At 43.3% G+C, this 144,179-nt stretch overlaps 1 protein-coding gene across 4 annotated transcripts; it reads right to left on the reverse strand.

The window, feature by feature from the left end:
- Positions 1-15,290: 15,290 nt before the first annotated feature.
- On the reverse strand, positions 15,291-97,944 carry AGPAT3 (1-acylglycerol-3-phosphate O-acyltransferase 3). Of its 4 annotated transcripts, XM_066177075.1 has the most exons (11): positions 97,677-97,944; positions 70,048-70,121; positions 60,225-60,345; positions 29,942-30,168; positions 25,405-25,574; positions 25,054-25,215; positions 23,465-23,618; positions 22,955-23,057; positions 20,501-20,576; positions 18,983-19,181; positions 15,291-18,340 (listed from the first exon to the last, which is right to left on the reverse strand). In XM_066177075.1, exons 4-11 carry the CDS (start codon positions 30,117-30,119, stop codon positions 18,252-18,254), a joined length of 1,131 nt encoding a protein of 376 aa, XP_066033172.1. In that variant the 5' UTR covers positions 30,120-30,168; positions 60,225-60,345; positions 70,048-70,121; positions 97,677-97,944; the 3' UTR covers positions 15,291-18,251. The 4 variants fall into 4 exon arrangements, with proteins under 4 accessions (XP_066033172.1, XP_066033173.1, XP_066033174.1 ...); XM_066177076.1 differs by lacking the exon at positions 70,048-70,121; XM_066177077.1 differs by lacking the exon at positions 60,225-60,345.
- Between the last annotated feature and the right edge of the window lie 46,235 nt (positions 97,945-144,179).

Here is a 144,179-nt window from a genome sequence, read left to right on the forward strand (position 1 = left end):
GGTTTTATTTTGCATCTTTAAATGAATGGATGGAATTCTCCTTCTGGGGAAAATATGGAAGAGGGATCACTTGAAGGCTAACTAGAATTTTGCTTTCCCTTTTGCCTTTACGCCAGCTAAAATACTCTCTTGTCTCTACTAGAAATCATTGCGTGCCTTAAGTGAAAATTAATTTTGTATCCATAAAACATAATCATTGCAGACACCAGGCCACCATGGTGCTACAGTTCTCTCCAGTTTTTCAACCTCACATCCATGTCAAGATAAAATTTAATCCTTGCCTACCAAACAGTCTCTTTAGCCAAGCAAATTCTCTTCACCATTTCAGATTGCTGGGTATCAGGTGCCTAAACTTTTCTGTTGCCACATCAGCCAGGGCAGAATTATGCCTGCACTTTGAATGAGGAGTCAGTAAGAGAGGAGGAGCTGAATCTGGGGTAGTTCTTGGCCAAGCAGAGCCTGTACAAGTGCTTTAATGTATCAGCAATATCATTTCTATTCCAGCCACAGGCTTAGTGCCCAAGTAGGTCACCTCTGGGATGGATCTTTGAGGCACAGTATAAAGGAGCAGATTAATCTAGGAGGCATCTGTATGACTGGATGGAAAGACTGCATGTATAATAAACCAGGAAGAGTTTCCTGGTTTCCAAGTCTGTGCATCTCATTTTCCTGTGGTTTTCAGGTCGGTGTGGACAGAAGGGCACAGCAGCCTTTCTTTCCATCCTTACTCCACAGCCTGGCTTCTGCACTGAGCAGAGGTGTGCTGATGGAGCAGAGCCATAGGACACACCATCAACACTCTGGGCTGGGTGTTTACAGGAACAGGGCACTAGCAGGAGAAACAACCTCAGAAAAATAGACTCTTTCCCAAAACAAGGCACATAAACTCATTATATTGCCACACCCAGACTCTGCACATCACACTCACTTGGTTTAACTGCACTTCATTAACTGTTTCATTAGCAGGAGCCGGTGTCTCTTCTTCCAACTTTCACTTTGTCTGTGCACTCTGATTGTGCAGCCTTTTCACTTCTTCCTCAGTTCACAGCTTCCCTCTGCAACAGGATTTATTGCAGAGTTAGTTAGAGTAAGTTACCATACAGAATTCAAATTTTTCTCCCGTCAGAATTTTGCCCAGTTGTTCTTCTGTGATGTTTCTTCTTATTGATGACTAAGATTTATACAGCCAATATCCACTGCCACCAGGCAGTCCCATCAGTACCACCTGGCTGGCTTTCGGTTAGCCTGGCTTCATGGGCCTTTTCTGTGGCTTTTGGGAACTCTCCCTCCTAGAGGAGGAATGAAGTCTGACTTGAAAGGTGGGAGTTGTTTCAGAGGAAGAAACAGGTTTCAGAGGTGCTGTTTGTGTATATTGTGTGGTGGTTAATGTAAACCAAGGGTTCAATTTCTCATTGTCCCGTTCTGTCGTATTTTATATGCACAAACCCAGTGGCACAGGTGTCAGGCAAACAGAGGAGGTCAGTCCCACACCATTTTGTGCTCCTGAATTTCCATTTCCTTCTTTTCTCCCTTGCTCCTCTTCTGTTTCTGGTTTGTTTAAATGATGCACTCTGCAAGGCAGGACAAGCAGTTTAATTGTAAAATATTTGGTGCTTTAAGTTGATCAAAATAAAACACAGCTGTAAAACATATCACAGAGATTAATGAGCTCAGTAACTGCAAGAGAAGCAGCAGTGGTTTTCTGAGGAACTGGATCCCATGTCTCAGGTCTCCCAAAGGGCAAGAAGGTTAATTAAATCCTGGCTCTTTGTTATAACATTAAATCCTAAAATATGATGTCAGTCTTCAGGTCTCTACTGGGACAACTCCTGGTGAATTTCTTTCAAATATTTAAGCAGCAGGAAAATGAAAGGAAAGCACTTAAAGTGTATCCCTAATTGCCTTATGTTTTGATGCAATGTCCATTACGGTGGAAAATCCACATTTGAAAATGTTCCTGCTGAGTTTGAAAATTATGACAACCATCCTATTTTGGGGAGGCAGAGAGAAAAAAAGATAAACAGAAAGAATGGTGTTGATGAAAGGAAATGATCACCAGCAGGCGAGGGTTTGGTAGGAGGAAAGTAAAATTCTTATGCCAGGTTTCAGTCAGGATGAAGACAAAACCAGCAGTGTCTACAGGACAATTTGATTCCCCCTCTCCAGTGTTATCTGACTGTCTGTAAAATAACCAATAGATCCTAGGATCCCAGGATTTGCTAGCAATAACAGTAATGAATTTTTTGTATCCTCTCATTCATATAAAATCCAAGTAAAGTTTTGCCATGAAAAATCTTGTCTTTATATTCTCCACATCTGACCCCACTGTAACATTTCCACTGGATGTAGTGGGTTGAGCCTGGCCAGCAGCCACACAAATACTCACTCTCCCATCCCCAGCAGGACAGGGGGAGAAAAGAAGAAAAACAGAAGTGGGAATGCACATGGGTTGAGATAAAAACAGTTTATTAGAAGAAAAGAGAAATGAAGCAAAGGAAATCACTGACCACCTCTCACATGCAGACCAGCCATTCTCCAAGCAGAAGCCACCTTGGAGTCCAGAAATCTCCTTTTCTCTGTCCCAGGTTTTGCTGGTGACAGTGACCTTATGGGGTTGTATTGTATGTAAGGAAAAACCTTTTGGCCAGTTTGGGTCAACTGGCCCAGCAAAGTCCCCTCACAATCTCTTGCCTATCCCAACCTACGTGCTGGAGGAAAAGAGTGTCCAGTTCTGCTTGTTTTTACAATAATCTCATTTAACAGATTGGGTGGGTTTTCCTGCAATGACTTAGTGTAGGATTATGCCAGAGATATTAATGGAATAATATCCAGACTTTGATGTATTGTCACCACTACTTAAAACTGAGCCTGTAGATGGCCAGTCTTGGGTGGAGTGGTAGGACAGAGCTTATACATGTGCTTTTTTCACCAAAGTTTTAAATTCTGTCTGACCTGAAAATAATTACAGAAGAGAAGCTTCATGGGGAAGATGAATATTTGAATGTTCAACAGTAGCAAGGTTTGGAATGAAAAACTGAAGGAATTTCTAGATAAAGCCTCCCTTTTCAGGCTGAGCATCAACTTTCCCCTCTGGGAAGAGTTTAAACAAATTTTTCTAATAAGGTTAAAGGTTAAATCTTCACTTGCAGGGATTTCTTACATTTTCCTTTGATACTTTTGGTATTTAATATTTAGGGAGAAATGGATATTGAAGTCCATGGGCTTCCACTGAGATGACTATCACTCTATACAGTGTTTGGGATTAAAAGTAAAACAACATAATAACTGTAACTAAGTTTTACAGAATTAGTGAAGAAAACTTTACTCCAAAGGAAGAATTATTCAAGGAGTCAGGAGAGAAGCAAATGCATAGTTTTATGTTTTCACTTTGATTTGTGGCAGCAGTCAGAAAACTGTCACCAAAAGCACAGAAAGTTTAACTGAGGGAATTCTGTTTTTAATTAATTAATTTCGTGAAATCACAGCCGCATGCAGAAACAGGAAAAAAAAAAGATGAGATTTTTATATTTGGGAAAATAATTTTATAAGATTGTAAATTCCTTTTTTTAAAATGAGTACTTTAAAAGCCACCATGTCTTTTTGAATTAGTATGTCAGCCACAAATCATTAATGGTACGTAATAATCGGAATTTTGGTTTTTTATTTCATATCCTTGGGAATGAATCATTGACTTAAATGTGTTTAATGGCAACAAAAACCAGCGTGGGGAACCTATTTCTATAGAAGTTGTATTCAAGGGCATTTTCATTCCATCCACAGATTTCTGCAGCAGAATCTGCTGTGTTTTGTGAACTGTTAGAAAAATATGGGAATGCATAGAAGGTGACAGTAACTGTGGAAAAGCTGCTGTGTGTCCCTGCTCTGAAACCCTTAAATGACCACAGGACAAACCAGAGGGAAAAAATTGAAACATGGGACCAAAGAACTTCAAGAAGGGTCAGGAAAAGCAGCAGCCTGAAGAAGGGGAGAGGAAAAGAGAGAAATCACAGTAGTGCTGAAAATATTTAAGAAAGGAGTCTACAGGCCAGCAAGCCAGGGCAGAGCAGCTGGAGCAAGGAGGAGGAGATGCTCCCTGGCCTGGAAGGGGGAATCAGTACCTTGCTATTTGTCCAGCATAATCTTCACAATCGTTTCAACATCAGTCTGTGCCTTCTGGGACTCCAAGAATCCTCCTTTCCTGGCAGGGCCTCTCTTCTAACACCTCTTGAGACAGACTTTCCTCCTCCAAACAGTTTGCTTTGAATTGTTCTCTAAAATCCCACTCATCCAGGGAGCATGCCACAAAAAGGCAGCACGTTTGAGTTATCAGAGGCAGCTCTACCTTGCAGATATGAGAAAGGCATTTGGACTCAGATCAAGTGCTGAGTGTGTTACAAGCACACCAGCCCACCTCAGTAAAGAGGAACGAGTTCAAAGTGTGAAATTCTGAGTAGGAAAGTACAAACATCATTACCAGGATGTTAATGTAACATGTCTAATGGTGCCAGCAACTGCTCTTGCTCCCCCTGTACCACATGAACCACATAAAAGAAAGAAGAGGAAAAAGCAGACATGACAGCCCTTACTCCAACCTAATTCTGAAGACCAGAGGAATTCAACCTGCAGCTGAGCTACCACTGCCCTTGCCTCCCTTTCTTCTCCCCCAACAGGTAATTTAGATCCATTTCCCAAGCCACTCAAACATATTTAGTAACTAACTAGCAGTAGTGCAGTGATCTTGGAGCCTTTCGCAGCTCACTGAAATCCAAACAACTTTTCAACCGGTGTGGGCAGAAACAAGGTCAGGTGCCAGCAGGCAGAGAAGGCCCTCAAGCCCCAGGAGTTCTTCAGCTCTGGACTATTTTCAGAATAGACCCCAGCTGCAAAACAGAAACATTGCAGCTGCCAGCAGGGAGGCACTGGGCTAATTAGCAGGTCTTGAACAGCAAGATTCAAACAGAGAGCATCCAGCAGTCTCCCTGGATTTTCATGGATGCTACTCTGTATCACCTGCCTCTGCTCCCTGAGCACCCACCTTTTCCCTTTATCCAGCCCTGCTGAGCATGGAGCTGTAGTAGCTGTCATGAGAACATCAGCCCAAACTCTGTGAAAATGGAAATCAATTCTCCTCACTCATGAGAGAGGTTTGTGTCAGGAGTTTCATTCTCATTTATGCCAAGAGTATGAGTGGCAGAGCCCTAGGCAGAGTCCCAGGACAGTCACACCCCAACATAATTCTGAACTTCCTCTTGAGACTGGAGACCTTAGAAGAAAAGGGTTGTTTGTCTGGAAAGTTACCCTATCCTGAGAGGAGTTGGAAGCACAGAAAGATACACATTTGAACACTGGCTGTTCTTGGGAAAAGGGAGAGGTAAAGGGACACCACCATGGGATGTTTGCATGCACAACTCAAGTGCATGGTACCACCACCAGCAAGGTGATTTCATCACCAGACACAGGAAAGCTGTCATGGCCTGCCATGAGGACCTGAAGAGGGCACGATGTGTCTAATCTGTGCACAGCCAGAGAGCTCCCTGCTCCCAGCTCACAAGGTAACTCACTGTTCTTTTATCAGCTGTACTCTGCAGTCTGCACCTGAACTCTTTCAGCTGGGGACTGACAACCCTTTCCTCCAGAATATATTAATTTCTATTCATTTTTACTTACTACACAATTAGAAAATAGATGTATGGTCACTTTAAAAACCACATTACAAGGAAACATTATTAAAATACACCTTTACTAACTAATTATGCTTTTGTACGAACATATCATAGTAGTTAAGGGTTGTTGCTTCATTTATCGTCCTTGTTAGGAGTAGCTTCTGAAGAGCACTGAAGTTGGTAAGAATGAGACCATAAAAATTCTAATTCAATTTTCTAGACAATAAGGATCCAGTCTAAGGATCTTCTAAGGATGATTGTTTAATCTGTGTCCATCACACCAGCCTGAGGAAGAGCTTACACATGTCCAAGGGATAATGTAAAACTGATAGGAATTAGGAAAGAGGGAATCTTAGAGTGAGTTACACCATTATTTAAATACTCTTCTCTGCATTCATCAAGGGAAAGTTCAATTCCAAATTAGAATGTAAAATTATTAGTTGTTAAATTAAAATGCATTATTAATTAGAAATTAGATTCCCTTGCAAGCTTATCTTAGGCAGGTCCTCCCTGGGTGGCAAAATTGAAGTACTACAAGAATAATGAAGTCTGAAAAAGAGGCCTGGAAAGCCATTCATAATAAGCATGGAAGTAAATATTCTGATGAGGATCCTCCCCTTGAGAATCCTTATTTTTATTTTTGTGTCCTGTCATGACAGCAGAACCCTCTCAGAGGGTTAAATTGATGGGGTATGTGTGATTTCTTGGAGAAGGAGGAGGGCTAAACAACCAGAGACTCAGCAGTAGCATAAGTTTTGAGATCATAAAGACATCCAGGCCACACAGGCTATTTCCACCACAGGTTTCTATTCCAGGCTTTGATCCTATTAGACCCTTAGGTGCTCTTAGTCATAAAGCGACTGAGACAGCTGTAAAACAAAATATATCATTGATGAGAGAGGACAATGAAATCTCATCAATTCTTGCTCTGACCACCAGTGCCCCCCAAATAATACAGCAGCAAATATATCAAAGAGATGATGCTGCTTAGATCCAGGACCTGTATCAGCACTGCAAACAAACCTTCACTACTTTTAACACTCTGTTAGTACTTTTCAGCTGTGCCTGAAGACACAAAGGTACTGAGAGCCTTGCCCTGAGCACCAAACTGAAGCTGAGTAAAGCTAAGCTTGGACCCTTCTCAGTCAGCTGTTGAGAAATGTGGTTTTCTCTTACAAGTGGAACAAAAAATTCTGGTATTTCATTTTTGTGAAGTGCTATGTAGTTATGATGTTTTGTTTTGTATCTTGAGTGGCAGTGAGTACTGTTTTGTCACACGTTGCACACCAAATACAAGGCCCTTTACCCTTCTGATGGGTGAAATGGGAAATCTTGTCTGGGGGAGACAGAAGGGACAAACTGGGTCTACTGGTGGTTTGGGTGACACTTCTGAACCTGTGCTGAAATCTCAGAGAAGCCCATGGGAATTAAACACTGACTCCCATCAGACTGAAAAGGAAGTCATGTGCCTAATCCTATTAGTGCTGTAAAATTCCCAGACCTAACATTAGCTCCAGAGGTTACTCCACCAAGAGATCCCTGTGAGAGTAAGCAAACCTCCCATATTGCTTCCATGCAATTTGTTCTCCGTAACCACGTTATTGCTTTGGAGTTAACAGCAATAATTTATGTTCCATTATGTGCAGTACTTAATTTAGATAGGCCAGCTGCCTTCTTGCATGGCTGCCAGCAGAAGAGCGTACACTCTCAGGAAATAACAAATTTGCAGGTTTCCCTTGCCTGCCTTTCTAATCTAACTGGAGTTATGGGCCAGGGGTGCTGGGGGGATGTGGTTTCTTTGTTCCCATCTAGCAGGGAACTAACCCTGGTGTGAACAAGTTTCCCTCCCCCAAAATACAGAGTTCCAGTCTGCAGCACAGGGTTGTGTCTTGTCCACACCTCACAGCTGAGGAATATTCAAAAAGCCTCTTCATAGAAGCATTTCTTAGCAGTTTGAGGTCTCCTCCATCGTTAAATTAATCAGAAAAATATGAGATTTGCCAGGTAAACTCTTACTGTGTTCAGTTACAGAGTCTTGCTCTGAACTTACCTGCTGACATAGAGGAAGCAGTGCATCCTTCTGGCAGATTATGCCAGTATAATCCCAATAAATGCTCTGTACTGAAAACATGCAAAATTTTAAATAATAGAAAAGAATTAAAATCAAAAAAATCAGATTTTTGCCATAAAACTTTGTAAATGATGGGAATTACATGATTATGTGCTGGGTGGAACATGAGAATAAGAAAGTAGCAAAACGGGAAAGAGTTTTGCCTGCCCATTCAGCATCGACTGTATTTTCCCTATACCTCAGTTTTGTGCAATGGCTCAAACTAAAGCCTTTCACAGCTGGGAGAAAGCTAGAAGAAGAGTGCCTAGAAGAAGTCAGCCTTGTTCAGTCAAACATGACACTTGCAGCAGTTGTGTGAAGAGAGGAGTAACCTCAGAGAGAAGGATTTTCCCTCAGGGAGCCTCAGGAGATCAGCTCAGCTCTGTGGCAGAGTGGACCCTACTTTTATCACCTACAAAGCAGCTTTGCTGCACAGAGGCTAAGGGCAGCAGTCTCCTACCTTTGACAAGGAGCTCTGAGCTGATAGAAAGCAAACAAGAATTAGCATTTTCCTGAAAATACTTGTGGAATTCGTATTTCATTGCAGCAAAAGTGGGAGGGGATTTGTATGTGTTCCTAAACTGATTAGTTTCTTCTACTGATCTTCCTTATAAATGGAGCAACCACAAGCACTTAACTACTTGTAACTTTATTGCAGAAGTGAAAAAAAAAGGGATGTCACAACTAGGCCAGCACTGAATTTGGCTTTTCCAAGTGTTGCCTGACATCAGCAAGATGAAAAACAAAGGCAGTTCATTTTCACACTACAAGTCACAGCAAAGTGAAAGAACCTGTTCTGAGAGTGAGCTTGTGCCCTGCACTGTGGAGGATCAGACAGCTACAGAAGCTGAGCTGGGTAGCACCGCCAGTGGAAGCCATGAGAGAGAGAAACTCAAGGCAAGAACAAGAGTGAAGACATCATGCCTGGTCACTCTGAGCACTCTGAGGAGAGAAGATGTAACAAGGACATTGCCGGCACAGAAGAATGTAACAAGGACGTGACAACCGAAAAGACTGTTACTAAGGGAACAGGGGCAAAGGGGTCCGAGTGGAAAATTTTGTACAGAACTTAGAGAACTATGAATATGGGTGACTGGTGTGATAAACTGGCTTTGCTTGCATAGCATGGTCCATGTCTCTCAATCCCTGCACTGCACTGCTCCCTGTATCCTGTGCTGTGTCTGCACAGAGGCAGTGACCACAGATGGCACGGGGGCACCTGCTTTTGGCCCTGGGAAGCAACGTGCTTTGTCTTTCCAGAGGAGAGCAGAAACGCCTACTCCAGCCCCATCAGCTCAGATGCCACAATTCCAGCTCCAGCCCCAGCAGCCTCATAGCAGTGCTGTCCCTTTGGCACAAACCTTTATCACAGCAGAACATAATGATGTTGGCAATATAAAGGACTTCAGTATGTGCATGTATCTTATATATGTCATTTTTGTGGGTGACCTGTAACCCCTAGCAGGAGAGAAGGCTCAGTGGAAATCAGTGAGCAAGATGCACGTGGGAAATGAATAAAGGAATCATAGAATTTTAAGAGGGTGGAATGGACCTTAAGGATCATCTAGTTCTGATCATCATCCCACTAGACCAGGTTGTTCAAGGCCTTACCCAGCCTTGCTTTGAACACCGCCAGGGATGGGGTATCCACAATCTTCCTGCCCAACTTGTGCCAGGGCCTCCCCACCCTTACCGTAAAGAATTTCTTCCTGTCTAACCTAAATTTCCCCTTTCAGTTTGTATCCAGCACTCCTTGTCCTGGCAGAGTCCTTCTCCATCTTCCCTGTAGCCCCATCAGACTCTGGAAGGTGCTCAGAGATCTCCACACAACTTTCTCTTCTTCACCCTGAACAGCCACTACTTGTCCAGCCTCTCTTCAAAGGGAGGGTGCTCCAGTCCTCTTATCAATGTTGTGGCCTCCTCTGGGCTTGTTCCAACAATTCCACATCCTTCTGATGTTGGGGGCACCAGAACTGGACACAGTAATGCAGGTGGGGGTCTCATCGGAGCAGAGGTGGAGAATCTCCTCCTTGGGCCTGCTGCCCGTGTTCCTTTTGATGGAGGCCAGGACAGGGTTGGTTTCTGGGCTGTGAGTGTTCACTGCCAGTTCACGTTGAGTTTCTCATCAGCCATCACTCCAAAGTCTTTCTCTGCAGGGCTGCTCTCAGTCCCTTCCCCACCCAACCCATAGGTGTGTCTGGGATTGACCCAGTGCAGATGCAGGACCTTGTACTTGGCTGTGTTGAACTTCGTGGAGTTCTCACCAGCCCCACCTCCCAGGCCTGCCAAGGTCCCTTGCTGCGGGGTGTGACAAACCACAGCTGTGGCACTGCCAGCTGACTTCAGCTCTGCACAACAGGGACCAGGAGTGGCCTTTGGTTCAGATTAACAGCTGCTAACAGCTGAGCGGATCAACTGGTGGTCTAAATACTTCCCCGAGTTACACAAGGAGGGAGGGAATTAATCATTATCCCCTCCACCTGTGGGATGGCTAAAAGAACCTGGGCAGAGAGCACTGGACTCTGACATACCATATAGGATGTGATGAAATCCAGGAGAGCATTTCCTTAACCCCTACAACAGCTATTAACCTTGTATCCGCCTACAAAATCCTGTTACACAAAGTTTTGTTTCACAGAGGGACTCTGTCAAGCCTCTCAGAACGGATTCCAGTTTTAGAAGCATGTAGAAAGTGCATCACCCTGTTCCTCACCCCAAAAGCCTTCTGCCCAACATAGCAGCATTCAGGAGGGTGGCACATCTGAACCATGAACTTGCTCCCAGTGCAGCAGCTGATTCTATCTGGTGTTGGAACATAGCATTGCTTTTATGGAATTCCAGGATGTTTTCCCTAATATATTACTGCAGTATGGAAGAAAAAGAGTGGAATTAGTGAAAGTACAGACAGAAAATGCCACCACGACAAACAGCCTCCAATGCTGTTTGAACTTAAAGAGAGGGTGTGTAGAAGCTCCCACAGCCTAAAGGTCACTGCGATGGTGACTGCTCAGCACAGGAACAAACCACTTAACATTCCCTATGCCTTCATCCATGGTGAAAACACGTTCTTCCATTTCCACAGCTCCTTTATGCAGTGCCAGCTGTCAAACATTGCAGTGACACACTGGCCCACTGACCTTCCCTTGACCATAAACCCCACTGCTCACTGCTTCTCACAGGTGTAGTTGTGGTGTCTGACACTGGTTGGTTCCAGATCAAAATCATCGTCCTCTAAAAATGAATTATGGATCCAAGGAGAGCCAACAGAGGCACTGAGGTAAGAAAAGCTGTATTTGTGAGAACTCAAAAGTAACACAAAGTTTCTGCTTGCATACTTAGAATGGAAGCCCATCCTCTCCACAAAAAATAGGTCCTCCCACACAGTGACATATGACACCACTCATCTGACTCCTTAAAATGTCATTTTAAGGCAGCTCAGCCCAACCAAGACTATTCCAAGGGGAACAGATCAGGGAAGAGAAAATCTACAGGAGAAACCAAGAACCCAGTGCTTGCAGGGTAGCAAAAAGATGACCCAGGGATGTGATATTATGACACAAATGTCATTTGCTAAAGGATCACGTAGGCTAAAGAGCTGATGGTCCAGGGGACAGAGCACGTATAAAGGTACAGTGTATGATGTAGGAGGAGGAAGTGCTTTATCTTCTAGTGAAAAATAAAAACTTAAAAGATGTCAGATTTGACAAATTGGTTTAATCTACATCATCCCTCCATACAGCCACCCTACCCTGCTGCAGTGTCAACTTCTTAGATTATACAACTCTGGGGTTACTTTAGAGGATTCTTCAGGAAAGGAAGATGCCTTTTTCTCCGTTCTGATCTTTTGGAGGAGTCATACAAAACTTTCTATATTGCTGCTACAGGTGCCTCAGTAGTGAACCATTCATCTGCAGTTCCAAAGGACTGGCTTTGTGCAGGGAATGCCCATAGGCTTCATCTTGTTCTTGCCTCCCATCCCCACAAAATGATCCATCCAGGTTATTGCTGCAGACATGTGGCCCTTACATGAGTCAGTTTGCAGGATTGAGACCAAAAAGCATAAATGGAAATTATATTAACCAAAGCAAAAAGAAAATAGCCCTTAGTGCGTGTTTAGTTACAAAAATCAGTGGCAAGTAGGAAAAGGATGCAGATCTCCCAGTTACATTATGGGCTGCTCATTAAACACTGGAAAAAACCCAAATTCTGGGCAGTCACCCTTTTTCATTCAAGCACAATTAAACCCCCTCTATTCCATCACAGTATGTACAAAATCACATAGAATTAAATAAGCAACTGAAAGCATGAATGAGATTCTAATATACAGTACTTTCACAGAGCCAAAGCTATTTTATTTTACAAGACGAGGCTTTTGCATTCGTCTTTCTTTCCTGAAAGCCCAGTAAAAACAGCGTAAACCACTTAAGCAAAATTTAAGAGACAACTTACAACGTAAAATTTGCATAGCACTGTAAATCTGCGTTTTTGTTTGGGCACAGTTCTCCGTAAAAACTACAGTAGGTGACAGGGTCGGGTTTTCTTAACAGCTTCTTGTTTTTCACCAGATTCAGACACACTTCTTCTGAACGTCATAAAATCAAGTGTAGGAAATAACTGTAAAAATGTACAAAAAATATATACACATGCACAGTAAATGCATACCCTGTATACAGTTTTATTACTCGTTAGATTTGGCTAATAATGATCATCTGGTGACTTGCCCTCCCCTCCAGATGACAAGTTTGCAACACATCAATCAGCTCAAGGAGGGTGAGTCTCCTCAGAGAGACAGTTTGGATTAAAGCTACAGTAACTTGCTGGTGATCTGAGGAATGAGCGAGTTCAGCATTCAGATGTCACAAGGGACAGCTCGGACACAGCTGAAGCAAAGGGACACAAAGGGACACAGCTTGGCTCTCTGCACATGCACAGAGTAAAGGAGGGACACAGAACCCGCTCATGCCTTGGGGAGCGAAATTTAATTCCTGGTTAGGCTCTGCTACCTACTCTTCCTTCCTTTGCAAATTGTATTTTAATAGTCAGCAACTCAGCGTGTTTTCCTTAAGAATGCACGCTGGCCAAAATGAAAAATGTTGTGTAAGACTGAAAATTGGTAGTGGTAGCCCCCACGCTAAGGAATACTTCTAATTTAAATTTTAAAAGTACTATTATATTCTGATTGCTGCTGAAGTGTCTAATTTTAAAATACATTTTTCTCCTAAAAAGATAAAATGCTGCTTCTGCTAGCGGTTTTTAGAAATAGATTATCTGCACTCAAGTGCTCTCAACAGTGCGAGTGCACAATTAATCTTTTTTACTGGTTCAAAAACTGAGCAGTGGCTGGTAACTACAGGTATAACATTTTAAGAAACACAGGCAGCTTTCTAAAAGCCTAGAGAGGCCAAGGATTAGAGAAACACATATTTGTCTTAGATGTCAATCCCATGTCTTCCCAATTCTGAAGTGTGAAATATTTTCATTACTTTTTCTGGTGGCTAACACACATGGCACAGACCCTGTAACGCCGACTTCCAGAATGTTCTCACCCCAAACCACAGCAGGTAAATAACACACAACCAACAGCCTGTGAGCATCTTGCTGCAGAGACAGTCAGATAAACCAGCCTTAAAGACAAACAGGGCAGAATGGGTCCCCATTCCCTTAGGAGGAATTCTGACCCAAACTACGTGAACATGGCAAGGGTTATTTTGTAAGTTGTCACAGGGAGGTCTCACAGCCACATTAGTGTCAGAGCTTGCCTCTCACATAGTTGTCCCTGCTTTGCAAAGCTCCTGGTGATCACTCAGTTTTCACAGAGCAAGAATTTGGCCGGACCTGTCAGTGTTCCTGCTCCTCCCAGCGATGCACCTTGCAGAGTTCCTTCTCCCTCACAGCTCCCAGCATGGCTGTCACCTGCTTCAAATCCCAGCTTCACTCAGCACCAGCAGCCCTGAAGCCACCTGTTAGGATCAGAAGGTTCAAGCAGCTGTGACACACTGAGTGGGAGTACAAATTCAGCATTCCCATCACAGGGATGAGCTTCTTTGTGCAGGCACACAGCAGAACTTGCAGCAATCGTCTGCTGGGAATCAGAACCTTCACACCAGGGGACAGAAGCACATGGCATTCAGGAGATGCTATGAGCTATCCTGCTGCATCCCATCTTCAAAGGAGGTCAAGGAATGGATTCTTCACTTTGATCTGTGTTGGCCTCCAGCATCTGCATGAAACACTTGGGTGAGGTCTGCCCAAGCCTGGCTTCTGACTTCTTAGCAAATACTTCTCCAAGATGCCAAAATACATCAGATTGTTCATCTTCAACCTGAAACACTCTTTGTAGTGTGAAGTCAGAGTTATTAAAAGCCTCCAACCCCACATTTCTTTAAAAGCTATACGAAGCAAAACCAGGTTTTGGTGTACAGAACAATACTTTTACAGTACTTCCAGCAAGTATCTGATGGACAGTGACTCCCTTGCTTTCTCATTATTCCAACTCTTAGTAAAAACCTTGTCCCAACTCCCTTTCACCAGAGGGACCTGTTGCCAGGTAGGGAGGGTATGTGTGAACAGGCCTGGGAAAGGTCTTCTCTTCCCTGCTAAAAGTTTTGCTTTGAAGCAGCAAAGTTGCATTATCACGTAACACAGACACAACCCTGTCACTTCAGACCTAGAGCTGTCAACCAGCACCAAAATTCAGGAAGACAAAACCCCAGCCATGTGAGACAGCTGCTGTAGGACTGGCTGAACTGGAAAGCTCCAAGTTCCTGCTAAGAGGCTGTAACCAAACCATCTGCAGAAGATACAGGTGAGCAAATATACAGACATCAGTGATGGAGACAAGAGGTACCACGTAAAAGTGAGGAGACACACCCACTTTTCGTGTGAATACCAGGCAATTAGGACACAGGCAGCAGTCAGATTCATTGGTCAGCAATTAAGTGTAGAGCCCTTTGAGATAAGTTAAAGCAGAACAAAGGAACATTGCCCATGCTCTTTGCGCCAGAGAAGATTATTTTGCTCAGTGATGTAAAGTCAATTGCAAGAGCACATTCAGCCCACAATGAGCAAGCGAGAACTGTAATCCTACCGAGCCAAGGCCTCTGGATACCACATCCTTCTTCAGCATCAGCTCTTTGTGCCTTCCCAGCTCAGAGATGCCACATGGCCAGCAGTCCCCGAGCTCTCTCATTGGGTTCTCAGATGTAGGACAACGTGATGCTACTTTGGAACTGCAAATCCTACTTGAAGAGCAGCATCATTGCTGTTGGTGACAATGAGAAGTGCTGCCAAGGCCAAGGGCATACACCTATCATCTGTTCATGTTGGTCTGAGAACCATTTCTCTTCAGAGTCAATGCTGAACTCCATGGCAGTCAGCTTCTTAGTCCATACTGGATAACTCTATTTACTCCAAACAGATAAGCAATAAATGAAAATTCCAAAAGGTGGAGAGAAAAAACACTCCCATAGCTGTAAGTTTATTAAACCTAGCACAGTTGAAAAGTAAAAGACGAAAAACATGATATATTTTTGTTTATTATTGCTCTTAAAGGGCTTGGTAGTCAAATATACAAGCTATGCTCTATTAAACCAGAAGAAAATAAGATATAAAATCTATGCTCACTTTTCCAATCCAATCCACCTGCTAATCTTCATTAGTGACATTAACTTCAGCTATTTCCAGTCATCTTAATTTATACATATCCTGTGTATGTGCGCGCGCGCGTGTATAAAAACCCCTATTCGAGAGATAAAATTCAAAAGTAAGAGATTCGTGTTGGTTTTGTATGGTTTTGTGCACTGCTGTAGGCTTCAGTTTTTCAAGTGGTTACTGATATGTCTGTTTAGAAGAGCAAAATTTAAGTATCTGATGATGTATTTATTATATTTTCAAAAAGAAAGTATGACCAATAAGTTATGATAAGAAAATATGAAATGTTGATTATTCTCCCCTTGATGTACATGCACTAATCCCATGATCCTGAATAGGGAGTTACATGCACTAAGAGGAGAAAAGGATCCTGAAAAGAGAAAGGCTATTAATTCCTTTCTCCTCTAAGCAGCTCCCCTCTTCTCAGCATTAAGAAGGGATTTATTTTGTGAAATTCTTGTCATGCCCATTAATATACTGCTCAAAATGTAAGTATAAAACATAGTCAATGGTCAGCCTGCTTTGCAAGCCTCTTCTGCTAAGCCAGTACAATTTATATATACTCAATATCATCTTCAGGAAGCAAGTATACAGCATTTGTAACATCTTTCTAGGAAGCAAGAATTATACCCATTACTGAATTACTTAAGAAAAAAAAAGAAAGAAAGAAAAGAAAAAAAAAAAAGGAAGAACCCCCCACTGTTCTCAGTCCTCTGGTTAAAAACGGGGAAAAGCCAGAGTTAACTTTATCAGCATTTGGATGTCTGACTGTATTTGAAGACAAAGTACAAAAACATCCAGCAAGGAAAACAGAGTTATGGCTAAGATCTGCTCTCCTCAGTTCCCAAAGCGTATTTCAAATTCCACTAACATTTGCAACAGATTTGCAGCCCCTCTCTTAGGGAAGGTTTATTGAGGGGACAAAGATGACACACTAACATTGGGGGCCTGGGTACAAGGATTCAGTGAGGTGGAGTCCAACAGGAGACAGACAGAACTCAGGTCATCCTTCAAATGCTCTTGTTGAAAAGACCACAAATAAAAATCAAGTGCATGACAGAACAAGTGATTAATGACCCCAAGTAAAATATTTTTCTAAGTTACAAAATTGCTCTTCCAGTGTTTGAAAACAGAAAAACCTGTAGGAGAATAGGTTACATTCCAACAGTTAAGAGCAAATTCAGAAAGAAGGTAAATTATTACTCTCTTATCTTGGTTACTGGAGCAAAGATGAAAACAACAACCAGTTCTTTGATAAAATCTGCTCTTTACAAAAGTGAGATAAATATTCTAGTAGCAGCTGGGTTAAAGATACAAACCCTGAGGGTTAGCTTCTGCCCTCAGCTGTAGATCTGCAACTCATTTCACCCACTTCTGTGAGCAGCCAAATGCAGATTGTGACCTTCAGACTTAAACATACAGGTATAGTTACCATCTGTCTGCAAATATTTCACCAGCTATGCATACAGCAGCAACCTACAGAAATCTCTGAATGTGCGTTTGTAAAAAACAGAAGGAAGAAGAAGAAAGGAACAAAAGGAGACAGGTACAGACATGATTCTGAGCTCTAATTTTCAGTGAAGAAGAGCAAAATGTCAACAAGCAAAACTACTTAAAATCCCTGAAGAGACCTTATACTCTTTTAACAGCACGGCTCACCTTGCAAAAAACTTCACATGAACATCTAAAGCATGATCAAATCAAAAGAGCAGCACACCCTATCCTGACACACACAGGGTAAGGTCCTGGCCCCATCTGAATCCATGTTGAAACTTTCATTACAAGTTCAAGAGATGCCAGCATTCAAAATATGACTGCTACAGACCTCTCCTTTTCACATTTTTTTTGCAAAAGAAGACATTTTGAAAACTATTGTGCTGATTTCTAGTGCTGCCTCACAGTTTACTGTGAGAAGTTGGCTGAACTGGACTTTGGTAATGAGAGATGAAAACAGAAATAAAAGGAGAATTGAAACAATTTCCTTCTTTGCACAACTCTAAATCCCACGGTCAACCACTAATTTAAAAAAAAACCCAAACAGATTCAAAATTATGGAACCTTTGATGTGAAACAGGGCAAACAGCACTCAAGACTGAAATAATATTTTGAAATTAAACAGCCTTGAGCAGTTAGCAGGAGATAAGAATTTTATCCTACTGGATCTGTTCTATGGGATGTGCTGATGGATAATACGCTGCTTCCAAACTCCACTATCCATTCTCCTGCATTACAGAAGTCTTAAGACGTTGCCTGAAAATAAAAAGTGTCAGTGTAACATAAAAACAGGATTTCATCTGTAGCCATGACAACACAGCCAAAAAGATTCTAACCCAATGAACACCTGTCAATTCATTTAAGGAGGGTGTTTTTTCCTGGCTCATTAGTAAGAGAAGTTGGAAATCAATAAACATTACGTTGGCTTTAGCAAGAGGAAACATTCAATGGCTCCTGTTGTAAAAGTGAGTGTAGTGCTCTTGACAGAAACCAGTGTTTTCAGTCATCTGAAGATACACGTGGCCATGGCCAATGCCCTCTTTTCTCGCCCACCCCAAGTCCCCCAAAAAAGCAAGAAAAATTAGTTTCTTCTTCCACCCCACCCCAGATTTTCTCCCACAGCTTGACTACAGTAATCCTTGAACAGGCAGAAGGTTGGTGCATTCTCTTCAGCCGATGCCTCCAACTTCTTCATTCTTGGCTCAAGTTTTATTCATTAATATTAGTCATCAGTTATTAAGAAAAAGATAGTTTCTAAGTGTTTGTTGTTGTTTTTTAACTGAAGTTAATCGGATACCATAGTCTGGTTATATGTGCTGAACTGCAGCCGTCAGTTATTCCTTTTTCTTGAATTCCTGGTTGCCATAGCTGGAGCCTTTTTCTATTTCAGTTACTCCTATCAGTCTACGAACTCCAAAGGAAGCTTTAAAATATAACAGAGAAATGAGAGGCACATTAAAACCAGTCCAAACATCTAGGAAGTTACATGTAAACACACAGCAGAACCCACTTGAGTTAACCCAATCCCCAAGTCAGCAGTGACCAACAGTGCACTGTACAAGGCTGCACAGGGATCACAGGTCAAATGACACCCAAAGAGAGGGACAATCCAGATTTAAAAATATAAATACTGCTTCTCTTGATTAACATGTAGCATGAACACTGAAGTCTACCCCCTCCCTCTATTTCCCCTTCTTTTATTGCTAAAGTTTTTTTGTTGCAGGAGTGGTGGGGGGAATTTGGTGGTATTATGGTTTTGTTTGTTTTTTTAATTCACAGACAAGTTATCCAGTAAAAGTATTTTTTCCTTTAGGCACCATAACAATGGGCTACAAGACTCACCTGCTGGTACTACTACAGCTTTTGCTTAAAATATGAAGGCAAATTTGCCCAGATTAAAGCTTTTGAAACAATAAAAATGCTGTACAATAGAAAGAAAGACTGGTGAGTGAGCTTCAAATATTTTTCTCCAAGCCCCATTCTTATTAATTAATACACAGAACTTATTGGAGGTAAAGGATCCTGTTATGTGTCGCACTGGGATTAGCATCTCTGTTTTTATTACCTGCTCCTACAAGTCCCAGGAATGCAAGGATAAGGAGAGGTGATCCACTTGCAAAAACTCCAAAGCCAAATGTGAAGAGAGGAGAGAGGAGAACTGTGGCCCAAAATAGAAAGTTTAGGAGAGTCCATGGTCTCCTAGGAGGTTTAAACTTCTTGCCAGGAAATATACCTTCTTGGTTATACATCTCTTGCAAAGCATCCTGGAGGAAAGAGAAAAGAAAACAGGTTCATAAAGTTTGTACCAAGAAGCCCAAGATTAGTCAGCTCCAGGATAACATTAAGGACAGTATCTGTGGTACAAATTCATCAAGAGTGCACAGCACCCAATTCCATCACATGTCACTTATTTGGGCATTTCTGTTGACCATCCAAGTGACCTTTAAGCCTTAAGGCAATTTTGGCACCATCAAAAACTGAAACTTTATCATCCTCTCCACTATCACGTACCTTCATCTTGCCTGTTAATTGCTTAGGAATTTAGGGCAGCTTCAGGCCAGAGACCAGTTCAGACACTACCAGCCCTCTTAGCTGGGTGCTTTTCCTTTCTGTTTTTACCTCCAGAAAGGTCAGCATGATTCAGCAAAGGTGGAGGGAGAAGAGGATGAGCTACTGCTCTTTGTAAGATAAACTCTCTCCTTAACTAAATTGAAGTTCAGATATTCAAACAAATTAGGCTGAAATAAATAGGATGAAACTCAGAACAATTTGCTGCCTACCTAGAGACTGAGCATAAGCCTGGCAATGCTGCAGGACAAGTCATCAAAGCTGGGGAAAGCCCAGGATACTTAAACTTTCTGTGCTCTGCTGTCTTTCCACAAAGATAAGCAATGCAGAAAACAAGACACACTGTCCAAGTTCAATAATCCACCACTTAGGGCTGGACACCGATTACAGCTCTCTCCTACTCGCCACAGAAGTGTTAAATCTGTGGTCGAGAAAATAACCATCTAAGGTTAGAAAAAGAAATGACACAAGGAAAAAGCTCTGAGCCATCTGAAGGCATGCTGGGCATGTCTATCAGTCCCTGGCATGGGACTGTCTGTCCCATGTCACACACCACTGCAGAAGTATTACCAGGAGGCAGAAGGAAAGTGACAGTGGGAGAAAAATGAAAGCAAAGAACAATTGCAGCTGAAAGCCGGACCGGCTGTCCCTGACAGACAGTTATCACTCTTCTCGAGTGCCTAAAAACACCCACAGGGAAAATGGAGCTTTTAGAAATGCATGACAGAGATCCAAGAGCTGAAAAATGTAAAAAGACAGTGGATTGCTATTAGTCTTCCACAGCTTGGGCATATCTCTGAAGTCTATTGTGCTTCCTGGCAATTTGAAACCTCACTACCCAGCCTTCTGCTGCCAAGGGGCTGCTCTGTCCTGCTCCTTCCAGCACTTTAAGGGATGGCTGCTTAATTATACACCATATCCTCTCCATCCAGTGCAAGAGTGTGCATTATTCACTGCCTTAATACACTCCCCTGTGCAAGTCCCAAAAGACAGAAAAGAAAGCAAAGCTATTTACCTTTTCCTGGTAAAGCTTATGAAGCCAGTTTGCAGCTTCCTTTTCATCTTGAGGGATATCTTCCAGAGGAAATCTCCTAGTTTAGTAGAGAGATTAAAAAATGAAAAGAAGAAAAACAACAAAAAAAAAAAAATTAAGGGAAAATCCAAGTATTTGATTTTATCCCTCTGCCGGGGAAGATCTTCCACTCACTGAAGGGCATAAATCACAGGCAACACTGTCACTGATGGCAGAGGTCTTAAACACAGAGAACTGGGACTTAAGAATCTGAGGTTTTAGGTTGGGAATTGGGTGCTATTTAAGACAAAAGAAACCCTACAACCTCCTGTCACAGTTCCAGAGCACATCAGTAAAATAAGCATTTCCCATTGAAACACTGTTCCTCCTTCACCAGATCCACCACTGGCTGATTCCCAGTGAGCTCAGACTGAGGCACTCTGAGCTGGGAAAATCAAGCAAGTGGAAAACCCAAGGGTTTGTTATATTTTGGTAGTGAAAACACTATTTTGGAAGTAATGGGAGAGTAATGAACTAAACATTCACTTTACACCATCTCTGAGGAAAACATCTGTAGTGAGTGCACTTGTCCCTCTTTGCCTCTGCAGCCCCACAGACTGAGGCACAGAGTTCTGAGGGTGTGTGACAATTGTGCCCAGTGCCAGCCCTGACCTGACTTCACTGAGAACAGGTGCCTTGTCAGAACCTGTCTGTAGTGGTGAAGAGCCAACCATTCCCCTGCATTCTTTTATCTTCTGAGACCCTTCCAACCCAAACCCCTCAATGATTCTGTGAATATATTCTAACACATTTCTAATGACTTCTGCATCCCATAAGCCAACTGAACACCAGATCTGACAGATTTACACTACATGAGCTCTAATTAAAAAGAAACTGCTCAATTCATGTAAATAATGCTCAATCAAAGCTCAGTGAAAAGTCATTTGCTGAAAGGTTTCTGGTCAAGTTGCTGTGGTGATGCTGCCACCACTAGAGGGGACTCACAGCAATAACATTTGGTGATTTCCTGATTATTTCCTCTGGAGGCAGTCAGGATAAAGACTGGATCCACTGCAGAGCTAAGCTGCTTACCTCTGCACAGGTAACTACGTCTGCACATACCAAGAACAAGAGCTTATGAGCTTCCCTTCTCTGAGCTACGATAAGTCTGTTGGCACAATAAGGACATGTTCCATTTTCGGCAAAAAAAATCTGTAAAAATAGTGTCCTTACTCTCATGGCTTCTTCCCCAAAACGGAGAAAAAGTGTAGAAAAGCAGCTTGAGAATATTCATTCCATCCAGAAACATTTTTTTATATCAAAATTATCTATGCGCAACCATTTGTAGGGTACAATTAGTAATTTTACCTGGCAACATCATCCTCAACAGAATTTTACAAACCCAAACCTTTTCTAACAGTATTGAAAACTACATTTCTCTTCTGTCCTCCCATTACCTCTCCAAGAAATGAAATCAAATTGCACCTCCATTAGAAAAAAAGGATATTTATCTGAAGCCTGCCACAGTTCAGTGTATAACTCATAATTATACAAGTGTGCATCCATGCATGTGCACCCCAGATTCAGCTAGATATCCTACATGCACCTGCCACCAGTGTGGAACTGCCTGACCAGCTGTTTTGCTGGCTGGCAAATTGTCTGCTCACTTTCCTCATCAGGAATATGTTTGGCAAGTGTAAACAGTGAAAATGAAACCCCTTGCAAATGAGCAACGCCATTTCTCTGTGGACAGCTCCACAGTCATCTTTACAGCTGAGAGACTAAAATGCTGTAGATGTTGCAGCAACACACAGACCCAAGGCCAGAAGGGAAAGTGTAGGGGGGAAGGAGAAAGGCTCTCTTTTTTTTTTTTTTTTTTAACTTTTAAAAACCAAGCATCAACCTCGTCACCAGAACACAGCAATGTTTTCCAAAGGGTGGGTGAAGCCCCCAGAGAAGCAGAAGCAAAATGTCCAAAGAACTGTGGAAAGAATAACCAGGTCATGTCTCAGGTCCAAACATAAAACGGAAAAGAAGAAATTCAACAGGATTGGTAATTTTTATGATCACAAGAAAGCCTTTGAAGCAGAAGGCAGCAAGGAGAAAGCAAGAAAGAGAAGGGACGGCTGTGCATGCAAATGTCTATGTGCTGCATGGGGTTAGGTGTTAGCAGCTACTCTTTGAGGTAAAGGAACAGTGAGGAATGTGAGCAATGTCCCACCTTATTCATATGATGTCTGAATTTCAGCATTTTAAAAAAATTTTAATCTGCTGATCAAACCATGTGAGTGAGGGAGAGAAACTGGCATGTAAAGGAGCTTTACACTTACTATAAGGGACAGCTGAAGGACAAGGAGAAGTGGAGCATAGGAAAGGAAATCATCCTCTAAAATCTGAATGCACTTCAATGTGCCAAATTGTGCATCTTAGGGCTCAACTCTATCAGTACATGCTCACCTTACACACATATCTGCTTCATATTTCTTTCCATAAAGAATTCCTAATAAAGACGGGTTCTTGTTTCCTCTGAAATTTAGTGTTACATCATACACTGCTGAAACTGTTTAAAAAAAAAAAAAAAGAAAACAGTTACAGTAGCAGTTCTAACAAGCACCTTCTGGCATCCTTGCTTGAGACAGCAACAGAGCCTTGTGCAAGCCTGGCATTAATGATGTCAGAGCTCTTCACTATTTTGTGTTTACACATCACATTTATCTGCACCAGACCCCTGACACTCCCAGCTCTGTAAAACACCAGATGACTCGAACTAAGCAACATAAAAAGGTTTTTAATATTTTTTAAGACTGGTATCTGACAGTTCTGTGGCAATTTACAAATTACCAGCTGACAGGCTGGATCTTCATTACTGCCAGGTCACTAATTGTAATGAACAAAAGAGCAGGCTATGCTGTGCTACACAGAGTGTGCTAAAAAACACATTACAAGTGCTGCAAAGCTTGGCAGTACCTGTTCCCCTGAGACACTGGACAGCAGTGGTGAAACCTTTGGTTCTGGGCAACAGGTGGTATTTCAGTTTAGGCAACCCCTTGGATTCAGCTACTTCCATACTGATGCGATGCTTGGTCTCTGTGAAACGAGTTCCTTCACAGTACAGCAGAAACTGCAAGACAAAAGCAAAAAAAAAAAAAAAAACCCTAGGATATCTTGAGATATCAAAAGAAATCCAGCAGTACACTGAAAATTTTTCCAAAATAAGACAATTGAAGTGTGTGCACATCTATGTTTATCTCTTCACCAAGTATTAGGCGTAAGCACCAGCTCCCGACTCATTTACCATTACCTCTACATTTAACAACACTTGTACCAAATTTAAGGTGACAAAAAGACAGCCCTAATTGTGGCATTTAGAATGCACAGAAATTAGGAAATTGATTCTCTCAAGTCAATTTTAATCATGATTTCAATTACCAAGCAGGAAGTCTTGATTTAAATAATCAATGCTAACTACATTTTGCACTTATATTTTCTAGCTGTTCTCCCTAGAGACTAGTCCTTGGTTCTCAGTTGTAGAATCATTAAAATGTATAGATTTGAAGCTCAGGTTCAGTCTTGAGATTTTCTAATTGGTAGGGTTTTTTCAGTTTTTTTCTTTTCTTCCCCACACTAACCAGGAAGATATATTTAATAGAATTCATATCCATATATTCAAGCAATTAAGTAGCTTAAAATACATTCTCCAGATTCTTACTTTTTCTATCTTTGTAATGGTAGAAAATTACAATGCATTCACAATATTCTAGTTAAAGGCTTGATGTTTCACTATTCATTTTAACAACTTGTACTGGATAATACTGAAAACTCAGTTAAGATGCATAAAAAACCTCTTAATGTTTTATAAGCCAAATAATTGTACATTGCATATGCTGCTATAAAAGCAAAACTGAGAATTTATCAAAACCTTTGCATTCAAAGCTCTGAGAAGGTTAATGGATTGATTACACCACTGTGCTGCTGCAGTGAAGTCTAACAGCATTACACACAATGAAACAGAGATGTTTTAAATAATGTCAAAATAAAAAGGAAAAAATGTAACTGCAGACACAGATATAAACTTGCCATTTGTTCTCAGAGACTTTTTGGGAAACCTGTAATTTCATAGATCAACGAACACACTAACAAGAACTTTCTGTCAGAATCCATGATCTCAGCACTCCAATTCACTCACTTCTCCGAAAAAGATTTTTGTTTATGTGTCTTTTCAGCCCACCTCAGAAGTCGTTACACAGATGAAATAAGCAAATATAGGTTTTTTAATAGGTAAAAATAAGTCTGGATAAAATTGTTAAGTATCACACAAGCCTGATCTATAAATTATTCTCAAGCTTCTGAACTGTTTCCCAAATGGCTTCTCTTACCAACAGGCAAATGGCAGTTTTCTACCAGCATATCCCAAAAGACCTTCTGAAAGAGAATGGCTTTTCCCTGGCAACACTTGGAAATGAGCACACCTTCTCCTGACACACAAAGCCACAGGCACCAGTCTGTCACCGTTTCACTTCTAGCAGCCAATACCAGAGGAAGGACTGAACACTTACCCACATATATTCAGGATAATCAGACAAACGTTTCAATCCCTCAATAACTGTATCTCTATCCTCTTCCCATTTCCTTTTGCAGAAAACAATCTCAAGGAAGTACCACGTCCAGCCGATTAGGGGCACATATAGCAGCTCTCTCTTAGCAAGAACTTTGGAACTCTTGGAGAAAAAAAACAAAAGCGACAATCCGAAAATGTCATTTGCTGATTTGTGCAACGAGGTCAAACACATTAAAGCTAAGGTGATGGAGTTGTATCTGGGAACTTAAATGCAAGGGAACTGTTTATAGATGGGTTTCAAACAGACCTATCACCCTGCAGAGGAAGGGAAAGCTCAGGGCCCACATACCCCCAGCACTCCAAAGCGCTCCGTCATCGTCCAGCCGCACAGGAAGTCGATCTCAAAGTTGTGGTTCAGGATGATGATGACATGTTCCTTCCCAAAGGTTTTCACCGTGGCCTCGTCTGAGAACAGGGTGCACTCTGTGCCTGACCACCATTCCAGCAGCATTACCAACTCTAGCAAACGTGATGAAGGTGGAGAGAGGAGTTAGGGGTACCTCTTACAGAAAGCAAGTTACAGGGTTTCATGCTCAGCCCCATTCACTGCCCAGCCTCTCCTGACTCCCAACACTGTCACCTTCCCAAACCTACCCAGCAGAGATGAAACAAAAGCTTGGAATGGTACAGACCAAACCACACTACCATCCCTAAGCAGTATTTAAGGCACCAGACATACGCATTATGGATAATTTAGCAAGTTTTTAACAGCGACAAGTTTGGGCATTGCATTACAAATGCGAAATTTCACGATCACTGGAAAAAAAGCCTGAATATTTTTATGCCTGAAAACAGACAGTGGAGCTGTTGATTGCTCCACTAAATGAGCACAGTTCCTCCCAGGTGGAATACAAATTATGCATAGATGCAGCCTAATGTTTTTACTCCACATGAAACAAGCCTTATGGAGGTAAACAGACCAATAAAGGTCTTTTAAAGGGATGAAGTGACATAGATCTTCTGTGATAGATTTTAATATTAAAACACAGGGCTCTAATTGTTCTGCATTATGATCATCAACACAGAGTTAAAAACAGCAGAGAATTGAACTAATTTATCAAAACACCTGGGCAAAGACAGGAATGGCAAATTGTGTCTTTCTTTTACTGCAAAAGAATGAGCCCTTTTCCCTCCCTTTTACTCCAACTTAAAAGTATCACAGCAACTCTGATTCCACCCTGAACATTTGTTACCCTTTTTTTATTTTCCACCTCCCCTTTTTTCATCATAAAACCCCCTTCCACTTAAATTCAGCAGGCACTGACTGTAGTTGCTATGGTTAGCTTATTTCCCTCATTTCAGTACATCGAGGCAGATGGAAGGCATTGCTTGCATCATGGGACAACTATAAAAAGTATGAGAATAGTTCATCCTCCCAGTAGGAAGATTTGCTTCCCTGCAAACCGTAGTCCTTGGTATTTCCTCATTTCAATGAGATATGGATGAAATAAAAATGTGGTTGTAACGAATATGGCAATTAAACAGAGTCCAACCCTCCCCACATGATACACCTGCAGGGTTGCCCCTCTGTTCTCTCTATGGGGCTCTGCCAGGAGGTTTTTCAGCTTCCCACTGGGAGATTCTGGCTTTGCCAAACAGGGCAGCACCTTCCTGCACAAGGGTTTCAGATCAGTGGGATCAGACAAGGTCATCTATCCATGCTGCTGAACAAGAGTTTGGGATCCAGTCTTGCACCACACCAGAGAGAAGGCAAACACAGTATTTAGGTGAATAATGGGCAAAAACAGTCCTGCTCTGCTGAGGGTACAGAGCTCACCTAGCACGTTTTTTTTCACTCATGACCACTTACCCACCAGGTTATTCCCCTGTAACACTTTCAGCACTTGCTCATTTGAAGGCATGACAAAGTTATGGGTCAACTGGAAATATGGCAGAGGAAAGACAGAATTGTCTGCTTCCTTTACACCAGGTACAGGTTTCTATCATTGCTTCCCAGCTTTGCATGCTTTCTCTGGTTATCCTGGCTCAGTAAAAGGGGAAAGAGGACAGCAAGAATGTCCTCAGAGAACCTTCCAAGCAGGTGGCCAGGAGAATAGAGCAGTGGTACCAAACACATCGTGGTACTCTGAGCAGTTTTCCCTTTCCATTGCTGACTGTGTACCAAGGAGGAACATCTCTGGTACCTGCTACATTTTCTTACACAAATTATAATCACCTGGGTGTGTTTCTTCTTCAAAATCAGGGGGAAAAAAAATCTGCAGAGACCAGTGTGGATGACTTTCTGCAGAGCATTTCTTTCACCTTTCTCCCTAAAACAGGGGAGGGTTTGCCAGAGTTCATACTGAGAGAGGGAGGTTGATGAGCCAAAGGATTAACATGAGGAAACAGATTGTCCCTTACAAGTGTGCTGACAAATGATGTAATTATAACCAGGAGTGGGCTCATTTCCTTTTTTCGGTGTGTGGGTTACAGCTCCTTTGTGTGGCACTGATCCTGCCAGTGCTACAGCAAGAACATCCTTCCCAATGAAGGAATGGGAACACTTGCACTGCACAGGAGAGTTCCTGCGGGGAATAAGCAACACCTGGTTTCAACCACCCTCTGTGGCTGGGCTTCCCACACACCAAAGCAGGTGCCTTTACAGCCTCACAAGCCCCCCAAGAAACAAAGCAAACAAGGGGCACAGCACATCCCTCAGCTGAAAGTACCAGCATCTGAGAGGTTATTTTTGCAATTGGACTAATCCGAATACGCTGCACTCTCCAAGGGTGCGACTCATCCGAGAGGAGCTGACGTGGGAGAGCTGCAAGTACAGACTACCTGTCATGAATTTATGGGTTTATGTTGGGGCCAGAGCCTGAGAGACTTCCTTCCCCAAATGTCTGTCAGGAACATTGGATAGAGTCTCTCTCCCCTCTGGAAGCTGGGCTTTATGTATCTGAGAGGAGATACAGTAAGAACAGAGCCTGGTTTTCATTACAGAGCCACATACAGGATAACCCGTGTATCCCTCCCTGATATCTGTGTGATACCTGTGTATCCCTCACTGATCCTCTGCCAGCTGAGCAGAGCAGCTTCTCTTACAGACCCTGAGCCTAAAACCACAAACAACTTGGAGAAAGTGAGCAAAACGTAGCATCCAGAGCAGAACACCAGCCTACAGGTTCCTTGCCAAAAAGCTCCTCCATACTGAAATGTATTTCATTATGAATGGCAACACTGGAGCGACTGCATTTACACAGCTTACCTAAGTTGCCATATATCACAACTGAAGAGCATGTTCTGTCAGCTCTTCCATTACAGGCCATCAGCTCCCTGCAATCCCACATAACACTTACATTAATTTTCATAGTTTAATCTCCCAATGTGTTGATTTATAATGGCTGTAGACTAGGGGTTATCCTACATAGAACCCAATTATCTACTCAGCTTCTCCAAACCTCTTTGAACAATGGTGTGGGTTATTTCCAGTGTTTAGACAATATAAAACAGGAGCATTTGAAGTGTGATTTTTTCATGCCCAATGCCAACTAGGGCCTGAGCCTAAAGCCTTACAGGAGCAAGCAGCTCATATCCTCAGAAAAGCCTCACTATTAACACAGCAATAGTTTTCAGCATGAGATCAGATTCCAAATTATTAAAAGCGTAAAGAAATTCTTACAAGCAAATTAAAAATAAAAACTCCTATATGTCCCCACTCTTATCCAACCAAACTCATTTTGAAGTTTCTACTATGGTCTTCTATTACAATACCTTTTTTCCTGACAATTTGCCTGCAAGTCTATTTAATTTCCCCTCTCCTGTGCTTCTCAGTAGGCAGGACAAAAAGCACAGTAAAGGCAGGGACAAGAAGCATAAAAAGAGACTGAACCAGACACCTCAGAGAGTTTTTGTTGATGGTACTTCATATTGATGATTTACGAAATGTGGGTGCCTGTCAGTGGACTGCAGAGCTGTAATTTCAGTGTTCATTCTGGTGACTCATTTACCCAAAGTGGGAGTTGGATGCTGAGCTGAGCACTAAGGTAAGTGGCCGTGCATACTGGGAGGGGATGGAGAATGGAAACCAATTAGATGATTCACTGCTGAAGCAGGAGGTGACATTTGGGCTAAGGAGCCTTCTAAACACTCTAAACATTTTCAGAAATCCAGCCCTCTGTTAAGCTCTGTGAGAAGAAGAAGGCATCCACAGGGAGGAAGTTTTGCAAAGGTCTGAAAGAGGTGAACAACGAAACTGCACTCAGAGCAGTGCTGACCCACGGGCAGAAGAAGAAACACTGACAAACTGCTCACAAGAGGAGACCCTGGCCTCAGAGATGGGCACTGAAGAGTGTAAGGGGATTCTGAAGTTTGACACACAGTTCAGCTGCAGAGACATCTACACGAGACACTAAGACAGACCTCTGCCTCTGCAACCCACACAATAATCTCGGGCTCTTTTTTCAAAAAAAAATTGCTCATATGCTCAGTACCTGAGCCAGTATCACAATTGTCCCTTACCACAGCTGCTGATACTGGATGAAGATGGCATCGAGACAGAAGTAACAACTCCTATCAGTCCAGAAAAGGTTGGAGGCGCAGAGGAGCTTTACTTCCCACTTTTTTTTTTGAATGACGGAGTGACAACACACATCAGACCCTTGACTTCTGTATGATTTCCCAGTACCCCAGGAAAAAAAAGAAAAAGGGCTGTTCTGACCTGCTCTGAAAGAATCTACATCTAACTTATCGTTTCTCTCATCTCTGTGTGCAAACAGATACATGTGCTTTGGGTTTTTTTGGGTTTTTTTTTGGTTAACAGAAGCAAAACCAAGAAAAACCCCTCCCCAGCCCCACCTTTATCCATCCCATCCCAGCATACTCACGGCTCCAAAGGGAATAGGCAAGGCGACAGTTTACTCGGCGATAAAGCTGCTTGTTGATGGGCCAGAGGACCAGCGTGCATAGTTGAATGAAGTTAATGATCAGTCCACTGACAACAAAGACGAACCCAATGAGGAGGTGAACTATGAACTGGGTCTTCAGGAAGGCAATGAAGCCCATGATAACCACTCAGAAGCGTGTGCAAGGGCCGTCACTCAGAATAACTGTCCTGAAAGAGTGGGAAAAAAAAGCAACAGAGAAAAGGGTCAAATGGAAAGTGGATTTACAAGCTCTGAGGAAGGATGAAGCAAAAGCCCTGGAGCAGTCCAGGCTCATTCATCAAGAGAAACCCAACCCAATAAACACTGTGCTCTCCAAGCCTGCCTCATGCAGGTCTTCACACAATAAACTGGTGATGGTGCGAATCCCTGCCCAAAATAGGAAGGAATCATTATTTACAATTTACAGCACACCAGGAAGATTACTGTTTGCTGAAGAGACAAATCTCACACCTCTCTTCAAACAAATACCACATAATTGGGAGTTAATGCTGGGAGGAACACTGAGCCCTGCACTCACGGTGAACAGGGAAGCCCTGATGGGCAAACAGGGGCTGTATCTTTAGGGATGCTGTCCTGAACCGCAACACGAGCCTCACCCTGCAAAGAGCAGGGCTGGTCACACACAGCATCAGTCTGGCAAACACTAAGGCACGGAAATGGAAATCAGGTATTCCCACATTCAAAACCCATCCTGCAGCAGGTTTAATAACTTCTCACTTTGTCAAGGCACAGTTCTGTGATCAAATATACCAGTTAGTGTTGGTGAAAAATGCAAAATGATAAAAAAGCCTCAGGCTATGTAGCAGTACAAAGCTGATATGGAAAGGGCATTGGTGCAGAATCTTGATTTTACTGAATCAGCCAGAGCACTTAGCTCTGAGCATGTGCCACATTTATACCTGGTGCAGAAAGACTGGCAATGTCTGAACCAGCAGAATGCCACAGGAGCTTAGACAAGCCTGATCCACTACAAATCCTGCCAGCACAACATTAACTCAGCAAACTGTATTTACCAAGCCACCAAACTGAGTTTACTGCAAACCCCACATTATCCAGCCCATTTGACCTGTAGGATCCTGGAAGCCCTGCAAGGCCAGCCAGGCTGTCAAACCATAGCTTCGAGGTCTCACCCAAAAAATAAAAGCTTGACCCTGATTTTCTGCCACAGCTTCCACAAGTGTGCAAATGACCAGATCAAGCAGTAGATGGTAACAAATACTTGGGACAAATCAGGTGTCCCAAGGTGATGTGGACCTGCTGTCCAAAAATAAAGTCCCTGCCAGCCGTGAGGAATCAAATAATTTTCACTCACCACCTGCTTACAGTGTGCTGCTATTTATAAAACTCTACAGCATTTTAATTGTGAAAGCTTGTTTTCTATCCTCTCTTCTACCAATCAGGTACAATCTTTCAAGGCACAGAGTGTTTAGGTTTCACACAATTAACATCCATTTGCATCATTAGTAACCTACCCACTTCAGAAGCACATTAGAGAGGAGAAAAAAAAAGCCTGGTTGAACACAGCCGGTATTGTGCCTACCACAGAAAGCAAAGCAAAGCAAGAGGAATAGTATTGGAGATCACGATAAATAATCTCCTGTAAGGATGAAAGAAACATTTCTTCCACTAATAAATTGCTTTAAGAACAGCTGTTGGAAAGCAGAGACTTCTGTTTGAAAAGGACCAAGTGGAGCCCTCCTTCCTCTTCCCTCCCCAAAAGGCTGCAGTTGTCTCACACAGCCAAAGCACCACACCAGGGCTCACACATTGCTGTGTGAGGGAGGCAGCTGTGGCATCCAGTGACTCCCTAGCACTGGGCCTGTTTGTCTTTTCCACTGGCATGCTCTAATAAATACTGCCAAACATTAAACACCAAGTTCTTCACTTCCAAGACCAGAGTCATTCTCTTCATCTGGAGTATCTCAAAATCCAGCTCAAACAAACAAGAAAAGAACAATTCCTTCCACCCCTGCAAGCTCTTTCTTGAGTTCTTGCTTGTCCTCTGCAGAGCCATGTGCAAGCAGCTTTGCTGATGACACTGTCTCGTGTCAAACCATTCAAAGGCTGGACTTGAGGATCTTGGAAGCTCTTCCAACATGATTCTATCTATGACAGTCGTTAGAGCAGCACTTGCAGCCTTTTGCTGCACAGCTCGGCCCCTCTCAGACAGGGCCACAAAGCACACACAAATGGCACAAGGAGAAATAGCAATGTCAGGCATTATCTGTCCTCAAATAAAATGGTTTGGCTCCACTTCCACAGCCTCTTGGCTTCGAGCAGAGTCTGTGGCACTCTGGTATTTGTCTCTTACATTATGGACACTGTTGTTTTTCACCCCTCCTTACACTGCAGCAGGATGGTTTCTCTAGCTTTGTTAGACATGGAAAACAGGATTTATCACTCTAGCACCAGCATCCTGCCTCACATGCTGGGCACCACAGAATCATTAAGGTTGGAAAAGCCCTCCAAGACCATTGAGTCCAATCTTTGACCAACTACTACCTCGTCAACTAAACCACAGCCCTAAATCTTACATCCAGTCACTCCTTCAACACCTCCAGGAATGGTAACTCCACCATTTCCCCAGGTAGTTTCAGTGCTTAACAACACCTTCCATGAAGAAATTCCTCCTGATATCCAATCTGAGCCTTCCTGGCACAGCTTGAGATCATTTCCTCTCATCCTGTTGCTGTTGTCTGATCCTTCCAGTTTCGCTGCTGGATAAAGAACCTGCCAGTCTCCGTTTTGACAATCCCTCACTTAACTGTATTTGACTTTTAAGATGATTAGAAGTTAACCTTAATCCAGGAATTCTTTCGTTTTCTGCATCCCTGCCCATGTAGGCCAGCCAGGCAATTTAGGGACAGGGCAGCAGGCAAAAGGTGGTCAGCAGCTGTTCTGCTGTATCCCATGGTCAGGGTGGGGGGAGGATGGGGAAATCAGTATTTGCTGAAACAAGGAAAAGCACCACTTCTGCATTTGACATAAGTATTAAGATCAGCTTAGTGAAGAATCTAGGAAGTAAACATCGGCCCCAGTCTAAGATAGCAAATCTCAGCACCATTAATTTTTTTTTTTTTTTAACCTAGCCAAATCATCTGCATTTATTAAAGACCTGCTGGTAAAATCTCATTTTAGCCCTTGTTTTCCTAAAACATTGTAGCTTCCCAGCATTGACCTTTCACCACAAAATCTTCACTTCCTCCTGTACAGCCACAGAGAACTGTGGGGAATTTTAGTACTCTCCCTGCTTTCACAGAATCAGAGAGTGGTTTGGGTTGGAAGAAGCATTAAATATCACCTACTTCCAAACCCCACATCATGGGCAGGGACACTTTCCACTAGACCAGGTTGCTCAGAGCCCCATCCAGCCTGGTCTTGATCTTTTATCTGCTCTGAGGAAAAAATTCCTAAATGCTTTGCAACCTTCAGGGCTCTCTCCCTTATTTCTGTGTCTCTCAAGAAAAGGGCAAGGAGACAAATGTCTTGGTGCGGTGGGCTGACCCTGGCTGGAGGACTGGTGCCCACCAAGGCCACTCTGTCACTCCCCTCCTCACCTGGAGAGGGAAAACACAACAAAAGGCTTGTGGGTGAGGGTACGGACAGGGAGAGATCACTCACCAATTACTGCCATGGGCAGAACAGACTCCATGTGGGGAAATCAGCTCCATTTCTTACCAATCAAAGCAGAGAGTGGTAATGAGAAATAAAACCACATCTTCAAACACTTTCTCCCAACCCCTCCCTTTTTTGTTGGGCTCAACTTCCTGATTTTCTGTATTTCCTCCCACCCAGCAGTGCATGGGGACAGGGGATGGAGCTGTGGTCAGTCCATTACTCATCTCTGCTCCTTCTTCCTCGGAGAGAGAACTTCTCACACACTTCCCCTGTTCCAGAGTGAAGTCTCTCCCACAAGAGACAGTCCTCCATGAACTTCTCCAATAGGAGGTCTTCACCAGCTGGTCCAGCCTGGTTCCTTCCCATGGGGTGAAATCCTTCAGGAACAGGCTTGCTCCAGACTGGGTCCCTTGCAGGGTCACAAGTCCTGCCAGCAAACCTGCTCCAGGGTGGGCTTCCCACAGGCTCACAGCCTTCTTCAAGCTCTTGGGTGGGCTCCTCCAGGGGCTGCAGATGGATCTCCATGGCTTGCAAGGGCACAGCTGCCCTGGCAGGGTCTGCAGAGGATTCTCCGCTCCAGTGCCAGGAGCACCTCCTGCCCCTCCTTCTGCACTGACCTTGGAATCTCCTGGGCTTCTCCCACATATTCACTCTCCTCTCCCTGGCTACAATTGTTGCTGTGGAGTTCTTTCCCACCTTCCTTCTTCCATACACTATCCCAGAGGTGGTACCAGCATCTCTGATGGGCTCCGTCTTGGCCAGGGGGTCTATCCTAGACTTGAGGACAGAGTTGTGTCTTGAAGCCCCACGTCCATGTGGATTCTGTGGTTTCCAAAAGATACTAATTGCCTCTCAGCAGAAGTCAGAATATAACCATTCTCCTTTACTCAGCTTTCTACATTCATGGAACTCCTAATGATAAAACTTCCTGGAGGCTTCTACCCCTGCCAAGTGCCACTGGAATGTGCCACCAAGTTCAAAGTCATTAGAAGGGAGAATGACAGAGAAGTGTGACTGCATCGGCACCATTTCATCAAGAAATCAGGTTAAAAAAACCCCCAATGCACAACATGCACGTTACAGCATTTCGTGACACATAGCTATTTATGAACTCAAAAGTAAAAATTAAGCCACTAATCATTATAAGCCACTATAAGACAATATATTCCATTTGAACTCCAGATTTTAATTAATTTTTTGCTGTCACGCGTGTGCAATCCCTCTGAAGTTCATGATGTTTGCATGAAATATGAGCATGAATTTAGAAACCGGTCTACTGATCCTAATATTCCAACCCAGTGAGACTTCATGTGCTTGACAACAACAAAAACTGTGGCAGGAAGAAATTTACATCTCCAGACCTTTGCCTTCAGTTTTTCTGAACGTGCTTTTTCCATCCCCGCTCTGCCATCTTTATCTCCACCCTTGAAACCAACTACAGACATCATTTGCCCTGACCACCTTGCTCCCACCCTGAAATCTGGTATTTTACCTACTTTTGCTATTTGAGAAATGAGTGACACTTTTAGATCATTGAATTTTACCTTTCACCACCACATTTTAAAATACCGTATTTTTCAGATGAAGCTTTCTAAGCCTCCTTGATGTCTGTGTAAACATGGCAAACCCTGCCTGAGAGGAAGGGTTAATGATGTTGCAAGTCGGAAGCAGCACATAAAAGGCATTTTGTTGCCCATCAAGAGTTTCCTGACGATTTTTCAGAATTCTACAAACACTGCTCATCAAAAACACACAAGGAAGATAAAAGCTATTCTTTATTCAAAGTGAGATCTACCTGTTGCATGAGCTGCTTCCTGAGTATGGGGACAGATAAAAGCAGAAGAAACCAGGAGCTCAAGGCAATGGCTTTTTCTCAGTATACTTTCTATGCTTCCAACCTTTCTGATGACCCAGCTCAGGCTACTTCTCTTTCAAAAGCATGAAAAACACCAGCCCAACTGTCTGTTCCCTCACTTCTCCTTCTGAGATCAGAAAACCCAAGAATACTCAGCAGGTACCCAAGAGTCAGGGCAGAGATATGAAGGAAAACTTCCAATGGCCCTGCCTGTACTTCTCTGTCAGATAAATAAAAGTACAGATCCCAATCTGATTATTTTAGAATCCTTCAGAAATACCACATTGCCACAGGGGCAGCAAGTTATTTTCCTGGACATTTCTGAGACATTCCACACAAAAAATACATTGATCATCTTATGATCAATGTTTAGAAGTAATCAGTGACTGTTAAGAAGTAATTTTTCCTTGCAGAAAACACAATACTCTTGTAGCTGAAAGACAAAAGTGCAGTGGCTAAAAGCAAAATGATATATTCATAGCAAACAAATCTGCTAAGAGGAAAATATTCAGGAAGGCAACAGGTTGTTGGACTCCTACTTCTTGCACTGTACCACATCTCTTTCTGGGATGAGGAATTTGGGAGCCTGAGCCCAGTGGAGAGAGCATTCACCCAGGGCTTTGCCCCAGACTTTAAAAAAGCATCCCAAGACTCCTGCCTGCTCAGACATGGCACCACTAAAAGCAATCTCCACTCAAGCCTCATTTATTTTAGAACCACCACTGGCAACCACAGGTGTTAAAGGAGGCTGGAAAACAGAGCTTAGATGAACAGCAGTGAGTCAGAGGGAATAAGCAAATAAGCAAATAAGGTATAACAACAGTTTTGGTACCCATTTGAACAGTCTGTACCAGGGATTCTCCAGATAAACTGTAAAAATAGACAGCCACTCAATTGCATCCCACACAGCATTACAAACTGTCTACTACAGACCCAGCCTTTTAAACCTAAGCATGACAGAAAGATTATCTTAGCTTCTCACACAATATAGGTTTAATTTCCCTGAACATGCCTCAGTGAGATGCAAAGCTGATTCAGAGTTCATTAAAAATCCTGCTTGTCATGAATTTTTAAAATTGAAGGGTAGGGAAAAGAACCTTAAGCTAAACTGAGGTCACAGAGACACAAGTTTGTTTTTGAGTTGTAAGAACTAGGAATAAGATCTCAAAAAGAAAAAATGGTACCATCACGAAACCAGATGAAAACTCATTCCTTGAAATGTTGTCCATCTTGTCCTTGAAACAGCATCACAGCCAATTTCCAGAGGTCAAGAGTGAAAGATTATCAACGCTATCTGTCTGAAATATATTCCTTACTTCGGGCTTGATTTAAAGGCATTCAAGCCACAGAAACTTCCACTTATGTCAACAGGTTTGGCTCAGTATCTGTAGAGATTTTTGATAAGACTATTTCCATCAAATAAAAATGCCTTTGGCTTGACTCATCATCCTAATGAGATGCCAATACTTTGAGGTTTAAAAAAAAGAAAAAAAAGAAAAGAAAGCTGTGCACATGGCTCTGGCATTCATGAGCATTTCACAAGCATGTAGAATTAGACCTAGTAAGAAGTTTTTACATTTCCTTCTTATCTTCAAGATACAGGTTGCTCTAAGAAAAAAACAAACCACCAAGATAACCAGTTGTTTAACTTGGATTTTCTAGTGAGAAGACCACAGCGTATAATAACAAAGCAAAGAAAAGCATTCAAACAACTCAGTGCAAGCAGAAGGGAAAAAACCCCAGCTCTCAATACTACACATCACTGCACCTGAGGGGCAGATTTCCCTCTTCCCTGCCCTAAATGCAACGTTACTGACACGACTGAGCCTCCTCAACAGCTGCAGAGACCACCGTGCTTATGCCACCAGTAGGGATGAAGTTATATTTTCTCTAACTTGTTGCTACAGTATTACAGCTGAAAACACCAGCAATATTAAAATGGCTGCTTTCCAAATTTAATTTCAACCATTTCCTTGCATCACATTTGGCACAAAAAAGAGAGAGCAAGTGTGCATAAATTCAATTTCTCCTCAGCATACACCCTCAGTTAACATTGCGTCTGTTTGAACAAATGGATGGGATAACCAAAATGAACCCTGACTTGCTCAGAAATCTGCTGGCTGCAAGATAACCCCCACAAGGAAGCAGAACTCCTTGCAGAATTTCTCTCACTGCTCGCACCTCTTTATTGACAAAGAAAATATTGGTATTTTCATAGGGATTTTCTGTTCACAACAGGGAAACTAGAGAGATTCTGTCACGAGTTCCCTGGGTAAAACCAGCTCAGACAATTTCGATATCAAGGCTGAGACTCATCACACCAGGCTGACATCACTTTTCCCACAAAACAGCCTCCCATACTCACAAGACATCACATTGAGCTTTCCAGGGAAAGCACCTCACAACTTCAACACCCGGTTGTGCACCCAGCTTGTTTTTATTTCAGGAAGACAATCACTGCCTTATGTTTTAATAAACTTACAATAGCTTCTGCTGGAGTGTGTCGCTTACAACTGCTTGTAGGTGTTTGTGTGCTGCTTCTCCCCTGGATACACACATTTGTCATCCCTCAGTCTGCACTCTCACGCTTTTGTTTCAGCATGAGCAAGGCAAAATTAATTTTTCTTGGAACTATCATTACAAAACCTTAATTGCGTATTAAATTTGGATTAGATAATAATAGCGCATTTGGCGAGTTTGCCTCATTCCTCACAGGTTCAGATGGGTTTTGTGGGTATAGGCATATTTACAGACACTTGTGAGTGCCCTTGTAGAACTCAGCCTTAACAAACCTTGTCCCAAACTTGAATATTTCTGATCACCAAGGCTGACCCAGCTGCAAGCATTTGAGCTCAAGTTTTCTTTTACCTGCTTGCTATCAGGAGGACAAATAAACACCCTGTAACTTATGTTGTTCTACAAAGCATACAGTCACATACTTAGCCTGATTTTGAAAACCAAAACCAGGAAGGCACAGATTACTCCTGGTTTCATCTTGAGTGGAAGGCACAGAGTACATGAACCACTGATCCAGGGCAAGGGGGATCCATGCTCCCACCAACACAGCAAGACATAGCAGGATGGAGCAGCAGAAGAAAGAGAAATAAGGATTAAAACCAGGGGAAAATACCAGCCCACTGCAAGACATTTACACTGAAACGCACGAGCTGGAACACTGTCATATTCTGTGTATTTTAAGAAATAAATAGGAACAATTATTCAGCTTTGCAAATTCCTCCTGGCTCCAGACGGACAGCTAAGCGTGACTCACTCAGAAATGGTTGTCAAACACCTTCTGCCAGTCTTGTTCCTTCTCTTGGGAACTTTTAAACTTTTCCATGGCCTTTTTTGTTTGCTTGGTGGCAGCTACTCTTCCCCATCTTGCCACTCTGGATGAAATTCCCTGAAGGGCGCAGCAGGATGCCAATCCTCGCTAGCTCCTCGGCTCCCTATTCCTTCCCTCATGTCATACTCTCCTCTTTCTTTTACACACACCAACAGCTTCCCAGGCCAGTGCAAGAGCCCTACTTTGTGACACAGTGGATTTAAGCCCGTTCCATCACTGTGCACAGCATTGCAGGCACTCTCTGCCCACCTGGTGTTCAGTTTGTGTGTCAACCGCAAGTTCTGAAAAACTGTCCAGTTTCCAGCTTGCTCTGAGAGCAAAAGCAGGCTGGGAGAAGCTCTTGGAGAACTCAGCACACTCCAGCAGGTAGGTCCACTGCAGTTCTTTAAAGGACAGGGAAATATCTTCAGTCCTGGTAACAGCCCCCTGGAATCTCACCCTGAGTGCAATGGCCGGGTGTCCTGCCTGAGTTAAAATTGGGCAGATTTACGGGCAGTGCTGGGATGCAGTATCTGCCAAGCAGCACTGGGATCCTCCTTCTGTTCAACACTCCCTTTCTTTCCCCAGACACGTTCACTCACCAGTGATAAATAAGAAAGGATATCACAGGATGGTTTGGGTTGGAAGGGACTTTGAAGTTCATCTCATCCCACCCCCTGCCACAGGCAGGGACACCTTCCACTGTCCCAGGCTGCTCCAAGCCCTACCCAACCTGGCCTTGGACATTTCCTAGGATGAGGCAGCCACAGCTTCTCCCGGCCAACCTGTGCCAGGGCCTCACCACCCTCACAGGGAAGAATATCTTCCTAATAGACAATCTAACCCTACTCTCTTCCAGTTTGAAGTCATTCCCCCACGTTCTGTCACTCCAGCTCCTCCCTGGCTTCCATGCAAGTCTGTTCAGACCCTGGAAGCTGTTCTGAAGTCTCCACACAACCTTCTCTTCTCCAGGCTGAACAGCCCCAACTCTCTCACCCTGTCTCCCCAACAGTTCCATTGAAAAACATGCTGAGGTCCAGCAATTTCCAGGAGAGCAACTGTGGGCCTGAAGGAACTTCATTTTAACCCGGTAGTTCTGCTGGTGTTCGGTAAGAAACGATCTATAGAAAATCAGCACTGTAAGCAGAGAAAGGGTGGGAAGTGGAAAGCAGGAGAGCGTGGATCTCATGATTGAAAAGCAATGCCACAAGGCTGGGATGGCCATAATCAATGCTCTTCCCAAATCAGCTCATTATTAATTACAGCCCACTGCACACTCAACACCTATGTAAGTGCTACACTGTGTCAGCAATCCCACAAATCTGCGATAAAATCTGCATTTGGACAGAAGCACTGATGTTTCTTTTTTACAGGCAATGTGGCAGGAGTATCAAATCTCTTCCCTCGCCACGAAAGTGATTGCTGCCAGTTGAATTTTTCCTGTTAAGTAAATGCATAATTAGCCAATACAGAGGAGAAAGAAAGTTAAGACGAACATTTTAGACGTACTCTTGCAAAAAGAACAGGCAAAAGGAAGCAATTCTTCCCAGTTCTCAGCTGGAACAGACTCCTGCCCTGAGCTTAATACCTCAAATGCTAAAAATGTGACACATATTTGGTTTCTCCACTTTTGTTCCCCATGCAGGTCACTGTTATTTCTGCACAAACACCTTGAATATTGTGAAACCCTGACCAGGCTGAATACTGACACAATTCCCATGGCTGTGACAGGCCAGGAGGAGCTACAACCTCCCCCTACACTTGACATGAAGGTGGGCAAAACCAACAATAAAGTTGTTGTGAGTCAAAAACACAACCTAGGATTTTAGTTTGGTTAAAAAAAAAAAAAAAAAAAAAAGCCCCACAACACACCAGACACTAAAAAGGCAAAACAAACTCTATCTGCTTAAAATGATGAAAGAGGACTGAGACCAAAAATTACAAACATGTTATTTCACAGAAACAGCTGGGGCTGTAAGTTACCTCTGCAAGTTCTTCTCATATAGCTGAAAAATGGGCACTCTTTTTATTTTGAAGAACTCAGGACTTTTGCACCACCTGACTGAAAATCACGTCAAGATTTAACCACCAGGAAATCACATTCTGCATCTAACAGCTCCATTATTTTCAGCCTTTCCCAAGGAGCAAATGCTGATACTGACATTTTTCCCCTCAAATGTAAGCATTTTCCATTTCTCGTGCAAAGAAAGACTTTTTGCCTTAATTACTTCTGCTTTTGATAGAGCTAGCAGGTGTAGTGAGTATTTTCTTCATTTCAACTAGTTCATTCAAAGTTGAAAACCCAACTGGGAGCTGAAAAAAAAAAAAAAAATAAAGAGCCTCTTGCAATCTCTGAATAAAAAGCAGGTGGGAGAAAAATGAGGTCTCTGAATTTTACAGCATCCAGCCTTTCCTTGGCACTTAGGCCTTGTTTTCTCCCTTACATTCTGGCTGTGGCTGCTCTTTAAAGAATACTGTCCAGAGTGGATTTTCACAGTAATTCAATATCTTTCCAAAGCCTTTCATTCTTTCTGAAGTTATTAGGATGGACAGTTTGACTGCATGGGTGAAAATGTATTTTCATAAATACAAAAACCTGAAGCTACCACAATTACAACTGGCACCATAAAACAGGATTTAGTCAGATTTATGTCTAGACTCTGATGGTGACACTTTTTAAGCATTAATTGAACACTCTGGGGAACATACTAACTAATAGTTCAAAAGTAACGCACTTAGATAATATGTCATCCCCTTGACTCCTAACTTCTAACTTGAGATAAACATCTGCCTTGTATCTGATAATTAAACCTCTCATTAGGTCCCAAATTCTGAAGTTTAATCAGGTAAAAAAAAAGTTTTCTTTGTTAAAAATGACAAACTCAAACCAGGCTGAAATACAACTATTCCAGAGAGAAACTTTAGCATTTCTAATTTCAACGCTTCTGTGCAGGGATTTTCAATTTGACAGTAGATTTGCTGAAGTGCCCTTTCCTGAGTCACCTTCTCTGCTTTGTACAACTCCCAGGTTGCAAAAGATTTCAGAGTTTCTCCACCCTTGTTGAAGACAGAGTTTCACTGACAGCAAGTGCCCCAATCAGAGCTATGGAGCAACCAGATGAACTGGAACATAGTAAATTAATTAGACACAGTAAATGATCCTGGATTTTTTTTTCCAGGTTGCCCCAATAAACTTGGTAACACCACAATGGCAATATAATGGCTTTAAAGAAGTTAAGTATTATATAGAAAGGCATCTTTTAGAAACTATTGCCTGTTTCCAGATGAGTGTATGGTTTCCCCCAAAGACCAACAGTGCACAGCTCCAGGTGTGAGTCACCTCCTGGATGGTGGAACAAATGTGCTGAACAGAAAACTTGACCCGTGGAGCTGCCACTACTGATACCAACAGTAAATTAAATCCAAGGAGTGCACAGGGACAGCCAAACCTCCTGCAAAACTGCAGCTTCCCCACACCCCTGTGGAGCAAGGGGCCCAAACATGATTCACAATTGCTCAGGTAGAAGAGAAGGGGGAAGATAAAATGAACACAGCTTAAGAGCTGAGAAACTGAGGAGGAGTAGAGACCATGCTCCCCCCTGAATCCACAACATGAACAAGTCTTCCATCCATCACTCTCCACCTCCATGCCAGAATATTTAGCATGTTATTTCCCTCCCCTCACTACATGCAACTACCAGAGTTATTTATATGTCAGAAGAAACCCTTCTGACTTTATTTTTTCCCCTACTTGCTGAATCCACAGAGTAAAAATGACAGTCTGGTGTCCTGACATCAATCTGATGCTAGCTACTATTATGCCACAGAGACATGGTACCATATTAATAACCATAACCACTATAACAGTTGGATTTAGTCAGACATGATGAGCTTAAGAATTGCCAAAAAAACCCTCTGAACTGGGCTATTTGTTTCCCAATCCACTGGGCACAGAAGGAAGCTGTATCCATCCACACACACACATCACCCTGGTGCAGCTCTGCCCTGTTCATCAGCTTCCTTCCACCAGATCTGCTCCCACTGGATAGGCAAAGCCACCACCAGCTCATCCAAAAACTTCCCAGACATATCAAGACAGTAGTAAACCTAAATTATCCTTCCTTCATCTCCTCCACGCAAACATCTATTTTCAGAATTGTAGCTTCTATTATTGATCTCTTGAGAACAAATGATTTGTTTTTAATTCTCCCCTCACCATGGCAATACGTGCACCAAGTAGAAAGATGGTCTATTTAACAAAGTACATTTGATGCTATTTCTGAACTCAACATACTAAACAATATCTTCATGGTTTGCAAGTTTTATTTCTGCAGTAATTTCAAAAGAACTCAAGTACCCATTAATTTTTCTGTTATTACAAGCCACTTCCCCAGTCACGTTTTCTGCTAAAGAAGTTTTGAACAAGGCTATTACATTTTAAGAACAACATTGTTTTCCTGACATTTCATACCTTCATTTCAAGTTAGTTTTCTCTGCAAAGCTTCTCCCTCTGTCTCCTCTGCGTTAATGGATTCATTTTTGTCATCCTACCTGCTCCCATGTAGACAGCTGGTCTCCTCAATCCTTCCCCTGATGACAGTTCCCACGAGCACTTTATGATCTTTGCTACACAAGTCAAAGTTTTGCTTTCACCTTCTGCATTTATAAATCGGGTTGTGTAAAAGCAAAAGGAATGCATGGATGACAGGGATCTGAGGGAAAGCATCTTCAAACAATTACAGATGAATATATGTTTCAAGCTATAGGACCAACAGGAGAAGGGGAGTGACTCCAGCTGCTGATAGCATCTGTTTCCCTGGCACACTCCTACCGCAGGATGAGGAATCAGCACTTTACACAGATGAGGCCAAATCATGGACACCGGCATTGGTTTGAGTCTCACCAGGCAAAAGAAAAAGGGCCACCAAAAAAGAAAACCCACAAGCTACTTCCAGGTTTACTTCAGTTTCAAAGTCTACCAAACATCAGATGTTTGCATTTTCAAATGGCCTGTTCCAAGCAGCCACCTCTGGAAAAAGTGACTCCTCGTTCACTTTGGGACACAGAGTAATAAGATTCTCTTTAAAAGATGACACCAGTTTACATTACTGCCAGCTGTGTTAACAACACAGGAATAGTGGTTCAGCACTGCAACAAGTTGAGTGCAAAGAGGCCGAGGAAACACCATCCTTGGACATTTTCAAAGCCCACCTGGACTAAACCCTGAGCAAACCAACAACCTATTTCTGAAATAAGCTTGGCTGAAAGATGCCTCATACTCAAATCACACCCACCCAACTATATTCTACGGGTTTTTTTAATGACAAGTCCACAATGACAATCTCCATAGAAATAAAGTGCTGAAACCTCTCACTTGACCATATGAAGCCATCCTGAGACCTCTCTCCTTCTCATCAATGGGCTGTACAGCAAGGCAGGCATTGCACATGGAGCAGTACTAATTAAGTCCAATTAACTTCCTGAGCTTTCACTCCACTTCCCAGGTGGTTTTTGCAGCCTGCAGTGAATTTTATGTTGTCACATTGTCCTACAAGATTTTCACCCCTCCATTAAAACTTATCACATCCCAGCTGTAGTACAGACACACCCTACCAAGTAACTCAGCCACAGATACATTTTTAACTCCACCAGCTAAATCTAAGATGTGATTTGAAACACATTCATCCTTTTTAACACAGACCTGAGTTTAAGCATTACTTACAGCATTTGTTTCACTCCTCTTAATCTCTTTGCTAGCACTGAAGTGATGAGTCTCTCTCACGGCGTCTTCCAGATTTCAGAGCCCTAAACCGCATCTCTCTCACATCACAGTCTGACATCATTTGGTTGCAAAGGGCAACCAAACCAGCCACGGGGGACCAAGTGCCTGGGGAACTTGTGCTGCTGCACATCCTCAGTGGAATGGGAGCTGCTGCCTCTCTGGACCTGACGTCTGTGACAGAGCAACCACTGCACAGAGCAGGATCAGCCAAGTCCCTGAGGTCAACTTGGTTTGTGTTCAAAAGGAAAAAAACCAGCCTGTGCAGTGTCGACAGCTGCTATTCCAGCCTGTCCTCCAGCCTTCAGTATCTCATGTTTTATCTAACCTCCAACGAAGACCCATATATAGGAACCTCTGTTTAGTTCCTGGATAACAATTGCTCTGGTTGCAGAGAAGAGCTTTAAGTAGCTTAGAGAGCTGCCTGCCAGAAAAAGGAATTTAGCATGTACTTCCAAAAGCCTGGTTCCTCATGAACTTGGATTTTAGTGTTGGCAGTGCTCAAATCCATGTAGAGACATGGGTAGCAAAGAGCATCCAACTTTGTCGTAAGAGGCTCTTAGCATCCCCTTTCTCCTCTCCCTGGCTACTTCCATGAAACTTGTAGCATTCCAGTAATTTTGGAGACACCCTCATAGACACTTGCCAGCCAGCCAAGTGTGTCTGGAAATTCCTCCATGAGTTCCAAACATAACACTGAGGAGAGAGATAAATGTATTTGAACAAGACAACACTCAGTTTTATTTCCACAGCAAAGCAGGCTGAAAATCTGCCAAGCTCAACCCCTGCAGCTCATCACAGTTAAAGACACAGCAATGCCATGTTAGCCCAGATAAATTCATGGTTTAGGCACGTGGGCATAGTCACAAAATTCTTGGGGTAACGAGCTTTTAGACAGGCGAGGTTTCCATATTTTCCACCAGCAGCAGCCACAGAACAGAAACAACCCCCCCCCCCGAAATCCACCCTGAGAATGCTGCTCAAAGCTCCAGCTTCTCTTTAAACTGATTTAGATGAATGCTCTACACTCCTCAGATTGCGTGGTTTGGTGCTACGGGTGTGCGAGGAAGACTGTTTTAATCTCCAGGCACTTATCTCAGAGACAACTACTCAGTCAATGTAGGACACCTATCATCTCAGTGCTTCGCTTTAAGCTGCCTAACTAAATAAAGCAGCAGAGCACACAGTGGCTTTTACACAAACATAGTGATATTTCAAGCACAGGCCACTAGATTACGGGCACATTATCCACAGATGACAGATAACACAAACCCAGCCCAAACGTGACAGGAATCAGGGCTCAGTGCTCACATTTCACCAGTTCAGTGTTCACACTGCACTTCCCAGAGCACCAAACCATTCCCATGGCCAGGGGCTTCCCATGGAAACAACCTGTCCCCGTTGCCTGTGAATCACCCCCCCAAGCATGTAGAAATTAGGAACCTCCAGGTTATTGTGGCTGAAATAACAGATAATACATTCAGTCCAAAAACCAAAAATACATTCAGTCCAAGAGTTCCCATTATGGGAATTGCTAATAAAATCCAAGTGAAGATAGAACATCATGTGCTAAACTACTGCCCTCAAACACTAGAAACAGAGAGAGCAAAGCACCGTTGCAGTCAATAAGCAAAAAAAAAAAAAAAAAAAAAATTAAAAAAATACATGGGGCAGCGAAATTATGGAGTTCATTAAAACTGTAAGTCTAACATAGGTCTCCCTTCTCAAAAACCATCAATCTACTGCAGCACAAAATACAACAGCAGCCAAAGCGCTGTGATCTGAATTATTTTGCTCTTAAGGTTCATTAATAAAACCAAAGCATTCATGGCAAGTGCAGGCATTTGGGCACATCACTCAAGCAACAAGGTAGCTCTAGGAACGAGGCAAAATCACTGCGTCAAATTACCTTCAATCCTAATACAAAGTACACCAATTAATCACACTCAATGCATGTTAGTATTCCAGGTTCCTTTGGTGGCCAGAAGCTGAAACAGGAGGCAGATTTGGCAGTAGGGGACAAAGAAAGGAAAAGCATTTGCTTCCAATATTTTGTAGCTTGGAAATGGTCAATTAAAACACACCAAAAAAAGTGCAGAGGATTCTTATGACTTTATCCTATATATTAAGTGATGACAAGCCTACACAGAGTGATAAATCCATTATTTATGGGCTAAGAGATTTCTTGACTGGTGAAAAAGGACAATTCCTTTAGGGGCTCGTGTTGTGGAGAGAATTCAACCAAACAAACTCTCTGAAGCAGCAAGGACTGAGCAAAGAAGAAACTGTGATGTTGAATGCTCTTAAAATTTCTGTGTACTTTGGATTGCTGAGTGTGTCCCTGTGAGGATTCACACCTGGCATCAGAACGAGCCTGCGTGAGGACACGTGGCTGGGAAATGGGGGAACTCTGGATTATTCCCTGTACAGCTTTGAGACTCTGTGGTCCCTTTCACCACTGCCTGAACACCAGCCTTCACATATCCAAGAAATGCATATTTAGCCCTCTCTTTCTGGGTTTTGTTGGTTTGTTGGGTTTTTTTGTTTTGTTTTGTTTTTTTTTCCTGGGGGAAGTAGAAGGGACACGCTGATTTCCAAGGCTTGGGGTGATATTGCATCAGAAACGCAGCGAGGGAGCCCCAAGTCCCAGAGGAACAAAGGATCTTCACTTCCTTAATGAATTCCTTAGAGAGGACAAACTAAATTTAGCCCAGAAAGTGTCCAAAATACATCTGGTCCAGCAAGTTAATAAGGGTGCTCCAACCCAGGGGAAGAAAAAGATCAGATGGAATTACAGGAAAAAAAACAACCCCGAGTTAATCTCTCAATATGCAAAGTTGATTCCCTGCTGAACTGGTGATCTCTGATCTTAATCACCCCAGCTCTGTCTGAGGATATTCTAAGGGAATTGCAGCAGCCAAACTAACATATTTAAGAAGAAAAAGGAAATAATTAGTCTTTCTAGTTACTTCCTACAGGGCAGACTTACGTTAAAAATTAATGAACTAAAATATTTATCAAAGTCAGCTTTCTTCAAGCAACAACAAACTAAAGAGTTAAAAATACCCAAACCAACAAAGGCAAAAAAGAGCTCTGAGGTACTTGCATTAAGTCTCATCTATATCTAATCAAGAGGTTTGAATGAGCTCTTTTCACAAACAAGCAGGTGATGTAATTAATTTTCTCCTGAACCCTGAGGTTGCTGAAGAAGAGGATCTGACCTAATACCAGCTAATTCCTGCTGTGTGCAGAACTGTAATCTCTCCTACAAACCAGATTTGACCTGGATTCAAGTCAAGAATTTTAAGAGGGAACAAAATAAGGGGAAAAAAGGAATTACAAGAGATGAGTGCATGTTATGCTGTATGCATAATGCACACAAATTTATGTTTGCATCAGTACAAAATCTCCCTGCTATCAGATGCACACACCACACCCCAATATTGAGTTAAGAGATGAAGAGTTAATTAAAAACTACACTGGGTTCTTGTATGTACTTACCACATGAACTTTCTTTTGTTAAAAATAACATTTTAGCAGGACAGCTATAGATGTCCTTAAACCCTAGACTTCCTGATTTTAACATTAAAACTGCAAAGTCATTTACACATGCCTGTTTTCTTGCACATTTTGAGGACTACAGAGACTAGTAATCACATGCACTTTAATTTTAATTCTAATTTTAATTTTATTTTAATTTAATTTTAATTAAAATCACATACATTTTAATTTGAGCTGCCACACTGTACAGCTGAGAGTTTACACATCTGCAGAAAATCACTGTAAAGCCAAAATCTAAATAAACTCATTAATATTACAAGTGTGTGCTTACACACACACACACACACACACACACAGAGAGGATTGTAGGCTTGTAAATAATACAGGCATAACTATCTGGAGGAAATACTTGGCCAAATAAAACCAAGATGATCCAACACAGATTTTCATTTCTTTTGTTTTTTAGCACCTTATAAAACAAACAAACAAACAAACTCATGTGTCATGCTGGAAACTTGTTCTCAGCAATGTCACACCCCTTGGAAAAGTCTCCAGGCACAGCCATATTAACTCCAACTCCAGCAAGCTTTTCCTTGTACAGCTGATGTGTAGTTTTTTCACCAAAACCAGTCAAGAGATTGGGTTTCTAAAACCCCCTGTTTGCTCCAGGCAAGGTTCTAAAAAGTTTCAAGCTTTCTTTTGGCTGGAAGTCTTGGACATATGTGGAGACACAGAGAAACAAGGCCAGCCCAGAAATGTAGGGCAGCCCTGCCCTGCTCCTACCCTTCCCAAACCCGGTCAAAACACCCAGGCACGCGTGGGCTCCTGGCTGTGCTGCTCCCAACCACCACTCTCCCAGGCCCAGCTCATCCCCAAGGGGTAGAATCTTAATTTTCACTGGCCTGAAACACCCCTTTTCCATGCTGGAGACATAGGTGTCCCACAAACACCCTACGACATGGTTGAGCCTGTCAGCCTAATTTCCATGTTACGTGCTGAGAGACAGCTGTGAGAACACTGAGAGCACAAAATAAGAGTCAAAGAGCTCGATAAAGAGCAGAAGAAAAACGGAGATACACAGTCACCACCTTGCCCAAGTGGCATCCTCAGCCACTGTGGTTTCAGCTAAATAAAAACACAAAAACTCAAACAGCAACACAACCGAGTCCTGTAACAAATAATGAGGGCACCAGAGCAAAATCAGGGAAGGTATCTACCTCAGCCAAGCATTAATAAGTACACATCAGCCTTCCAGAGCACTTCAGAAAGGACCACCACCTTCCAGCTCACCCCAAAGAAGCATTTTAAAGGACAAGCCACCACCAGCACAGTCACAGTACAAAAATCCAACTTACCAATACAAGTAATAGGCTAAAGCCAGGATAATCAGTGTAGCGCAGACTCCAGCTAACAAGCAAAAACCTGACTGGTTTACCAACATCTTCCCAATTTGTTATGGATTAATATACAGAGGAACAAACAAACAAAAAAAAAAAAAAAAAAAAGAAGAGGAGAAGAAACGGAACGGCAAAAACGCACGGCGTGAGTCTTGGCTGGGAAAGGGAATCAGTCTTGACATGGAGGAGGGATTATGGTGACAAAAGCACATTGAGGTAAATCTGGAAGTGCTTCAGCTACTACAACTGCCCGCTCAGCAGCCTGAAAAGACAGCCAGGTGCCCTCTCCACTGCAAGGCTTTGTTAGCCACTGAACTAAAAAAGCCCCTCTTACCTCAAGAATGAAGGCATGAGTGGGGCAGAAGTGGACTAATATTTAAAACAGGTAATACTGCTCAATAAATATTACAGTCAGGTGGTGTTGCTGACAAACCAAGCCCTTGCTGTAATCCAGTAAGCTCCTTACAGGAAATTACCAGGCTACAATCGACCGGATTCGCTCGTGTGCTCAGCGCGGCCTCTTGACACTTTTTGTTCCTGCAGGTCCTGACCAAAGATTTTACCAAAATCTAGATTTCAGCACAAAGGAGCCTCCCACTGCAGGACCCAACAGATGACAATGGTGGTCCCTTTCTCTTCTGCCTGCTCCAAAATCAGGGCTTTTGGAAGGGCTGAGCAGGCACGGTCCAGGAGTTTGGTTAACAAAAAGGAGATATTGGAGGCTGGAGAGGAAGAAATGAGGTGGCAGCAGCTACACCCTGTGCAGGAACACGGTGCTGATGGTGATGCCTTAAGTTTTAGCTTTCATGTTGTTCAGATTCTGTGCTGCCTAGGGGTGTAGATCTGAGCCTCGTATTGAGTGTTAGTAAGCTCTTTCATAAGGTAGGGACACAAAACAAATCCTTTTCCTGCAGAAGACCAAGGACATCTTTCAGGCCAAAAGCACAAACAAGGGTGGCTGAAGAGAGAAACAAGAAGGATGAGACCTCACGACCTGAAGCTGTAGTTGGACAATTAAACCCCAATATGCAAATGGACCAAAACTTATAAAAATCTAAGACCTCAAGACCATTCATCCATTTTGTGACCATTCCGAGTCCACCTTGGGTGTAGCCCTGGCCAGGCTCTTGTCCTGCCCAAGGTGTATCCTTAAAGGCCTTTCAATAAATACCTGCTTTATTCTCTAGCTCTGTCCAGTCTCTGTTTCAGGTCAGCCTTCCCAAGGCATCAGTGGGGTGGGTAAAGCTCAGGGCCCCATCCAGATGCTCTGCACCATAATCTGGACAGTCCAGGTAAAGAGAGACTTGAGGGCACATCTGTACAGAGACACAACAGTGGGACTGAAGAGTGATTCCCATTTATCAACCCAGCCCTCATGAAGATGCAGCATAACTCACGTGGTCAGAGTTGAGCCTCTAAAGAAACAAAATCCAAACAAAATCTAGCTTAAATACCAAAAATAAAATTTAAGTGGTAGTCACACAGGCCCCTGACACTCTCATTTTTTGACTAAACTTTAGCAGCAGCACTAAAGACAGCAAAGTCATGGTGTAAGCCCCTCTTAAAACCCTGGCTGCCATGGAGGTAGAGTTACATTAGAAGATTTCAATAAAATTGAAGCACAAAAACTACTTTAGATACAACAAATAGAAAGTTTTTACATTCAAAGAAACAGACAATGCTTGGAATCATTTGGCCAAAAGGAGGCTGTGAATTTAAAAGTTACAGACAAAGAGGAGCTTTTATCTGATTTAACACACCTGGGTGGAATAAAAATGTAAAAGCTGCCTCTGAGTTTAAAGCACACACAAATTAAATGCAACATACTCCAGAAAGTGCACGGAGTAAGGGTCCAGTGGAAAACCAGGACATTAAAAGCACAACATTAATAAAATAAAGGAAAATTTCAGGTGCTCTCCATGCATGAAGTCAATATGTCCTCCTGCCCTTTTACATCCTGCACAAAGTCCAGGTCTGTTGTAAAACCTTTTGCAACCTCACATATAGCTCCACCACATTTCTCAAGTGACTCCAAGATAAAAGTCTTACTACTATCTACATCTTTGTCAATGAAGGAGATCACTTGCAACTGAATTCCTTGCTTAGGAATAATCAGTTTCTGTGGGCTCCAAAGGAATTTTTACTGACTGTGACCCCCAATCTCATTTTGAGACTGCTCACACTGCTTCTGTTCTCAATTCCAGAAATAAGGTTATATTAAATAACATCAGAATAAACCCCAAAGCCCAAGAAACAAACATGCACACAGAGTTCAGAGATGACAGGAGGGTTTCAGACATGCAAAGTCACTAAATTGGCACTTGCAATGTTTTCATAGGTGAAGCTCAATCACCAGTTTCCAGGACTGCTGAGCAATATTTTTCCAATGCACAACATTCATTACAGAAAATGCACATAATGGATTATGACTGGGCACAGGACAGCATTGTGATTTTTTAAATGAAAACAAAACCCAAAGCAGCAATTATAAAGAGGCCTCATTTGAAAAAAAAAATTAATTATGATATTGGAATAATTGACTATATTTGGAACAAAGCTTTTTTGGTGTTTCTATTATAAAAGCTATTCTAAAATTACAGCGCTGGTATTCAAACAGCAATTCTATAATACCAGCCCTTACATAACAAACAGAAAAGGAGTTATCTAACAGAAGCCCTATTAGTACAAAATTATTTGAGTAGTAGGCCTCTTGCAATGTATAAAATAGATCAATGTTATGTAATTACAAAATGCTGCCAATCTTAGTCTCTGATGATTACAAGAACCCTCAGTGGTGTCTACTCATCTCTAAGACTACTTTAAATGCTCCTCTTCACTCCAAGTGGTTCAATTTTCAAGACAAATGGGAATTCATCCTTTGTATTCAGATAAAAATAAACTACAAAAGAAACTTCAGGAGTGTTAAATGCATTTACACACCAAGCTGTGAAACCTAGGGAGCCACCTGCTAGACAGACTGGGTGAATCTGGAAAATGCTTTGTGGCACAGGCCCATCACTTGTTAAAACAGGGATGCAAAATAAAGCATAAATAAAGAAGTCTCTCCTGAGAGATCTTCTGGGGAAAATGAAATACTTTGCTTTCTGGATAGAAAACTATGCAGGAAAAAAAAAAAAAATTAAGCCTCAAGCATACGACAGAGAGCGAGCCAGCCAGGAGACATCTGTCTGCATGCAAAAGTGGCTGAACAAGGAGAAGCCTCCGACTGCTGCTACACAGAGTCTCAGCAAGCATTGCATTCGTGCCTTCGAGCCCCTGCCCAGGTTCAAAGCTTTCCTTTGAAGTACTGAGCGCTAATTGGGAAGAAATGGAAACACTGTCTTCCAAGAAGTGCTGAGCCTCTTTAAATTTCAGGTATAAAACACCACCTTTCTGCAGAAGAGGAGCAGCGTGCTTTGCTCTCTGATCCACAGTAATGCAGGATCCCTGATGCAAGTGAAAGGGCAGGGGCAGGAAAGCTCCTGGGGCTGTCTGGTGGCAAAGCCACCACCTCCTGAATCAGTGTGTGCCCAGAGACAAAGCCACCACCTCCTGAGAGCCAGCTTGGAGACACACAGGAATCAGCACATTCCCTTTGTTCATTTATGCCTCGTGTCCCTGCTCCAGAGTTTGCTGCCACGAGCTGTGGCTCTTTCTTTCCCATCTTTCCAGGATGGAAAGGATTAATTAGGATTATTTATTATTTTTATCATTAGTAAGTAAGATGAACAGCGTGAAGCAAAGGCCTCAAAGCTCAGGTGACCAGAGCTATCCACATGCTGTGGGAATCACAGCTGCAAGACCAAAGAGAGACAGAAGGAAAGTTTTCCTCTGCCAGGGCCCTGCTGTACTAAACCTACAAAATCCCCAGAACAGCATCTGCATGATCTCACCTACAAATGTACCTCCAAACCAGAAACTGCTCACAGCTTACCAGCAATGAAGAAAGGCAGCTCTAAAACTGAGAAGCAGAATATATGCCATGCAATTTTGATTTTACAGTCCCCAGTCTTCCTGACAGATCTGTGACAAGTGATAAAGATCAACCAGCCTCCTGACACCGGGTTGACATTTGTCACATGGACAAAGACACCTTGTCTATACATTTTTATATAGGAAGACTATGCTTTCAGCATGAAACTTTCCATGGTTTGAACCTGGAAGGAGACAGAGGCCACATGGAGAGTGAGGGAAGACAAAAGTCACCATTCTTCCAAATCCAGATGTTTCAGATCTTCATCACAGAGGAGACAGAGAAGCAAAAATACTAACACCAACAGTAGGCATTCTGCTGAGTGACTGTCACCAAGGCAGCTTCAGATAAAACCCACTGTTCTGCAGTCAAGAACAAATAATAGGTGAAAGATATGACCTGAAAATGCAGCAGGTACAGAAGCAAACAGTTTCTCAGTAAGTTCAGTGAGCTGAGTTGGCAGCCTGAATTACAGTGGGTGGGGAGCTGGATCCTGCTCAGTGCATTCACACTGCTCATACAGAGCTGTGCATCTGCTATTCATGGCCCAAAGGGGGAAAAAGTAAGAAAGGAAGAGCTGTACAGCAGGGCAGGGACCCACATAATCCCCTTCCTCCTATTAAGGGATACAATTTCTACTCCCTTGGATGTCACCCTGACTGCCATCAGCAGCAGTGTTCGTTCCTGAATGAGACATCTATTCTTCTTTGGGATTATTTCACTGACAAATGTTGCACAAGGCTGTTATCAGCCTGAATCCATCAACATCCCTGTAGTCAGATCTTTTTTTGCATATACACAAAAGCAGGTATCTTCCTAAAAAGATAGACCAGACTTATCAAACGGACTGATAGCAAAAACAAATATATGCTGAACAAAGTTTTATTGTTCTGTGTTTTCTGTCAAGATCACATCAGCCCCTTCTGGCCACAATACCAATACTGGCAGCAGCCACACACCCACACAACCTTTACACTGACCTCCTCACCCAACAATAAAAACCCCTCAAACCCCCAGACAAGCCACCATAAAAAGAAAAAAAATCCTTCTCCTGTGCAAATTTGAAAATCACATTTTGAGAACAAAGATGAACTGCATGTGCATAAATGTGCACTACTGCATGTGGTGAAATCTTTATAAATTACAACCAGAATTATTTACAAATGCAGTAGCCCACAAATAAGAAAAAAAAAATAACTTGTGAGTGGGAAGGCTGTACATTGTGAAAATCCAGGCTTTTGTTGGCCATTCAGCTGGGAAACTAAACAGCAGCCACTCTGTAAACATCCCATCTGCCTTTAAAATCCTCGTCAGACAAAAAGCTGAGAAGAAACATCTACAGCTCTCACCTTTTCTTAAGATCTCCCATCTCCTGGGTGACTTTGGCATTCTATAGCTAAACAGGCCTCTAGCAGCATATATAGTTAATTTAGGCCATCCTGGATTCTGCAGAGCAGGGAACCCTTCTGGGGTAACACACAGAGTCTTTGAAAGATGCTGCCAGCAAAGATCACAAATCCAGGACTGGTCAGCCCTGTCACGATTCAGTTTCCCTTGTTCAGCTTCTTCTGAACAGAGGCCTTTTAATGCAATGTTTGAGAGAGACATGACCTAAATACCCTTTTACTGAGGGCTGCAGGAATCCCAGGAATGACTGGCCCACTAGACATCCATGCTTGCCTTCCACAGCAGCGTTGCACGAGGGCTGTTCCACAGTTGATAGCGAAACTTTGGGAGTTTTCACAGACGCTCTCTTCATCATGGTCTCATGTAAACTGGCTCTGACAGATCCAGACAAAAGGGCATTCAAATATTCTGCCACTGTGAGGACTTTTTCAGTCCTGCAAGTGCCACAAATACTGATACTAGTCTGACCACAGGAGATCTTTTAGTGATCACAACCCCAGCCAGGCGGGCAGCTGCCTGAGTGGAAATTTCTACATTTCCATGCATTCCTCTGTATTGCTTCCACTTCTGCCCGAGAAAGAAAAAAAAACCACTGAAGCAGGGGTTGTTTCCTGCTGGAACAGTTATAGTTCCTGGAGGAAATACAGAATGTGAAATTACTGGTATAAAAGTGAGCACCCACCACTTCTCTTGGAGCTTGCAGCGCTTCAGAACAGTTTGGCTGCCAAGTTAAAAACTGCTCCCCCATCACTTGAAAAATTAGAAGCTAATTAGTAAAGAGAGGTGTTCCCTGTACCAGAGCTTCATAATCAAAAGACCCTATGTGCCAAACTGGAATTATGGATGTCACCACTGCTAGCTTGGCACTGCTCTTCAAAAGCTCCTCAGTCGGGCTGAGCAGCAGTTTGAGAAGCAGCATTTATGCTCTTAGGATTCATTTTTATCTGCCAGAATAACCCTCAGCTCATCCGCAATTATATGCCAAAAAAATCAGATATTCAAGGGTATTACAAACTGCCTGCAGTTCAATGCAATGTGTTAATATAGGGCACATTTATAGACAATGAGTCTAGCAAACCAGACTAGTTTCACTTAAACAAACAAGCAGCCTGGTCTAATTACCAGAACTAACCTAAAAGAATCAATATTTCTCCAATCAAGACATATAACAAGAACCTTCATGCTATTTACTCAGCAATGTAAAACTGGTTCTTGGATCTGCAGCTTTTGTTCACTTTTAAGCCCATTAAACACGAACTACTTTTTATTAGTTCTACTTAAATTCTTTTTACCTTACTGCAATAAACCAGATTTTGAAATAACTGGAATGATTGAAACTTCACTGCATTAATCAGAAGTATTTTACTGTAAGTTCATTACTTCCAGGCAACTGGGAGCTTCTTCTATGCCTGATTTGACTGACTGCTCACAAGCCTCTCCTCCCAGGCACTACTACAGGCTCACTCTAAACTCATGCTTAAGGTCAGCATGTCCTCAAGGTTTGCTTGTATAACTGCTTTTACAGTTATTACTCATCCCACATCTGTACCAACAAGATATATCTTAAGTTAAACTGTTGGGTTTGGGGATTTTTGTTTAGGTTTGGGTTGGGTTTTGAGTCTTTTTGGGTTTGGGTTTGGTTTTTTTTCCCTATTTTATAAAGTAGGTAATTTCAGTAGACATTAGGGAACAGTTAAGCCAGGGCACACAGGAAAGTAGAAAGGGGAATTGTTATATCTTCAGCACAGGAAAAAAGAACTGCACAAGGTGATGCTTCAGCCTTCTGTTCCCATCTTGCAACACAGATCCCAAGTACCCAGATGACTTTGTACTGAGCAAGGTGAAAGCCCACAGAGGCACGGCAAAGAGCACCCAGAAGTGACCTGCACAATGCCCACAGCCAGGTCCTGCAGTGCCACAAGGGCCCAGGAGCCCCATCACCAGCTCACACTGCACTGAGCCCCTTCCTCTCTGTCCTTTACACACCTCCCACAGGAGGGAGGGGGCTTGTTCAGCTTTTACAGGGTTCCCTTATCAGCCATCACCAATCACAATTCGGTTGTGCAATCTTTAACTCCTCGGTCTCAGGGTGATTCCCTCTTTGTTCATCACTTATCCCATTGAACTTGAACACCACAACCAAGGAGGAAAGGGAGGCTCTCTGCAGAGGAGGACACAGGTGCAGAGACTGGGCAAAGGAAACCTTGAATCGAAAGTGGCCTTGCTGCTAAGGCACAGTAATATTGTCCTGAAACACATCCTGTGACAGTGTTTGTGTTTAAATCTGTGCTTTCTGCTGCTACTTTGGAAAGTACTGCCAAAGGCCCTGAATGTGTGGCCTTCACAACTCACACATGTGAAAACAACTGCTCCCACAGCAACACTGACATTTTCAAAACAACTATGAAAGAGTAAATGCCACTACGGCTTCTAAGAAAGCACTTTCAGTTTGGATTATTTTTTTTTCTTCTCAAAATAAACATCCCCAGGAGATCAAGTTTGGTCCTTGAGTTCCACTAGCAGATACCCCCAGCTGGAAGGGGATCCTGTGCTGGCCCAGAGCAGTGAGCACCCTGGCAGGGCTGAACAGTTCCAGCCATGAATGTATCCAGCATTGTTCAGCAAGGCAGTTCTCTCCCTAGCAAAAGGGCACAAAGCTTAATGGGGTGCAGGTTTTGAAGAGCAGGAGAACTGAGTGCTACAGAAAAAAAAAACCAAACAACAAAACCACTGTCATGCTCCCTTTCTTCAAATAAAGGGTGCAACAACTCAGTGCCCTATCTATTAAAAACAGATAGGAGAGAACATTACTTCTGCAAGTTGTGCAAAACTGACTCTGCCTAAAAACCAGACCACACCGGACTAAGAGCAGGGATCATACCTCTGGGAGCAGCTTTTCACAGCATCCCTCTGTCAGTGGAGAGGTCTCTGTCTTACAGGCTTTGAAACCTAACCACAGCCTCCACACTGGCAAATTAAATATGAAAACAGGGACTGTAACTGGTCTTCCAAAATACTTTACATTTTGCCTTGCCTGAACTGTAGAAACTCTTGAAACTGTGACTGCCACGACTGCTTTTGTGAGCTGCTTTCAGACCTAGCCTGATGAATCCAAAGATTATTTTGTTTTCCTCTTTGTGGTTCCAACTACGTTTTTATGAGAATTGACTTTCCCAGCAATTTCTACAAATTATAACATTGACAAGTCTGAGAGACAAATCCCCCCAAGTGAGACACACAAGAGCAGCCGCAGATGACAGATCACAGAATCACAGGATGGTTTGAGCTGGAAGTGACCTTGAAGATCATCCCACTCCAACCCCCCTGCCACGGGCAGGGACACCTGCCTCTGTCCCAGGTTGGTCAGAACCCCACTCAACCTGGCCTTAAACACTTCCAGGGATGGGGCATCCACAACTTCTCTGGGCAACCTGTGCCAGGGCCTCACCACCCTCACAGGGAAGAATTTCTTCCCTATATCTGATCTAACCCTAGCCCCTTCCAGTTTGAAGCCATTCCCCCTTGTCCTATCACTCCAGGCCCTTGTAAATAGTCTCTCTCCATCTTTCTTGCAGGCTCTCTTCAGTCACTGGAAGGCCACAAAAAGGTCACCTTCTCTTTTCCTCACTGAACAATCCCAATTCTCTCAACCTTTCCTCACAGTGGAGGTGTTCCAGCCCTCTCATCATCTGGGTGGCCTCCACCGGATGATCAAGAAATTGAAGGCTGAAGGAATTATTCAGGGGGTTGTTCAACCCATGCAGCTTCTCGCTTCCAGCGTGGCCATTCATTTCACTCTAAACATTTAATTTCCAGATTATTTCTCATTGCAGGTTCTAGTGGCCCAAGACAAGACACCCAGGCAGCCCCACACAAGGGCACAGGTAACAGGGCTGGGTGTGAGAAACCCAGATTTTCTCTTCTCTGAACAGAAGCACAGCTTGAGAATTCAAGTCTCGTCACAATTCAAAATCTTGCCCGCCCCACCCCGCATATTTTAGCTTCTCAGTAACTCATCAATGGCCTTTTCAAACCGTACACACAAAGAAGAAAAGCAAAAATTGTAAGTTGAAAAGTATCCAACAAAACAGCAAATGCATATAAAAGGGGTTTCTTGTGTTTCTGGGGCATTGCTCCTACACCAGTGTCAACAAGCACAGGCTAAAACATTTTACACAACCAGTTTTGAAAGCAGCTGGTCACCATGACACTGGGACAAGGCTAGTTTAATAAATCAACCTACTGCGTGTCCCTCCACACACCAAAGCTGCAGGCGGTCAGCCAGGTTCAGCTGCAACAGCTGATTTTTTGGGGTCAAATTTTTGGCCCAAGAATATTTTGGGCTTGCAGGAAGCATCTATTTGCCCACCTAAATGAGCTGGGATCAATGCTTTCAACTTCCTCGACAGCAGGAAAATGCACACCTTAAAGGGATGTAACTTTGCACAGGGTCAATAACACAGATTGTGGCTGCCCCAGTACATGCTGCTTTATGAATCACAGCTTTGAGAAATATCTCACAGAACTTAACATTCTTAGGGAGACTACTCGTCCTACAATAGACCTTGAAAGGTGGTAGAGTACCAAAGCAATAATTCAGGTCTTAGCAAAATCACCGAGATTAAATTCTTTTCTTAAAAAAAAAGAAAAAAAAAAAAGAAAAATATCTACTAATAGCTCCTGAAGGGGCAGGGTATCAGAGATCATCATTAAAATGTCAACATCTGACAGTAACCACAGGTTTTAAGATCCTGTCCTGAAGAAAACTGCTCTACTGCTGTGTCACTGGGGTCTCAGCAGCTTTCCACTTTCCCTGTCACTGTTTGTAGGACAAACTACAGAAAAAAAAAAAAAGGCAAAAAATAGGAAGCTCGCTGATATATTTAACATTTTCATACCCAGTTATTGGATAAAATTTAAAGATGCTCAGATTAAAGGCAGCCTAAGATGACCCCAGTCAGCATGGATGAGATTTCTAGGAACCCCATAAAGGAGGTTGTTCAAGCACTTCAAGCACTGTTCCCCTTCTACATTTAAGGAAGGAGGAGACAGATAAGCACTTCTAGAGTCCCACAGAGGTTTATTTGTGGTTAAATCTCTGCTACAATAACTACCAGCAGATAACAGCATGCACGAGACAGTAGGAGCAACAAGCTCGAGTGCTGATTTCATTTCTAAACTAAAATTCTCCAGCTGGGAGACTTCTGATACCTCTCCCAGCAGTTCATGCAGCTCTATGGAAAAAACAGGATTTGCACACCCGTTTTTGGTTTTTTGGGGTTGTTTTGTTTTGTTTTGTTTTCCCCAAAAGCACATTGCTACAGACAAAGCACAAATACAGAAACGTGGGGGAGCATTTCTTTCTTACCACCACCGCCGGGGACCACTTCTGGCACCTGGCAACACTCAGAGCAACAGGAGAATCCCCATCTCCTCCCTCCAGGGAAGTACCACTGCTTATGTCTCAAGAGATTTGCTTTCTCATTTGCCTATAAGCAAAAAAGACATTCTCCAGTGAATGAAGGTAGAAATACTTTGTTTAGAAGCAAAATGCAATGCAAACAAGCAGCTGACAACCCAGGTAATGATTAGCTCAAACACTTCTTACTAAAATTATGAGTCTTTCTCCTTTCTCTGAAGTAAAAACCCCTACTTGATCCTTCTTCACATATTTATTACTACACTCAGCTCCACAGGTACCAACTACTATTGCTTTGAGAGGGACTAACTGGCACATATCTATGAAATTAAAAGCAAGTGCTCTAAATTTACCACTAATAGTGAAATTGCAGCTTCTATTCAGACAGGAGCAAGGGCTTGCATACACAAGAACTAGCCTACTTTTCCTGGCTTTGCTAATCAGCATAACAAAAGGTTATTTTATTTCTCTTACCTCCAAACCCTGACTTGAGAGAAGGTACTGAAAATGAGGCAGAAGCAATTATCTGCTCTCAGAACACACACTTAATCCCTATATTTTATTAAGAGTGTTTTTTATGATCCTGAAGCAATTAAGCTAATCATTATTTAATTTTAGATTACTGAACTGGAGATTTACTTCAGACACAAGCTCACTTTCCACATAATTTAGTCTCAGTAATTAGAGATGTACTTTACCCAGAGGTGGCTTGTTTAAAGCATGTTATCTAATTTCACAAGCCTCACACCATGAAAGTTTCATGCAGAAATCTACAACCCAAGCTTCAAAAATGAGAAAACCCCCAAAGACACTCAGATTTACCTGACTGCAAGCCTGCTTTTCCGTAAAGAAAAAAGGAAAAAATATCCTCCAAACACGTGCCCAGCAAGTTAATGTGCCACAACAGCTAACACAAAGCATTTCCATAACCCACCACTCCTTTAGCAAGTTGTTAGAACAAAGAGTGCTCCTCTCACACAGATCACTTCAATTATAACTTATTTTAACCAGGATGCAAAGTCTGCAGACAAATACAAATGTTTTATTAGGACCCCCAGCAGGTACCTGCCACAGGAAGCAATCACTGACGAAATATTCAAACACTCAAAGAATTCTGTGACAGTGTTATCAGGGGAACAGAAATGGGGACCAGGCAGGTAGGTTCATACTGTACATACTGACCCTGGACATGATGCCATTGATAAACTGCTCAATTCCAACCTACTTCAGATAAAACTGTGCTGTGGAAACCAAACTGTACCAGGAAACACCAGTTACCCTGGACACTCCTACCCACCCAGCTCAGCTTTAGTTCTGGAGACAGTTAATGTCAGTCTATTCAGGCTGGGACTTCATCCAAGGCCAGTTTTATGTCAAAACGCATTTCCTGGCTTTTGGAACAAAGGGCATCATCTTCCACCACTGCCACTAAAGAGAAGGAAAACATGACCAGGCAAACATTTGAAAAGCACACACTGCTTTTTGCAACTTTTTGCCTTCTAAATCCTTCAAAAAAAAACCCAACACATGCATCTGCTCAACACTCAATTAAAAGTCAGCTGTATTCAAACCTCTAAAAACGCAGAAGATGCAGATTAGCTTCAAGACTTTAGTGCCAATACTTTCATTAAGCAGTTTGACTTGCCACATCTAAGAAAGGCTACAGAACTCATCAGCAGCACGTGAGATTTCAGCGAAGACTGACAAAGAAGAATTGGAACACGAAACTACAAAGAGATCATAACAAGACAGGTTGGTTATTGGGAGTGTGCTCAAAATAAATACAAGCAAGCCTCAGCTATCTGGATATTCAACAAACATACTTTTCCATGTGATATCGCATCGGAAGTGTAAACTTGGAGACGAGGAATTGTGACAGCAGTAAAGATTCTGCCCAAAAGAGATGGTGCCTGACAGCACAGAAAGAAAAATCTGCAGGCTTCTTGGAAGTAACTGATGAAAAGATAAACCTCAACAATCAGTCTTCTGGTTCATTTTTAACTGATTAATGGCTTGCATGCAAAAACAGAGTAATTATGGCAGCTGGTGACAAAGCTGGGGAGCAATTTGAACATGAAGGTGCATTGAGGTGTTAAACCACAGACACCATGGCCCTGAAGATTGGAGCCACAGGACTGGGATGCAATTGCTCCTCATAAGACAGTAAAGACAACCACTAGGAAGGGAAATAAACCATCTCAGGCAAAAAAGGCTGAAACCAGAACAAACAGGTATCAGCTCATCAAGAGTAAGTTCAGGCTTGAACCCTTGAGAAAAGCAAATCTCTGGGAGAAGATTTCGGAGACAATAAAACTACATGCTTAAGGAAGCCCTATTATGACACATTACCAGCTTTCTTTAGCTCCAACTATTTTTGTACCTGTTCCACCTAAATATTCATCAAAGGGTCTATGAAAGCATCACCAAAAGCAGGTGGTTCAGTTGTCAGTGCTGGTGGGGAATGTGATACTGTGAACTGCAGAGCTGGGGGGAAGCTAGCTTATAGGGTAAAGTATAAAAAAAATCCGCATAACATTCCTGCATACCTACACGACAAACAAATATTGTTAGATTTAAAATAACAACATTAGCCATTTTGTTTTCATTAAAATCCACACGTGCAACCATGGTAATAAAAATGTTCATTAAAAAAGCTCAGCAATTCACGAGCAGCATCTCATCCTGCTTCCCATTATCCCACAACAGAGGGATCCTTAAAGCCACTGCAACACAAGTTGAGCTGCTCCTTGGAACAAACACATTTCCCTGGTCTTGAAGCAATTCTTGAAAACTCCCTCCACGGGCTATCAAAGGGATCTTTGCTTTTTTCAAAGCCTGTGTACAGCAACTCTCATGCAGACATCTTACTAAAACTGATAAAACTGAGGTCAAAGTTCTCAGGATGAAAGAGTGCAACTGGTAAGAGAATAGTTTCTGGTTCAGGACTGAAGCACAGCAGAGTTATGCAAGAGAACAGGATGTGAAAGCCAGCTTTGATCTGGCACTGTTTATTTTACTGGTGCCTGCTAAGAGTACCTGAGCCCCAAAGAATGAGAGAGAAGCTCTTCCCATTTGAGATCCTCATCTTTCTCACTTGGAAAAAAAAATGTATTGAGAAATATATATAAATATATAAAACACCATGTACTGGACACTGCAAGCTGTATCAAATTGCTTTTCTGATGTCTTCTAAAATGGAACAAACAGATTTAGGCAGTATATTGAGGATGAGAGTCCCATTTGAGCATACACGCACAAGTATTTTTCCATTTCAACAGTCCTGCAATTAAATATAAATGTGCATGCACTTAAACACACAGTTTCTTTCTTGTACAGTACCTTGCAATGAATTCAATATAACCTTCAAACCCATGTTTCCATTAGCTACTTTGTGATACCACAGCTTTGAAAATGTTCTCAGTGCTCCAACATTCAAGGCATACAAGACTCAAAAGCAGCCACTCACAACTCTATCTTCAGCAGCATCTCACAAGGAGAGCACTTCATTCCTTTTTATTTCCTCCACCCCTTCTTTCCTTTTTCTTAAATAATTTATTAAAATTACTGAAAGTATTTTCTGGTCAGCTTTCTTCCTCACTATTGGAAGCATCATTATCTTTGAATCTCTGGTTCCACAGATTGATTCCCTCTCTAAAGGCCATCTTCTATTTAATAACCTGATATTGATGGACTAATGTCAGGGGGAAAGGGGGGGGGGGGGGTGGGGAGGTGGGTGGAATGATAATGTATTTTTAATCACAAGTTGAATTTCTCCCTAGATAGTAAAGCTGATTTCATGGCATGCCCCTCTCTCAGTGTCTTATGGAATAATCCATCACTGACAGAACAACTTCAAGAAATTCCTTCCTGCCACCATCACATCTCAGAAAGAGAGCCTCTAAAAACAAAACACTGCCCTAAAGCTAACTGGAAATTATTGACTTGAAGGTGCTTTTAGAAAAAGAAGTCTTCACTCACAGCAGGAAAACCAGAGAGGATGTCAGTAAGTTATGATGGGTGTACAACAAACAATCAGAAGTGGTTTCCCCCCTCAGAATCCATAACTGACCTGCGAACCTTCTTGCCACGGCAGTCAGAGGTGGTGCAAGGAGAGTGAAAAGAGTACTGGAATCCTGAATGACACAGAAATGACAGAGCAAATACCAGTCCCTCTGCTGACTGCAAGTCCTTTAGTAGGGAAATGCATTATAAGCCAGACTACTGACCTAGATGGACCAGTGACAGACACATTCTCTCATTTCCAAGGTGGAAATTAGACTTCTTCAGCAAACAAAGCTACTCATTTTCCATTGCAACTTGCAACCAAACCCTTCAGTTTTGAGCTCCTAAGACAACTTAAGCAAGAATGAAATGGGTGAATGTATCTGCAGCCTCATAATTCCACAAAGTTCTGTGTTCACTCATCAGGAGAACTCGAGCACCAGCTGCCCATCAGTTTCATCTAACTCTGTCCCTAACCATGTTAGGAGCCAGGGTTCTGATGGATAAACATCCTGGAGCAGGTTCAGCTGTGGCAGCTTAAAACATTGCTGCCCCCTCTTGTCCATCCCAGCCTTCTGCCAGGGATCACTGCTCCACGGCACCCACCTCAGCCGCTCCAATCCACAGCACTCAGTGCCACCTTAACCCCTGATCAAGGTGGGTTCTTACCATGACTCTTCTTTAACTTTCATGGGGAAACTGGACCGTAATTTCCCAGCTGTGAGCTGCTGGGGCTGAAGCAGCTGCTCATGGTCCTTTCTGCAGTGCTTGGCAACAAATGGAGGAGGAGGTGCTGTCTGAGGTCATTGCAGCAGGTTTGATATAACACTGGTTGAAGAGATTGAATTATTCTTGGTGAAAGAGGCTGTAATTCTCCTGTTGCTAGAGCCCAGAATCAGGGCAAGTTAACTCAGTATAGCACTACAGTGCTGGAAAACTTTCATCTCACTCCGAGTTTCAAATGGGACAGAATTTCAAATACAGGACAGAAGACCAGGGCCATGTGGAAATGAAGCTGGGAAACACACAGCTGCCCTAAGCAACCAGGGCAGAACATCTCTGAACCAAGTGCCCTGTCCTGGGAAATCTAATCCCAGACAAGTTTAGCCCCAAGAGTAAATTCTTACAGCCCTGCTATTTCTTACAGCCTGGTTACCTGTGAGATTTTCCAATGACTTATCCCTGATTAAAGACATACATGAAAAACAGCGTAAGAGAGTAAGTGTAAGAGGGGAATTTGAGCAGGCTTAGCCAAGGTTTCTGCATTTCCTTGTGTTTGGGAATGCTTGGGGGTTTAGATGGGTTTATTAATGAAATTTAAATAGTGATTAAATCTTGAATGTTGATGCAAGCTCATCCATACTTTATAAAAGTGTTGCCTAAATTGACTTCTGGGAAGAAGTACGCTCTGGAAAAGGACCTAAATTATTTTTTAATGACCGTTAATTGTACAATATTTTTTCTTATTGCAATATATAACGTAAGTCTATCATGTTCAGAGTAATTCTAAGAATTGCTTTTTTCTTTTAAACACTGGAATACTCTTTTGCTTAGAATAAGCCCATTACAGAAAATGTTTATGGCAATAGCAGAACACAGAGCTGTCTCAAGCACAGCCTTCCACAGAAACAAGGAGAGGTGCTACGATCAGCACTGAAATACTACAGAGAGACCTGAGTGGAGAGAGTGTGGGACACACACACGAATGATCTGCAGAGTAAGGGATAAGCTTAACTTACTAATTTCTCCTCTTCTTTCACTTTTTCTTAAACAACAAACAAACAAACAAACAAGTCACAAACATCCTTCCTCTGGCTTCCATCCTTCCTCATCATTTCCTCTGGCTGACCTTTGTAACAGCAAAGGTCCTTTCACTACAGTGGTCCTTTGCCACCTTAATTTTGTGCCCTGCCTCAAACCCTGGGGCTGAGGGTCCCTGAACTGCCCCCAGTTGCTGCATCAGCTTTTCTCCTATTGCTGGGACATTTTCTTTGGTGTGCAATAGATTTATAGGTAGCTTTCAGAGCTGTAGGTCTGTAAGTGGACTTTGGTCAGGAAAAGAAAAAAAAGTCCTAAACACAATTCTTCATTATTACCCAGTAACAAGAAGCAATTGATCATTAACTTCCATGCTCTGATCTTCCACAAGCAGACTTTCCAGTTACTCCAAATTAATCATTTCCTTAGGAACTCCCTGGCAAAGGTAACAGGAAGGAGCAGTCTCATGGGATTTGAGAATTGCAGCGAGTTCTTGGCAGAAATATCTTTCCTTTACCAGCTTTGAATCCGCAAGGTTCCAAAATGAAAATCTGTAGGTGAAGTGTCAGTGACATCAGGATTAAAACTCTCAGCCACCTGCACGTCCCAGCACGCCAGACTCACATCACCTTGAGCTCACCCACACCCCTTCCCAGCCTGCTTTAAGCCCCCTTTAGCAAGAGACTGTCACCAGGGTCACAAGTCAAGCAGGCTTGGCTAAAAATATCCCCCGACACCATCCCTGGTCTGCCTCGCTGTCATCCACCTCACCCTGGACATCATCCAGGAGACACTCAGGTCCCAGCACTGGGCACAAACCTGTTTGTAGCTCAGGGATCCTCCTCCTCCTCAGGAGTTCACTCCCCCTGGTTAGATTAAACTAACTACCAATATTTCTGTTTATTCGCTATTCCTAGTTCTAATTCCAGTGAAATTAAAAGGCTCTAAAATGGCAATCTAGTTAAGAACTTTAATGAAGAGCACTTTAGAAATAAAATCTATTATGAAGCACTTAAACTAATGAAGGTTGCTCCCTGTCCAAAATCCTTAGCATTCTGCACTAAGAAGGTAAAAGTCTTTTAAAGAAACCTTTTAAATTCTGAACTGCTGCAGGTAAGATCTGAAGAGGCAACAGTGAAGCAAGCTGCATTTGCTACCACGTCTCATTCCAGGACTAAACAAGGACAAAACAGTTTAATACACCTCTATCCTGAGAAAAATATTATTCTTTGTTATGGGTGAAGCCATTTCATAGTGAATGAGATGACAGTTTTGAACGCATCACCCTCTTCAGGCTCTCAGAAAAATTATACATCTGCATACTCATACTGTAGGTATTCATACTCATACCAGGGAACAGCATCTAACAAGAAAATAACAAGAAAAAAATTAAAAATTCAAACTTCAATAGACCTAACAGTGGAGACAGAGAAGGCTTAGCTCATCTTCTGTAGGAGGACCTGTACACTGGAGTTTTGAACTGTCTCTTTTTTCCCCTAGTTTACACAAGGAAAGTTTTTTAATACCATCTTAATAGCATTTTTAATTAACCAGAAATATACATAAATAATAGATTTCCAGAAGCCTGATGAGGCCTGGAATCTAAAGTACCGATGTAATTAATTCCTACCAGGAAGCATTATCTTTACAGTGCCCTACCTTGGTCAAACACAGCGAGAGAGTAAATTTGGTTAAAATCAGAGGGGAAAGAAACCAAGTCAAACAGAAAAGCATGCAGCTGAGGAGACAGAAATACTTGTGTATCAAAGGGTGACACAGCTTGGGTGTTTCATTAATCCTGCAGAGCCCAGGGAGCAGCCCTGCCAAGGGTCTGTCCGTGCTCCTCCCCACGACTGGGCAGAGCAAACCTCACCAGACCACTCTCCCTGGCCAGCCAGGGCTGGCACAGCTCACCCCAGCCCAGCGTGACTGAAGCAGGTGCCAGCTATTTTTATGCCTAAACTGCAGTTCACATCTGACCTGTTCTCAAGTTCAAAGGGAGAAGCAGCCACAGCAACCCCTCTGGGGAGGCAGAGGGACGTGCTCCCGGCTCAGCCGTGCAGGAAGGGTGCCTGTGCATGAGCAGGTCGTGGTCCTGGAATGGTCTGCTCCAAGCATCATCAACCAGCATCTGCCTGATGCTGCACAGCCTGTGAGATGCCCAAAGGGCCTCATGGCCCGTGCACCACAGCACCCACCCCTGGCAGCACCACGGCTGGGGGTGAGCCTGGGCTGATCTCAGCGTTTCTGGATACTGAAATGTCTGCACAGTAAACAAAGGAGTGTGGTACTGAATTCATACATCTCGAAGGGCACTGAGGTAATAATCTAATCTTAAACTGATTTAGGAATGTTAACTGATTCCCCAGTTCACTCTCACACCACAGATCTCAAAGGATTATTTGGAACAGGATCAAGTGGCCAAGGATGCGCAAGGAATCGTGTCCACAGCAGTTCATCTGCAAATTGAGAATTACTTGAAAATCCACTTCAAGTAAGTCCTTCTCCTGCTACGAAAATCTCAGCTTCTAGGATTAGAGATCTTTCGGAAGATTACTCATTCCCTCATCTCACAGTAAAAAGGATGCCAGAATTACTATATCCCAGACTGCAACTGAAGCCATTCAGTGAAAGCAGCTTTCCTATCAAGGGACCATCATTTCAGTGAGATCCACTACGTATCTCAGGGTTTGATTGAAGTATTTAGTATCCTTTTTTTTTTTTCCCCCACGAACACAAGAGCTGTGCAGTCTTCTTATCTTTGAGATCATAAATGCCCAGCTCCTACAGCTGCAGTAATTAAACCAACTTCTCATTCCATTACCCACATCAAGTCTCTTCCTCGGCATCTGCTCTATTCCCACACTGCACTCTTCAATCAAACCAAGATAAGCTATTTTCTAGGATCAGCTGACTTGTCTGTCCCTCAAGACATCACCAGAGCCAAAAGGGTTCTGAGCAGATACAATGCATCTTGCTAAGAATCCAAAAGGTCTCTTTTCAAAGAAAAAAAAAAAAAAGAGTAGACGTCAATGCAAGTGGTTATTTTTAGTACCTGAGTTGTTCTATATTTATTCCTTTATGTCTTTCAAAAAAAGCACAATCTCTGATGAAGCATTACCATAAAATACACTCTACTGGGAAATCTGCTTTATGACTCCTGGCTTCTGAGCACTGCAACAAGTGCATCACACCACCCATTCAACCACACAGGTTTAAGGGTGCACACAGAACAATGCTTCCTCAGTTCCAAAGAAGTGCTTAAAACAACCCAAGCCCAAAAACCAACCCAACCCATCCACACAGAAAGCAAACTCCTCAGTATAATCTGTCATTCTGATTAGATGCCACTCTCCAGACTCAAGCCTAAAAACTGACACTTTTAAAGTATTTCTAATTGTCTAATCCCCAAAAAACCCTCAAGACACCTTGTGAATTACCTGTTAAAAACAACACAAACCACAACCCCAAACTCCAGGATACACCATAATGCAACAAACCCTTAAGTTAGCAGGAACAGCAGCAGCTCAGCTCATACAAATACTCAGACTATAAAAGACTGCTTAATCTCTTCCTTAGCTTTTACCTTCTTGCCCTGAAGACTCCTGGCCCTCTACCTCCAATATATTTACCTTGTGCCTCTGATCTTATGCAAATTAGCTGAAGATTCACATTCAATGACAAAATAAAGTTAATCAAAGATGTGGTGTGGCTTATTTGTGTGGGAAGAGATATGTCAAATGAACAGGAAAAGCAGAAGTGTGTCAAGGAAGCTCCTGCTATTTGCAGTAAACTTTCATTAAAAAAAGAAAATAGTTTAAGACAGGGTCTTACATTAATAAAACTGGGAGGAAAACTTGCATTTTGAAGCTGACAGTATTTTAATTTGTTGCTCTAGAAAAATAGCTGTTACCTAGCCACAGTTATGTTAGATTTTTGCATTATGCTAGATCTCTCCATGTACCCATTGAACAGCAGGAGTTGGGATGGGGTGGGAAAAGACAACACATACCTCCGTGTATTAACTTGAAACCTCTCTCTCCTCTGACCTTGAAGAACTCTGTCTTCCTTCCAGGTATTTCCTACCTACAAGAGAGACAAGTCCCATCACTCAGCCGTGCCCTCCAAGTATTTTACCAGCTGGCATTCCCCCCACATGGACAGCTCTCTGATCCCAGGGTGAACAGCAGATGGTTGAGGGACTCCAGAGCATGAAATCATGCTCAGCACACACACTGGTATCAGATGAATAGGTTTGGTCAGTGGCAGGTTATTATTACCTTCCTGCAGTGCAAATCACCCAAGTCAGAGATTTTTCCACAAGGTGAAAGTATGGATCTTCAAAAAATAATACACTTTCAAAGTTAAAAACATACATGCCCTCATTACCTCAATCTCAGGCTGACCTTTGTATATTTGTCTACAAAGACCTTGCACTATATAACTGTTGCACTGGGGAAGCCAGAATGACTCCAGGTTAATTGTAAAACAAGCTGTTCTGAAAGCTTTCAACTGAGTAAACCCACCTAACACTCCTATCTTGTTGAGAAATATTTTTTCCCTACTGATTAAGATGTTTCCCATGCAGCTGTGATTTCATTTTAGCCTTCTGCAGAAAACTGAAGAAAATATCTAGTTTGAATTCAAGGATCCTCTTCTCATAGCAACATAAAATTCACCAAAAAAGGCAATTCTCTCACTGTTGCTGCACTTCTACTAACAAAAAAAATAGTTTCCTTATCACTGCAAAGTACCCCAAATTAAGACAGCAGAAGCATTCAAGACCTTAGTGAGAAATCAGATGCTTTTTATCCTCTCTGATTATTAAAAACAAACAACAAAACACATACACTAAGCAAAATGAAGATAGTTTTGCTTAAGAAAATTCGTCTGTGGCAGAAGCACATCTGATTTATTCTTATTTCCTAGATTAAAAGCTACTTAGCTCACATGAAAATTCTGAGGCAGTTTGCCTATCTTTTGTGAATTGGATAATCCCACTTTCAAAATGGATTAAATTCCAGAATAAGCATTTTGTTCAGAAGGGCAGTTTGTTCAGAAACCTGCACTGTGAATGAAATGGGGTTTGCCTCTTGTCAATCTTCACTTTCCCTCTATTACTTAATGCCCAAACAGCTGCTTTATGGACTTTGTTAGCATTTGGGCGTCAAACTGACCACACACAACACTGAAAGGCCAACACACAGCCAGGTATAACCCATTCGTAATCGCAGTTGCTCACACATCCTTCTCAGCTCCCTGATGTGCTCCTCTGAGCAGACACCCTGCAGACCCCAGCTGGTTCCTCAGCACAGCCCACAAAGCTCCCAAGGACACAAACAACCCAGGGGGTCACTCCCTGGACCAGCCATGCTGTAATCAAGAGCACAGGAGGGACAAAAATAGCTTCTTTCAGAGGAATTAAGACTGCAACACGACCTCTGGCACCTGCCCCTGCCATGAGGTGGAAAAAGCGACAAGGAAAGTCCAGCAAGAACACATCCAAGTCCCAGGCACAGCCAGCACCAAAGGTAGTGGCTAAACAGAGGGCTAAGGTAGCTCCCTTTGCACTTTTATAAGTAATGCATGCTAATATTTGATGTTATCCACCATTTCTGCAGCTCTCAATCCTTTGTGATCTGCTTTGTCTTCCAGCCTCTTGTGCCACTGTTCTTTCCTCAATATCTGCCCAGCCTTCTGCCATCTTCCTCATCACTGCTGAACACCACCACTATTTTCAGCTTTATTTTGTATCATTTTGCTCAAAAATGTCTTTTCCCAAGACAAAGATCAGTCCCCTTTATGAGCACAGAAGCATGGTCCATTGGTTTAAGCGCGGCTGAAATCCCCCACAGGCGCACTTGGGGTGTGGGACACCTGAGTGGTTTGTTATATTCACTGGTTATCCTCCCCCCAAAAACTCTAGGTACCACTGCCTTCCCTCAGCACCTTCTTCCCTTGAGATGGCAACAGATAACAGAGGTTTGGCTAAATTTGCCTTCCCTTCTCCAGCCCAGCAAAGCAGAGACACCACTCCAAGTGCAAGGTCTCAATGCCCTGGAGCCCGCTTCCCCTGAGGTCTCCTCAAGGCAGGTGACACGGGTTCAGAGGCACAAACCTGGAAATGAGGAAGATCCAAAGGGTTGGAGGAACAGCAAAAATGCTGCACAGGATAATCAAAAGGGGCAAAAGCTTGGTAGATTTCAGTGCACACACGGGCATGAAAACACGGTGAGGGCAGGTGAAGCAGATTCAGGATCCATCTCTTGATTTTACTCATCAGTGCTCACACGCTAATAATAAGTCATGGCACAAAGTTTTGCTCCCCTGCTCCACCGTGCCTGTTCCAAGCCACTGATCACAGCGGTCTTCCTCTGTGACAAGTGTCTTAGATGAGACCCATGCTGGGTACTCCAACTTTTTGAAGCAGATGTGGGAGGCTGAAATTACATCCTCACTGTCCACAGCAGCCACCTGCAGATATTTGCATCCAGCCTTTTGTGCAGGCAGGACCAGGCAGCACGTGCCACCTCTGTCAGGCAAGATAAGAGCTCCTGGCCTGCAAACACCTTTCCATGGCCTGCAGTCAGCAGGACTAGCAAAGAACTGCCCCCGCTGTTTATTTAACAGCAGTCCTGGTCAATACTGCTCACACTGCCTGGCGACACACAGAGGGAAAAGGCCCAGGTTACCTGGTTGGTAGCTCCCATTACATGGAGGTAAAATGTCTGGAAGACATCCCTGGAAACCTTGACCATAACTACACCCAGACCAGACTTGCTCACCCCACATCAGCTTACAGCTTGTAGGGACTGAGGTTCGTGAGACTTTACAGGCGGCAGTCGCTCTTTTGAGCAAGGCCTGAGCTGCTGAAATTCCATTCAAGGACAGCAGAGATGCTGCACCACAGGGTGGAAGAAGGCTCTGACTATGCCTCTTCTCACAGCAAAACTCTGTGCCTGCTCCTTATCATTTCACATGTGGAGAAGAATGGCATCCAGCTGGATCAAGCTTCTTCACTGGGCCAGGGAAAAAGCAGCCGCAAAACTTGAGAGAAAGTTCCTTTTCTGTCTTCCCCAAACAACAGGATGTGCAGAAAGGTGAGACCTTTCAAAAGACCTTCTGGTCTTTTGGGTGTGCTTCTGGAGAGCTGATGGTGAAAAACACCCACCCCCTGACAGCACCCTGATCTCAGAAATCAAGCGGAAATTCAGGCAGCAGGTTCCATAGGTCACTCAAGTGAGCAAGAAGAGAAATAAACTCTGTTCCCGTAAGAGGCTTACACAGACACCACTGTCAGGGAAATGACACTCCAGCATCATCCCCGTGAAACAGGGAAGAGGATAATTTGACACTTCCTGGACAACAGTCCAAGGAGCAGAGATCCAGGGCACGGGTTTCCTCCAGAGAGCTCTGCAGCACGTGCACAGGAAGGACAGTCAGTCGAGGGAGTAGGATACCTCAAATGTAAAGAACATGAAGAGGACAAAGCAAATAGAACTGAAATCTGCTCTCCTGGCCTGCTCCTACTGCACTGCACCTGGGGTTAAAGCAGACACTGCCACTCAGCTCCCCTGGCAAAGGCATCCTCTCCTGTGTGGAGAAAAATCCCCAGCGAACAGCTCCAAGATCTCAGCCAAAGCCCAGCAATGGCACTGAGGGGAAGAGAGGACTTCTGCTAAAGAGAATTATGAGAATTATGTGCCATACTGCAGTACAGGTCTGTGGCTTGGGGGTTTGTTTGTCTTTATAAACTTTTGCTTCAGATATCTGATGGACAAGTGAATTTCCAACCTTCCTTACAACATGTACCTTTCTCACTGTGGTTATAATCCCCACAGCTACTAGAAAAAGCAGGGATTAGCATGTCTATTTGAACTACTGATAAAGACAGAAAAGCACACCACAGAGCCCTTTGATTTCCAGTTTGAGCAATATCCTGAGTCTGAACATTTCACATGGGTGTATTTCCCCCCCTTCCTCCTCCAAACGCGACATTCAAACACCCGGAGGTTATCAAACACAGAGCTGGCATTAACCAGCCTTCCAGGACACGAATCCCATGGGCTCAGGGTAAGTTGCTGTAGAAGCCTGTTTCTTCTTCAGTGGACTCTGTGCTGATTCACAAGCCACACGCAGAGCTCAAGGCAAGGGCAGGATTCCACTTTGGCACGCACCCTGCCAGGCAATGCAGCCACTGCTACTTGGAGCTCTGCTCTGAAGCTTGACCAGCGCTGCTACAAAAAAGGCCAGAAGGCCAAACTTGGTCAAAAACAAGTCAAGGGATAAGCTAATAGGGTCTAAGCAGTGTGGATGACAAAGGGCTTACAATCTCTTCTTTTTTTAAACAGAATTGTCCCAGAGCTTGTGTCCCAGAGCACTGCAGCAAGTAACACCACCAAGTGCTTCACTGAACCACTGCTTTCCAAACATTTCCCTCCTACAGCTTGCCAGGAACCACCACCAACTCCCACACAAGGGCTCTGCTTCAGACGATGCACTGAAGATGTCTCCCAGCCTGACCCTCCCTGTCCTCACTATTCTGGATGAGTACCCAGAACCTACAGAAAGGAGATAGCAAAGGAGAGAGGGAAGGTTGCCTTACATCCAGGCTCACCCTCACACAAGCAATGTGAGGAGCAATATTTTAACTCAAGTGTACGCGGGAAATCCCAAATCTTTATGAATACATTAGGGACTAAAATAAATTTTCAGTAATTTCTCGTTCTGTTTCTTTGCTTTCTCTGCTCCTGCTCTATATATAATACATGCTGGTCTATTCTCCAGCCGTAAGCACTGAGCCACTGAAATCTGAGAGAAAGCAGATCTCTCGTGCACTCAAATTATCACCACCTAGATGTAAATGTTGGCTCCCAATAGAGAAGAAGAAGCTGCAGAACAAAAAGAATATATCTCTTTTTCAGGCAGTTCACCTCTCTTACAGGGGTTGGACAAGAGGGAACAGCTAAACTGGGGGAACAGAAATTAAAGGAATAAAAAAGGTGTAGGGAACAGATTAAGCAGATCTGGCAGCTGCCTGCAAAAAGGGGACAGAAACAGTTCTGCTTCCAAATGGGATAACAGGACCCTCAGAAACAGGCAGGATAAATCCTTACCAGAGCTCTACACTCCTGCCTAGTGCCATCCATTCCTGTTCATGTCTGGACAGTACTCTGAAGCCTGGGGAAAGGACTAATTTGAGCACAGCTCTTCACTGGGCTGATGAATCAGCTCTCCAGTGTGCATTCTCCTTAGGGAGAAAAGGGAGAATTGGCAGAGGACAGCACTGCAGAAGACAGCAATACAAGGAAACAGCTGCTGAATTGGATGCAGAAGCAGCCCATCATGTGGGGAACATTTTGGTGCAGTGTTTTTGGCCAAAATCCTCATCTCCAGCATGAAAGGAGCAAGCACATTCCCTTAGGAAATTCACGTTCCAACTCCAACATGCTGGCACAGCAAAACCCAAGGCTCTTGGTACTGCTTGTCCAAGCAATAGCAAGACAGAAAATGTTCTGTAACATGTGGCAATTATTGAGGGAAACACATATCCATGATGTTATCCTTGAGAGGACTGCAGCTGTGTGCACCCAAAAGTGATGAGCGTGTCACATGCCCACATCTGTATTTCATGAAACCTGTTCAAACACAGAGCTAGTATTTGTACCAGTCTGAGGATAGTTTTTACAGCACCTTGAGGTCCACTGGCCTTAAAGTCTGTTAACTTCACTCACTAACCTTTCATAGGATTAAATGCAAAATGAACTTCAAGCCTTTTCTATAAAATTATTTTATGAACCCCTAAAAAAACCTCAGAATAAAACAAGAGTACATAGCACCAGGTAGGGCCTCTATACCCTTTACATGCTCACTTCCAGAGGCAAAAACACCTCCAGGACAGGCTCCTGCAGGAAAGGGATGCAGAATCTGCAGTTCCACTTCCTCCTCTCCATGCAAAGGCAAAAACCATCCCTGGAAGTGTTCGAGGCCGGGTTGGATGGGGGCCTGAGCAACCTGGTCTAGTGGAAGTTGTCCTTGCCCATGGCAGGGGTGTTGGAATTGGATCATCTTCAACGTCCCCTTCCAACCCATCCCTTTCCATGATGCCATTGATGATTCTATGAAGAGTGTAACAAAAAATTACAACTGCAAATGTACATGTGCTCCAAGAGCTCTTCACACAATTCAATCTGTTCCACCAAGCAATTTTTATACTTTGAGGAACATAAGTGGGTTTATATTCCTATGCCAGACTGACTGGTCCTCTCCTTTTTTTTTTAGAAGCAAAAAAAAAAACAACCTCTCAATTCTGTCAGCACGGAGATAAGGATCTAACTTCAGAGAACTGCAAGTAACCCGACCTTTTAATTTTTCCTAATGCTTCACATGTGTCCCCTCAGTAGCAGACTAACGTTTTCCTTATTTGTTCTTTTCCTGCACAGAAGAAAAGAGCTTTCAGTCTGTGTGAAAGACGATGCCTTGGGCACTCCCCATGGGCCTCTTATTGTTCACTGTAACTTATTTCTCCTGCTGGCAACTGGAGGCTCATTCACCAGATTTCTCTGGTGACAGGTATAATAAGAGACAAGCAGATAACTTCTATTGCATCTCTGGACACCTGCTCTGAAAGGGTTTTCTGTTCCTGCACGCTGTTATTTGAACACATATTTGACCTTCCCAAGGAAAGAGCCAGTTTTTCCACAGAAAAGGCTTGGTCTGACTGTCAAACTGAAGGGTGGTAAGAAAACACTTGTTCTCCTCATGAACTGAAAAACCAACAGAGCCTCAAGGACTCATTTCCAGTCCTGCAAAACACAAGGCTTAAAGCAAATAGGGTGTTACTGTTGTAATACAAATAAAGCTATGACACTCTGCCTATCTATCAGGATTGTGAAAAACCAGAGTCCTGTGAAGGAATCCTGTTCTTTCTCTCACGTGGTTTCTTTCCATGTGACCAAAAGGTCTACTTTCCCCCACAAAAGCACTGTGTTTTGCAGAACAGAAACCTGGAAAAGCAAAGCAGCAGATTTTTATTTTTTTTTTAAATCTACACACTGAACCACTGAAAACTAAGGGAGGGCTCTACATACACAGCAAATTCCCGGGTCTGGTGAGACTCAGGACTTGAGATGATTGTTTCCTCCAAAGTCAGCCTGAAGAGCAGAACCACACTAACACTCTTCTAGTATTCACTCAATGGCTTTCAAATCAGTCAGTAACTCTACCCAAAAGGCATAAAAATCAGGTCCTGAAGAAATGGTGAAGAGGAAAACATGCACATCAGATTTTGGGACAGTTCTTGAGCGAGGGGAAGAAGAGCAGATAAAGAAAACTCCAGTGGAGAGGCAGGAGAAACAACGTGAGTGAACGAAGATGCTGGATGAAACTAAAAAAAAAAGAAGTCACAAGCCACAATACTTCAGCAAAGACCAGCATCCCCTGGAACAACTTCCCAAGGGCCAGGATAGTCTTCGTAATTAATAATTTTTTAATCAAGTTTGGAAGCTTTCCTTGGAAGGAAATTACAGTTTGCACCCAGATTTATGAGACATGGGTTTGTCCCTGGGATAATTTCTGCACCCTCTAATTTTGACTTGAGAAGCCAAGGGGTGGCTCTGCAAAGGGATCAGGGAATGAAAAAGGGGAAGGAAAAGAAAGCAAGAGAAAGTACAGAAAAAGATACAGAGGGAAACAAAGAAATCATATTGATAAGGAAGAAGAATGAGTAAAAGCAGCGTAAAAGGATAAAGTAAAAGTATGTATGCAGTAAGTGGATTTCTTTTAGTAGAAGTTGCGTGGGAGAAAATAAATGGAATAAGGGGAAAAAATTCTGTGCAGGAAACAATTCTGGGGCTGGAGCAGGGCAAGCAGGGGCCATGGGGGAAAAGATAACTTTATTTGCTTTTTTTCTCAGATCGCTGAGTATTTCAAGGATGACTTTTCCAAGCACAGAATTTCCTGTACCAGAGACAGGGAGCCTGGGTCCAGTGACCATGCAACACACTGCCCAGTGTTGAGCTGAGCAGTCCAGTACACAATGCCACATGACAGTGAGTCAGAAAAATGCTACACAGTCACCCACATTCACCCTGACTCTTCCAGGTGACAAATCCTTAGTGATCCCCTCTGTACCAAGCAAAATGTGGGAGGAGATGCTCTTTTAAACCCACTTTACTCCTTTCCATGCTGCCCTGATCAATACAAGCTGTTGTTCATTTACTTGTTTTGAGCTCCACGACAAGGGAGAGCAGCGAAACTTTACCTGGACACCAGCTCAGGGTGGGGATCAGATGTGTGCAGGCGTTGTGATCTATGCAGAAGGAAAGGGGACACCAGGAACAGGGACACAAAAGCAAGGGACTGCCCAGCCAGGATCTTTCTGCTGGCTTCTTTAAGCAACACCTACAGGATCGAGTAACAGCAGCCAAATTGAAAGGGTTTGCCACATAATGGTGTAAGTCCAGGTCTTTATAGTCAAGAGTAGCTCAGGTAGAAAACTGTGTAGGACAGATCAAAACATCCTGACTGATTCATTAGGCACAGAGGCTTTAAAGCAGGCTGGGTTGTCTCGTTTACAGCTCTGCCAATGAAACCAACCAGCCCCTGTGAACACAGCAAGGAAGTTTCTTTAGGGCAGCACAGGAGGCTTCTCTCACCTCTGGGAGGCACGGGATGGCAACTTCCAAGGGGGGCTGGACAGAGGGCTCAATTCCCTCACCAGATCCAAGTTTACTCCTGTCTTTGCTCTAAAAATCACATCCAGCAAAACGCACAAACAGAAACTTCCAAGGGGATAAACACTGCATAAAAGCTTACTGCAGCTGAGCCCTATCTTAGGCAGAAAAAGCACACAGCATCATATGCACACAGAAAGCCATAGACAAAAACTAACCTCGGGAAAACAAGTCTGCTGAAAGTCTTAGGGAAGTAAAAACAGGCAGCTTTACTACACCCTCTTTTGCTTCCACCTGTGTGTTTCATCCACGCAACTTCTACCTGAAACTGAGAAAAACAAAACACAAACCCCCCCCCACAGACACAGAAAAAAAAGAAAAAGAAAACCCTACAATAAGCAGAGATATTCAAAAACATGTTTTCCCTCCCATCAATCCTACACGTGCCTCTTTACAACTCGTGCATTACTACCCTGGATCAGCTCAGGGAGCCTCACACTGCACGGGGCGGTGCCAAGCAGTGCTCACTCTGGAGCTATCAGAGGAAACAGAAAAAAAGCCCTGCTCATGTACACATAGGCTTGAACGACTCCAGAATGATTCAAGGAGAAGGGAATAATTATTCCCGAGCACTAAAGACAGCTGGCAATTTACTCACACCACATGCAGAAAGACTTTTGAGCATTCAGCAGCACAGTCAAAGAGATTTATTCCTTCTTGCGTGTGCCTCTCTCCCTGTGCTTCCAGTCTCTCTGCTCCTGGGAGCTCCATTATTTGTGTTAAAGTGTATTCCTTTTTAATCTACCTACTGCTTTCCAGATTTCATTTCACAGCATGGTTTTTAAATTTTTTAAATCAAAGGGGGAAAAAAAAATCACAACATTTGACCATAGGAAACTAACACTGCCCAAATAAGCAAGTAGGTTTTTTTTTTTTTCCTTTCTCTGTATAAAATTTCTAAACACAAAGAAAGGCAGTGGAAAAAAAAAAAAGATAAATGAACAGTCAAACCCCCCCAAAAATGAGATTTCTCCTTGTCATTTAAATTTGACAGATCTGGGCCCTGCAGTAGGACTGACTGGCTTCAAGCTCCACCAAAAAGACTCAATTTCATCCACATGTCAGTAGTCTGTTTTCACACCTCCCTGTCAGCCTGGGTACAGGGTTAGGCTTTCCCGGATTCTTATTTTCCAGGTGCCACAAGAGGCTAAAACGGAACAGTAGAGCCACTTCCTACACAAAGAAATTAAAAGCCTCTCTACATCCATCACATTCATTTATTTCCATACGGGAAGCAAAAGATGTCTCGTTATTATCCTCAGAGGGAAGAGAAATACATGAGTAAAGACAACTTTTCCTAAGTGGATGAGAAATTTAAAAAGTAATTGCTGTTTCAGGAGCATGGAATCCATAAAACAGTATTGGTAAATAAAGGTTAAAATATTTACTGGCACGTGGAAAGCTGAATTCCATGCTGACAGAGCATCCAAAGTATAGCACATTCAGTGCTAAATAGATTAAGATCTCATAGACACTCCGGAGGTGACGTGTAGGGGAATTGTAGTGACAGGACAAGGAGTAACCAGTGCAGACTGAAAGAGGAGAAATTTAGGTTAGATGTTAGGTAGAACTTCATTACTGTGAGGGTGGTCAGACACTGGAACAGGTTGCCCAGGAAGGTTGTAGATGCCCTGGAAGTGTTCAAAGCCAGGTTGGATTGGGCTTGGAGCAACCTGGTCTAGTGGCAAGTGTCCCTGCCCATGGCAGGAGGGTTTGGAACAAGATCATCTTTAAGGTCCCTTCCAACCCCTTGACATTCTATGATTCTGTGATTCCTGCTTGTCTGTAACAAGTTCCCAACTTCACCTTGCCCCCTCCAGCACAACCACCACCCTGAAATACCAAATCCCAAACCACTTTTAGCAAACTGAGAAATGAGGTTGCCCGACAACAGGTAACCCTGCAGCACCAAAGGGCTGCTGTGGCAGAGATCCACAGGAAGCACTCCGGGCTTACCCCACTGCAGGGTAAGCTGCTCCAGGACAGAGGAACCCACACGAGGAATTCAGGCACAGCCAGAGGAGCAGCTTCCCTGGCTTCACCAACTCCTTCTGCTCACACAGCTCACCAGAGTTCACCTCAGGTTCAGTGCCCCAGAGGGATGGCCAGCTCCACGTTCATGCCCTCTCCTTAATCCAGGGATCTTTCTCCAAAGAAGTGCCCCACAGTATCCCTGGCACAGCTGGCCAGATGCCCGCGTGTTTGCACACCCTGCTCCCTCCAGATGTGCCCAGCTGCACGTCAAAAGATGAGGGAAGCACTGCTGGAATGGCCCAGGCTCAGAGAGGAACAGCCAGTCTGTCCTGACCCACATGTGCAAACCACCCCCCACGTCCTTCACGGGTCCAGTGCAATCTCATGTTGCTTAAAATATAAATACCCCTTGGAAGAGGCACACAACCAGGGTAAAGTGCACAGGTAAAGCAAACACCCGACTGCCCTCTGGACCTCTGACGCTTTGGGTTTTTTTACAGTCACAAGGAAGGGTTATGATCCCTCACGAGTGCATTTTGCCAGGAGCCAGAATTGGCTTTTCAACCCCGTGTCCTGCCCCACTGCCCAGCCCTGACCTCAGCGCTGCAGGCTCTGCTGTCTCCTCCTTCCCAAGCTAAATCCACCCCCTGCAAACTTTACCAGCCCAGCAGCATTTCATTACAACCCTCAAACATAATCTGAAATATTTAGAAAGCACAAACTATGGTATTACTTATCCGTTACAATTCTATAATGTGCTGCTGTGAGACTCTTTGCTTTCCAATGTACATACTGGCAAGCAGAATATATTTTGACCCATATTCAAAGTAGTGGCTGAATTTTAGACGAAGAAAAATAGGTAAAAATAAGCAGAATGGCTTCTGAAATCAGGCACATTAACCACTGCTGCAAGGAGCATTTGATGCACTTCAAAGGCAAGAATGTTCACCTTCAGCAGTGCAATAACCTGGATGAAGCCTCATTTTAAATGCTGGTCACTAGAGACATGGGCATGAGTTACTGATCTGCAGGGAAGGTTTCTAGTTATTATTTTCTGGGTTTAAAGCTCTGCTTATTGCTTGATTCCTAAAAACAGCCAACTCTGCTCCTTTCACTTGGACATAGGAAAAAAACTGAGAAAAGGAATATACACGTAAACTGCCCCCTGCAACTTCTCCCCTTCCATTCTTTGCCTTGCCTCCCAGAAGGGTATGCAAAAATAGGAAATACTTACTCAAAATACCGGACAATCTGAATCTATAAAAGGGGTCATAACAAAAATGGAGTCTTAGTGACCTAGTAACCTGCACCACCTTAATATCTGAGAGGTAACAAGAACAACAACAGAGACTCCTTGAACCTTACCCCAATTTTCACTATTGATGGGGCTGCTTTTCAGAGACTGGACTTTCTCCTACTATCTACACTCATCGTTCTTTCCACAGCTCAGGATGGTTGTCATATTTTTTGTTCCAAGGCAGTTTGCAACAAAAGCCCCTTTTGTAAGTGCAAATCACTCTTTAGGAATGACGATAAAATTAAAACTAAAAAAGCAGCTTCATTCAGGACACATGGGAATCTTGAAATCAGAAAGACTTAAACATTTACCAGAGTGTTATCCTCTGGATAACAAAGGATTGGGAAGCACAGAGGTGCAAGTAATTTTTGCTAGGGAATGACTTCTCTCTTCACAGGACAAATATTTTTCCAAAGCTGCTTATCGCTGGAGTAGTTTTATTTTGTTTCTTTAGACCATCAGAGCTATCACACCGTGTTTAGTTTGGAAGCACTGTGTTAAAAGACAATGAGAAAGTCGGGGGAAGAAAAAAATCTCACCATTCCAATCACTGCTTTATTCCTTCTGCCTTGATCATAGCAGAGGAATTGTATTTCAGTGAAATGGGGATAACACTGGGGGCCAGAAACAGGGGAGACAGCAAGCAAGCAGAGACTACATTGCTCAGTTGTCTATAAACTGTTTAATGCACAATAAAAATTATGATCACAACAATAATGAAAATATTAAAGTTTACAGCACTTGCAGCTCCCTAAGTATCTACTTTTCAAGGCAGAGTATTCCTACTCCTATGAATTTTTACGATGTTCCGTTATTATAGATTACTCAGAGACCTTAATTTCAGAGTGATTTTAGAGTCTTATAGCCATGAAATTACATCTTCAGGAGAGTCAAATAATCTCCAAATGAAGTTATGCACTGACCTACGTGTGTATTTATATCTTGGCACTTAAAGCTTCTGGCTTTGAACACACAGACAGGGAGGGAGGGGGATGAAAAGATGGCTGAGGTTTGAGGAAAAGGCTTCCAGGTTAACAGGCAGAGAAAAGCTGCTCCTTGAACTTCTAACCAACATCATGGAAGAGATCTGGGTTTCTAAACATAGCACCACCAGACATTTTTAGAGGTTTCCAGGACACACCCACAACATCCACAGAGGACTGGCAGATGCCACACCAGACCATTGGGAAACCAGTGCCCTTTGAGAGTGGTGGCTCCAGGCCAGGAGAAATATCCTACGCTACCTAAAGGGACACCAGATGTTCAGCTAGACAAGCTGCCCCACAAGTCTCTACAACATTTAATTAAAGCAGAGATAATGGTTTAGAACCAGCCTGGTTCCCTCCATCCTGTCCCCTTCCAGGCAGTTCATTTGGTGGACAGACACATGATTTCAGTGTGCAGAAATAGAGTTGCTGTCCCAGTGTAAATATTTTTAATATTTTGCATGGTATGAGTCCGTCTGAAGAAACTTCTGAGAATAGCGACCATGAGAGAAAGAGCACATAATAAAAAAACCTGAGCTGCACCGGAGGAAAATATAAGGTAGCAACAGGGAAGGTCTAGGCTTTCACAACACATCAAGGGGTTCATAACACTATTTCCCTCTTTTACTTTGTGTGAGATCATGGCAGTTTCTCTCTTTAAAAAAAACCCAAAACAATCCAGCTCCAATATGAAAAAGCATACGTAATGAACTCAAACCCCCCCCCAGGTTTTAGATATAAGACATAGACATTAACTACCTGATGTGCACTTCACACTTTTGGAAAAGTGTTTTCTACCTTCAGAGCCATCCTGTTCTCCAAGGCCGCAATGGTTGCTAATGATAACCACCACTATGTGGTGAACAAAGGTGACATCTTTTAGACTCCAAACCCTCTACTTTAATTTACTTGAGCGCTTTATAAGTTCACTCTGCTCAGCGGCAAGAACTTTAAATTTCAAGTTCATGCTAACAGTGAAACAGGTCAAAACAAAATATGTCAAAATATATTCATGTCTGATCTACGGAAAAACCACTATGCCAATAGGAAATGGTTTCGCTCCCCTCTGGGCTTCATTACTTTCCCCGACACATTTCTGCTAGTCAAAAGTACATTTAATACAAAACAGAAATTAGTGTTCTGAAGTCTGAAGTGAAACCAATCATTGCCAGTGGGAAAGAGCTAGTAAAAATTAGTTTGAACACTCTAATTCTCCTAACTTCTATTGTGAGCAATGCCCAGCAACCAAAACATGCCCATACAAAATGAATCAGCCCTGACTGAAGTTTGATTTTTGACCCGATTACATTCTTCTCCCCAAAATAACCTCTCATTAAAGAACTAAAAAGGCTCCTAAACTGGCCAACATAACCAAAATCTTTACTGAGTTAGCACAGCCCCCTCCGCATGCAGGAACTCTCACTTCCATCACAAGAACTGCAAAGCTGTCTGTGAGAAGTTAACAACTGAACAAGTTTCAAGATAGGATTTCAACATAAATTAGGACTGCGTCCAGACCCGAGGCAGAAAACTAGGACTCGCAAAAAAAGGAAGAGATAATGCATCCTAAAAATTGGGCAGCAGCTCTTAAGTGGCTGTAAGAGCCCTCCAGGGAGTAGCCTGAGCCTCTTGGCCTCTGACAAAGCAGCACAAAGTGCTTCAGTGGGACACAGATGGGGAGAAGCAGCAGAAACAACTCCACGAGTTCCTAGTGGAGGAAATAAAGAATTTGGCAAGCAGCACTTTTAAAATGTGAGAGATCCCAAGGAGCAGTAAGCAAGGCCAGGAGAGACGTGCCACAGGAATTTAGAACAGAACAGGCAACAGGAGTCCCAGAAAGCAACGGGTTGGACAGATGATGCTGCACAGGCCCCACAGCATCTCCCTGACACATTCCTCTCTTCCAACCCAGACCACCTGCCTGGCTGAGGTCCCAGCTGAAAAAAGGGCAGTGGCTGCCCAAATGTGGACCTGTTACATTCAGGTCTCATGGTTGCCTACTGACGGACTTGGCAGAAAACAGCAGCCCCCACCTCATGGCAACATAAATGTCAAACCCAAGAAAAACCGGCAGTAAAGGCCATTATCACTCCCTTCATGCTCCTTTTCCCCCCCACACACACATGAAAAATGGTTAGAGGTACAGGGAAGAAAAAAAAAAACTGATCTGAGTATACTGTAAGCACAAAATTAAAGCCACAAAGATGAAGCATTGCTAGTACAATTACTGCATCTATCACGCTGCGCAGTGTTAAACTTACCTGCTTGTTACTGCAATTTGGCAACTGATTCTAAATGCCTAAAAAAAAGGGCCCCGACAAAACCCACAATAAGTGGGATGAAACAAGGAAGAGAAGGAGGAAGAGGTGAACAAGAGAGAATGATACCGAGATAAGTTGGAGATGCACAATTTCACCTGTCTGAGAAGATCCACCCTCTTCTAGAGAGAACACGCAAGTTAAAATTTCAAGCAAAAAAAGTTCAGTGCGGGAAAAAAAATCCCCACTTTGTAATCAGGTTCTATCTTCTTGATGCTGCTGGAACTTGTTAAACACTATTGCTGCCAGCCAGACACCCCTGCAGAGAGGACCTGTATCAGTGCAGTGGGGATTTTAATTTGTGTAGCAACTATTTGCAGGTTTAGAAGCACACCGCTAATGAGGACTCACTGGCTACCCAGAGCAAGTATGTACTGCGGAGTGCAGGTACCTGGCTTTCTGCTGCTCATACCCTCTCTCACATGTGTAATTCCGCCAGATTTGTAAAATCCAAACGCTACATTATCTGCAAAAGACGGTCTTCCAAGATGGAGGGTCCATTGACCTCACAGTAACATCCAAAATGCTTCCAGTGGACAGAACCCCATCTTAATGTTGTCTTGGAATTAAGGCAGAAACACAGCAGGGCTCCCCTCTCAGAAAAGCATCCGGTATTTTGAAAACCCAGCAAAATGCAGATTCCCCCAACAGCTACTGAGTTATTAAATGGAGGTTCAGTTTATCTTAGTTCTGTCCGCCCTATGGAGGCACAGGCCCCATAGCAAGCAACAGGAAAACTGAATTTCCTTCTGGTCAGGAGGCAAGTTGTGCCTCATTTACATTAGAGATACACCCATTTCTGATGCTTTTTTAAGGCACAGCTGGTGAGAGCTCAGCACTGCCAAGGTCACACGCTGGTCACTGCTGGGAAGAGGACTCCAAGAACAAGATGCTCCACTTGCACTTCCTTGCACGGAGCATCCCAGATCGCCTGTGTTTTACCAACACACAAAGACCATATGTCCTGCCAAATCATTTCAGGCTCACCACGCGCAAAGGAAATCAATTCAGGAAGCTGGATGGTATTTCTCTTCTGCTCACACAGAGTGACAGACCATCACAGTCCATAAATTTTCTGGTACTTCATCTCAGATGCTCGCTAGCGAAGCGTTCGCCGGTACAGGGAGCCAGGAACTTGACTCAGATTTTAATTCAGTGCTTATGGCTCTGCAAAACTACTTCAGCACCCACCAGCTTCGTGCAGTGGCTGCAATACCAAAAAGGCAAGCAGGGCTGTGCTGAAGAGAGAACCAGCACCTGCATTTAAATTCTGTGGGCACTTTCCCGGCCTTTCAGCTTTTGTTTAGTGCCCTCCATGCATTCCTGGTAGTTACGACTCTCCTTTGGCTGGTCATCAGGAATTAACTGTGCCACAGAAACTCACTGAGAGCCCAAAGGCTAAAAAAAATAGCAAACTGAAGGCACCATGGTCTTTCTGGTAGCTGGGTTCAAGCACCTGTTTGGAGGCTGATCTCTGAGGTCTCCACCTTCAAGGCTTTGCTCCACGCACGGATTGCAAGTGAATTGCTTCACTCTGAAAGGACCACTTGGCAGCAAAGCAAAACCACCAACATCCTTCCCAAGGTCATTTGATCTGACACTCAGATAGGTCACTGTTGCCCTGTGCTGGAATTCACAGCACGTGAGGCTCCAAGAGTGGGGCAGGGTTGGAACACGAGTCTCTCCCAGTATAAAACTGCAGAGCGTGCAGCTAAAGGAGATTTCTATAAGTCACCTAACCCAGCTGTCCCTTTGCTGTCCCCTTTGACAGCAAAGCTTCAGCATCACCTTTTACTTCTCCTCATCATGACTACTCACGTCTTGTCCCCCACCCGCTCTTAGCTTTTTTTTTTTTTCTTTTTATTTATTTTTTCTGGCACAGCAACGTAAGGGATGAGTAAGGAAGGTCAGAACTTACATTTTCTGGATCTCACCTGCCCCTTGCCACATCTCATAAGGGCTCATTTCCCACCAGGGACCAGGCACTCCAGTCCCCAGTGCAGAAACACCAAACCCCAACTCTTCTCCAGTATCTGCCAGGATCTTTTCTTTCTGAGTTCCTTCCAGCAAGATCGATTTTACAACTCCTGCTTGGCAACAGAAAGCTTTTTCCGAAGTTTTGCAGCTCCTAATTCTGCATCTTAAATCCCTTAACTTGTCCTCTCTACAGCAGGCACAGACAGCAGCTCACTCCCTTCTGCTCCTGCAGCAGGCTTTCAGGTGTTCTCGACGTAGAACCATCTTGATTCTTTAAACCTTCCCTTTATTAATGTTTTCTAGACATCTCTGTGAACCTTTTTCCCCACTCAGTTTTTCTTACAGCTTGGTCCACGGGAAAAAGTGCCTTCAGGTGCATGCCACAGTCCAGCTCATGCCAAGGAGAACCATTTTGCAGGTGTGTGTGTGTGCGCCCTCATCTAGGGTGCTTGGTTTTTTATTTTTGGAGTCAGAGAGAAAGGAAGGGTTTGGGGTTCTCGGGGGTTTTTTTGCAATCACCTAAGACTGACCCACGTTCAAGTTTCAAACTGCTGAGTGGAAGCACTACATTTTTGGATATTATCAAAACAGGTATTTGGTAGGAATACAAGAAAGCCTAGAGCTTTTTTCCCCTTCAGAAGCTTTGCCAACCTTGCTGTGTTAATGAACAATGTTAAAGAAAAGCCTCCAGAGTAAAAACAGAGGCACAAATGAATGTAGGCAATGGTATCACCAAAAACTGAGGCTGTTGTGATTAATCTTATTCAAAGGGAGGGTTCAAGAGAAGACCCCTCTGTTCCAGACTGAACTGCGATCCCACTATAAATGATGGTGCCAACCTTTTCTTTTCCCGTGTTGGTATTCCTACTGCACTGGGGAAGAGCAAGGAGCCAACTAGATAGGAGGTAGGCAGTTTTATCTGCTCAGTGACAAAATCCTCCTGCCCAGGAGTACTCCACCATTCCACACACTGGATCAGGCAGGAAGCTAAAAAGAGAGGAGCATGGCTCTGCTTCCTCTTTAGGGATCCAGGACAGTTAGTGCTGGCCAACAAGAAAGGACAGGCCTCTGAGAGGAATGGGGGGGAGGGGGGGCAAAAAAGGAGAAAAACTGTAAGTTGGTTATTTTAGGACACCAAATAAAACCAAGATATCTGTGCAATGCTGCAAAGTTCATATTTAGAACTAAATTCATGAGGTTCAGAAAGGCAGCTTACAGTATGCCTCAGACCATTCTTAATGCTTTTTGGCCTGAACCCATCACTTTAAAAGCCAGCAATTATTTTTTTTTAATTTTTTTTTACCAAGCCCACCCCTCCCACATACCTCCCTGCCACAGGGCAGCGATACAACAGACATTTCTCTCCAAATTAAATCCACTTCTTCTTGAATGAAGAGGGTCAGGAGGATGAGGGCACTACGCTTTAAAAAAGGGCATTAAAAAATAATTATGCTAAACCATATATCAGCACAAATTAAAGAGAGACAGTAAAATGCCTGCTTTCAGCTTGCTTAAATATTCAATTAAAAAAGCCATCTAGGCAAAATTTTATTCAAATAAATCAACGGAGGAAATGCCTGTTAAACCAATGTGAAACCATATTCTTTTGGATGTTCTTTCACGGAGAAGGAAGCCTTCACTGCCACTGACGACCCAATCATGTTCTCAAAGGATGTGCCTTCCTTCACAGCAGCAGTGGTGTGAAGAGCAACCAGTGCTAGTTTCAAATTTAAGGCCAAGTGCAGTGAAGCTTCTGCTGGCTTCCCTCATACAAAAACACATCCTCCTCCTCCTCTCTCAGGCCCAGCAAGCCAAGTTACCCACAGATAACCCTCACAGCAGTTCACAGCTTCCTCTGGGAGCCATCAGGACAGGTTTAGAATTGGTGTTGGAAGAGTTAGTGTAGATGGATGTAAAGTACAGCCTTTGGACCCTTCAATGCCTTGAAGGAAAACTAAAGGTTCAGCCTCCAGACAAACACTGAGATCACTGCAGAAATAGAAAATGTTAGAAAACGTTTAAGGTTTAGGACATTAAAAAATTGATGAAATACAAACAGTGCAAGAAAAAAGAAAGGTAAGAAAGGATTATACCACTTTCTTTTGCTGTAGAGAAAGGTAGATGCTCATTACCTGATTGAAGTAAGGCTCATAGTGGGTTGCATACTGTTATTTCAAAGATGAACACTGTCTACCTGGTTTTTACTGTGAAGTATAACTGAGATGATGTTGTGAGTGGCCCAGAACTCACCACCACCACTTGGGTCAGCTCTTGTTCTCCAGCATGATATTGCTTCTGAAAAGCCAACACACCACTCCAGCAGTGCACTGGAATGCACCAGAAAAAGCCTACAGTACCCAGACAAAAATTAAACTTCTACTCTTCAGAAATGTTTGGCAAAAGTTTCAAAGTTAAAAAAAAACCCCCACAAAACAGAGAAGTACCATCAAGAGGGCTTTGGTATAGTCAGAGCTGCACCCAGGAGAGCTTGCCGGCAGCAGTACACATCTAACACCATAAACGTACATATTTAATGGACACATCTTCATTCTTAGACTCTGCGCTCCAAAAACCTTTACCATAAGTTACGGCACTCAATGCACAGCCACAGCTCCAGCTGAAGCAATGCCATTTTTAACCAAAGTTTTCAAAGGCGAGGCTGAATGCCTTTTCTGGGGGCTGAGCAGGACCCAGGCAGCAAAGAAGCACGCCTGTAGCAGGTCAGAGCCGAGGTCCACCCCAAATGACAGTCAGGGAGGAGCAGAGGACCAGGGCAAGCACACTGTGACCCTGCTGCTGCTGCCTGACGTCCCAGTGACCTGCAGCCAAGGCTCTTCTCTGCTGCCGCCCTCCAAGTTCAGTTTAAGGCACCACTGCTGTTGGGCAATGAATGCAAACTCAGTCTTTTCAGAGCAGGCAGAGGGAGAGGACTCACTGAGTGTTTTCTAAATGAATATTTGGGCAGGAAAGCTTGAAAGGAATCAGCAGTGTTTGGCAGCAATAGGTCTTGTAGCGTCACAGAAGACGCTGGGGAAAAATGCAGCTGGAGTGTTAGGCCAGCCAGTTCAGCTTCCACTGACAAAAACAACTCGAGACAATAAAAAACAAATGGATTTACTCAAAGTGCATCTTATTTCAGATTAAGCCATCTCAATTCCTAAAAGATCATGCAAACAACTTCCTTGCTACAGTGCTAGCTAAATTCGATATACATCTGTTTTCAATTAGTGGTCCTCGTCACAAGTAAGGGCAATACCACAGGCAAATTCGACGTGAAAACCATTTACAAGTTTCAGAAGAGTTAGTTGTGAGCAGAGACTGCAAAAAGGCATGGCCCTGTCCCCTTGTCATGGGGCGACCAGGAAAGCAAAAGACAAGGTAAAAACCTCAAAACACAAAGGCCCAAAAGCCACCTCAATCCCATGATCCCAGTGATGATATTTCACTGGAAATGGAGATCAATAACAATCTGCAGTCTGGCCCAAAGTCTCGTTGCTACATATGCTTTTAGCTAAATGTAATTTACAAGCAAAGTTTAAAAAAAAAACACCCTCAAATGGAGAGAATGGAGAGGAGACTCCTGTGCTCCCTAGGAAGAGAGGGGCTCCAACCCTGTGTACTGTAGAGTAACCACAGGAAGCTGTCTGAGGAACCAGAGGTGCCAGCTCTGCTGTGACCACCAGAAGGAAAACACATTACTCAGGGGGTGATTTGGGTCACAGCCTCTCCACTGGCCTCAGGAAATGAAAAGCTTTCTTTCCCTTTGGCTTCAGCCCTCTCATAATTCAAACCTGGCTAGCTACATGGCTAATAACCCAAGGGCCATCAGCATCAGAGAGATGCAAGAGGAGAAAATTCAGCCCAGACACACTGGTAAGGAGATCAAGACTTCAGAAAGGTATTTGGAGCAAGGAGCCCATAGAAAAGAAGTCACTGTGCAGCATAACCTTGGGTCAATCAATCGCACCTGGGAGATGAGCTCTCACATTAGGCATTAAGGATGTGTCAAACATAGAGCTGCACATCCCTGCTCAGATGGGAGAACAACATTCACACTGAAACCTGCTGGAAGGTTCCCTACCTTTGCAAATAAACTGATTATGGTTGTGTTATCCAGCAGTATGTCAGCTGTTATCAAAACTTGAGTTCATAAGCAGTCTAGCCCATATCACTACTGGGAACATGAAAGCTGACCTAGCAAGAGAAGACTGAAAACTGCTAACACTAAAGCATGATATGAATTATGTCAAGAGGAAAGGCAGGCTGCTTTTGAACCAGCACGTAAATCACACATTTCCTCCACCGTGTTCCCCTGAAAAGACCAAATCTGCATTTGAAGTACCGACAACTTTGAATCTCCAGGGGGGGAAAAAAAGCGTTCTTTGTGCACAGTCAAGCTTCAGCGAATCTTGCAGCAGTAATTACAGACACTGCCTCCCCAAGCCATCTGCTGTGGCATTTATAACTCCTGGAAGGGCAGCAGGCAGAGCTGGTGCAGGAGAAGAGGAGACACAAGTATCTCAGCAGCCGCAGCCAGGCTGCACAGGAAAGCTGTGACACTGGTCTGACCCGAACAGAAGCTCATGTCCTGGTTATGCAGACCTCCTTCAGCTGGCAGGTGCAGCTGGTGTTCATGTAGCAAAGGGAACAGTGGGATCTGCACCCTTCTCACATCAAGGGAAATTAGGAGACCACCCTCAAGTCACTCCAAGCAAGCCCAGGCTGGCAAGGCCCCAGTGCGAAGTGTCTGGCCAGAACGTCATCCCAGGAATGAGGAAAGTTGTGTTCTGCCGTCAGTCTGAGCAACACAACTTTCACATTCAGCTGGACACTCCAGATCCAGCAGCTCCACACACCTCTCCTCCAAGAAGTGACGGACGGCAGCGACGTGGTCAGAATAATTTAGAACGAGCTGAATCCATCCTTTATCAGGACACGCAGATTCCACCCTGACCTCCACACCTTCATGCTGATAACCACAGCACCTGCAGATTGTTTTCGTCAGCACAGATACAGGCAGAAGAAGAGGCAGCAGCCCAGGCTCACCCACCCCTCGCTCAAATCCCACTTTCTCAGTACAGCTGGAGACAATGCCGATTAATTGTTTTGCCATCCACACAAAATTACTACAATACTCACTTCACAGGGTTGTCACAAGGATTATTTAACATCTCTGAAGAGCTTTGAAGGAGAAATAGTGGCTATTGTTCTCAGTACCATAGAACTGGGAACTATCTCACATGAATTTTGCATGACTGTGCATGTGTGACAGTTGCAGCACCAATAGGTTATTTTTCTTCACCAAAAAATAAAAGCGCCTCACAGTAGCTCGTTCACTCTGGGCAATATTTTAGTCAGAAATGTATTTTGTTTTGCTTGTTAATATATCCTAAATAGAGATCAACTTTGACTATTTAATTAATAGATTCAGGTGCTGTTTCTAGTCTCTCTTAATTAAGGGAAACACCGTGTTTTATACAAAGAACTCAGTTTAGGCTGTCAGGGCTTCCAGCGAGCGCACTATAATTACCCAAGCAATGCTAACACACAAGAACAACAAGAGGGGAAAAAAAAGGAACTAAAAATGTCACAGAAATCTCATTTCATTTACAGCAAATGAGAAAGTCTGCAAGGAGAAGAGCTGCTACACACAGAGAATCCGATGTCATACTGCTTACGCCTGGCTATTAAATAGCTCTTAGCATTGATGCAGAACATTGTAGCAGTTTATTATTTTTTTTTTCCCCTGAATACACAGGAGCTGTTGGATTCTAAACGTTCCGCAACACACTTGGATCCACCTCATTGGTATGGAAAACTTTTGCCATTTCAGTCCAAGTGTATGAGGAATCTATATGCCTTTTCTTTCTCATAAAATACAGGGAAATGAACACCTACTTCAAGGATAAGCATTTTCTTTTTTTTCTTTCTTTTTTTTTCTTCTTTTTCTGAGCATCTGAAACTCCAGCAGTAATCACACAATTAGGCAACAAGGTTGCAACCCAGGGCCCAGCCGATTTGGCGGAGGAAATTCTCATTTCCACTACACCAGGCTTCAAATGATCTTCAGACTCTTTGGGACACAAACCACATCTTTTGTTTGGAAAGCAAACACCACATTATTGATACTACTGCACGATAAATGACAGTATTAAGACTAGTCAGCGCACCAGCTTTCAATCCCCATCCAAGAGGGAACAGAAAGCTGGTTCTCTTTATTTCATGCTGGCTCTCTAGAGAGGAACTGGCACCTATGGGTGCACAAAAAACAGCAGCATTGCAGTAGCAAGCCTCACAGAGCCTAGGTCCCAAGTTCCCCAATTTCCAGGGGAGGCACAAGCCCAAATTGACACGCTTGCTCTCCCTAAAGCTGCATGCCTCAGAATAGCCACAAGGGCTGGGGGGAAAAGAAAAAAATTAAATTAAAAAATAAATAAATAGATAAAGGATACAGAAAAAAAGCAACAGGAGCAACTGGGCTGTTTTACCAACAGCAAGGAGGTGTACTACCAATTCCTGCTTCCCCCTGGTTTGTCTCATAGAGATCAACAACTTCAAAAGTTCAAGGTGCAAGACAACACTGACCTCCTCACAGAAGAGGTGTGAAACAGAAAGGTCACTCTGATTGTCTCCTCTGCCCATCAGTCCAGTGGGAAGGACCCTCATGTACCCTGAGCTGTGCATTATTTCCATACCTTCCAGGGAAAAGGCCAGGAAAGCTTTATCACAATTGCCACCCAGCACTTCCCCGGTCAACGCACTGTCCTAAAACTATTTGGGTTTAACTTGGGTTTACCTGCCAAAAAGAGGCCCATAGGCTCCCAGTTCTTTCTTATAAAACTGAATACTCATTTGGACAAGAATAAGAGCCCAAGTCTCCTGCTTCCCAAGACAAATGTCCCACCCAGCACAGTTATGCTGGTTAGACAGCTACAAATACACGCACAGCAAAAGGCAGAGCTGCTGCAAAGGACTGGATCCAAAGGCGGCACTTGCAGATTGGTCTTTACAGAAAAGACAAGTATTTCTTTCATCTTTGCTATGAATTGTGTCTAACACGTCTAAGTGTTCCACTTCTCATCACTGCCATGTCTTGCATACTCCTAACGGCATCCAGACTCACAGGCACAAGGAAATGTTACAGGTAAATCATAAATATATACTGACTTTGGAGGCATGAAAAGAAATACATAAGCAAGGGTTCGCTTCCTTTTTAACCATTTGAAATTGGGACCTCTGCAATTAACAAACCAAGTTTGGTAGCCCAGCAAATGAAACACTTCCTAGATGATCTTGATTTTGCCCACAGGTGCCTGTGTCCTAGTGATAATCAGTCCCTAACTTCGGTGCTGACTCACGCCTGGAATTCTACCAGGATTCTGCATCAGATGGCAAACTGATTTTCATGCAACACATTTAAGAGTATCTTCATCAAGCACGCAGCAGAGGCCTGGGGATTAGTGTTCCTTTTTCTTATTTTATCTTGGTTAATATCATGGGTAAAGAAGAAATCTGGATAACCCCTTCAAATGCCTCTCTATTCTCTTCCTTTTGGTTTTGGTAAAAGAAAAAAGTTATCAATTACTTGTTTAGAGCTACCCACAAGCAAAATCTCCCTGACCCTAACGTGGAATGCAAGTGTAGACAGAGAGCACTTATTAATTACATCTCAGCACCAGAAGGTAGTAGAACAGTCTGAGAAACAATGAAATCCTAGGTTCTCTCTGGGTTTTGTCATTTCTTTTGTTCTTTATCTCCCAGCAATCTGGGTACCAATTGCCAAGACACCTTGTCTTTGTTCAGGCTCTGACTACAACCAGGCGACACATGCACTAACCAAGTACGAACACTAAAAAAGCCCAGTGAAAGAACAGGACATTTTTAGCCACTTCAGATGATAATTAAGTTTCTTCATCAGTACCCTGGCCATTCTTATCAAGAATTATGTTGTCACAAGCCAAAGCAGCAAGACTGAATGCAACCTTTCTTGTTGATTTTTTTTTTAATTTGCATAGAGTGTAGAAGTAGCCTCTCAAAATTTATGGCTATCATAAATTTAGAATAGGTGAAGTCATTACAGTTAGCAGGAATACTTTATTCACACTGGTTCCCCACAAAATGTAAGCCTCAAATCCAATTATTCTGTAATAGTTTTGTAAGTAAACAAAACACCATTTAGGATTTGAAAACAACACATCTTTCTGCTAACAGAGGCAGAAAAGATTAAAAAAAAAAAAAAAAAAAAAGGAAGCCAGTAGAGGACTATGCAATAATTTCATTTTATAAGAAGATTAACACAGAGCAGAAAGCTTTAGCTCTGGCTGGGAAAAGAACATATACTTTGTGCTAGCAGAGTTCTCTGTAAGTGGCATTCTGTCCGGTTTGTTAATGCAACTCTTCAGAGATAAAAGAAGCCACAAGGGGAAGAGGAAATAGCATTCTTTTTTTCTGCCCAACATTACCTCAACTAAAGCCCATTCTGATTTCAGCCCTTGCCAGGCACAACTCGAGCACTCCCAGCAGAGCTATCTGCAATGCACTGTTAAACTGCACTACAAAGTTTTGATAAGTGTCCTGCCATTTTTATCATGCTCAGCGGGGACAATCTGGTCAGGTGTTTTTCCTGTGCTTGTTGAATTCCAGCTATATTTGGAGACCAACTGTTCTCTGTCCTGCTTTCTCCAATTAACTGTGTGTGTAAGGGTGCAGAGGTGAAGGTGGGAATTAGGCAGGAAAGAGATAGTGAGACTTTCTTGAGAGTACATAAAACTGCTCTTAGAAAAGGCTGAAAGCCATACTGAAAGTAACGAGCACAATCTTAGTCATCTGTAGATGTGAAAGGGAATGAAGGCTAAGGGTACACAGAATGGAACCAAAAGCGAAGGCTCTGGTGAAAGTTACAGGAAATACTAGAACATTTATGTCTAAAATCCAAGGGTCACCATTATTCACAGCACAAGGAGTTCTGTAACAGTCCACTGCTCAACTACAACTCCATTCAACTTCATCATCTCCTACACAGCTGCAGTCTTGCAAGAAAATTAATGGAAACCCTACAAGTTCCACTGCTTGCAGAATCAAACTTGGAAAAAAAAAAAAAAGCCACATATACCTGAGATTATGTTGAACTTCACCCAAATGACCTGTGGTTCAAGCACAGTCTCAAGTGAAGAGCGTCACCACAAGAGGAACAGTGCCAAGTCAAGAGGAGAGCTTTACCACTCTGCTCCCAAACACACTTGTCACATCAGCAATCCACTGACAGCAAACATGCCACCTTGGACTCCATCCTATTTCCTTCAGAGCAGGAGAGGGGGAAAGGCCACAAAGTTTATTTTGGCCTTGAAATTAATGAGTAAGATAACATGATGAGCTAATGAGATTATTACTGCTCTGAAGAATGAGCAGCAAGATTCACGGAAACTCTGACACTTTCCTTTCTCACACCACACAGGCTCTCTGCCTAATCAATGAGGAAATATGAAGATTAAAAGAGAAAAAAAGTATCGGAGGGAAAGAACATACAAGCGTGCCATCAAACAGGTAACCATCTCAACACAAAAACTGAATACATTGTATTCATCAGAATACAGTGTATTAAAAGCTCTAAGGGGATAATCAGCGTGTTTATTTATTTAGATGCCTACACATTAGGCTAAGACCCTAATACATCCACCAGCATCCTCTGAGCAGAATCCAGGCACAACAGCATCCCATTTGGTTGTCTCTCTCAGATCAATAGGGTTTGCTCTTCTCCATTTTGCACCGGCAAACCGTGCACCCAGGCACAGCCCGGCTCTTCCGAAACGGGCTTTCCTTCTCTCTTTCTTTTTGTTTAAAGCCGCTCCCCTACTTTTTGCCCATCCATCCATCCATCCATCCATCCATCCATCCATCCATCCATCCATCCATCCATCCATCCATCCATCCCTCGCACTCGGCGGGGAGCCCAGCCGCCCTCCTCCCCGCAGGGAGCCGCCAGCCTGCGCCTCCCGGGACGGCGTCCATCTCACCCGGGATGGGCAGGATGCTTTCCCAGCCGGGACCATCGTGCCCTTCCCCGCACCGCTGCCGTCCCCCCGCCCCGGGTACCGCCCGCCGGCCGGCGCACAAAGCGCTGCTCCCGCCGGCGGCACCGGCACCGCCGGACCGAGCCGGGCTGGGCCCGGCGCGGCTCCTCCCGAGCCGCCGCAGCGGGGGCGATGCGCCGGGGCCTTTCCGAAGGGGCTCCCGGCCGAGCCCCCGGCGTGCGGCAGCTCCGGGCGGGGGATGCTGCCCCGCGGCCGCCCAGGGTCCGCCGCCCGCCTCCCCCCCGCATCCCGCTACCCGCGCCTCGCCGGCGGAGCGGCACCAACCTGCAGTCCCCGCCGCCGCCTCCTCCTCCTCCTCCTCTTCCTCGGGAAGAGCCGGAGCTGCCTCTGCCCGCTTCAGCCTCCAGCCCCCGGCGGCGGCGGGCTGGCTGGGCGCCGCTGCCCTCGGGAGGCGGGGAAGGGGCGAGCGGGGCGGGCGGCTGCGGGAGCGTCGCTCATTGAGTGCGGCAGCCCCGGCTGTCGCTGCCGCCGCTCCCCGCAGCCGCTACTTCCTGTGCGGCGATGGTTCAGTTCCTCCCGGGCCGCTGGGGGCAGGAGAGCCGGGGGGCGGAGGAGGAGGAGGAGGAGGAGAGGAGGGGGAAGGTCGGGTCAGATAGCGGGGGCGGCAGCGGCCGCCGCCGCCGCTCCTCCCGCCGGGCGCGGCTCCGCCCCGCAGCGCCCGGCCGGGGCTCCGCGCTGCCCGCGCCGCAGCGGGAGGGACGCGATGCGGAGGAGCCGGAGCCGCCCCCCCTGAGCCCGCACCGCCCCAGCGCCCATCACCCCGCGCTGCCGTGGGGAGATCGCCCAGCCCCGGGCTCTCCCGCAGTCCCAGCGCTCTCCCGGGGCCGCTCACCGGAGAGACATGGCTCTGGCGGCCGCCGCTGCCCCCGGGGAGCGCGGTCCGTGTGCGCCCGCCTGCCCGGCAGCGCATCCCGCGGCACGCAGGGAGGGAGGGATGCAGGGATGCAGGGATGCAGGGAGGGAGGTGCCCGAGGGCCCGGCCCCGCCGCAGCCGCCCCGCGGGGCTGGGAGGGAACGGGCGGCCCACGGCTGGGGTGGGCGAAGCTCCCGGGCACGGGGGATCTGTGTGGGAGAAAAGGCGGAGATGGAGCGGTGGGGGATCGATGACGGAAACTCTCAGTGAGGCAAGAAACGGGCACGTAACAGTGTTACTAAACGGCACGGTCCCGGGGCGGGATGCAGGAGAGGAGATGGAGGGGTGGGGGCTCGGTTGCAGGCGCTCCATGCGCTGTAGATCCGTGCACCGCCAAGGACCGGGCGTGGTGGAAGCGCTCCATGGAAGGAGCAGGATCTCGCCTGGGCTGTTTGATTGGTATTTGATTGGTACAAATGTGACACCGACACACTGACGGCGTCTTTTTGTTCCTACATAAAAACATAAAGGAGCAGGTCGGAACGCATCAAAGGCAGTACAAGTTCGGTCCTTTTTTCAGAGAAAGTTTTAAAAGATGATGGGTTTGTTTGGAATCATTCTCGTTCTCCTCAGGGCGTGACGGGATTGCATGCAGGGTCTGTCCTGACCAGAGAAATTCAGCATGAAGAGGTTTTTATGGGCAATAATGAGATAGGGAGGTCTTCCTCTGCTTTCTTGGATGCAGCATGGGAAGTGTCAAGGAAGAAAAGAAAAGAAAAGAAAAGAAAAGAAAAGAAAAGAAAAGAAAAGAAAAGAAAAGAAAAGAAAAGAAAAGAAAAGAAAAGAAAAGAAAAGAAAAGAAAAGAAAAGGGAAAAGAAAAGTTGAATCGGAACATTTTTAAATACCTGTTCCTAGTGTTATCCTTCAAATACCTTACTGAAGCCACCAAATAATTAGGTATAATCTCCAAGACAGTGAGTGCTTGCAGCTCTTAAAGCTTTTTCTTCAAGATCACATGTGTTCATTACCTCTGAAAGAGAGTTCCAGAATACAGATTTTGAGGAGACTAGCATTAGGCAGTAACATGGAAGTAGAGGATCACAGTGTTCTCTGAATCTTCACAATAAAGCAAATGTTACCCTCAGCAGCTATGTTAGACCTATATATATATAAAAGTGGATTTAACTGTGGTTTAGGTTCCAAATGTTCTCCCTCTTTTGCCTGTGATATATAACATTGAGAACATCATAACTCGACCTACTTTAGAAAAATACACACAAGGAATATCTAAATATTTATGCTCTGTGTTTACTCGAAGTGCCATTAGATCCCTTTATTGCTGTGCTTTTGCTGCCATCACAGAACTCTCAACTGGTTTCCAGTTGCAGTAGGAGGCAGAGATTCTGCCCTGAGGTCAGGTGGGTGTGCTGCTTTTCCTTCCCTCTCTCTCCTCCAGCACAGCCTCCTCCTGGCAGTTCTGATCAGCCTCATCTGATGCTGCTCAGCCCACACCACCCTGGCCAACCACAAACCCTTTGGCTGATCTCCTGTGCTGGTGTAGCTTTATAGAATGCTGTCATAAATTCCAGCACCCTCCCTGGCTTCCTGGAGAATATCACAGGTGTATTTCAGTCCTTCCATGGAATGGAGACAGGACAAAGGCAATTCCTTTGAGGTTCCTCTGAAGTGCTGAGCCTCCTCTTTGCCTTCGTTCTCCACACAGGTATTTGCAGCTCATTTTTTTTCTGCAACTTTTGTGTTTGGACAAGGATGCTCACAGAGTAGTGCTTCAATTTTTTTTTTTTCTCTCTGTGTGAACTTTAGTTTACTTCACACATCCTTTTCCAGATAAGAAACAGCTCATTCAGAGAAATGATCTCATAGAAGTAGCCCATGGCAGTTTGACTGCAGAAACGGAGCATGATGTAATTCTTCAGTCAGAAAAATACTCAGATTTTATCACCAACAGGATGACAGTTAAGCTTGCCTGACCTGTTTCTGGTCTTCCCAAATTTTAACTACAGCAAGGTATAAATTCCCTATATTATTATATACCGGCAGTCCTACTTGCAGTGCTTATTGTGTCCAGTGAGAGTGTTGTGCACATAAAAATCAAATGATCGAAACTAAAATCTGAAAGGATGATGCATTCATAGGGTGTTTAACATGAGATAGATAAATTTAAAAAAAAAAAAAAAAAACAACCACAAATTTAAAAAAAAAAAAAAAAAAAAAAAACCAAAAAAAAACACAACCCAAAAGGAAGTACTTTTAAAGTTTAGAAATAAAAATGCTGAATACAGGAACACCATTTTAAAAATCTCCCGAAGGTAGCCCTTACAAAGTTTGCCAAGGAATGAATTTCCATATTCCTGCTCTGCTGTGTTCTGACATCTTCTGGCAAATTACATCTTCTGTTTCTCAGCACTAAGAGAGCTCTCTGAAGTTCTGGCCATTACCTGTGGGGTGAAACTGAGAGCAACTGTCCTGATATGTATCCATTATCATCCCCAGGACTAAAATAAACTCTGCCACAGAAGAGTTTGCTGTGTGCATGAAGCAAGATTTCAAATAAAGCACAACTAACCTTTTCAATTGAGCAAAATCCACTTAACATATCAAAGCAGTTGAAATCTACTCGAGAGCATGAGTGAAGCAGCTATTTCAGAGAACCCCAACAGGTCTGCAGAGTATCCTGGAAAGAAAGTCTCCTGCACTGATCTTCACATGTCAGTTTTTCTGAAAGTGTGAGTATAATCAGAAACAGATTTTCTCTCCACCTGAAGAGACTCTTAGTACCCATTTCACGTGTTAGAGCCCCTCCCTCCCCAGATCTCATTCTGACTTCTCAAACCACTGGTTAGAAATCACTTGGGAACATTTTCATGTTAGTTTTCAGTTCTGAGCTGTGTCTAAGGCGTGTTCAACACCCTGGTGCAAAGGCAGCTCCTCGTTGTTTCCAGCCAAGTGCAGAGAAGCCCCAGTTCCCTTCTGGTGTGAGCAGAATCCCGGCAACCACGTGGATATTGATACAGCAGGTGCTGCATGAGCTGCTGAAGGGTCAAGGAGACTTGAAGCTGACACTGAATTTGGGCTCATCTCTTCTTAAAAATTCAGGGGTGCTCCAGCCAGAGCAGATGCACAGCTTTGGTCACATGTGTGAAGCACAACAGCAACAACACTCATTTTCTGGTGTTGACACATCCTCTTCTAAATTTAAGCTCTAATTGGTTTGAGGTCTCAAGAAAAAACACATGCTGACACAATGCATTAGCGTGCATGTGATACAAAAGATGGAGAAAGCCAGAATTCATCTCCTGAAGTGGTTAATGCTTTAAATCCAACATGACTGAATATCCGCTTAGCTTACCAAATGTTCAGCATTGCCTTCTACTCATTACTGCAATATTCCCTGTTCTGCTGTGCTCCTGCCAGTGTTGTGCTGTTGTTAATGACAAATGAACAGAAACCTGTACGATGAGCACAGCTTTCCACCAGTTACCTGAAAACTAATTGCTGTTTGAGCTGAAATTTCTTGATGCATAAACTTTTTTTTTTTTCCCCCTTTGGGAAAGTGTAGTCAGCTTTCATTTGGCCATTTTTGAGTTATACAAGCATTAAAAAAAGTCCTATCACCATAATCACAAAGGGTTCCAGTATGGTAGAAGAAATGACAAGAAATAAAGAAGCTGCAAGCTAAAAATACATATAGAGAGGGCATTTCAGAAGGGACTGCTGATTTAGAGTGCTTGTGTATACTTCAAGAGCCCAGCTTTTCAAAAGCTGTTGAGTTTATATAAACAGTTCCCTTCCAGATGTCTCTGTTATATATATGCTTGTTATTTTTCTCTCTCTCTCCTCTCAGATTCAGTGTTAGCTCAATTAGGAATGAACTCAGAAAGTCTGGTAGAATTGCTTATGAGACTGGAACACAGGAATTCCTGTTTTAGGAGTGCCAGATGATTTTAGGCAGAGGTGACATCCCTAGATTTTCCCTTCCATGTGCAGAGTTTAAAAAACTTCAAGCAACCAAGCAGAATTTAAGCAGGAAACTTAGTCACCTCTGTGAGGTGGGAGGTATGGAAGGCAGCTTAAATTCCTTTTGTGCACTTTAAACACCTAAGTGCTTAGCTGCTGTTGTGGTTGGAAATGGACTTTAAATCATATTAACTCCTGATGCCTTGTACATTTCCTTGAATGAAATCTTAACAAAAACTACATACTGCCAGCAACAGATAAGTATGGGCATATGCTTTACTTGTCTGTATCTTTTCAAAGGGTGACGACGTTTAAAAAGATAAATAAAAAGTAATGTAATGTTAAACTGTTTCATCGGGCGGAACTAAGGAGAATCAGTATTGTCTCTTTTCCACTGGAAAATTAATTCTACTTCTTTACAGAAGAGTCTTCCAATACAAAAATCACATGATGCTGGGAAATAGGTCATGCTGCTCAGCAAAGAACAAAACCTTGCACAATACAAACACACAATACACATTTTGCTGTAACTACAATCCCTGCACCTTCTCTCCAAATTTAATTTGTTGTCTTTGGATGCCCTGAGGTGAATTTTAGTTCTGTTCTTCTCCCATGGCATTTGGAGCTGAACCAAACACTCTTGATTTATACTGAAATTGCATATTTTTGCCCATAGTCTGGGGGCTCTGCTTTGTACATCTTGTTAAGGAAAAAAAGTACCCATTAAGGTTAGTGGGAGCTTTTCTGTACAAAGGAAGCAGAATCACAGTCCTACACATAATTGAATGTGAGGAAATACTGGAAAAACACTATTTTGGTTTAACCCCTCTTAGCAGTATTTATTCACCCCCTCTCTTTGCAGTTTATTTTCAGCCTCAGGAGCCTGAGCAAGGCTCGCTGTCCCAGCCAGGCCTGTTTCCCACTGATAACACAGGCAGCCCAGGGAGTGTAAACATCTGTACTTTAGATGCTGAGTGGGAAATGAATCCAACATATGCTGTGTTTGTGGCTGCAGAAGCACGGATCTGGAAGGGACCCTGGAGATCACATAGCCCAGTGCTCGTTTATCTGGTCCAAGTGCTACATGACCACTTCAGATAAAATTAAGGGGTCCTGAAATGCACCCATGAAGGTTTTCATTTACCAATAGAGAGCCTTCTGTTCAGCTTTGAGTGACTCTTTACTTGGTTTCCTTTAATGAACTGATTTTCTTGTTTGCATGCATGTAGGTTTGGTCCTGAGTTTTAGTGTCCTGTTCCATCACCCACCCCCTGACAGATTATGAGCTGAGCACAGCCCCCAGATCACAGAGTGAAAAAGTGTTAATCTATAGAAAATATCTATACAGAGAAGTAGGATGGGGTAATGAAAACCCTACTAAACTCATGTGGTCAAGGAAACAGAGTGGAGTTCACTGGGGGATTCTTAATTCTGTATTTCCTGGTGTTTGCCACAGACACAGGAAATTGGTTTGACACTGTTTGAGTCTCTAAAGTAATTCTGGAAGCTTAGTCAATTGATTTCCCTTCTCATTGCCGGAGTGGTGGACCTGGGCCAAAATGTGAATGCAAATTAGGTCCCTGGGCTTTGGGAATGCATCAGGAGAGGTTCTCTGCCAACCACAGTACCTTGGTCTCTAGAGGCACTCACGCACTGCTTGGTTTTGCTGTGTTTACAGTGGTGGTCAGCACTGCAGGCCGATTTACAGCTGAGTCTTGACAAAGCAGCACACCTACTTCATGCACTGCTCCAGTAAAAACTTCATCACCCAGAGCTAAGCTGTCTCTTCTGGCTTTGGCCAGAGCTGCTGGCAGGGTGCCCTGTTATGTATAAACATGTAAACCACAAAAAGATAAAAGACTGCAGCGTGCCAGATCCCTAATATAGATGAACACTTGGTTTCTTACCTCTGTGAGGAAGAAGTTGCTTTTTTCCTGGTTTTGGAAGCATTTGCAGTTCAGTAAGATGCTGTTACATGGAAGGGGATGTGCTTTCCCATCATGGTTTTGATTTACTTCAAAATGCTTTTTCTGGAGTAATCGATTGCTTTGCCAGCCTGAAACTCAATAAACATGGTTTTAAAAGGGCAAAGACTTAGTGGTGCTGCAGCCTGCACCATAAATCTCCGTTGATTTATTAATGAATGAATGAGGCCAGAGATGATTGTCCAATATTATCTGCCACCATTGTTTACAATCCCTGATTTATGGGCCTGACTCTTTGTTTTCTCAGGTGTGATTTTGGTGATGCTTGTGGAGTCAGACTGGCAGTGTGACAGTACGCCCAAGAGGAAAACCAGCCCCTATTTCTGACATCAGTTAATGTAGGCACAGATACTAGATAAGCCCCCAAGCTCAGGTGGGAACAAGTAACCAAGTTGTGGCAACATTTCTCTTAGTCAGGCTCATTTGTATGGTTTTCTCTATGTGGTAATCTCTAGCATGAGTAATTTTCCCCACACAATGAAATGAAAATTGAATGTCACACTATCTGTTTGGTCTGTACATCTGTTACTGGGGCTCAGTTTTGCAGAATGGTGAATTTTTCTGCAGTTTAGAGTACATACATAATTTATTGCAGATTTCAGTGTAATTGTCACTTTTCTGAGGCTGAGTGGAGAAGGAAAAGGAGCCAGTGGACATCCCTCCCTGCAAGAGCATGAAAGGCATTAGTAATTCACACAGCCTTAGAAATCCCATGGCTGATGTATTGCTGCTTCAAAGTCTACGTTCACAAAATGCAAGTTTGGAGAAATGCCAGTTCCACAGTCATGTTACAACCTAGACTTGCCAGAGCTGGGAATGGTAGCAGGGAATGGCAGATTTGGTGTCATCAGCAATCAGCAGTGCTTCAGCACATCTACAGTTGGGAAGAAATGTTTGGGTGTATTTGTATCGAAAGAGAAAAGCAGCAATTACTGATAGGGAGCCTCTGAGGCACATCCAAGTGCATCATCACATGAAGCAGACTGTCTCCTCTCAGATTTAAAAAAAAACAACAACAACAAACAAACACACAAAACCCCAAACAAACCCCAAAGCAACCCCATTTGAAAGAACCAGGGATTCTTCAAGTTCTGGTAAGTGTAATGCACAGTGACCAAATGCCCAAGTAAAGGAATCTGCTGCAAAGGAAATGAACAATTGGTGCTTCCCAAGTTTCCTGTGAGATTGGGGCTGTAAAAGCCTGTTATGATTTTACTTGATCCTATGTATACACTGAGGATGAGGAGGTCATTATAGCAAACTAAGAGCGGGACTGTTAGTCTGGAGTCTAGATTAAAAAGATTTTCAATAGGAGTCTAGATTAGAATATGCCTCTTAATGCAAATATCTTCTGGCCAGAAATAGGATATCCATTAATCCAAGCGCAAGAACCATGACTGACTTCATGAGACTTATACCTCTGTGAAATCATAGATATGTCAGTATTTAGAGGATTCATGGAAGAAACACTTCCCATTGTAAATGAGAGAATGGATTTGAGGAACTACCAAACACCCTTGTTGAGACAGAAAAAAAAATACTTTCAGGTAACTTGTTTGGAAAATGTTTGCTATGGATAATCTGTTGGTAAAAACATAGCTGACATTTCAGAGCTCAAACCAAGCAAATGCAAAGCAACACAGAGGCAATAGATTTTGAGCAAAGCAGTATCATGGCAAAGAGCTGACTTCTCTAGTAACACCCTGTGAATCACTGTGAGGAAAAGGACAGGCAGAAGAGAACAGGAGGCCAGCTGAAACCATCCCAGGAAATCGCTGTGCAGTACAAACGGAATCAAATCAAAAGGATGAGTGGATATGTGCAGACCTTCCAGAAGTGTATTAGCACTCCAGAAGGGAAGTGGTAGATTTCACATGGCATTTGATATCTGCCAGGAGATACCAATGAAGGAACTGCAAGAAGCAAAGGAAATTCCTCTTCCTGTAACACATCCGCAAGACACACAGTCTAAGAACAGAGACCTTTTTTGTATAGCCCTGTTTACAATCCAGGAATCATCAAATTATCACTTGACAATGGAGAAGATTCTAGATGGCAAAGCTCACTGAGGTTCCAGACATGGAACCTCAATCAGCCTCAATCAACCTCAAAAACCACTGAGAGGAAACTGAGCTTCTGAAATCAGCACAGGAGACACACACAGATGTGCTGCTTCCCACGTTCTGCAGGATGAGGCACCAAATCAACCTTCACTAAAGGCGCAGAAGCCTTGGATTCAGCAATACTGTGCTGCACTGGAATATTGGGAATCTGCTGCTGCCTTCTTGATTTTCTTAAACACAGTCTTGGGCAAGACTCGCTGACAACAATAATAGCAACAGCAGTAATACATGTTCGCTGATGAGTGGCTTTTGGGATGAGACACAGCTTGTAGGTGTTTCTGCAGTCAGCAGAGCCTCAGGAGCCCTGCTACTGACAGACTTCTTGCAGGCTTGGATATCAGGGGAGTTCCCACTAGGAGCTGTGGCATTCCCTCGTCGCAGTGCAAAGTGCAGTGGCTGGTGGCTCTGGGCACTGCAAGACTCTGTGCCAAACATGGCTGCTGGTAAAGTCATGTCTTGGGTTGCAATATGTAACCAAAAGTGTGTATTCTATTTGCATCTGTTGAAACTGGTTGGGGAGGTGTTTTTCTTTATCTCTTGTATGACCAATTCCTCATAATTCTGGGTGGGAGGGGGCGGGTGTCTTCTGTTAATGGGCCAGCTGTTAAAACCAGGTGGGGCAGTGTTCTTTATCTCTTCCCTGACTCATCCTCCCTCCAGGGGATATCAGCTGTTAATGGGCCATCGAGGCTCACTGCATGGCTGATACAACTACATCATCCCATTGGGAGATGCTCCGCCCAGCAGGAGGAGCCAAGCATTCCTACCTGGATAAAACCTGAGATTCAGAACACCAGGACAGCCCGTTTGCACTGGATCCCCCAAGGAAGACTGGACCCATCTCGCCATGACTGGACCCTTCTACAGATTCATCTCTACCCCAACAGAACCACATCTGTCACTCCAGGAGGACTTAATTGGACTGCTCCCAACACCCTGACCAACAGGGTGTCAAGTCGTATTCTGACTCAGTCAGTATTTCTAGGAATTTTTTTGGTTTGCTTGTTATTTTTTTTTGTACTACATTTTTATTTTTTAATATCCCTAGTAAAGAACTGTTATTCATATTCCCATATCTTTGCCTGACAGCCCCCTTAATCTCAAAATTATAACAATTCAGAGGGAGGGGGTTTACATTCTCCACTCCAAGGGAAGCTGCAGCTTTTCCTGGAAGACACCTGTCTTTCCAAAAAAAGACAAACCAGGAGAAAGGGATTAACTCCAGACACTTATTGCCACACAGCAGTCACCAGTGTGCCTGGAATGGGTGCTTGGGGGTGAGAATCTGGAGATAGCTGTGTACTGTGTGCACTATTTGTTTTCAATTAAGGTTTGGAGAAGAAGAAAAACAATATTGCTGGAATTATGCATCTTGTATCATAGCAGTATCTTGCAGTGGACATTATGGGCATTCATCAAGAAAGAGTAATATTCCATTTGCTTGTGGTGCATTTAAGCAATGAATATTGGTGCTTGCATTGCAACTTTATATTTTTAACTATAACTATGGGGAGTTCAAGCATTTTTGCACCAAATACATTTGTCAATGATGGGAGGAGGTTGCCATAAATACATTTATTACTAACTGATAGACTGCTACAAAGAGAAGGTGGTTATGTCTAAAACAAGCCTAAAAATATAGATGTCTCCAACAAAGCATCTTTAGAATTTGCTGCCTTCAGTGATACCAAGGGCTGATATTTCCAAACTTGTCTCACTGGCTGCATGACCCTTAAAGAGAGAAAGAAGCAGTGTGCTCTGGCTTTGCTGCAATTGCATTGTCATCTCAAAAGAATTCCATATCATCAAAACATGAAACAGGTTAGAAAATTGAATTCCTGCAAAATATTAAAAACAGCGGCTGTTCATCACTAGAGTAAGTGTAGTTGAAAGATTTTATTACCCAGTGACTGAATAGTCTTGGAAAGTTCTAAAAATATTAAAAAGTCCAATTACTTGAGCAATCAGAATATCTGAAAAATACTTTCTGAAGCTTTTCCGTTAGAGGAAAGGAGTGAGTAATCATTTGTTTGTCTAATAATTTAAATGCAGACAGGTACCACAGAAGGTTCTAGGCAAATAAATCACAGATGAGAAATATTGACTTCCCACATATTTTTCTGTTTCATTCTTTATCAAAAGTGCTTGGCATGAATTCATATCAAAACAAAATTCCTTTTTTTTTTTTACTGTCATTATATCACTCAGCACATTAGGAATGCAAAAATTAGGCATTTGGATAAATGTACGTTAGAACAGGTAATTAATTTAGTAAGTATATACACAGATCTTGTTTGCAAGAAAAATGTCTGACAGTGTAAAATTATGTATGATTGCAAAGCGACCTGTTTTAATGACTTTAATGCAATAATAACCAACTTCTCCAAATGAAAATAACAAAAGGATAGAGGACCAAAAAAAAAAAGCTTAAGATTGAGTATTTAAATCAGTGAATATCCAACCACTTAAATGATGATTGAAGTGACTATGGATTCAAAATTAAAATTCTTGGGTACTACAATTTCCAATCCATGAAAATCTTTTGCCTGTAAGAAAGCACATTTTTTTCCTCACACAGAAATTGAAATGGGAATATTCCTCACAGAAGTGCTTTTAGAAGCTCTCTAGTTGTTGAAATGTAAAGATAGGATGCAGGCACACACACAGCCTTGAAAATATGCAGGTGTCAGGTACATTTTGCCTGACTCACAGCTGCCCAATTACTGTTCAAAAGAGAAAAAAAAATGTATTTAAGTGACAACAAAATACAAAGGAGAAGAAAATCCTTCTGGTTTAGAACCCGAAACAAAAAAAATCAGCCCTGATGTCATAGATCAGCATGCATTTGTTGCCTGCGTGTGCAAACCAGCTTTCTAGTCATAGGACTGACTGAAAGTATGAGAAAGGAAGAGAGCAGAAATTAATATCTTGGTTTTTCCTTTTTTCCAATCAACAAGATATTACCTCCTTACAATATATTCCATCCACCACACAGCTTACAGAACAAGTACTGATGATTAGAGTGTTTCATAAGACAGTCTGAACATGGGTTTTTGGGAAAAACTATAAAAGTTGCCATTTCCAACTGGGAGACAGCTCATTAGAAGGCATGAGATCAGCTCAAATTATGCCAAGAGGGAGAAAGAAGAAGGCAAAAAGATCCCTAGGTAGGCTGTTATAAGTATGGATTATTTGCCTTGCTTTAAATTTAAGACATATTTAACAAAGGGGATGTTTTCTGTTACTCCTTGGAGACTTCAAAAATAAATCTGCTCTGCTTTCTCTAATTTTTCCTTGGTTTTAATTGCTCAGGACTCTGGGGTTCTGCTGTGGTAGCAGTCTTTAAATGAGCGAGTGATGCACACCGACCTCTCAGTGTTTATTTACCTACCTCTGAACTTGGTTAGAGGAAGGTAAACAGTCTTTCTAGGTTTTAGTGGCTGTTAATTTTTTGACTGTAAAGGAGAGTGAGGCATCTGTGCCTGAAAAAATTGCCTGCTGTGCCTTTGGAGTGGCTTCTGAGTAAATCCTCCCACGTCTCCCCGGTGGGACAGCCTCACTAGTTAAATGGAAAGGCAATCCTAAATTCACTCAAGGATGTTCAGTGTGCTCAGCCCCTCCTGCCCTTCATTTCTAGCTGCTGCCAGCTGTCTTGTCTCACCAAGCAGTGCCTCCAGTCCATACAGACAGCCCTTGTTCACTGGGAAGGGGGGGTAAAGACACTCTAACCATGAATGTCTGATTGGAAGGGGTTTTTTTACCTTTCTTTACCTTCCTTTACCTTCCTTTAGCTGCTTTTTACTCAAATTTGCTCCTTGGCATTGACTGTGATCAGGAGGTGCAGCAGGCTTGGGTGGCTTGGGTTTGGGTTTTTAAAAGGTTTTCAAAGCTTCAGCAGCAATGTTGGGCTATCAAGTGCTGCACCTGTGTTGGGAGTTTCTGGCCATCACCATCAGATGACAGAGAAGAGAGGAGTTTTCCTTAAGCTATGCTTTTAAATGTCACCAAGATAAGGGAAAGTTCCTGCAATCTGGAATTAGAGGTTTTTTTACACTCACTGTCTCAAGATCATAAGCATTTATGATCATAATAGATAGACACACTTAACTATTGCCTTTGCAGCATTAAATTTTACAGCTGCTGCTTGCAAAATCTGCTGTTCAAAGTAGTCTGAATTTATTAAGACAAGGGTTTAAGGGCAGCTTCTCTCCAGAAAAGAAAAAAATAAATAAAAACAACAAAACAAACCAACTAAAACCCAGCAATACATCCAGAAAACAATTAAGACAGGCCTTAAGAAAGCTTAATTCAGTGTAATTGCCTTGTCAGAGAGAGGAAGGGAATGTCATGTTCATGCTGCTTCCTCTTCCCCTAAATCAAGAAATGGAATTAAGTGAAACTGATGCAATCAGGGCTCCGATTTGGCTGTGTTTGTGCAGCTGTGTCAGGCAGTGGCAGCTCTAATCTCTGCCTTGCCATGACACAGCACAGGCTGTGCAGGAGGCAGCTCCGAGGAGCTCTCCAGTACAACTCTCTCCACAGAAAATATTCCCCCTTCTCCCTTTCCTTCTTCTCCATTTTGCCCACATTAAGTGCTTTTCATGGTGGTGTTATATCCTATAATATGTGAGAAAATATGGAAAAATATTTACAGGAAATCTACACAGTGTATGGCAGTTTTGTTGCTATTCCCCTAAATTCTCCCACTAGTTAAAATCAAGATAAAGTCCCCATTAAATGGAAGGGCAGAGGATGCTTTCTAAGCACCAGTGTCCTCCCAAATTCAAGGTGCAGAGGAATGAATCACAAAGAGAGGGGGGCAGGGATGTGGCCTTGGCAGCCAAGGGGACAAGGTAGTGTTTTGTGTGGTGGGGGTGACCAGAGGCCCACATTCTGAGGTGGTCTGGGGAATTCTGCACAGCCAGAAGTCATTATTAGGAAGCAAATAATTAATAACTGATGATAAATTTGATCAAAAAGAGGGGAGGGGGGTATGTGGATAAAGCTGTTGATTGCTCAGGGGAAACCTTGAGACAGTCATGGCTCCTTTCAAAACTGCAATCTGACCACCCAGGAGAGGTGATTGGTGTTGCAGAGTCCTCTCTGTGAAAAAGGAAACCAATTTCCTTCCCAAGACCAACACAGGTGTGATGGTTCTGGCTTCTTTTTCTCTGCCAAGGTCGGGATTAATTTGTGGGAGTTAAAATTCGTGTTCGGATTTGGATGTCTATTATTTCTTATCTATTTACAGACTCACGAGCCGTGAGCTCTAACTAGCAAGTTAGAGAAAAGAGGTAAAATGGAGAGCTTCTCTATCTCTACCAGGTCTTTTCAAGGACAACCTGTCCATTTAAATGCCACCTAAATTATTTTTACTTTAAAGCTAATAACTAACTAATTGAAATCTGCAATGTGGACTCCATCAACCAGTTACAGAAAACCACCCAAACCCACGAAGAAGAAGGAAGAAGAAGGTGAAGAAGAAGGACTCAGACAATGCCCAAAGTCCTCAATCTTAACTCACATTTATTGCTGTATACTAAAATCCCAAAATTTAAATTTCCAGAATTCCAACATGCAGAGACCACAGAAGTCCTGCTCTCCCTCTCCTGGGGCTGAGCCTGTGGTGTAAAGTCTTCCACACAGCCTTACAAGTTGCACTGGTACACACCAACAGTAGTCACACGTGACATGTACAAAATTTCAGGGCTTTTGAGGAGATTGGAGGCTACAGAATGAAAATAATTTCTGAATCAGGAACAGGAGTGTAGACAGCCACAAGCTCTGGAAGCCATGCACGCCTAGCAAGTGAGGGATTCGGTTTTGATGCTCCAGCTTGCATGCAGACAGAAACCTGTGCAGAGTGGCTCTGTTGCAGCTGAAAGGGAACCTGTCCACAAAGGAAGTAAACCTGACTGAATTGTTCAGGAGGGCAACGTGGTATCAACTAATGGCAAAGAAGAACCACCAAATAAGCATTGGTTTAGCATAAATTCGTGTCTGAAGAGAAATTTAATCAAGGCACCAAGGACATGACATGAAGAATGTCTCATTTTCTATAAATCAGAGCTTGATGACTGAGTAATAAATGAGATTTGGGATTTCTTAAGTAGCTCAGCCTGTTTAGCTTAATAAGGAGAGAGTGATAATTTTATGATGGGCTGTAAATATCTACCTACAGAGGAGCAGAAATCTGATTAGCGAGGGCTCTTCCACCTACCAAACAAAAAAGTCCAATTGTCTAGATGAAGGTATAAACTCAAACTAAAAATGACATACAAAGTCTGAAATGTGAGGATAGCTAACGATTACCAAGCTGTACTGATGCTGAATTCCTATTTCTTGAATCCATTAGAAAGCTGTAGCAATGGAATAATGGATTTCCTACTACTGATAATCTTAAAAATAAAAAACCCAAAGGTTATGTTTCTTTGTTGTTTTGTTGGGGTTTTTAAAGTGGATTTTCTCCCAAAATACGTCGTTTTAACAAGATTTTTGGGAAGGTGGGTTGTGTTGCAAAGACGATCACCCTACATAATCAAAACTCCACCTTATTTACAATCTGCAAATCCCTTTTTTTTTTTTTTTTTTGGTGCAAACTCATCTTTCCAAGGTGCTTAGGAGGGTGCATCACAAGTTAAAGGACTAAATTTTGGTGGGAACTGCTTGTCAAAACATTGGTAGCCACTCAGCATGGCATCTTCATGGAATCCTCACTTTGAAATCACAAATGTGCGTGAGAAAAAGACCCAGAGCTATGCAGAGCAGCACCAGTAAAATGACAATGTTCTGGGGAGATTTTTCTCACGTATATCCAAACAGAAAGAAACTGAAATGATTCACATGACAAAGAGAAATATCTGCAGTCAAAATTAACTGTCACATCCATCAAATGTTGGATTTAAGCCTGGCACTTTACACTAAGCAAGAATTGCTTCCAGATTTCCACCAGTCACGAATTGACAGTCTGGGCTAAACAGACCATAATGTGAGTGCTAAGAGAATTTTGATGAAATCGGACAAAGGGTGAAGGGAATTCTAAAAGCTCCACATCTGGTGGTTTAGAAAAAGATGAGTTTCAGCAGAGAGTAGATTGATCCAGTCCTGGTGGAAGTGAACACACTGGTCTCCTGTGAACAATGCAGTCACACACTGGGATGGACCAATGGCACTGCCCAGTCAAAGTGTGAACCCCTCTGGGATCTGCCTTAATTTTTAAAAAATCAGGACAGAGATCCAATAAAAGAGCATTTCCGTTCCTATTCTCCTTTTCCATCCAAGGCAAGTAGCAGAACTTTGCTCCAGAGTCAGGAGCCCAGGGGTTTGGGCAAACACGAGTGACCATCACTGGGACATGAATTATATGTCCACATATGAAAGCAGACTACCAAGACATGGTGAGAACTCCTTGGGTTATTTCCACACCTTATTTTTGCCGCTTTTCAGAACAGCAGCAGAGTTTAGCCACTTCTAACTAACGGAAGGAGTCTTCTTCTTAACATGGTTTAGGTCAAAAGCAAAATGCTTTTATTTGGGTGGGGGGTTTTTTTTGGTGGTGGGGAGAAGGATTTCACATCTGAATTTTAGGGAAATTGATCTGAAGTCTCAGATTAAAGTCATCCTCTATGAGATTTGCTTCCAGACTTGAGGCAATATTGATTGTGTGGCAAGGTTTAAAATCAAATTAAATGCAGTAATTTGCCCCCAGGAAAACTGTGTACAAAAGATGTTTCTCTGAGCAAATCTCCTAAAGTAAAAAACAAACAAACAAACAAACCAACCAACAACAACAACAACAAAAACCCATTGCTTAATAAGATTTCTTCCTGTGTGACAACACCTTTTTCTCTTTTGAGAGAATTATTTTTAACTTTGATTGTGAAGAACACTGGTGGAACAGCTCTCGTGTGAGCCTCAGCTAGCAGCAGCAGTGCCGAAAGCATAGCTAGGATTTTGCAGGGTTGTTAGGACAGTAATGAAACTGCTGTCGTGTCACCTTGGAAGATAAAAATTATGCATTTTTCACAAATTCAGACAGAAATGTGATTACAGTCAGATTCTGAGAAGGAACATTGTATCAGACTGAAGCTCATTTTCTACCCCAGTATACTCTGATGTATTTTGGGGTATTTTCTAACATATCTTTTTTCCTCATCTCCCAGGATTGCATCAAACCAGCCAGCTTACAGCATTATACATCAACAGCCAAGGAGAGAAGAGGGAATAAGACATTTCTACCAGCTCCATTTGCAAAGCTCACACGAATCAACATCAAGCACTGTGGTACTTCTAAGCAGCCCTTGACTGCTGAACCCTGGAGCTTTAACTTGTCATTTAAACACTGGGGCGACTGCTTGTGTAAGCAATCATGTCTGAGCTCTCTGGAATTCGAGGTGGGGGGAGAAAAAGTGAAGTCAGACTCCACTTTTTCTGTCTCAATTAAAAATGCTGTGATTCCCAGGGTGAGAGCCTGTTGGGCAATACCTTCATTGTATTTGCAATGTATTCATTGCAATTTGCTTTTCATTCAGCACAATTAAAAGGTAATTTACCTTTTATCAGCAATCTGTGCTGATGAGGGCGAGTTCCCCGTTGCTTACTGCCCCAAATCTTTCCCCAGGCACCATCCCTGTCTCCTGGATGCTGAGCCCCTAGAGCATGCTGCTGTTAGGGTGTGAGCCATTCTTTTTCAGGGATATGGGAACTTTCTGCCCCAGCTGCCAGAAAATCCCAGCTGGAAGAAGCTCTGGTGGGAAAGGGATCTGCTGGAGAGGGCTCCCACTGTGGGCAAGGCACAGAGACCTCTTTGGAGGAGGCCTTGGTAGGAGAGCTTGTGATACAGTTTTAAGACCTGGCGAGGGTGTTGTGAAACCCACGTAAATGTATCAGACTTTGAGGGTGTCCTGCACTTCTCAGAACGGCTTAAAATAATTGCGAGAAGGTTCTCTCAGGGGTGTTTTGTAAAGCAAAAGGTTTAATAAAGACAAAATAACAGACAATACAGAAACAAAAGAAAAAGCTAAGCACAGGTGTCAGAGAAGCCCCTGACACCTTGCTAAAACACCTCAAAAAGCCCAGAGAACCTCTGTGCTCGTCCTTAAGTATGGAATGATCCAGGAGGGTTGTATTGGCAAACTGCCAGTCGAAACAGCTACAGGTTTTGAGAAACATCCTAAAGATCCAACCGGTGGCCCTGTGCTGGCACTGGACCAACCATAGTGAGGGTACCACAGAAGATTCTAGTCCATTTTCCTTTTAAGATCAAAGGTAAACTGTAAGTCTTTTCCTTATATTAAAACACCAGCCTGGGTGTAGGGCTGCATTACTACAAGCTTGCATTTGGGAGGTGATGGATAAGGAGAGGGCAGGTGAACACACGAGGGGGCAGTTTGGGTTGGAAGGGACCTTTAAAGGTCAACCAGGGCAAACCCCCAGGAGGGAGGTTCAAGGAGGACACAGAGAAATGGGTGGCTGATGGGAGATGAGATTGCTGTGGCCTGTTAAAAAGGATGGGGAAATGCACGTGGCTTGTGCCCAGAAGCAGCCCAAGCCCTTGGCATTTATCCCTGCTCTGTCCCAGCTCCTCTGGGCTGTGCCCTCAGCAGGGACAGTGCAGCACACCCAAGCAGAAGGCAATTAAACTTCCTCTGCACAGCAGCAGGGACTCTCTTTGTAGCTTTAGAAAGTTGCTCTTAAATTGAACTACAGTCTACAATCGAGCAGCACTATGGGGGCTCTGCTCTTGACTGGAGTACCTGGGAATTACTGCAGTGTAAATAGTAATTTCATAATATTCATGTAAGCCTGTCGTTGGATTGCAGAGTCACACATCAGAGTTTAACATGCCTGGCATAAGGTTGCTCATGCATAGTCTTGCAGAGGGTGTAATTGCGAGGGCTAAATAGCTGTGAAGGGGTTACTCTGACATTTCTGCTGAGGGTAATATGGGTTTCACTGCCTACAACTCAGTAGATCCATCTGGAGGGTTCTGCTTTAAAACTGGCTTTTATTCAAGGCCCTTCAGAGAATTTCCCTGCTTTGCTTTTCAAATGCAGTCACAAGAGGAAAGGAAAAACGTATCTGAAAAATGTCACTGTTGTGGGACGTTTTTTTCTTTCGTTTTGCTATAGCTGCATATTATTTCCCTCCTTTGCAAAGTAGCTTTGAAATACACGGGCTAAAAAGGGCAGGGAACATTTATTTTTATTTAGTATTACTATTTACTGCAGAGAGCTTATAACTTGGATAAATTTTCCAGGTGCAACCGTAGCCTCACAGAAGACAATATCTCTCCACTGTCTCTGTGGGACTGAGTGAAGAGAAAGCAATCCAATGGTGGGATACTGTTGGTGTCTCCTCTTTTCCAGAGATACTGCTCAACCCAAATCTAAACAAACCTTGGCTTGACTTTTGGTTTTATACTTGAAGGTCACAAGTCTCAGTTTTGTTTAGGCTGCACATGGACCTGCTTCCAAAAACAGTGGACTCTTCCCACAAGTACATCTGGTGCCTTATCTCTGATGTCCAGGAAACGAGTCTCCCCCCTGCTATCACACTGCTGTGTTGAGAAGGATGTTTTGTCATATATTGAGAGTAAAAACCATACAGGACTTTGTTAATCCAAAAAGAAGATCTTGCACTGGGACTATAAATAAAATACTCCAAAAAGGTATATAGTTCATGCTCGTGCCAAGCGATACTGAAGGACTGCTGAAATCAGAGGACTCCAGAGGGCACCAAAGATATCAAACTGGAAAACTGATGGATGTCAGGATGACATATGTTGGTCTTTTGCTTACCTGTGATGATGACTTTCTGGTGGCAGATATTCCCGAATTTGAGTAACAAACTAGAAAACCATCCTGAACTGCAAGGACTGCAGCTGTAATTAGTAAGATTATATTTCTGCATTTTGCCTGCTTTGCATCAAAATAATTTTGTATTAATTTCTCTGACTGGTTAATTGCTTTTTTCCCCCTTTTTCTAATGAGTTAATTCATCTAGTTTGGCAAAATACCTATGCACATTCCAATTTCTGCTTATTTACAGCACTGATCATATAACTCCAAAAATGTCCAGCTTAATTTTGTAGTGAGTTATATGTGGTGGAGGCCACCGCAAGAATTTCATTAGCCTCAGCTCTAAAGCAGTGACAGTAATTGCTGTGAGGCTATAAAGATCGAGCAGGATGTCATAAAAACACAGCAGTGGCAATAAGAAATGTAAATATTTTTGATACCTGGAGACCAGTTAATCTGTGCAGGCAATGTATCATGTTCTATATATTTGTAATATTTCTCTCTGTGCATCCTGTTGGCAGCAAGAAACTTTAAACTGCAGAAAACTTAAATCTAACTCTCAGCAGGTCACTCGTCTCCAAAACTGCAGCATTAATTTGTGCTGCTAATAGTGAATCAATAACTTGTGGAAGAGAACAACTATCAACAGTGGAAATGCTTGAGTGGAGGCTGGGTAACAACCCACAGAGACACTCACAATCTTTGCAAAAATTACCTGTCCAGAACCTCTCTGGGCAACCTATGCCAGGGCCTCAACACCCTCACAGCAAAGAATTTCTTCCTAATACCTGATCTAAATTTCCTTCTTTCACCTTTAGGTCATTCCCACTTGTCCTATCACTCCATGCTCTTGTGAAAAATCGCTCTCCAGCTTTCTTGGAAGGCTCTAAGGCTGCTCTCCTTCATATAATTTGTGCTCTTCAACAGACATCAGAATCTCATCACTCCCTTTTTTATGAAGGTGTGTTCATGCTAGTTCTAGACCCACACTGTCCTGCACAAGCCCTGACAAGTCAGTCTCTTTTTCCTAATGTGGAAAAGTGTCCTAAGAAAGGTGAAAATCCAGGAACTTGTTTCTATCTCCAAGCCTGCCATCCTACTGCAAGCAAGACAAGCACTCCTCTGCAAGAGTTCAAATGGTGCCTCCACACATGTAGACAAACTTTGGTGATGTTAGAGACCAAACACCTCCATTTTAATGTGTCTCTGAGTCATCATCCTTGATGAGGCACAGGCTGTGTGGCTGCAGTTCCCTGAGCTGACATTAAAGAAAATAAACACTGCTCTGAGAGAAGCAGAGCTGAGGAGGCTCAGTTTTCTATGGTCCTGTATCCTACATCTTTTCTCTCTACTCTTCACACAGTATCCCCTTCCACCATCCTTTGTCTCCTGCAATTCACCCTTTTTCTCTGATTTCTCCAGCATCCCTCACATCTCCTCATCACTGCATCCTATGGACGTGCTCATCCTGCCTCCAACCAGTTCCCATGTACTAGGTCAGGGTCAGTTTCTGTTGTGGCCAGTCCCAAACCACAGATGTGCTGATTGTTTGGGCATCTGACCTGTCTTGGGTTCAATGCAAAATGTATTCTATGTCCCATCTGTTGAAACTGGTTGGGGAGGTGTTTTTTTTGTTTAGCAGTTGTTGTTGTGGTTTGTTGTTGTGGTGGTGGTTTTTGTTTGTTTGTTTTTTGTTTTGTTGTTGTTGTTGTTGTTAGGGGTTTTTTTCTTTATCTCTTCTATGACCCATTTCTCATAACTCCAGGGGGGAAGGGGCAAGTGTCTTCTGGTAATGGGTCAGCTGTTAAAACCAGGTGGGGCAGTGTTCCTTATCTCTTCCACCACCCATCCTCCCTCCAGGGGACATCTGCTGTTAACGGGCCATCCAGGCTCACTGCATGACTGATAAAATTGTATCATCCCATTGGGAGATGCTCCACCCAGGGGGAGGAGCCTAGCATTCCTGCCTGGATAAAACCTGAGATTCAGAACACCAGGGCAGTCTGTTTGCACTGGATTCCCCAAGGAAGACTGGACCCACCTCACCACTGGACCCTTCTACAGGATCATCTCTGCTCCAGCAGAACCACATCTGTCACTCCAAGAGGACTTATTTTGGACTCTTTCCAACACCCTGACCAACAGGGTGTCAGGTCATGTTCTGACTCTGTCAGTGTTTTTCTTTTCTGTTTGTTTGCTTTTTTTTGTACTACTACATTTTTAATTTTCCTAGTAAAGAACTGTTACTCCTATTCCCATATCTTTGCCTGAAAGCCCCCTTAATTTCAAAATTATAACAATTCAGAGGGAGAGGGTTTACATTCGCCACTCCAAGGGAAGCTCTGGCTTTTCCTTGGCAGACACTTGTCTTTCTAAACTAAGACATGACCACAGACTGACCTTCTCTCAGGTCAGACAGACCCAGTGACTGCCAGTGCAGGCTGCAGTCTTTCCCAGAGGAGGACACGTATGGGAATTTCACTGTCTGTGTCTTTAACTCGCCTCTCAAACTTGGCTTAAACGGGTTGGTTTTGAGTGGGCAATTGGCAGACAAATGCAATCTCATGGTCTTTGAGAGATCTATGGAGGGTTATAGGGTTTTTGTTGTTATGGTAGTACAACTGGGCAACACCAAGGCCCAAGGCTGTGTGACATCATGCAGCCAATCTCTCTGGCTTTCTTTTGCCTCTCTTGCTCTCCTCTTTACTATAAAGCACCAGTGTCCATACCAAAACTCCCCAGCCACTGAGGTCATGGTTGCAGAAGCTGCCCTTGATGTGATGTCTGTCCTTTTGCAACAGCCCCTCAGGCAGGGCTGACTCAAGTGTTCTCATAGTCTTGTCAGAGACAGAAACTGGAAGCTGATGTGACTACAGAAAAAGAAAAAAAAAGGCCAAAAAAAGGGCAAAAATGGGGGGTAGGGATTAGAGTTCATGACAGTAATGCTTCAACCAGCACTACTTCTAGGAAGTCATTTGTCTGATACATCCTGAATTTAGGGTAGGGGCCACTGCAATCACTGCTTGAAACTGAGGTGATAACCATTGACCGGGGGGGAAAAGAAATCAATCAACAAACAACCCAAACTAACAAACAAAAAACCAAAACAAAACATCCACACAAGAATCCTAGGATCATCTTAATACATCTGCTGGGAAGTGGCAGGGAAACCAAGTGTACACAGCATGTCTGCCATCAAGGAGAAGTTATTCCTACATGGAGATTTGTAGCAGAAATAAGCCTGGCTGGAACAAAGCATGAATGGAAATGTGTGTCTGAAATCACCAGGAAAAAAAACCCCATCAAAACAAAGGTTAAAGGAGCAGCCTCTGCCAGTAGCCAAGGTCAGACAGGCAGCTATGATGCACTATTGAAGGTGTCTATGCCAAGACCAGAAGGTCTCTGCTCAGATAAATGCAGAGCCGGGATGGTTCCTCAACAGCAGATCCCACAGGAGGAGGGCAGCAAGATTACAGGTACCTCTAGGGATCCCAAAATAGGGAAGCACAGACAAAGCACAGCAGGTTTTGCTAACAATTGCGATAGATGAAATGAGCAAAATTCTGAGGCAAATAGTTGCTGGACCTAATTGCTGACTTCTAAAAGGAATTAAAGGCCCATCCAAACCCAAGTGGCCATCACCAATGAAGAGGAGCTGCCTGTGTCTCTTATTCTCCACATTACACAGGAGTGGTCCTTGGCCAAACTGCTTGACTTCGCACCTCTGCCTCCCTGTGTGTGACTGTAACAGGCTGTGAGTGTAGAGGGCCAAATCTGCAGTGTAAACATCCCTTACATGCCCTTCATACATCACTCTGACCTCTGCTGCTCTGGTTTCCTGCACCTGAAAGCGTAGAGACAAACAAATAAAAAGGTTCATAGCTCTGAGACCTGATCTGTTCACAGATCTGTTGACCCCCTCACTCACGGTTTTATGAGCTCCTGAAAGGATTGCACTTACCAGATGATTTTTTTCATTAGCACTTATCTTTATCTGAAGTAGCTGAGCAGGTGGAAAGGGTTTAACAGCTGGCAACTTTCCAAATCCCTCTCTCTCTCATCTTCCAGGTCCTCTCTTCCTCCTCCTCCTGCTGCTTTACTGGAATGGGTGAGCTGTGTCCCTTGTTCCTGCTTCTCCTCCCTGATCCCAGCTACAGACCACTGTGTTTGGGGAGTGTCACAGCCATGAGGTAACTGATCCTGTTCTCCTAAGCACTTCCCATTCCTGCCTTCATCTGCTGACAGCAGCAAAAAATGGAGCAGCAAGAAGCCAGAATTCCATCAAGATGACTGAAGCATCAGGCTGTGACCTGTCAAATGCCTCTGAAGTCTTCTTTTATTGTCTTCAAAACAAGCACTTCTGCAGAGTCTCTTCTTCAGTGCCTTCTCTGGCAGTTTTGACCTGACTCTTAACTAATGCTTAATGTCATTTCCAATAATCCATTCATATAAGACATGAATCTCATTTATTTGGTTATTGGCCTTTTTTCTCCACTTAATAGGCACAGAGTAATCATAGATTCAGGAGCTCTTCTCTGTTCTTCAAGAAGCTGAAATTCAGAGCCATTAGAGACACAACTACCACCTTGCTGGGCATCTTCCCATATTTTAATGCCAGGCATGAAAGGCCCTTTACAATGAAGGAGTTAAAGCATAGCTGGAGCAGGGCAAAGATATGTAGCAGAGCTCAGAACTGTCAAAATCCACTGTACTGTGCCCTGCTGCTCGCCAGAGTGACCCACAGCTCCTTGGGTTCTCCATGGCTCTTTCCCTCTCCACTCCTGCCTTTGAATGATTCAGAATTAACCATCTTTCTCCTCTTTTTGCTGGAACTATGCCGTCTCCCCATCCCTCCCTGTCCTCTTGAAGACTTCCATGACTAATTTGGGACCTTGCGGTTTCCTGCCCTACCTGTAAAGTTAAGCTGAGGGTTCCTCTTGCTGCCCAGTAGAGTACAACAGCGAGGAGAGGAACCAAAGTCCAGGCAGAAAATCACACGTGCAAATCCTTGTTTGTGTGCCTGCTGGGGGATGTTAAGCTTTACATCTGTCTGCAGCTTCATTAAAATATAAATACCAGGAGCCGGGGGAAAGGCTCCTGATTTGATCCCACCTTTTTCCCAGATTTACTTTGTGACTGTGTAGAATCACACCCATCTGCCACCCCTTTGGTAAGAAGACAGAGATAATTCAGCTGCTTTTTGGTCTGCAACCGGCATGAGCTTGCAGAAATGTGAGCAGCCTGGTTAACGGAGAGGTTGTGTAAGTGCAAACTTATGGTTCACAGTAGTCAGCAAGAAATGGTTTATGGCTTTACTTGCCAGGGGCTTTGCAGGAACAAGTTCTGGCCTTGAAAATTCCTGTCTCTGCTCAGAAGAAGAGGAGTATTTCTATCACAATGATGAGAGGCGTTCCTGAAAAAAAAAAAAAAAAAAGGCAACTTTCATGGTACATCTCAAATATTTATATGTATGTGTGATAATACATCACTTCAGAAGAAAAAGTCGATAAATATTATAAAACCAGGGTATAGCCAGAGCTCGATTTTGCCTCAGCAAACTGAAGGCACTTCTACCTCCTTTTATCTGAACCTGTGTAAATCGTGGAATAGTTCAGCTACACAATAGAGTTACTGAGCTCTCATCATCCCTATTATCACTCTGGACCAGGCAGTCATCTGTGGTAGCTCTTATGCTTCTGGCTAAACTGAGATCTTTTTCCTTCACATATTATTCATGTTGTAGGAAGGGAAAAAAAAAAAAATCTTTGTACTTCTCCAATAATTTTTAGAAGGTGAGAACTCCTCCGAACCACAAAAGAGAGAATCATCCTTTCAGCACTCACATTTCTGGAATAATAGCACTGATATTTTATTTCTTACAACTGTTTTACACCATGTGTTAGCAAACCCACACAAGAGGAAGCTGCTTGTTCAAAATATCAGAGACACAATGTGGGCTTGCTGATACAATGAGAGACATCTTCTGTGTCTGAGCGGGTTTTTTTTGTTTCTTTCTTTGATTTTATTTTTTTTTAACTGCCAAGCAACATTTGTATGCTAAATGGGAGACATCTTTACAGAGTGTTTTCTGCAGCTGAGTTGTTGGTGGTTTTGCTACTGTAGAAACCACAGGTGATCTGCAGGAAAATCTGCATGGCAGAGGGTCAGTGACATTAAAAATCCAGAACACAGACGTGCCCTGCCTCCCTCCTCTCCATGTGCTACACGGAGCAACAGAATATCCCACATTAATTTGCAACCCAAATCAGTTTCCTCTGACTGGAGATTCACACAGGTGTTGCTCAATATTTTTTAATTAAAAGGCTTCTTCACCTTCTGGGAAGAAAAAAACCCAACCAAACAACAAAGAACCAAAGAAGCACCTGGGGCAGGATCTTTCATTTCCAGCAAAACTAAAATGCACCCATTTCTCTTTTCCCCACTGATTTTGTCCACTTACTAAAAGACATTGGTGTGTGCATGTTTTATTTTACTTTAAATAAACCAAACCCATTCAATCTCAGCGCCTTTTAACACCCATCAGTGACCTGGTCTGAAACCACTGATTTATACAATTTGGCCATTTCACAGTTTGAACATTGAGAATATCAGAATATTTCTGAGAATGAATTGTTCAAGCCACACACAGTTCTCCAAAGGAAATGAGTACTTGGCTGCTGCAGCTCCCATCACAATCACAGAAAACTTCCTCTTATACCAGCTGGGTTTCATCTGTGATCAGTCAAACAGGCACCTCAGAAAAGTCATTATTTTTTGCAAAAAGTATGTCCTCTGTAGAGAAGATAAGGGGTGTTTTTTCAGGTAAAGGAAAATTAAGAGAGACTCATTACATAACCTCTGTGTGTTTTCTCCATTACAGATAAAATTATCTTCTTTAAAATGCATCAGGAATTAATTAAAGCCTAGAAAATGAACATCTTTGGCATGGGGCAGAGGGACTAGCCTTATCATTTAGATTAAAAAAAACCCCAAACCCCAAACAACAGAGCAGAGGCAAATCATGTATGGTATTGCTGCATATTATGGAAAAGCAGAACCACTTCAAGATCCTGCTGAGCTGGGTAAGAGAGACACCAGGCAGGGACCTTGAGACCCAGCAGGATCCGCCTGATACAGTCAGCTAAGCAAAACACTGGCACTGCTTTCCTCCCTTCTGGAAAAGGAAAAAGCTGTGTTATCACATTTGCCAACATGTGAGTGCAAACCATAAAACCTCATGCTGTAAATGCTCTTAGGGTGTGGTGGTGACCCCCGTGGTGTGGCCCCTGTTCTGACAGCTATTTGTTCTCCAGAGCTGTCTCTAACTGGTGAGAAAAAGAAAAAAAAAAGAAAAAAGAAAAGTCAAATGTGAAGGAATGGTAAAACATTTCTGCCAAGTTTTTATAAACTTGGATAGAGGATCCCTGAAGCACTATGCTCTCAAAACCTATGGCTCTAGGAAGAAATTCTTCCAGCCTTCTACAAGCACTTCTAAAAGCATCCCAGTTTCCCCTTCAGCCCATTGCTGGGTTGAACCACCTCAAGTCCTGTGCACTGTGAGATCAGACCATTTCTTTTTGCTTTGCCTTTGCCTTGAAGTGGGATGTCCAGAGTTTGTGTAATTTCTTCACCTACCTTGGACACTATAGTTCCCAACATTTCCTGGAAATAAGTTGAGCAACTTCTAATTGGCTTTCGTCTGAGAAATGACAGTCTTCTGCTCCCATTCCCACCAGTCACCCTGCCTTATTCTTCTCTGTCTACCTCACTGGTTCTTCTGAGAGCAAAAGCAAAATATTTGTATCATTCTGGTGACAAAGTGGCTGTATTTATTTCCATCCTGCCCTCACCATGTGACAGACCCACTTCTTCACTTTCCTGATGCCAAAAGTATTTAATATTGGGGGGTTTTCTGGGTTTTGTTTGGTTGGTTTGTTCTTTGTTTGGTTTTTTTTTTTTTAAACTATTTTTATTAATATCCTTTGTAACATATATCTCAGCTTGATTCTTGGCCATGTAGCTGTTATTCTCTCCTGCTGACCTTAGCCTTTTCCTAAACACCCTTCCCCACTTACTCAGATCCAAACTCGTCGTTGTCAAGATGCAAAAACTTTCAAAGCCCACTCTTCAACTGAGCTTTTAAGCACACCACGCCAGCCAACTTCACAAAGATTTTCCCTTTGAAATCAAAAAGCATTGTTGACAAGCCTGTTATTCCTTTCATTTAGTTTGAAGAAAACACTTGATCCAGAGTTAATTTCTAAAACTGATGTATTATAATATTCTTATTTTTTTATGTATCCACATAATTTGTTCAGTAGCTGTGTGGGAAATAGTAGATTCATTTTCACTTCCCAGAACATCTGGATCCTACTACAATTACCAACATGTACCTTTATCTGTCAGGTCAGCAACAGTTCTTAGTACTATTAATCCATACAATGTTAGAGAGATTATTAGCATCATTCAGGTTTGAACCTGATGATATTAATTCCTTGGAACTTCTCTAGCATAGCTCCAGAAGTTATTCTAACACTTCCCTGCATCCCTAGGGTGATATGGCTTAATCTGAAACTTTTCTCTACAACTACTTTTTAATGAGAGTTCTCTATGTTTTATTTATTAGATTTAAAGTCCTCTAGTTCTATTTCTTATCATATTAATACATTAGATCTATAACTTCTCTGAGAGGAAATCATACAAACAACAAAAATCAGTGTGGCTACAAACACTCACAGAATTATTGGAGGAAAATCTCTTTGTCAGACTTATTTTTGATTCTGGGCATCCTACAGATTTCACCCTGGGTACATCTGAAGTCACAGAGCTCTTAAGAGGCAGCACTGAAATTTGAGAATTCAAACCAAACTTGGTTAAAACGATAACCTGCAGTGTATCTTGGGCACCCATCTGTTTCTGACTGCTCTTCAGTCCCGTCATCATGCACACAGCACTCTGTGTGACCAAGATTAGCCTCAATCAGAAAGCGTGAGCATCACTCAGTGCCTGAAAATCTGAATTTGGACCTGGACATGACTTCTAAGTGGCACAAATCTGCCTTTCCTTGAGCTGAACTGAGTCTCAACCCCCACAGAGTCGTGCTGATCTGAAGAGAGTTCTGAATGAGTAAGGCACTTTTCAGAATAAAGGGAAATAAAGACAGAGAGGGGATGATTTAGGTTAGAAAGGACCTTAAAAATCATCTTGTTCCAACGCCCCTGCCATGGGCAGGGACACCTTGCACTAGACCAGGTTGCTCAAATCTCTGTTTTGTTCACACAACAGTGCTTCATCCCTTCCAGCTATGGAAATCTTTATCTGATTTCGGGAGGTTGAAGCAGCACAAATAAAATGTTACTGAATGGAAAAAAACAAGGCAGCATGAAAAAAACTCCCTCAAACTGTCAAAAAGGAAACATTGGTTTCAAGACTACACAAGATATCATCTAAATGACCCCAAATGCCATCAGACACTCTGCTTAAACAGGATTTCAGATTACTGTTTTTGCTTAATAGGAGTCATAAACCACTGAACCTTAACAGAACAAACACAAAGATCTCCTATTCTGGAGACAACCTGCAGCAAATATTGTAATGGAAATACTTAGAGCAGCTGAAATCTTTTCCTTAGAAAATGTTTTCTCTCCTCACTGGGCAGAAATCACACTGAAAATACGCAGGAAAATCACGGGTTACCCTGTGAACCATGACTTTGTGGTGGTCACAGTGCCCTTCACAATTCAACAGCCCCAGTGAAAGCACCACTGAATTGCAAGAAGAGGGGAAAAAAAGAAGAGAGAGAAAAAAAAAAATGACCTTTGTTGTGCTGCAGGGAATGATGATGTAAATTTTTCGGGGTGGGATGCTCTGCAGGGACATGAGTGGCTCTGATGCCTCATGGCCCCATCTGGGTCACCAGAAACTGATGCCTTGGAAGGCTGACCCGAAACAGAGACTGGACAGAGCTAGAGAATAAAGCAGATATTTATTAAAAAGCCTTCAGGATCCACCCTGGGCAGGTCAGGAGCCTGACCAAGGGTGCACCCAGGGTCCCCTACGAATAGTCACAAAAAAATGGCTGACTGGTCATGAGATCCTACATTTTTATAAGTTTTGGTCCATTTACATATTGGGGTTTAATTGTCCAATTACAGCTTCAGGTTGTGAGGTCTCATCCTTGTTTTCTCTCTTCAGTCCACCGTTGTTTGTGCTGTTGGGCAGAATGCTGTCCTTGGTTCTCAGCAGGAAAAGGATTTGTTTTCTCTACCTACTCTGAAGAGAGCTCACCAGCACTTAATATGAGGCTCAGAACTACACCCCTAGGCAGCACAGAATATACAAATATGAAAGCTAAAGCTTAAGGCATCAGCTTCAGGGCAAAGGGCTGGCAAACTCACCCACACCTCTGGCATGGGGCAGCAGCACTGAATGATTCAGCTGCCAAGGACAGGCAGAGCAAGTAATCACTCCTTACCACTTCCTCCGTGGTGTGTTTGATTTCACGACCCCTCTCACATCTTCTCTCTCCAGCTGTCTCTATCAGACTGAACTGTCCCTGTCTTTTTCATTGCTACTCGTGCAGCAATTGCTTCAAAACTCTGGCCAGCTTTGCCCCTTTTTTCTCTGGTTTTTCTGGTTCTCCTGACATCTCTCCCGTAGTGCCATGAGCAGCCCAACGTGAACCTTTCAAAATGATAGTGCATTGTGGGCTTACAGGATGGCAAAACATCCCACTTTATTCCCTCATTTCTTTCCAGCTGGTTTTTAATTATCCATTTACCTTTCTGACAGCTGCTGTGGGTTTAGCTGAGACTTTCTTGAACACCAAGATAGTTTCCTTCAGTGGTGATTCTTCAGGGCCCACCACTGTGCATGTAGAGTTATGTGCACTAAATTAAGTGTACTCCTCTGCACTTGGTAACACTGTCATCCATTATTTTATTCTCAAGCTATTCAGCACTGTGAGATCTTTCTGTAACTCTTTACAATTAGTTTTCATTTTGATTACTCCCAGTCACTGAAAGTTTTGGGCAAGTTTAGTCACCTCCAATAATTTTCCAGGTCACTTATGAGTACATGGAGCTGCCATGTGCCCACCACACATCCCTGAGTGACCCCGGGTAGTGACCTTGTCCTGTTGTGCAGGCTGACAGGTCTTCTTGCCCTTTGTTTCTTGTCTTTAAACTAGATGCTAGTCCACAAGACGACCTTTATCCTAATGAAAACTTAGTTTATTTAAGGAAGGGACCTCACCAGAAGCTTTGAGGAGTCCAAGTACATGGAGTTTACTGGGTCAGCTTCATCTACGTGCATGCTGACTCTCAAAAAAACCCCTTAACAACAGATTTATGAGCTGTGGTTTCCAGGCTGTGCTGACTCTTCTCCATTATTTTGTATTTCTCCATATGCCCACCAATTTTTATCTTCATAATTCTTCTCACAAATCCTTCAAAAATGAAAATGAAGGTTATGTGTATGAAGTTGTTTGGGTTCTTCTGGGGACCTTTTCAGGAGTGGGCATCACGTGTCCCACTTCCTCTGACCTTGAGGCTAATTTAAGCAAAGCCAATTTCAGCAGTAGGTTATTCACCACAGTTAATAGTTTGGCAATTTCGTATCAGAGCTGCTCTGAAGCTCCTGTGTGAGTGCCATCTGGTCCTGTTGATCTGTTGTTATCTGTTTTAGTGGTTTGTTTTAAAAAGGCTTTTAATGTCACTTCAGTTTGAGACCTTTCATCAGACTTGCCCAATTAAAGTTTTCAGTATGGCAACTCCACTGACCTCCTAAATGGGAACAAACACCAGGACAAATTATCCATTTGGCATTCCTGCTATTGCTTTGCCTTCCTTTTACACTTTGATCATTTAACAGCTACACTGAGTTTCTGACTGTGACCTTCTCTTTCTGACATGTTTGAAAATTTTCTTATTATTACTTATATGCATTTAGTGTGCTGCTAGCAATAACCTTTTCATTATCCATGGCTTTTTTATGGTTTTAGATTTCCTTTCCCAGAAGGTGTATTCTCTTCTATTTTAGTCATTTGTACCTTCCCTTCTATTTTGTAAAGTAACTCTTTTTATTGTGCTTTCTTTAACTTTGCTTTTTAGGTGTCCTAACTTTGAAAGTATTTTTTGAACACAAAATACATCCCTACTCTGAACCTCCAATGTCAGTAAGTGTGTCTATGACACCTGCATGTGTTTTACCTTTTATAACTGTGCTGTTGATCTCTAAAATGCTTTCTCATTTGCACATTCTTGTCATTTCCGAAGCTCTGCACTGAGGTCTTTGTGGGGTTTTTTGTTTCTTGTGGACATGCTGCATTTGAGTGTGCTGTGGTCACCTTGCTAAGGTATTTGGGTGACACTTGTCCACAGCAATTTTCTGCTCACGGCTCAGTCAGAACCAGGCACTGGTTTTTCTCAGCTGTGTTCCCTGTTCAGGTGCTGCAAAAAGCACTTTTTTTATGGCACCTGCCAATATAATCTCTGCCTCATCCTTTCTCATAACCTTCACCCACTCTACAGGGCATCACTGAGACCTCCAGTCTCCTTTGTTTTCTGCCATTTCCCACTTTCTCTTTGCCCTTGCCATTTTTCAGTCAAGGTCACCAGCCTGGTCAGGTGGCTGAGAGCATCCCTCTGTCCTCCCTCTTAGGCACAGTATTTCAAACCACAGGCACTCTCCTTTACCTGTGTGCCACTGATGACTTATTTACCTGGTTTGATGCCAAGCTTTTTTTAAACACAGAGCAGCACAATGCAGTCTGCAATTTCTTTATCAGTTACAGCTTGAGCTGTGCTATCCCATGGCTCAGCTTGTTTTCTAAGTTTCTGGTATGTCCCTTGCATCAATAACTTAATTTAAAAGTCCACCCATTTTAATTTTGAGCCTCTAGCTATTTAAATTTTGCACTTCCAGCTTTATAGAAAAGCCAGCACTTATCTGTTCTTGGCTTTGATAATCAAGATTTGGGGTTTTTTTTATTCATGACTGCTCCTTGCTCTGGCCCTCATTAAATAAATCAGCTTCAGCCCCATCTTTTTTAGTTGCTGCTGGGGGTTATTTTGTTTTCTTCTTGGGTTGGTTTTGTTTTGGGGTTTGTTGGGTTTTTTTTTTTGGTGAATAGGGATGTTATTGAGCACTGTATTTGGTCAGGAAAGATCTTCAAGTAAATCAAGAGAGCTACAGGATGTTTGGTCATGGATATCTAAAATAAAGCTGGGGAGCATTCTGCCAGTGCCTGGCTCCTGCAGTATGAGCTGTTACACTTTTGTGCTGTGACTTATTAATTAGTAGCACAGAACTGGGCAAAATCAGTCACATCAAGAAGAAACCAAGCAAATCAAAGATACAGCTCATGCTTTAGCCTTAAAATGGGCTGCTAATGAAAAGCTGCTCACAAAGTAGAGCTGTACCCCCGAGGCCTCTGCTCCCAGAAGCAGAGCCTTGGAGAGCTGGCAGATGCATGACAGGGACATGAGCAGAGCTGGAGAGCTCATGGTTTGACAGGTCATCATCCTAAACAGCAGTCAGAATGCTTGCTCAGTCAGAAAATCTCTCTGGAGTTGGGTCACTGGAAAATAAAAACGATTTAACGTCCAAGGAACCCCACTTAGCACCAGAGACATGATCACAGAGCACTTGCTACCCTGCCAGATCTCATTGCCCCAAGGTAAAAACGTAATATTTACCCTTAGATGACAAACTCTACAGATTTTAACAGATTACTCTCTCTCCAGCAGCAGGAACTTGTTTTGTGCACCATCTGTCGCCTCTCGTCCGTGTGTCAGCCTGCTCACGCCGCCACGAGCACGTTACCAATTATTCACCTTCCGTGTCACCACCACAGCAGTGACCCTCCCTCTGACCCAAAGCCCTCCACAATGGGGGCTGAATAAACACAAAATTATAATGACAGCCTCCCCCTTCTCCTCCCCCAGCCAAGTCTGCAAACTGTGAAGAATTCAGGCTTTTTTTACGGGTCAGCATACTGTGGCACAGAACGCCCTTTAAATTATGCAGCTTCTTAGCTGGCCTTGACCAAACTCAGCATGGGATGCAGAAGACCCTGAGAAACTCAGCAAGAGCTCAGGGTGTTTGAGCTACACGAGTGATGTTGTTGTTCTGCTCAGGAGGAGCAGAAACTGCAGCTCAGAGCTGGCCCTGCTGTGGTCACGTCGCACCCAGCTGAGAGCACAACGTCCCTCCAGGCAGATGGTGCTCCATGGTCACACACAGGATGAGAGAAGGCCACCAAACACATCTGTCAGTCATCCCTGAACTCCAGTTATCTGCTCGTTGTCCAGTCCATTTTTGGCTACAGAGACTTTGCAAAACACGGAATGCATTCGTGTGTGTTTCCTTATTGTGAGGAGAGTTATGGGGAAAAAAAACCACACGAAGGGGTGCGTGTTTATAAACTACTGAGATTAGGTAATGTCTACCAGCAACTACCATGACTCATAAAATTTCATTAAAAATCTCAAAAGTTGGCAATAAGACAGTTTTCTATGGAGACAGAGAAGTTGAACCTGAACCTTAACACTTTTTTCACCCTCCAATAATGAAACGATTCCTCCTTCAGCCCCGAACACTTGTGTGACCTCCACAGCTTGTGAAATTAATGACTTTTATAGAGTAAAAAAAGGCAGGGGAGAAAGAGGGAAGAAGGGGGAGAATTAAAGCAGCTGACCTTTTCTCATCCCACCCATCCTATAACAGAAATATCTCTGTGAAGAAAAACCACTCCCTGGGAGGATTCCAGCTCAGAGCTCTTGTGGATGTATGTTACCCACAGACCAGCCATAGCTTTGGGTGTGGAGGGACTTTCTGTCAGCACAGAATGAATCTGCTAAGGGACCTCTTAGAGACCACAACAAGCAGGACTTGCTCTAGGCTTTGGAGCTCTCTCCTGTGGTGAAATTTCAACCCCACAGAGGGGCTTGTCCCAGCTCTGGTGTTGAGGAGGTTGTTTAATTGTAGGATGTTTAACTTCCCTCCCCAAGCCATCGTCCTCCCAAGTGCCTTGTAAAGAGACTGCTTCACATTTTTGTTTTTATGGCCAGACGTAAGTACAGATAATTTAGAGCCTTCCAGTTATTATTTCTCATTAGCTTTTAATTCAGGAGAAGAAGCTCATACGGTCTGTTAAATGCTTTACTCACTGCCTTGCTGAGACTATCATCTGATTTACTGATGGGTTGTGAAGACCTTCTCATTGATTTTTCTTTGCCCTTTCATTGTATTACTGTAATACAGGAGTAAAAAGATTAACTGGGATTGGTGGGTGGCAGGATGAATGTGCTGGCAGAGCAAAGAGAAGCCAGGCTAGGAGAAGACAAAGCAGTTCTGGGGCCACCAAGGGAGTTGTTTGAGGCACTACATGACTCTTATCATGTGCTTTTGAGGGCCCATCAATGAGAGGTGGGAGGCATCATGAACACAAAAACCCCTTCCCTACTGGTAACAAAAAGGGAAAGAGAGAAGCCAGGGACTGGCCAAACCTTCACTTTACTGAAATGAATGATAAAAGCCTGGGAAAAAATGTTACAACCCTTTGAGGAAATAAAAATCAGAAGGCTGATTAAATAAAAATACACCCCCACACACACACCAAAACATATATCTATATCTATATCTATATCTATATCTATATCTATATCTATATCTATATCTATATCTATATCTATATCTATATCTATATCTATATCTATATATCTACATATATGTAAGTCTTACAGCTTTGCATCATAGCTGTGGTTGTGAGGGGAGAATAAACCCTTGAAATCACCCCGAGTGACACAGAGTCAGAGCAGCAACAAAGGAAGGGGCAAGGGAAGGACCCGCTAGGGGCACAGAAAACAAACCTGAGCCAATTAAAATAGAGACTTCCTCCACCTGGAATAGGCAGCTGATCCATACCAACAAGTCAGGAAATCAGAGAAAAGGGAGAGAAAAGGAGTTTAAGGTGGAGGTAAATAGAAGTAAGGTAGTACGCTGCAATTGTTGAACTCTGTGACCAAATAATGTTGTTTTTCCAGACTAATTAGTATTCTATTCATCACAAGTAACACTGAAAAAACAAAACAGAACAAAACAACCCCGAACCCTGACATGCCCTCCACTTCAAGGCCTGTTTGGCTATTTATAGCCTCTCCATTTTCAGGAGTGCACCGATGGCAGCAGTTCTGCCACAGCCTCGGAGTTTCAGCCGGGCCGTGAGGGGAAGCTGGCCAAAACACAGCCTCACAAATCCTGCAGCCTCAGCTCTGCCTGGCCCCTTTGGTGGGGGGCATATTTCATCCCAACGCTTTCCTGAGATAAAGGATGCTTTGTCCAAACCCTGCAATGCAAAGGAGGAGACCTGTCCCCCTGATTTTGGCTCAGACTCTGCTCTCCAGTTCTTGCTCTCCACGGCTGAGCCCATCTGAAGGCTGCCAAGAGCAGCTGATGGGGAGCCAGGCCAAGGCAGCTGCTCCAGAAATCTCCTTTTACTCCCCTTTTCCCTCTTCACTTCCTTGCACAGCCCTAGAGATGGTGCACGGGGCCAGCGCAGCTGCTGTGGCAGCGCTTGAAGCTTCATTGTTAAAATAAAACTAAAGAGAGCTCCGAGAAAGGCTGGAATTCTTTCCTATCCATACCCCCGGGCCAGAAGTTGGAAAGCATCTTGAGACACAACTGAAAGCAGTACAGAGCTTTATGGATAGAAGCCTGGTGGACCAGCTTCATTTTATGAGCATCTTGTACCTCAGAAAAAAGCGGCAGATACTGATTAGGGGCAGTAACACTTCCCAAGGAGAAACAGAACTTGCTACATCTGACTTTTTTACCCGTAGAACTGATCTCTATCACAAAGGCAATAAGCGTTGCTGTAGACTCTGTGATCTAGGGTATACATATACATATATATATATATATTTTTTTTTCAATGTTAATCTTTTCTAGGGTGGGAAATGTGCACATAAACACCCCCAGTCTGCAGACCTGTGAAAACCAGTTGCTCAGCATGTCCTGGAGGATAAAATACAGCCGTGTCTTGACTATGAGGGCAACTACTGTTTTTCAGTGCCCAGAGCACCCCAAAATCTGACTGTGAGCACTGGAATTCATCTTCTTTTTAGTCAGATTTTGGAGCAGCATCCCAGTCTTCACACCAGGAGGCAGCTTGCCATGGAACCTTAGTAAAGATCACCACAAAATACGCAGCAGCAGTTCTCCTGCAGATGTAATATTTGGCAACAGGCTGTTTTAGCATTCCAGCTCACTCCAGCCCAGAAAAATCTGACTCCTTTCACCAAATAATTGTTAATTTGAGAGAGCCTCTTATGCTCACTTCATTCAGCATTTTGTGTGCTATTCACTTTGGAAAGACATTTTTCTTCTTTCTGCAGATGGAGAATCCTGTAGCCATATAGTTCTGGATGTTATCCCAGGCCTTTTCTTCTCCCTTCCTCATTCCCCTTCTTCCCTACATCTTCCCCAGACTGAAGCAGACTATGCAGAGATTTGGAGGATTTTTTATTTCATAGTGTGTTTGAAAAATAGGAGTGACTCAGGGGATACAAAACATATGCAAAGATGTGATGATTTCAACCATAAAATTTTGAAACCCAATGCCTTCTCATTCCATGCCTGCATTAATTTGGTTAAACAAGTTACCAGCATTATCTGTATTCCAGCTATTCCTACAGATGCCTTCCCATCTCAATTCCCAAGAAAGAGCACAAATAAGAACACGCATTTTCATTTGTTATTGAATCTACCTGTGCCCATCTCAGATTTCCCAAGGTCATTTCCTGAGACTTCCCTTTGTAATGTTTGTATTCCAGGTGCATTTTAATATTTAAAAAGAAAAAATAAGTGAGAAACCATTTACCCATCACCTTCACATCCCTCACTTAATGCCCTCCTCACTCAATTCTTTGAGTATTGTATTCAACCTTGCTAAAGAACAGGGACAAACAATTTTTTGTCCAGTTAACTGACTCTGAAACAAAACAGCTTTTGCTTTCAACTTTTCTTTTTTTTCCTTTTTTTCTTTTTTTTTTTTTTTTTTTTTTTTTTTTTTTAAGTATAGAAAATTGCAAACCAACCAATCTAGGGGAGAAAAATGAGACTAAATGAAAGGGGGAGAATGTCCCAGAAGGACAAAGAGTCAAGAAAATACTTTTTACTAGAGCACAAGTGATTTTTAACAATGTTACTGACATTGTCTAGCTCTGACTTTTGGACTGCCACGCACGAACTGTGATCCTCCAAGGAATGCAATCAGACATGTCCAGCATCTGCAGCAGGAATCTTTCTTGGTCAGTCCCTGAGAGCCTGGCTTGCATGCCATGGCCACAATGCTGTTCTCACCCATTGAAAATCATGCAGTGCAGGTATTGAAAACCATCCTATCAGCACACAGAACACACCTCCTCCTCCTCCCTCTCCAAATTCCAAAAAAATAAAAGATTTATCAAATGAAATCAGTATTGCTTCTGGAGGTAGTTACTCCCACGCACCTCTACAGTTTCCCCCTTTCAGAAACAACTTTCCTCTGAAAGGACATGCCCAGATGCCCAGAAGCCAGGACAGTCAAAGCTCCAGCCTTTGTTTTCCTTATTTGTCATGTTCCCTTATTTTCACCAACTGGATAAATTCCTTTCCTTTTCTCTCTTGTTACAAATGCCCTGTCACAAAGGCAAGATATGAGCAGCAGGGAATGGAGATTGAATTGTGGCTGGTCCCTGTCCCAGGCTCCCTGTGCTGCATAAGGAGGTAGAAAAGAGGGCAGAATGAAAAGAAAAAACAATGATTTTGAATTTACCAGTGACCACTACCTGAGGGAGAAGAGGGAAATGCAGACCAGCAGGTTGCTCTTTAGGAACACACCTGTTAAGCTGGTCATGGTGGGAACCCTGCCTAAATGCCTCAAAATTTGGGTAGGAAAGAGAGGACCTGAAGGTGGGTACCATTAGGGCAAAAATCACTAGGCACTGAAAGGACAAAAAATATGGTACTCCCATGTTTTCCTCCCTATTTTTAAGCGCTGTAGTTGGCAATCAGTAATTTAAAATAGAGCGTGAGCTACACTGTAAGGGCTTGCAGTGTGTGCCAGGCACTCCCTGCTGCTGGGATTTAAATGTCAAGGGTGGCTCCATTGTGTCTTAGCAGGAACAAAAGTCACAGCGAGGAGGAGTTGTGGAGTCTGCTGCAGCCCCAAAACAGCTGCCTGCTCATTCCCCCCGAGTTGGGATGGGGGAGAGAACCAGAAGGGTAACAGTGAGAAAACTCCTGGGTTGAGATAAAGACAGCCCAACAGGGAAAGCTGCTCATGGAAACAAAGCAAAACACAAAATTCATTCCCCACTTGCCATGGCAGGCAGGAGTTCAGCCACCCCCAGGCCAGCAGGGTTTCATCACAGGTAACAGTGACTTGGAAAGACAAACTAAGCACTCCAAACATCTCCCCCTTTCTCCTCGTTTCCCCCCCAGTTCTCTATGCTGAGCATGGCCCCGTGTGGTGTGGGACATCCCTGGGGTCCTGGCTGTGTCCCCTCCCCTCTCCTTGTGCCCCCCCAGCCCCCTCCCTGGGCTGAGGGGCAGAAAAGGTCCACAGCTAAAACACCCCTGTGCTACCACCACTGCCTCCAACACAAACCCGAAACACAGCCCCACACCAGCCACTGTGGAGAAAATTAACTCTACCCCAGCCCAAGTCAGCACAGTCACAGGAAATGTATCTTTGTTGCAGTGAGATATCGTTTCCCAAGGAAGCAGGACAAATCCTGGCAGTCACAAATGAGCAAAGCATGGCCTGACTCTCTGTGTGCAGCCATGGCCTCCTGGTGTGGTGTTGGAACCCTGGGCACTGAGAATTTTCAACCTTCCGTGCTGACAGGCACTGACCCCCAAGAACACACTGCATTTAACCTGAGGCCATGGAGGAGGCTTCCAAAATTGAGTGACAGCACTGGGATTGTGGGTGTGAAGTTTGAATAGAAGTGTGTGATATCACAGGGTGGAAAACTTAGAGTTTAAGGTTTTAGAATATAGTAACATATATATAGGGCAAGATGGAGGTTTTAGGGCATAGGCCAAGTCCTTCTTTTTCACCTTCGTCTTCATGGGTCTGGGTGGTATTTTGTAATTGGGTAGAAAAGTCCCCATTGAGGACCGTGGGTGGTTGGTTATTGGGTTAAAAGTAAAAATAATTTAGGTGTCATTTCTCAGTTGGACAGTTTGTGCTTAAAAGGCCTTGGAGAGAGAGAGATAGGGGCCATTTTTTTTAGTTTGTTAGCTAGAAGTGCTGTAGAACTCACAGTTTGTGAGACTGAAATGTAGATAAGGATTAATAAACCTCTGAGTCCAAACAAGAAATACTGTCTCGTGCATTTAATCCCAACCCTGGCAAAAAGAAGATAAAAAGCAACAATGCAGGACAGAGGGAATAATTCATCCATTTATAGGAAGCCAGTGTGCGTCCAAGACTGGAGAAAGGATCTGTGTGGAAAATAACTCGCAGCTATTTTAATAAAAGCTTGGTTCGGTACTTGCTGAGCTCTATGCTGATGGAAAAACAACCGTGTTCCTCCTGCGTGCTGCCCACCAAGGAGCACAGCAAGGAAACACAGGATACCTAATAATGGTTTCCTTGACCTCGAGGTTTAATAGCAAAGAACAGCTTTTTTAAATGTATTATGCAGCCCTTTTCTGTAGTCCTGCCTTTTAAATTTCTTCAGGCATATTTATCTGCAGCTACTCCATTGATTTCAATGCTGGGGAAAGGTGTCAGAGGAATAGCTCCAGAAAATTGGAGAGCGGTAATTGTGTTGCCTTTCCCTCAGCGCAAGATCAATGACTACCCAAAGGATGGATGAGAACCATCAGTGTCAACGAGGGGGACTCACTGCCCCGGCTCACATGTTCCTTCACTTCCTACCTGAGATAAAAAAGAAGAATCTCAGGGAAAGTCTGGCAACCAGGTTATTTTCTCAGGCCTCGTTTGCTGATGTCTGCGTGCTCAGCTCAGCTGCTGGAGTTTGCTCCAGGGAGTCAGGCCCTGGGTTTGCTTTTGGCAGTCAGGGAACATTCATGGGTTTTTTCCAACAGCAGCACAGGAATTTTCTGGAATTCACTTGAAATGCAAATTGCTTCCATTCCCCTAAATATTTTAGTAATGGAAACGAGTATCAGAAAATAGCTCATTCTTATAATTTGTAGAATTTTCTCAGGTAATTATAACAAAGATTCCTGTACCTGATCAGTCAGTTTTGATCTTTCACTGTTTAGACAAGCATCCATTGAAACAAGTCAGTTTTGTGCTGCTGTGGCCTCACTCATGCAGAGTTTCCTGAACAAGTCAGAAGAGAGAGAAATCCTCTCCTTCACGAAACAAGAAAGTGCTGCTATTGAATCAGAAATTAGGAAATGTTTTTGAAATGGTAATTTGATTTTACATTTTGTTTTGACATTCTTTTTTTCTTCTTCTTCTTTTAAATGTATTGCAAAAACCTTTCCTGAGATACACATTTTTAATCTTAGGAAAACAGTTACCTTTTGTTCTGGTTACTCCTCAGGAGAGCCAAAGGTGAATTTATAAGAATAGTATATAACATATATAAAATCAGCTCTTAGTTACAGTACATTTAAAAGACCAAAGCCGTCCGATATGCATCACACATGCACACAGGATCAGTTCACTTTTTAAAGTACATGATTTGTTTCGTTTCACTTAGCTGGCTGTCCTCCAAAAGAAACATAATTTTGTACATTAAAATACCTCAACCGTATTAAAATACAGCTCAACATTCTGGCCCCACTGAATCCAATGGCAGATTTCCACGCCAGATCATAAAAGCATCAATATGTCATTTTCAGGTAGGAAAAAAAAATCCAGCCAGCCTTTAACAAGCTAAGCTAAAAGCAGCTCTGTTTTAATTCAGATGCTTTTAGGGACCAAGAAGTTGGGGGCGGGGGGGGGGGGGGAAGGGGGGGGGGGAAGGAAAAAAAAAAAAAAAAAGCAAAAAAGAGTGAATACTAATGCATCAGGTTTATGCCATGTGGCAAGGTGATGAACAAAGCCGCTTGTGTCTGCGGCTGGGGTTGAACTGCCATAAATTCCGCTCATTCACATCCACTGGAGATGCTCTGCAGGGGCATTCCCTGGGAAAAGGGGAGGGGAGTGTGTCTCTGTGGGACTGGCCTGATGATGACATCTCCTTCTCCAGAGGTATCAGTTTATTAGGAAGGCAGACAGTGTGAAAATGCCGAAATAAGCAAAGAAAGGTCAGAGGGGTAGGCAGGAGTTGATGAGGAGAGAAAAAACCTCTCCTAGGTCTCTAGCCCGGCCAAGCAGAGATGTAAAAACCCACAGATATTTAAGGTCTGGCCTGGCAGTGAGGGAAGGGAATTTCACTCCAGAGGACAGAACGATGTTGGCTAATCACAACCAGGCGAGATGCAGTGAAGTGAAGTGAAGGGGAGGCTCCTGGAGAAGTTTTTGGAAATGCCGGTATTTGGGAGTTATTCGGAGCAGGTCTGGGCACAGCCTTGAGCATTGCAGCTTTGGCAGCCTCAGCAGCCACTGGGACACAGAAGGCAAGGAGGGTGGGTTGGGGAGGGGATGGGGGCAGAGGCAGAAGCAGTTTGGATTAACCCTTTGCCTTTCCTAATGAGCAGCCGTCCGTGGGTTTCTGCATCTTTATGGTTTGCTCTGAGAGCAAACACACAGGCTGGCCTAATAAAGGGGAAAAAAAAACCCCAACACAGGAGAACACCCCATATTTGGGCACTGAAGAGAAGACCAGTTATTAAACATAGCAGAGGTGACAGAAAAAGGCATTTTGAAGCGGCCCAGGCTGTCCTGCTGTAAAAGCTGCCGGGTTTGCTCTGCGACTGTGCCCGAGGCACCACTGGCAGGCTGAGCCTCCGAAGCTCATTGTGGGCTGCTTGGCAGTGACAGGAGGTTTCTGGCAGGTAAACAAAGCTCTGGTGGTTGGCAGGCCTCTGTGGAGACTGTGGAAGCAGGAGATGTGAAAAGAAGGATGATTTTGGATCAGCTGAAGTCACAGGTCTGTGCGTGCAGACGAGCTGCAGGTCACCCTGTGGTGGGGGAGAGCTGCTCCCAGGGATGCCAGCAGGAGCAGGGTGAGACATCCACTCTCCACGGAGCCAGGGCTAGGTCATCAAGGGTTCTTAAGAAGCAAAATAAAAAGAGAGAAGTCCAACAATGGCTCTTCCAAAGTAGCTGATGTACCTTGAAATCAGTTATGAAAGCACCCTTCATTTTATGTAACAAAACCTTTTACTTTAATCTCATTTCAAAGTGCCCGGGGTATAAAAGAATGAGCTCTTCTAAACTCTGATTAATGTGTCAGATTTCATGGCAGCTTCATTGGGTATTTAAGTCCAGTTAATTTCTTACAAGGTAAGAAAATTTCCAGTGACACTGGATTCCCTTTATTCCCCTACAGGCACACGGTGCCCAGTCTGTGCTCTCTCAGAAAGAGTTTAGAACATGTGTAAAACAAAATCTCCTGCAGATTTGTGGGGGAGGAGGCAATCTTCGGTTGGAAATGATGATTTTTTTGTGAAAGGCAGCCTTTCCACCAGCTGAACCCTGACTCAGTGGTAGTCACCATCCTCAGCTGGCTGAAGAACCCCTCCTGGATGTGGGTGTATCATTGCCTCTGCGTTATTTTTCTGACTGATATCACGGGAGAGGTTTGGAGTTTCATCACTGAGTAAAGCAGGCTGCTGTTAGGCTCCTGGATACCCAGCACTCCAGTTTTTTCCATTTGCTGTCCTTTTTGAGATGCTCAGATAAAAGTCTGCACGAAGCAGGTAAGAATCCTCAGCATTTACCTTAATGAAGCCCATCAAGAGGACCAAGCCCAGTTTGGCCAGTAAACCCTGGATAAAAGGATGGTTTGAATTCCAAGTCAGGAAGCCGTTCAGCCTGCAACAACGCTGAATACAAAAGGTCTAAGCTCTCTCCTGTTAATGAGCATATGCATCTAGAGGCAGAGCAGTGCTACCTGCCACACTGACTGCTGCTAATGAAATGATTAAAAGCTGTTCTCTTCTCTTCTGTCCATATTAACATTCTGAAGGAAATTCCTTTAGTAAATGAAATCTCAAGTGAAATGATTGTTGGAGGGTGTAGGTTGTTAAAGTTCATTGGAAATCTGCTAAAATGGGGGTAGAGTTGAAAATATTTTTAATTAATTTAGGGTCAAATTGTCCCCGGGATGTCAGAATGGTCTCTCACTGTACCCCCCAAAACTACACTTCCAGGAGACGGGTGAGAAAGGTGTCAGGATTCACAGGATAACAAGTGGCAGGAGGTAATTAGCAGCTCCACTTGTGAGGATGTAGCAGGGAGAGCAGCACACAAACAGTCTCACCAGCAGAAGGGGAGCCAGCACTGACAGCTGGGCTGTGTCTGCTCAGGTTACCACGGGCTCCTTGCTTCAAAGCCTGTCAGTAACACTCAGGGTGCCAGAAGCCTCCCAGAGCTGATTTGGGCTCACAGCACTCACCAGCCCCTTGGGTTGACCACAGCAATGCAAAATAAGAGCCTTGAAATGGTAACGAGCTGCAGACCTGACACTGTCTGCAGCCACGGGGCTCTCAGTGTGTCAGGGGATGCGGCTGAGAAAGGGCCTTTTTCTTGCAAGAGAGCCGGTGAAATGATGGAAAACAGGAACTAAAACTGACCTTTCATCCCCCAGTACAGCCAACACTGCCCCATCTCCTCCAGGTATAAAGTGATGAGATGAGTGGGTACAGACTGCAGAAATTAAGCTCATCCATCACGCACGTTTGCGAGCTGAGGGAAAGGTGATTAAAACGCCTAGATTTTTTAGAGATTTGATGAAAGTAGCTAATCTCACATTGCAGGATGGATTCTGGGTTACCCTGGGAGCCTGCCTGAGCTGCAGCCCAGCGTTGCGTTGAGGAAGGAGCAAAGAGCAACGCCTGTCCCATGGCAGGCAGGGAGTGCTCCCATCCTGTTGTCCCTTACCCAGATAACATATTAATCATTCAGGCTTTACAGAACAGAAGGAATTGACTTGCCTTGCACTGATTATTGGGATATGCTAATGAGTTCTCAGTCATAGCTAGATAATTGCAGGAAGCATCTGAGACCTTAAGAATTGCATCTCTAAAACCAGATGTTTAGATAATGAGGTCCTCAAGAAACCCAGCTAACAGTAATTAAACAGATAACAAATTTAACATTTAACAGCACCAATTAGTGTTTTTTTTTTTCCCTTTGCAAATTACCACTAAATTAGAAATCGCCATTTCTTTGCCCTGTGGCTATTTTTTAAACTCAAAATGACAATGGGGGGAAAAAATATGGCATCTCACAAAGCCTTTACTCCTCTCTGTTTTCACTGTGGGTCCAAAGCAGGGGAAGGAGGGAAGGCAAATAAATGTCTCTGAATTAGAAGTAAAGTGATGAGTACTGGGACACAGAGAGGGGTATGTGGAGAAGATCAAATAAGAAATTTCAGGAATGTATTAAAGAACTGCAGTAAATTGGATGGTGGTGACTCTAAGAGAACAAGATCTAAATGTTCCCTATAGGAATTACCAGTGCTTGACAACAAATCCATCCTCAACAGGCAAAGGTGATTGCACAGAGAGAGAAGTCAGGGACCCCTCTGAGCCTGGAGAAGCTGCAATACACATCAGGGCACCTGCTTGGCAACAGGGTTTTAAATCCCTGCCCCAAAATACACATACTTGCCCTGGTAAAGCTGGACGGTGGCCATGGGAGAGCAGGAATATAAAAATTCAGATTTAAATTCAGAATATATCAACATTACAAGGACAAAGAACAGCATTAACACTGCTCTCTATCGACAGATGAAAGCAAAACTCAGCAAACATGACTTGCAATTTTTTTTTTTCCATTTCTGTGGCTGTCTAATACTCTTGGGACACCTCTGAGATGTTATTATATCATTGGGAGTTCTTACTGGAGAAAGTAACAAACCTAGGGAATTTCAGGAATGAGGGAAAGGCTGTGCTGAACAATGGATTGGAGATTTTTGCTGCCAAGTATCCCACAGAGGATGAGAAAGAAGCAAACACAGGCCCCTGAGTTAAGGTTTGAGTACAGCAGGGACTGTTAATTAATGCCTTCAGCATGTCATGATCCACATTTGCTGAAATGGGAATATCAAGAGGGAATATCATGTGCAGCCTGCACACTGGCAGCATTTGTACCAGCTGTGGAGAGCTCACTCAAGGATTTAACGTGCACGGACAGAGGCTCTCTTCTCTTCAATTTATCCCTTCCACCAGCCCAGGATGTCACCCTGCTTGTTATCAGACTGAATGGGGAGGGAGGTTTGGGGTACAATCCTCCCACTCCACCCCCAGGTCCTGTAATTTCTTCTGTTTTTATACTGAGTTTGGCTTCCTATTCAGTCTTCCCCCATTTTATTATTGTCAGAGTCAGCCTGTGTGTTTCCATACATTCCTCAGGGGATGTTATTTCCCTAACCTGTGCAGTGTCTGCGGGGTCAGGGCACTGCACGTTCATCACCTCAAACTTTCCTTGAAACTTTTTGGGTTTTTCTCCTTTTATTCCTGTTTCTGCAGCTGCCCAATTTTCAAATACAGTGGTAACTCAGCTGCTTTCCTGCCTCTGTTTCTTCCTTTAGATCCTGTTCCCTTTTACTATCATTCTTCAGGGACTGACAAGCAGCTCTCGGGTGGCTGCCTAATATTTTACAAATAATTTCATTCTCCTCCTGTATGTGATCCCTGGACACCTTTGGGTATTCCCCCACAGCTTTCCAGCCATGCCAGCCATCACTTTTCTGAGGGTTCAGGACTTGGATTCCTTCCCTGCTTTTGTAAGGAATCAGGGATATCACCTGCCATCCTGCCCACCCTGCTGATTTGTTATGCATTAGTGGTTTCTGATTGCTAGAAGTTTCACCATCAAGGGTATTAGCAGAAGAAGGTTAAATAGGAATTTGTAAAAGTGGGACTTAACAAAATTTGATGGCAAGGG

Source organism: Chamaea fasciata, unplaced genomic scaffold (assembly GCF_029207755.1).
Source record: "Chamaea fasciata isolate MVZ Bird 193981 ecotype frontalis unplaced genomic scaffold, bChaFas1.0.hap1 SCAF_2, whole genome shotgun sequence".
Taxonomy (NCBI): domain Eukaryota; kingdom Metazoa; phylum Chordata; class Aves; order Passeriformes; family Sylviidae; genus Chamaea; species Chamaea fasciata.

Bases quoted from the DNA above. Each gene is read 5' to 3' on its own strand.
- AGPAT3 (XM_066177078.1), bottom strand. From the start codon at position 30,119: ATGGGCTTCATTGCCTTCCTGAAGACCCAGTTCATAGTTCACCTCCTC. The intron at 25,575-29,941 runs GTGAGTATGCTG...CACGTTTGCTAG, and splicing joins TGCCTATTCCCTTTGGAGCC to AGTTGGTAATGCTGCTGGAA. The intron at 18,341-18,982 runs GTAATAAAAACA...TATATTTTAAAG, and splicing joins CCTGGGACTTGTAGGAGCAG to CTTCCTTTGGAGTTCGTAGA.